Here is a 110,601-nt window from a genome sequence, read left to right as displayed (position 1 = left end):
TCACCATCTGCTGCTTTCCCTACTGCTGCTGATTTTTCCTACTTTTTTTCCTCAGTAACATTGTTCATCTTTCAAAACAAACGTTACGTTTTTAATCTTCTTTTAAATCTTAGAAACTTTGCAGAAGAAACAAATGTTTTAGTTTGACCTCTAGGTGGCAGTGTTGTCTTAGTGTTACCATAGCCACCTACAGAGGTGTGACCTTGATCAGTCATCAGCGATCCAGTCACGTTGTGCGACACAAACACTATTAAAATATGTTTCATTTGGATTTCACACTTAAGTTTTCCATCCATCCATTTGTTCCTTTTCAGGGTCGCAGGGGGTTGGAGCCTGTCCCATCTGTCTTAGGGCATAAATGGTCAATTTGTGTTTTTTTTGCTAAATACTTCAATCCTCTACACATGCAGGCAGAAACAGATCTACATGAAATATGGGCTAAGATATATCTGTAAGACAAATGGGAGATAATCATCATCACGTGGTATTTGAGATGGCATCCTGCTTCCTGACGAGTAAATTTACTGTAAAAATTATTTTCCCCTATTGTCTATGAGACTGACTAATGTGTAAAACATCAGTTTCTTTGTATATAAGTTTCAGATTATTATTTATTTGTACCACTTTGTTATTTTCCATTTTAAAGGATTCAATAACTGTCAGATAACCCAGGAAATTACATGAACGTGTCAGTGTGCAGCAGTTATTAGTTTCATTGTGTTCTCTGTTGTGAGTTGTAAAAATTTAAAGCAGAAAATATAAAAAAAAATAAAACATTTGCAGAGGTTGCCCCAGAGACAGAGAAGTGACCCTAAGCTGCAAACTGAGATTGTTCCAGTCCAGATTTATCCTCTTTCATGGGGCAGTGGTGACAGAAGTTAATGGGTACTTTGACACTGTCATGAGAACTGTGTTGCCACCATATTTGCAGAGGTTGCCCCAGAGACTCATGCCTGCACATTTTTCATGATCATGGGGGAATCCACAACCAGCTAAATAATAAAACAGCTTAGAAGCTCTTATATATGGTTACCAGAAGGCGCAGAGGTCAGAGAGGGCCTTGAAAAGAAAACATCTTTAATTGGGTGGGAGACCTACAAAGACATTGTGGTGGTGACCACTGAGCATCTGTTCTGAGCTGCACAGAGTTCCTGCTCCATCAGTGTGATGGTGGTTATCACATCATGTCAAATAACAAAACCTGCTTTATTACCGTGAACACGTGAAGTTGGACCTGTTCCTTTTTTGTGTTTCCCACATGTTAACGTTAGTGAGATGGAAGATGTGCTGGCTTTAGTTTGGATATTACACACTTTTCTTCTTAAATTTAATTCAAAGTATCAGATTTGTTCCTGTTATAGAGTGAGAGACATGGTACATCCTGGACCTTCACAGGGCTGACACAGAGAGACAAAAAACTGCACCAGAGGTAGGCAACTCCAGGCCTCAAGGGCCGACGTCCTGCTGGTTTTAGATATCACCCTGGGTCAACAGACCTGAATCAAACGATTAGTTCATTAGCAGGCCTCTGAAGAACTACAAGACATGTTGAGGAGGTCATTTAGCCATTTAAATTAGCTGTGTTGAATCAAGGACACATCTAAAACCTTGGGGCCTGGAGATCCCCTGGGCCAGCTTATTGTCTTTACATTTTACATCTTTAGATTATAAGAGGAAACCCACACACGCACGCATTTTGCTGCTCTACATGCACAGTTTCCCACGAACTTCAAATACATCACAGCCTCCAAAGTTTCAGGTGAAAAAAAAAGGCGTCAAACATGTAACAAGCATCTTATACCTAATAAAGTGGCCACAAAGTAGAAACTATAAAATTCTGTTTATATTTTTGCACTTTTGTCAGTCTGAGTGAGTCCAGTTTATCACCAGCTGCTGTTTTTTCCTACTTTTTTTCCTCAGTAACATTGTTCATCTTTCAAAACAAACGTTACGTCTTTAATCTTCTTTTGAATCTTACAAACTTTGCAGAAGAAGAAACAAAAATGTTTCAGTTTGACCTCTAGGTGGCAGTGTTGTCTTAGTGTTACCATAGCCACCTACAGAGGACTGCAGTAACAGTGTCAATATGTTGGAGCCGTAAAATAAATATGTGTGTGACTGAAAACTGACCTTGATCAGCCGCCAGCAATCCAGTCAAAGTGTGGGACACAAACACTATCCGGTCGTTAAGTCTGACGTCACTAGCCGTGTCTGGGCCTAAACTCCGCTGCAGGTCCATATATCAAACGATCACTATGGCATTACTGAGAGTTGAAAAACTGTCTAAAGTCTTTCATCTTTAATAAAATGATCAGCGTTCTGCTCTACCAGGTGTAACAATTGAGATTAACATCCAGGCATCCATGAAAACGGAATTTATGACATTTAACGGAGTTAGAAGTTAGCAGGAAGTTAGCTCACTAGCTTCTATCTAAATACAATATAGCATGTCCTGACTGCGGGGTTTTGGAAACAAATTAAAACGTACAGCTCTGCTACCACTTGCAACATAAATAAAGACAGAAAACTAAACAGCAGTGACGTTTGTAGGGTTACTGAAGTTTGGCTAGCTGGTAGATAATGATGGGCTACGTGACCGCTAGCGACACAGCTATGTTAGCATAATATAAACAAGCTATTTTTTTTCCACTCGATAAAAGTTAACGTGAGTGTTCTCGGTGGTCAGGAACAAATGTAATCACATGGCAGGATGCTGTAAAAGGACCAACCTTCAGCCAGGAGAACAACTGAGATAATCCATCCACAATACGAGGTTAGGCTGTAGTTACATCCTAAGGTTTTAAAAACTGTGATCACTGACTGTTTTAGGAACTTTTTTGAGATTAAATAGAAGAAAATACATAACATTTTTTAACACAAAAGCCATATTAAACGCAGACTACTTTAGGCCCGGAAGTAGGATTCATCACGTCATCACTTAACGACCGGATTAAAATATGTTTCATTTGGATTTCAGACTTAAGTTTTCCCAAATGTTAAAAATAAAAGAAATAAAAGACATATTACGTGAAATATATACAATTTTTGACATTGTCAAAAACACCTGTCAGTTTGCACATAAGATTTTAGTCATACTGACAATAATTTAACCCTCTTATATGGTCACTTTGTGTTTTCTTTGCTAAATACGTCAATCCTCTACACATGCAGGCATAAACATCCATTAAATATCCAGATCTTTTAAATCGCGTCTTAAAACCCACTTTTATTCCTTGGCTTTTAACCTCAGTGAGACTTAGTTTCTCTTTTAATTGAAATAGTTATTTAATGCTTTCGCTCTTCTTTTATTTGGTTTTTACTTATATCTCATGTAATTTTATTTTACAGTTCCAATGTACAGCACTTTGTGTCAGCTGTGGTTGTTTTAAAGTGCTTTATAAATAAAGTTGTTGATGATGATGATGAAGACCTACATAAAATATAGGCTAAGATATATCTGTAAGACAAATGGGAGATAATCATCATCAAGTGGTTGTCAGTGACCCATTTGAGATGTACCACCCACTTCTGTCTTCATTCAGTTCGGAGTTCATTAGCATTTCATTCACTTTAGCAGAATCCCTTTCAACCCAAATACTTTTCTCTTTTAAAATTACTCAGACTGCAGCAGTTTATTTGATCGTGTCAACAAAGAGACTCTAAATGTAAGAAGAAAAAAACGACACAATGAAGTGACCATTTTCACATTTACTTTTTATTCTTTTAGTTCAGCTTTCCAAAACAGTATTAATGCCTGAACATTCATGCAACATAATCAAAGTAAGTATCCCTTTATATTTCAGAATGCAATAACATGTTTATTTGCTTTTTACACACACAAGAAACTGTAAAACCCAAAGTGCAAACACAGATAAGAGGGATCAAAGTTCAACGCCCACTCACATCCTGGGCCATCTGACCTCAGGAAATCACATGATACGGTGGGGTTAGGTTTCACAATGAGCTCACCCCAAACCTTGGCTGATTGTGACCTACATCCGTTTTCACACCTTGGCTCATGTGATTAGGTAAAGGATCATTAGGGGGTCCATTGTTCCTCTCGGGGGAAACTCCCACTGGGCTTAAATCCAGGACTCTCCACCATGTGACCCAACTTAAAGAAGTCCAGACGCTTTTCTTTCCAAGCCAATTAGACTAGGTTGAAAAACTCTGAAAAAAAAGTCTAAAATCTGTGTGGAAAAACGGGGAAGAAAGCTGCCAAAGTCGTGTTAAAGTCTCTGGTCTGGATACCATAATAAGGTCCTCTAAACTGATGCTGAAAACCGAAAATAATATTAACTACAGTGAAACTAACACAAGTCAAAATGGAAACTGAGCAAGTCTGCTTAGACACAGTAGAGGCGAGGTGTCAAAACCGAAGCCGTAGCGCAGTCCAAAATGTTCAAATAGAGATCAAAAGTTGTGAAAAGTGTAAAATCCGTGTCCATAAAGGTGAAAGGGTAAGGAAACTAGGTTGAAAAACTGTTAAAAAGGGGGATAAAGGTGTAAAACACGTATTAGAAAGGAGAAAAAAAAAGGTTAGAAAAAGTGTAAAGTCCGTGTCCACGAACAGCGAAAAAGTTGAAAAACTCCTTTTTTGAAAATAAATAAATAAAGGGAAAACGAGGAAAAACTGTACTGAAAAGGAAAAGAGTGTAAAACACTTGTCCAAAAAGAGATAAAACATTGGAAAATGTCCTAAATGACATCAAAGTTTGAGAAAAGTGTAAGAGCTGTGTCCACAAATGTTGAAAAAGTGAAAAAAAAACTAGGCTGAAAAACTATATAAAGAAAAAAGTCGTGTCTCTGTCTCTGGTGTGGATACAATTTTAAAACATCTCCTCTAAGCTGACGCTGAAAACCAAAAATCATATTAACTACAGTGAAATGAGCAAAAGTCAAAGTGGAACCCATCTGAAAAGAATTGTGTTTAAGGGTTCAGCAGGACTAGAGAACAATACCAGAACAAGTCTGCTGAACCCCTTAAACACAGCCTCTCAGTGGGTAAAGAGTTTTCAACTTACTGTCAGAGGCTGAAGAAAAACTTGGGCACATAACAGCGGATATGTCCACACCGAAGCTGAGAGATGCGTGAAAACTTTGGTTTTCACGCAGAGGCTGCTGAAGTGTTTTCAGCTTCATGTGAGACAAAACAGACAAGCCGCTATTCCCGAAGCTGAGCGTTCCCGAGAAATTTTAGTTTATTAATGTTGCATGTGTGAGAAGCATGTATGAGACACCTCTTTGCTCTCCGCTCGAATGGCTACACTCCGAATTACGTCACTGTTCGGGGGCGTGCTCTGCGCATGCGTCCTGGCTTGCACTGCTGAAGGTGAGCTCAGCGTTTCTTCACACACAGGTGACAAAAAAGTCCCAGCTGAGTCTGGAAACAACGTCACTCTGACATGTCGAGCTCCAAACAACAAGTTCATAGTTGTGAACTGGAGCAGAGCTGATCTGGGAGAAGAATATGTGCTCTTGTACCGGGACGAGCACTTTGATACCACCAAGCAGCATCCATCTTTTAAGAAGCGGGTGGCTCTGCAGGACAGACACATGAAGGATGGAGACGTGTCTTTGATTCTGGAGAATGTGACGACTGCGGATGCTGGAACGTACGAGTGTCACGTCTTCATGGAAGAAACACGCTCGTGGGAATCTATCTGCACCTCACACCTGTTTCTGCAAGAAGATCAACCAGGAGGACTGAGAGGGGACGGAGTCAGAAGAGGACGTGCTGGACTGATAGCGAGCGCGTCACTTTGTGTTGTGCTTGTTGTTGTTGCTTTTCTGATCTACAGAAAACATGGACAGAGTCAGGATTCAGAGCGTCCTCCTGCTGAACTGCAGACTGTCTGAAATGTCTCAGAGCGTTTTGCAGATGAACTTTGAGTCTCCTGCTGCTGAGCAGAGACAGACAGCATTCAGCAACACTCCACACAGACCACTGATTTCACTCTGACACTACAGGAAGGACTTCATCATCCTGCGGGCTGACGAGTACATTTACTGTAAATATTTTTTCCCCTATTGTCTATGAGACTGACCAATAGGAGCAGAAAGTACTCAGCTGAGCCAAACTTTAAGCAGCTGTTACTGAACCCAGCCTCAGTGAGAATGAACTGTTCTGTCCAACACAAGCTTCATGTTGGAAACATCAGCAGGTCTCTTCTCTGACTCAGTCCAGCCGATTATTTGTCTTTGCAGGCTGATAATCCCGATGTTTCTACACTAATGTGTAAAACATCAGTTTCTTGGTAGAGAAGTTTCAGATTATTATTTATTTGTAGAGGATTCAATAACTGTCAGATAACCTAGGTAATGAAATGAACGTGTCAGTGTGCAACAGTTATTAGTTTCATTGTGTTCTCTGTTGTGAGTTGTAAAGATTTAAAGCAGAAAATATGGCTGTAAATTATTATTTGTGGATTATGGAATTTACCTTCAACTTAAACCCAAATGTAACTAAAGCAAAGAAGAAGAAGACTTTCACATCCTGATGTAAAAGTTGTATTTTTACATCAAATAAGAATGTGTGCGACACTTATGATGCACTTCTGCTGAGGGATGCAGCTTGAAGCTTTGATGAAACTCTTTCATTACTTGTTTAAGATTTTGTTCATGTTTTTAATTCAAAATGTAAAAGACTAAAGAGAATAAATGTGACAATCATCACCTGATTGGTCTGCTTCTGCTTCATGTGTTATTTTTTGTTGTCTTTGTTAGCACCCTTCATGCTTGGAGTGAATTTGAAAATTGTTTTCTGATTTTACAGAAAAACTGCATCAAAGCGAGCGCTCCTTGAGATATCTTAGTCTAATAATTTCATTTGTGTGATGTTCCGAATGATGTAAATGTTCTGCATGCACATTTTTCCACAAACTTCAAATACATCACAGCCTCCAAAGTTTCAGGTGACAAAAAAAGGCGTCAAACATGTAACAAGCATCATATACCTAATAAAGTGGCCACAAAGTAGAAACTATAAAATTCTGTTTATATTTTTGACCTTGTGTCAGTCTGAGTGAGTCCAGTTTATCACCAGCTGCTGTTTTTTCCTACTTTTTTTCCTCAGTAACATTGTTTATCTTTCAAAACAAACGTTACGTCTTTAACCTTTTGAATCTTACAAACTTTGCAGAAGAAGAAACAAAAATGTTTCAGTTTGACCTCTAGGTGGCAGTGTTGTCTTAGTGTTACCATAGCCACCTACAGAGGACTGCAGTAACAGTGTCAATATGTTGGAGCCGTAAAATAAATATGTGTGTGACTGAAAACTGACCTTGATCAGCCGCCAGCGATCCAGTCAAAGTGTGGGACACAAACACTATTAAAATATGTTTCATTTGGATTTCAGACTTAAGTTTTCCCAAATGTTAAAAATAAAAGAAATAAAAGACATATTAAGTGAAATATATACAATTTTTGACATTGTCAGAAACACCTGTCAGTTTGCGCATAAGATTTTAGTCACACTGACAATAATTTAACCCTCTTATATCGTCACTTTGTGTTTTCTTTGCTAAATACTTCAATCCTCTACACATGCAGGCATAAACATCCATTAAAGATCCAGACCTACATGAAATATAGGCTAAGATATATCTGTAAGACAAATGGGAGATAATCATCACGTGGTTGTCAGTGACCCATCATGACTCATGCTTTCGGGCAGATTGAGATATTTGAGATGTACCACCCACTTTTAACTGTCTTCATTCAGTTCGGCGTTCATTAGCATTTCATTCACTTTAGCAGAATCCCTTTCAACCCAAATACTTTTCTCTTTTAAAATTACTCAGACTGCAGCAGTTTATTTGATCGTGTCAACAAAGAGACTCTAAATGTAAGAAGAAAAAAACGACACAATGAAGTGACCATTTTCACATTTACTTTTTATTCTTTTAGTTCAGCTTTCCAAAAACAGTATTAATGCCTGAACATTCATGCAACGTAATCAAAGTAAGTATCCCTTTATATTTAAGAATTCAATAACATGTTTATTTGCTTTTTACACACACAAGAAACTGTAAAACCCAAAGTGCAAACACAGATAAGAGGGATCAAAGTTCAACACCCACTCACATCCTGGGCCATCTGACCTCAGGAAATCAAATGATACGGTGGGGTTAGGTTTCACAGTGAGCTCATGGGGTGGCTGTAGCTCAGGTAGCGGAGCAAGTCAGCCACTAATCAGAAGGTCGGTGGTTCGATCCGAGGCTGCCTCCTGGCTGCATGCCAAATGTCCTTGGGCAAGATACTAACCCAGGGGTCAGCAACCTTTCACATCCAAAGAGCCACTTGGACCCGGTTTCCACGAAAACACTGGGAGCTGCAAATACTTTCTGACATCTAAAATGAAGATAACACTGTATATATATATATATTTTTTTTTTTTACCTTTATGCTTTGTGTGAACAACTAAGGTGTGTTGCTTATGAAATCCTTGAAGTGCTACAGAGAAAATTACAATTTATTTATGTAATTAACACATTTTGAACTCTTAAAGAAATACAACAAAAGGAAAGACACCCAGCTGAACTAAAATGATCCATGCAGCAAACAAAAACTGTTGTGAGCCGCCACCCTTATGTAGCCTTTGGGCTGTTGGAGCCTCACTTTTAAAAAATAATTGGAAAAAAGCACTAAAAGATGCTAAAAGATGAAAAATAGATATTTGCAAAATTCTGCCTAAATATGTATTTTACCTGGTTAATGTGTGTGGCGGGGCTGCAGGGGAGGCGGACGCACCTGAGCGGCACCCGCAATCACGCCTTGCCGCCTTTGCGTCTGCGCTATCTATGCTGTTGTGTTGGTGTGTGTCGGGCTGTGAGCTGAAAAGCTACAGCCGGCTGTATGCGTACAGCAACCGTGTGTGAAAAGTGGCCAATAAAGAGATGCTGAAAAGCATGTTGATGGAAACATCGTCGGGTCTGTCGTGATATGTGTACAATAAGACTTATGGTCCCGAACCTCTGCGCACAGCGTCTGCAAATCGGGGCTGTACGAAGTCACTTTCATCTTTATGCAGGACTGTAAGCTGTCATCTGTGAGGTGTGAGCGGTGTTTGTTTTTAACATAGTTCACGGAGGAGAACAGCTGCTGACATAATGTGGATCCGAAGATCCATAATTGGCCTGCCTGGGGTCGAAAGTCTCGATAAATGCACAGCGTTTCGGCGGGTAGACCGGCTTCCGCGAGTGTGACGGTTATTTTGAGTGATGAAAAAATAATAGAATATAATTTTATTTTTATATTTCAATATCACAATAATCGTCCAATTTAGAACTACAAGTTAAAAAAGAACTAACATAAATAAAATACACTTCAGCTAAATACTTCTAATTTATTTTCCTAAACCACGAGGAGCCGCACTATAAGGACTAAAGAGCCGCAGGTTGCCGACCCCTGTACTAACCCCATGTTTGCCTACTGGTGGTGGTCAGAGGGCCCGGTGGCGCCAGTGTCCGGCAGCCTCGCCTCTGTCAGTGCGCCCCAGGGCAGCTGTGGCTACAATGTAGCTTGCCATTGCCAGTGTGTGAATGTGTGTGTGAATGGGTGAATGACTGAGTGTAGTGTAAAGCGCTTTGGGGTCCTTAGGGACTGAGTAAAGTGCTATAGAGATTGAAAATGTGACATCATTCAGGGGTAAAACCGCAAAGGATTCTGGGAACTCGTGGCAAGAGGTACTAGCGCACGCAGGCTTTCAATTGAAATCGGTTACACAGCGATAAAAAGAAACACAAAAAATGGCAAGAAGCTGTTGTATTATTAACTGCAATAGCCGGTCGCATGACAGCCACGGGATGCCGACGGGTAAAGAGATCGGTTGTTATCGGATTACGTTGTTGAAGAGAAAATGTTCAAGCCATGTTTCCGAATGGCCTGGATTTCAGACCAAATATAACGTTTCAGAACACTCCAGCTCACATGTTAGTCTGCTCCAAGCACTTCCACAAAGGTCAGTGTTTTGTAGTAGTTAATACGTCATTTTTCTTAACATAATTGGTGATATAGGATACAAGCAAGTCTGGCGCTGAACAGAAATTGTCACGCTATGCTCCTTTGTTTATTGTGCATAAATAGTGAATTGTCCTGACACAATATTGCGTTTCGCTTCTGTTATTACCAGTGTTGGTCAAGTTACTTGAAAAAAGTAATCAGTAACTAATTACTGATTACTTCCCCAAAAAAGTAATCCTGTTACTTTACTGATTACTTATTTTCAAAAGTAATTAATTACTTAGTTACTTAGTTACTTTTTAAAAACACGATTTACAACCTGAATAGGTGATAAAGCGATAGATCTTTCAACCCAATTCTACTTTTTCTGCATAATCCATCATATAAAATGTAATCAAATGGAAAAGTCTCTTTTTTTTTAAAACTTGTTTTATCCGTTTTAATCTTTTAACTTTATGCATCAAGCAAAAATGTAATTATATGCACCATTCTCTGACTTGAAGAAATTAGTTTAACATTTAAACCTATTTTCTGCACATTCCAGCACATAAAATAAAATATTTTTTGTGTTTACACTCAGTCTTCCAAATAGATGCAAGTAAAACACAGCAGAAAGTAAATGAAATCAAAGACTAGCAGTCCTGTTGCTCTATTTTCACCTGTAAAGCAGGAGTAGGGTAGGCGGAGGTTTACCCTGGTGCAGGTGTGGCGCAGCGGTCAGTGGAAGAATCCGCGAGTTTCTCGGTGTAAAAAGAAGTTTTCTTCCCACCACAACGGATGCTAATGTTTTTGTCACTTTTTATGGAATCAAACTCAAAGTAAGGTCAGTACTTCCAAGCTTTAAATGCTGCACGCTCATACTCTCTCCTGCACTCGATATATGATCCATTGTTGATCTGCACACAGCTGTTGTCACGAACGTCGCACTCGCTTACGTCACTGTCATGAGACATTCTCGCAAAAAAATCACGGTTTTAGTAACGCAGTAACGCAGCGTTCCTACGGGAAAGTAACGGTAATCTAATTACCGTTTTTGCAATAGTAATCCCTTACTTTACTCGTTACTTGAAAAAAGTAATCGGATTACAGTAACGCGTTACAAGTAACGCGTTACTGCCCATCTCTGGTTATTACCATGGTACATTGACTACAAACCTCTATGTACATGTGAGTGTATTACATTACATTTGAGCAAAAACACCTGTAATAAAACCACATAATCTGAAAATAAGCAAAGTGCAGTCTGTTTACTCTGAGCTGAAAGTGGTCTTTCGGAAGATCACAGCAGTTTCCACTCTTGTCAGCTAACAACAAGAAACTGAGCCAACAATTCACACAAGCTTCTAGAAAAAATAGACCACAGTAGATTTAATTTATGTTGCTTGGTCTGAATAATTCCTGCTGCAATAAACGGACACAAAACGAGGTCAAAGACTTTGCACCTTAAATGTTTTAGATGTTTAAAGAACATGTTGAAGATCTTCCATTAAGTACAGTTTGCTTGATGAGAGCTGTCTGGTTCCAGTTTGGCCTCATGGTGGCAGTGTTGTTTCCCAGTTTCACTTCATAGCTGCTCCCAGCCTGCAGAGGACTGTGGTAAAAACTGTGTCAAAGTGCTGGAGTGTTAATGAGCATGTGCTTGAAGCTCTTCCTGCTTTGCTCTGATTTATTTTCTGACATGTAGAAACTGGGCTTATGATGTTTGTGGTTTTGTAACAGTCACAATAATTGCACTAATCACTCAACTTATTATAGCTGCAGTTCACTATTAATTACAAAGCATTAAAAAAATAATAAGTGGTGTGAACAAGTGTTCGTCTAGCTTGTCTCTTCACAAAGATCCAATGAGAGGCTCATCAGAGGTTTCAGTTTTAGTTATATTCTTTCTTTAAACAGGAGTTTGCTCTGAACCCCGACTCTGTTGTTGTTAACATTTTCTGTACATAAAAACAGCAACAGCAGCAACAAGAAGTAGACAGAAAATTGACAGAGCAACTTTCCATCCAATAGATCCATCTTCTTCATTTCTTCTTGATTGACCTGCAGGTGAGAAAAGGTTACTTTCTTCAAAATCTCATCAGAGACTATCAAACAGCTTTAGCTCTGATCACACACACACTGAACTCTACTCACTCACCTGGAGGATCAACACTCAGGTCCATGATACAGATACGATTGTTCTTAATGACAGTCTTCTCGTGGCTGTGTCCTCTCTGGATGACACAACACTCGTATGTTCCACTGTCAGAAATCATCACACGCTTCAGAATCAAAGACACGTCTCCATCCTTCATCTGTCTGTCCTGCAGATCCACCCGGTTCATAAAAGATGGATGCTGGTCTTCAAGTACAGACCCCTCATCTCCGTACAAAAGGACATACTCATCCAGGTCAGCTCTTCTCCACTCCACAAATATGTTGTTGTTGTTTGCAGCTCGACATGTCAGAGTGACGTCCTGTCCAGACTCAGCTGTGATGTTTTTCTGTTCTGAAAGAGGAAACAACACAGAGCAGAGAGGTTAAAGGTCAAAGTACAACTGTTCACCTGTACAACTGACGAACCTCACTGTTCATCATTGCTCTATTTAAAAAGTTAAGAATTTCTGTCTCATAAAATGTTTCAGCATTTTCAATCAGGATGACTACAGTAACTTTGAGTCATGTTTACAATGCATACTATAGTGATTTTAATAAAGAACTAAAAGGATTAAACTCTGGTCTCTGTTGATCTGATCGGTGGTATCAGAAGGAAGATGTTGGCTTGTGATTTATTTCACAGAAACACATTATTTTAACTTCATTAAAAATATTTTTAATCAATATAATTTGCTTTGTTATCTGAAGGTAATGTTGACACTTATGCATTTCAGAGAACTGGAAATATCAGATTAAAGACTGTGAGCTAAACAAATGTACAGAGGTCAACCATCTGATGTAAAAACCAGTTAATCTGGAACACCAACATTGACAGCTCAGGTAAGAAGTGACCTTGCACCCTAGACAAGCTGCAGGGTCACTTTGGTGTTTGGTGCACGCACTGCAGGTGTTTTTGAGATGAATCGGTGGTAAAAATTTCAAATAGGCCCACTGTGAAATGTCTAATCCTCTGTTAATAAACCTATATGTTTTTTATTTATTGCCATGTGTTGAGATTATCCATGTTAATTATCCATATTGTGCACACAATTTCCATTATTATTATTATTATTATTATTATTATTATTATTATTATTATTATTATTATTATTGTTATGTAACTGTTGAAAGTCCCCCTGGGGTGTAGCTTAAATTGGATGCTTTAATGTTTTTTGTTTTTTGTTTTTTTTTTTTTTTGTTTTTTTTTTGGGGGGGGGGGGGGGGGGGGGTATCCTTCTTGTCTGACTAAAACATATTTGTCCTATTGCAGCCAACTCAGTTGACACCAATCTGAAATCAGCTGATGAGAAGTGGTGACAAATTTTACACACTTTAACTGAAATAGTCAAACCTTCACTAGATTAAAAACAAAACATTTAAACATGAAACAGAATGTAATAAATTCAGATTTCACCTCCAGAAGCAGCTGAACAGAAGACCAGGAGAGACAGGAAAATCCAGTAAAGTAGCAAAAATGTTGTAGCATTCATCTATGCTGTGAGTTCCACTGATCAGACTGAATGCTGAAATAATTCCCAAGTAGAAAAAAAGTTTCCACTCTGAACCGAACTCCCGAGGACATTAGTTCAGGCTACATTTCAAATGCCTTTGAAAACTCTCACCATCTGCTCTTGCTGTATTTGCACTGTGTGCCGTGTTTCATGGACAACACAAACACACTTTACACTCCTGAAAAGGGGGGAAGTCTGCTCATGGGCTACACAAACAAGCCTGAGGGTGGATGGTTGCAGGTGGAGCAGTGTAGACAATATTATTTTTTATTCTCATATTTACCAAAGAAAAAATAAACAGCAAACCCTGTACTGATCAATCAGAAACACACACACAGCGAACTTTATATTATTAAAAGGTTTTAAATAATTAAAATCACAGAAAAGATTAAAATATCTGGAATTTATGGGATTTCCCTGAATTCAGTTAAACTCGTTTAGTTTGTTTGTTCTCAGTTCTCGGGACAGATTTAATCCTCAGCCACACAGTCTCGTTACTTTTCTGTCTTAGTTGTTAGTTTATACTACATATACTATTCTGGCAGCAGCATACTTTGTTGTTGTGCGCTGCACTGATCTGAAGATGAATCTAAAAAGCTCACCTAAGTTACTTTACCACAAATGCAAACTTAGTTGCATTCCAACTTTATCTTTGTTTATATTCACAAAGCTAATGATCTTTTTCAAACTCACATCAAAACGTGCTTCACAGAGTGGTAGCACATTAGGATAATATACACAAGTTTACCTGTGAGTGCAACAAACAGTTTGAAACTCATCAGCATGTGGATGCATTCTTCACCACGACTTATCTGGTCAGGTATGATGGTATTTGTGTTTTAAAATGAGAACCATCTTTTTCTACACACACACACTCGAGGGAGCATTGATGCATCATGGTGAACTTTAGCTCAAATATTCTAAAAGCAGAAGTAAACATAAAAGGACCTGTCAGAATCCACCCTACAGCCCTTTTACTCTGTCACGCTGCACTATAGACTGTCTGCTATGGCGACAGGCTTCACAGCTGCTGGTGCACACCCCAAAGATGTGCAAACAAATCCTACCTTGTCTGAAAGGCATGTGCACCTGCTTTTGTGCAAATAACGTGAGACTTTCCAGGACATATGAATTGTTAGAGAAAATGTAAACGTGAGAGGGAGAGAATTAAAAAGGGAGAGCTGCAGAGCTGCCAGCTGTCTTTCTTGGCTAGACGTTCATCACTTTGACTATTTGATGCAGTTCTTACATCAGAAACATCATTCTCAGCACTCCCAAAGGAGCTTTTAAAAGAGTTAAAGCATTTCTCATAACTTAGACAAAATACACCAAAAAAATCAAAACTCTAAACTTTTTTTTTCTCACATGTCAAACATAAGAAGCAGGTGAGTCACTTTACCTCTGAAAAACCTTCTGCCACTGTTTTCAAACTTACACACTAAATGTTTTTATACTTAAAAGGTCACCTCAGACACAAAAAGAAATGTGAAAGACATGAACGAGTCCAGGCTCAAACGTCTTGGTGGCTCAGCCCCCAATCACAATTTCATACACACAGTTCCGTACAATTAATATTAACAGAAGATGTTTGCAAATGTAGTCGGCTCTTTTCCCATTTTTGGACTGAGCACACATTACAGTCTAAAGCAGCTTATTGACTTGGACGAGCTAATGCAGTCTGAAAATCATTCAGAATGAAAAATCACAGATTTCAATATTGATCAAAGCATGTTAGGGTCGACCCTTTAGATATCAAACCTGGGGCAAAGGCTCAATCATGTTGATCAGAATTTTCCAAAGTAAGTTAAAGAAGTGTTTGAAGTAAAGCAGATAAGAAAAGAAACATGTACACAGATTTGTCCTTTTTTCCTGACTCTTATCCACAAAGAGGCAGTACAAACAGTGCCACTGCCACTCCTAACACCTGGACCACAAGCAAACTGATGAGAACGGTGCTTTTACATTAAAGATTTTTTTTTAATTCAAACAAACCCTCCCTTTTAATGTGCAGAATCAGCACAGGGCATCGTGTACCCAAATCCCATCTGCTACACTGGATTGATCATTTTTTATCGACTCTTACCTGTTTCTTTTTTTGCCTCTCTTTGTCTTTGCTGTTTTGATCGGGGCTATTGTTATTGTCACACGGTGCGCTATGAGGCTGTCTTGTGTTTATGATGACCTTGTGTCTTGTTCCCAGGAAGCATTGTCTTTCCCTTCCTGTGAGATCTTCCCTCTAATGGCTGTTAAATGTGTCAGAGTGCAAAAGGAAAATATCTTGGCCCTGAACTCTGACCACAAAAGAAATAACATCTGTCTTTGAACTGCTATAAAGGATTCCTGGGAACCACTGATCATGAGCCCCACCCAAATTATGGATGATTGTGAAATGGTGAGGCCAACTATGCGATCAGATTTTGGGAATTCTCTGAAGGAGTGATTCAAGCCATACCTTGGATATTAGATAAGCCCTGTGCACTATCAGTCCTACCAGGTAATATAAAATAGGGTCTATTTGGGTTTCAACAAATTTTAAAGGATAATTCAGACTTCGGGATTGGAAACTTTAATTTGCTTATATTGGCACTCAGTAAATATAAGCTAATTGTTCACTTCCAAGCCAACTCACAGTGTTAGTCCCAAATCAAAACCTCCTTCTGAACCTAGCTAAATGTCTGGGGTCTCTATTTGAATTGATATTGTACTGGTCCTGAGTAGAGGCGCTACACACTCAAGACGTTTAATCCAGTTTGCAAACACACTGGCCAACCGGAGGGATGGGAGGAAAAGGAGGACCCAGGCACGGAGCTCTGAATATAAGCAGTGCATTTATTTACAGTGAATGGAAGACATAACAATAAATCCTCAGTGCGTTCCCGACTCCCGTGACATGTCCTTTTCCCAGTGTTAGTGTTCCTTGTCTCCGCTCCTCAGTGTCTGAGCACCCTGTGCTCCCTTCCCTCTTGTCTCCACACTTCTCCTGGGGAAAATAACAAAGATGCAGTCGTAATACACACATAATGCGGCAGACTGAACTTACTAACTAGCCAAGAGACTAACGTGAAGCCACGAAATGATCCAGTGTCGGAGAGAGCTCCACCATACTCTTAAGTAGCTTGTCCGACGGGGCTTCATCAGCTGTGTGATGGTCTTCAGGTGTGGCCAACCACCTACCAGGCCTGAAGGTGCCTGTAAACAGGTGCTCCCAGACACACCCAGACACACACACACACACCCACACACATACCTGCAAGCAGGGAGAACGAGGGACAGCAACACCAAAACACACATAATATAATACAGGTCCATAACTGCTCAGGGACCCTGGGTCGCTCAGATCCAGGGTCCCTGACAGTTTCTCTTAACACCATTTTTCACATGAGCTCTCATAGATGTTCTGATTCGTGTTAATGTACAGAAAATGAATTTTTCTACTTTTAAAGAGTCAAACTTCATATTCCTGGGTTGAAAGGCTTGGCTGGAGATGTTCACACCAGAGTCAGTTTGAGTCTTAAAAATGTGTGTCACAAACTGTCTCAAAGTAGGTGACAAGCAGGGAGTTCACACACAAAGTTTATTTAAATATAAAATAATGTATTGCATGCACATGGAGGTCCATGGGGGAATCCACAGCCAGTGAAACAATTAAACAGCATATGAGTGATCATATACTGTACATAGAACGAGCAGAGGCCATACTAGCAGAGGTCAGAGAGGGCCCTGACATAAAGAAAAGATCTGTAATTGGGTGGGATGGTGGTGGAGTTGTTTGGGATGGTTCAAATGCCAGCTGGGATTGTTTTGTGTGCTTCCTCAGGTGCTCATCTTCGTCCCAAAGTTCACACATATGCATGTTAGGTTAACTCAGGGGTGTCGAACTCCAGGGCTTGAGTGCCGAGGCTACAATTCAAATGAGCTCACAAAAAAGGACCACAGTAAATTAATAGTATTTTATCTGGTCTAAATAATTTTCAGTTCATGCTACAATAAAATAAAACAAAATGAGATCAAACACTTTGCTCTTTCTTTAATATTTAAAAAAGATGTGTGAAGGTCTTCTTTTAGTGACAGCTTGCTTGATAAGAGCTGTCTGGTGTAATGTTCAAGTTTAACCACGTGGTGGCAGTGTTGTCTATCTGTTTTCATGGCTGCACCCAGCCTGCAGAACACAGCCATAACAAAAATAGCTAAATAGATAGAAATACACACACACACACACAAGGGAAAAAAATACCACTAGTTAGTGTAACCCAAAGATAACAAAATACTGAAGTTTCCAGATGACACCCTTATCGTAACTCATAAAATGATTTTGTTGAATATTTGCGATGTTGAGGAGGTAATTTAGCCATTTAAATCAGCTGTGATGGATCAAGGACACGTCTAAAATCTGAAGGACATCGGCCCTTAAGGACTTGGACACCCCTGCTTTAGAGATTAATATGTGCAATTTTCACTGGTTTTTCTTAACATTCAACAAATCACGATGTGATCCATTATATTTTTATACAAATGTTTCTATTTATCTTACAACTCAATTCAGCATGAAAGCTGCAGGAAAATGTCATTTCATGTTTTTGATTCAATCGTACAACTGTTCACTTCTACAGCAGCCAATTAGGGTGAGGAACAGTTTTTTTTCCTTACCTTTCAGTCATTTATAATAATTTAGAGGATTCTTTGACAGTTTAAGCAGTGATATCATTTAGAATTTTTATAAACCAAACAATCAATGAAAAATCAGTCAGCAAATGAAAACGATCAGTAGTTACAGCCTGATGTGGGACCACCTTCTTCAAGTCCAGCAGTAACACCTCACACACACCCTTAAAAATGTCATCATTAAAGTTTCCTACAGAAGTTAAGGATACTTTGCCACTTTGTCATTGCATGGCAACTTATCACTCTGGAATTTTGTAATATTCACCAAATGTGTTTCCTAAATCAGCAAAATGCAGGTAAACTCTGGTTGAGCTGCTCATGGTATCAGAAGAAAGATAGTTGCTTGTGATTTATGTCACAGAAACACATTTATTATAACTTTATTAAAACATTTGTAATTATTATTTGAATTGATATCTGAAGATTATGTCAACACCTCTGCATTCACATGAACTGGAAATAGCAGATTAAAGATTGCAAGATAAACAAATGTGAATAAGTCACCCATTTGATGTAAAAGCAGGTTAATCTGAAACACAATTAAGTGGACTTAGCCTACACAACAGGGAAATGATGCAGGGCTTTGGGAGCGCTCACTACAGATGAAGAGTTTGTGAAGTAACTCTGGGATAATAATTTAAAATAGGCCAACTGCAAGATCTCATATTCCCTGTTAATTTACAAATTTGTTTGTTTATTGTTTTTGTTTTTTTATTTCATGACTTGCCATGTGTTTGGATGATTAAAATATGCTAAAATATAGTGTGCACATTTATTCTTTTTCTTAATTCTTTCTTTTTTAAAAACACAGACAATAGCTAAAACACACCGGCACAATGCCACTTTTATATGGAACACTTAAACTTACATTTTTATGTTTTTTTTAATCTTTTTGTCTGACTAAAACATGTTTGTCACTAAATTGTGAGAACTAAGAAAACAGACATCAGTTGACACCAGTTGGAAATCAGCTGATGACAAGTGGTTAACAGAGCATCAGGAGAGACAGGAAAATCCATTGAAGTGGCAAAAATGTGAGTTCCACCAATATCACACTGAATGCTGGAATAATTCTCAAGTAGAGAAAAAGTTTCCACTCTGCACCAAACTTTAGTTCTGCCCAAGTTTCAAATGTGGTTGGAACCTCTCACTGTGTCCTACTGCCGTGTTTACACTGGGTGCTGTGTTTCATGGACAACATGAGCACAGTGTATACTTGAGAGCATCCTCACCTGCTGCATCACTGTGTGGTATGACTCCTGCACTGGGTCCTGCCCGAAAAAGTTATAACAGGTAATGTGAGCAGCAGAGAGGATTGTAGGTACTTCTCTTCTCTCCCTCCAGGACATCTACTGCACCCGGGCTAGAACCAGCAGACTGACAGACAGCTTTGTCTATCAGATCGTCAGGATGCTGAATTCACTCCCTGCTCTCACACGAACTTCAGACCTGCATTGATCTCTTCCTCCCTCTGAACCCGCCAGCTACCAAAAAACATACAAAAAACATTATGGAAAGTGGATGCTCAGACTGGCTGAAGTTTTCTTACTGTATATCTTGGGCTGCATAAATGTGGATGGGGAAGTGAAGAATCTGATTGATTGATTGAGCCGATAAATTGCCACTAGCAATGTTACAGTTACATGTTACATGCAGTGAAATATGACCATACAGGCCAGAGAGACGTATGATGGTAAGAAAAATAATGAAAGTGCACAATACATGAGGGAAAAGGAGGGTAAAAAAAGAACTCTGCTCAGACTAAGCACCTGATAGGAGATATGTGTATAGGAATTTCTTTTACTTATGTATTAATCACATTATTTTATTGTATACAGTTTTTCTCAAATGCTAAAACACATGTCACAAACGTTACCACCAGGTCCCCCAATGTCCAAACACAACACCCTTCTCTAAAGCTACATAAACACAACCACACCTTCCCACTGCAAAACTCAAACTCCCACACCAAGAGAGCAGCTCGAAGCTGTCAAAACTGTAAACACTATACACAGCATTACACACTACAGCAAAACAATTGAAAACACAATGCTCAACTTGTGAGAAGGTTCTTTGGTTCATAACTGCCAATGCATATTTTTATAAACTGTACAGTAACGGATCGTCATAGAACCCTGCAGAGGATTAGGCATTTAGATTTGTGAGTTTCACATGAAGACTATAAATCTATAAAAACATCCTGCATGTACGTACACTACTGTAACACAACTCCATGCAAAAACAGAATCTATCGCACACAACAGTACTCTCGGAAACATGATCAGGGTGTGAAGTCTTTTTTATTGTCTACACGGTCTTTTTACAGTATTACACACAGTCACTGTGCGGCATCATGTCGCCGAGCTGCATTGGGCCACATCACCTCATCCACATCACAGGCTATATTGTCCCTTGCTAGGCACCGCGGGAAAAACGCCCTGGAATGGCGAATCCATCCCTGGAAGGCCTCCACTGGGATGTCAGCACAGGCCAGCTCCATTGCCCGTACGAGGTTCTCTCTTGTGTATGGCTGTCTGTCATACACCTTCCATCTCCATGATGAGAAGAACTCCTCTATAGGGTTCAGGAAAGGGGAGTAGGGTGGCAGACAGACGTTTAAAAAGTGGTCACTGTTGGTGGTGAACCACTCTCTGATTTGGTGTGTTTTGTGGAAGCGGACGTTGTCCCAAATGATCACATACATGTGATGTGCTAGCCTAGGATGGTGTTGTTGACGGTCCAGGAGGATGTCTTTTAGCTCCTCTAGGAAGGTGAGGAGACGTTGGGTGTTGTAAGACCCAAGGACAGCATGCCGGTGGACAAGCCCCTCCGTACCCATAGCTGCACAAAGAGTAATATTACCCCCCCGTTGGCCAGGAACCTCAGTGATGGCTCTTTGGCCAATGATGTTACGGCCTCTTCACCTTCGTTTCTGGAGGTTGAAGCCAGCCTCATCCAGGAAGAGGTACTCATGGGGTCTGGCCATCGCGTCCAACTGCATTATCCTCTGTGAACATGGAAAAGCGTACAGGTGTTCAGAACGGTCAATCAGGTAGCACAGTATTGTCCAGAAGTAATGTAGGCCACTAAGCAACACAGTATGTCCACTAACTGTACTGTGGACATGGATGTATACGTACTTGCACATACTCGTAACGTTGTTCTATGTGTCGCGCAGAGTTGCGCTCAAAGGGAACCCTGTAGACCTGTTTCATCCTCATCTGTTGGCGCCGGAGAACTCGGTCTATTGTGGACACGCTGACAGCATCAATGTTCTCAAAGTTTACATTATCTGCAATGACTTTGTCTCTGATCTCTCGGAGTCTAATGCAGTTGTTCTCACGGACCATATCTGCAATGAGGGTTTCTTGTGCCGCTGTGAATATGGCAACCCTCCCACCTCTATGTGGCATCCTTTCAGCTCTAAAGAAAGAAACATGTGTTGTCAATTGACTGATTTATATGTAAAACTACATGTAAAGTAACAGACCACTTTCACAGGCCTGTAAAACTGTAGTGTGACAAAGAAAGCAATAGCGTACTATACCTGTTGTGTTGTCTAAATGCCTTGATAATGGTGGCCACGGTGAACCTACTCAGGTTTGGATGTACTCTTCGTCCCGCTTCAGCCATTGTCATGCCATGGCCAATGACATGATCAATTACTGTTGCTCGCATATCATCTGTTATGATGGTGCGAGGTTGTCTTCTTCTCCCACCTGGACCTTCTCCTCTCTCTTGTTGGCCTCCTTCTCTTCCTCCTCTACTCCGAACTCCTCTTCTTCTTAGGCCTTCACCTCTTCCTCCTCTGATCTCAACCCCTCTTCCTCTTTGGCCTGCAGCTCTTCTCCTTCCGCACGCTCGAATGCCTTCATCCATTGTGATTGTTTGGCATCTTCACCAAACTATGCTTTTATAGGTGGGGTCACATCATTAGCAACAGGTGTCTTCAATTTTGAGTCGTTGTGTGTAGTGACTGACGCCAGGTGTGTTCCCTGTGTTCAAAGATTGGTGACTGTGGCAAGCATTTTGCATCACATGGGCTTTCATTTGAGAATATGAGCAGAGTTGTTTTGCAACATGTGTTTTAGCAAGGAAAAATGTGTTTAGATTTATGAGTACAGAGGGTTGTGTTTTGTGAATTGTGTCTTCATGTGACATGTGTTTATGGTACTGGAATATGGTGGCTACATTTAGTAAATGTGTTTAGACTACTGGTCATTTGGGTTACAGGATTGGCTTTTGTGTTTTAACATTTGAGAAAAACTGTAATGCCTTGGTGCCACTGGATTTTAAGAAGTCTTACACTCATACATTAAGACAAATGGTGGAGGTGTAGTAAGGAAGTTGGGTGGAAGCAGACAACTCCACAGGAAGAATCTTTTGTCTCTTTGAGGACTCTGGGAGGTAGCAAGGGAGTGTGAACCTTAAGGTATGAAACAGCTGTGTACTGCCTTTTGTTCCTGAAGAAGGTATTTAACTGAGAGCCATGCTAGGCTCAGTGAGACTCTGCTGACTGTCTGCCCCGCGGTCATGTAGGCTCTCCACAAGCTTGGTTGTCTGTTCTTTATGTGATTGGATTAAAGAATGTTAGCTACCGCTCACCGCTCGTCTGCAGGCTTTATTTAATGGAAAACTTCCACAACGTACGTTTGAGAACCGAAAAAGCCAGGAAGATGCAGCAGACACCACAAACACACAACGTTTTAGTGCGTCAGCGTCCCTTCTATACCACATCCTTTGTTTTACTTCTTTGCTGAAGTTTCTGTAGAGGAACTGGAAACCACAGGAACATTTTCACATCCAGTTTAGAGTTTTACGTTAGCATTTGGAGTGGTAGCAGCATGCAACTCTGTAATTTGACATTTACAAATATGACATTTGACATATATCTTTGCCTTACCCCTCAAAACCTGTAGGAATTTCACACTGAAATTTACTGCATTAGCTGTTGCACATCCATATGTGCCTCTCCAAGGCTGTGCGTATGTTCCCCAACCAAAAATTGTATTTTAATAGGGACATAAAAATGAAAATCAGGAAGAGGCGGGAGACCTTCAAGTCAGGAGGCCAAGTGGAGTATAAGAGAGCTGTGTATGAGCTCCAAAAGTCCATCAGAGCAGCAAAAAGGGCCCACTCACAAAAACCTGAAGGCTACCATGTCAACCACAACACACACAGCATGTGGCAGGTGATTAAATCTACTCAATCAACTGCAAGAGAACCACAACTACCACAGACAACCGAGATGCCACCCTCCCAGACAGCCTTAACACCTTCTAGTCCCGGTTTGACAGACTGAACACAGAAACACCCTCAAAGGCCCGAAGAGACCCCACGGACACTGCCTTCCAGGTGACACACACACAAGTCCCAAAAGCTCTGAACAAGGCGAACCACCACAGAGTTCTCCTCCCAGAGTTATGAAGGGCTGTGGGGAATAACTAACCTGTCAATATCTCAGGCAATGACTTCAGGCCAGCAGCGCTCACACCTGCTGCCATGAAATGCCTGATAAAACTGGTTCTCACGCACATCATCGACATGGTCCCAGACATTGTCGATCCCGTCCAGTTTGCCTACCGATCCACTCAATCAGTGGATGACATGGTAACAATAGCCCTACACCACACTCTGCAACATCTGGAGTGTAGCGGAACATCTGCCAGGATGCTTTTTTTGGACTAGAGTTCAGCTTTTAATACTATCCGTCCAAAGCTGACAGGCCCACTCTCATCATCAAAGGAACTGAGGTGGAGATCAGTGAGTTTTATAGAACTGGCACTTTGATTCTAAACAGGTATACAGTAAGTAAGAAGGTTATTAAGGCAGCACAGTGTTAACATTGATGACGACAATATAATATTGTCATATTAGTTGGTTTGTTGGTGTGAGGAGCTCAGATGATCATGTCCCAACAGGTTTATTTTGCTCATAGTGAAAGGTAAGGAATCTCAGAACAATTATGCATAGTTATTTGTAAAAAATATTTATTTTTTCATAGCTGTTCTGCTTTTTTTTAATGTAAACTCTTCATGTTTTACAAAAAAAAAAAAAACTGTACGTGATGGAGGGGAATGGAGATCATTTTTGGTTTCAGCACCCTAAAAAACATTACACTGACCAAAAATATATGGGACAGCTTCTGTGTCTGGACCTGGACCGTGGAGTGCCTGGTAGTGACCTCTGTTGTAGAGTCTTTACCTTATAATATAAAGCACCTTAAGGCAACTGGTGTTGTGATTTATCCCTGTATAAATAAAACTGAACTGAACTGATCGATAATGTATCAACAGCAACAGTAACAGAAAAAAAGACCTTCTGTGTTTAGTATTAAACTGCAGGAAGAGAGTAAAAATCAGTGGAGGTCCTGGGTCGGTTGCAGAAAACAGGTTCAGATCATAAACTGCGGCTTAAAAATTTTTGATCACATTTTTTTAATCAACCAGGAACAAAAAATATTAGCTGTTTGTTTTGAATCTACAGATGATATTTTGTAGATTAGCAGAAAAAATCATATCCAGTGAAACATATTTTTAAAGTTTTTATTTTTCAGATATTTTTATTACAGTGCTTTTACACCATTTCATTTGATGTGTTTTTATTTATTAACAGATCAGAACAAAGGTAAAGCCCAGAGGAAACATGAATCAAATATCTCTGCTGTTCTTTAATGTCAGACTTTAATTTAAAAAAAACAAAAAAAAAAACTGACAGTAAATGTTTTTCTCTGAATTGTTTGATTGATTTTCCTCCTTTTATCCCCTCTTTTTCTCATATTAATAAAGACTACGTATTCTAAAGTATTCTGATTCTGATTAACAACACAAGAAAAGTAATTTTCATCAGTAATGTTTGATTCATGATACATTATTAAAAAATATGTTTGTTCTACTGACTTGGACAGCTTTAAAACAGAGTTTAGATCATCTTAAATGCTGATTGTTTTACAGTTTAATAATGTCTTTATAATGACATAATCAATTATTAATTTCCTTTTTTCTGTAAAATTAATAAATATATTTGATCAAAATACATTTAATAATCAATAAATGCACAGTCAAATAAGATAATAATTCAAAAATTTGATTTCCACTCTGTATATTCATGTTGATGTTAATGAGCTGCTGCCAAATAACACTGCATATCACTGCAGGACACAAGCCTTCTTTTTTATTTTAGCTGCAGAAATATAATGAACTCCAGCTCCCACTCCAGCTCCCACTCCAGCTCCCACTGAAGACCCTACTAAACCTCCTGTTGCAGATCCCACCGAAGCTACAATTCCAACTGTAGCTCCTACTGCAGCTCCCACTGGACCTCCTACAAGTCCAACTGTAGCTCCAGCAGCAGCAGCTGTGAAAACAGCTGGAATACCAATTCCAGCACAAACTCCAACACCCAGTCCAAGAGCAGATCCTATAAGAACTGCAACCTTGCTGTCTTGAATAAACTTATTTTTCCGTTCTGCTTTGTATCTTGCTTCTTCTGGTGTCATATTTTCTTTGTTTATTAGTCGTTCCACCTCTTTCTTTATAGCCTCCTCTGCCTTCTCAAACATTCGATTGCTGTAGTAGCTTCCTCCATTTTCCTTCACCATGGTGTTGATCTTCTCCAGCAGCTCTCTGACTTGAGCAGGATCTCTGATTCTGTTGTTAAAAACATGATATCCTCCTCCACACTGATCGATGAACTCACTGAGACCTGGAGTTTCAATGATGCATTGCTTTATGGAGACCTTCAGATCATCTACATGGGTGAACAACACCATGGTGTAACAAGCTGCTTTGTCTCCAAACACCTCCTGAAGGATTCTCACTGTTTCTTGTTTTTTATTTTCAAACTTTTCTGGATCGACCACAATCAGGAACACATGAGGACCAGGAGCAGCCAATGAGATGCATCTATTGATCTCTTTCTTGATCTGGTCTAAGGTAAACCTGGTGTGAAACAGACCTGGAGTATCAACTACAGCCAGTTTTTGAGAGTCGAACAGAGCTGTTTCCTTCTGACACTCTAATGTCACTGGGGAAGAAGATGATATTGATCTAAATACATTTCCCTCTAAGATGGTGTTTCCTGCTGCACTCTTCCCAGCTCTGGTTTTTCCCACAAGAACTATCCTGAGGTCTGGTTCCACTTTTTTAAATGCTCTGTCTGCCTTTTCAAACATCTCATTGGTGTAGCAACTTTCTCCATTATTCTGAACCATGGTGTTGATCTTCTTCAGGAGCTCTCTGACCTGAGCAGGGTCTCTGCTTCTGTTGTTAAAAACATGATATCTTCCATGACACTGACGGATGAACTCACTGAGAGCTGGATTTTTTATGAATGTTTCTATTGTGACTCCATCATGCTCCAGATTGTCTCCACAGGTGAACAGGGCCATAGTGTACCGTGCTGCATCTCTTCCAAACACATTCTGAATCTGCCTGACTGTCTTTTGTTCTTCTTCTGTGAATCTATTCGCCTGAATCACAACCAGGAACACATGAGGACCAGGGGCAGCAAAGGGGATGGCCCTACTGATCTCTGTCTTGACCTCCTCTTCAGTCTTATTGGTATCAAACAGACCTGGAGTATCAACAACAGCCAGGATTTTACCGTCAAACTGACCTGTGTCCATCTGACACTTTGCTGTTGCTGTGGAAGCATTTGGTGTAGACATAAATACTTTTTGTCCTAAGATGGTGTTTCCTGTTGCACTTTTCCCAACACCAGTTTTCCCGACAAGCACAATCCTGAAGTCAGCCTGTCTGAACATTTCACTGGTGTAATAGCTTCCTTCATTTCTGTGTACCATGTTGTTGATCTCCTTCAGTAACTCTCTGACCTGAGAGGGATCCTCCATTCTGTTGTTAAACACATGATATTTTCCTCCACACTGACTGATGAAGTTACCCAGAGGTGGATTATTACTAATAAATTCATCTATGGTAACACTGGCTGCCTCTGGATCATCTCCACAGGTGAATAAGACCATAATATAACATGCTGCTTTTTCTCCAAACATGTGCTGAATTTTTCTATTTCTTTATCTTCTTCTGTGAAGCTGCCAGTTTGAAACACAACCAGGAACACATGGGGACCAGGAGCAGCAAAGCAGATGCATCTATGGATTTCCCTCCTCACATCCACGTCAGTCAGTCTGTTCTCAAACTGATCTGGAGTAACAACTACAGTCAGGATCTGACCCCCGAACTCTTGTGTTTTCTTCTGAAACTCTAAAGATGACCTTGACTCAAAACCATTTCTATTATTTCCTAAAATGGCATCTCCAATTTTGTTCTTTCCAACTCCAGTTTTTCCAAGAAGCACAATCCTGTACTCTGGTTTATCTGGTTCTTCTTGTTGTTCTGGCTCCTCTAACGCTGCAGAAAAATATTATGAACATTTTATTGATGTTGGTGTAAAAGGCACATTTTACTATTTTCTTTCTCTAAAATGAACATTTTTACAGATGAAAATCTGAAAACAAATATTTGTTAGCTTCCCTCAGATGTTTTGCAGCCCAGACTAGGAGACATTAAGTCACTGCATAAATAAATAAATAAATAAAGAGAAAACTCTGAGAGAAAGTCTTTGACCCTGTGGTGGACAGAGAAACTGCAGGTTTCTGCATTTCTACACTTCTTCTTTTAGGCCTTAGATGTTAAAATAAACTCTAAATCATTTCATTTTAGGAGGTTTAATAGAATCAGCTACATCTTTGGAAATAAGCCAAATTGGAATGGCTCTCTCCTAATCAGACATTTTTTTTCTGAGAAACATTCCCAATGATCTATAAAACACACATTCTTGGTACGAAGTGTTCAGATAAGAGGTACCCAGTGGTAATCAGAGCACTAGGTGTAGTGACTCCCAAGCTAGGCTAGGTGAGTGGCTCCAGCAGATCCCAGGAACAACATCTGAGATCTCTGTCCAGAAGACCGCAGTCCTAGGAACAGCAAAGATACTATGCAGAACTCTCAAGCTCTGCACTAGAGGACCCGAGCTTGAAGGACAGACCACCAGGGGCACAAGGGGAATTTTATGGAATATGTATTTATTTAATTTTTACAGAGAAACTAATATGAACTCCTTTTCCATGTAGTAGTGTATCAAATTAAATTTGGATAACATACATGCTTGCTATTACCTGTTTGATCTGTGAACATGAAACCTGTACAGAGGTTCTTCTCAACAATTGTGCTAAAAGTGCTAAAGAGCTAAAACTTTCTTTTCTCTAGTTTTAGTTTTTTGCTTTCAAATAGTCATTGTGAAAGAAAATAATTAATATTTTAGCCAAATTCTCTTAATGCATGCTCAATCACCCAGGTAAGGAAATCCCCAAAAGTTAATTCTGTTTATCTGGACAAAAACACTACGTCCAGATGAACAAAATCAACTTTCTGGGATTTTGACATGAAGTTGACATAGAGTTATGTTCTCCTGAACATTAAGATTGCGTTGTTGTATGTTTTTTTATCCAAATGTAGCAGATTAGACATTGGAAATATCATTTTTTTTGTGTCATATTTAAATGTACATTGAAAAAGTGAGTTTAAATGTCCTTACCCGGTAGAAGCTCTTGGTCAGACATGTCTGTATAGCAGTTTGTGTGTCACTGCCCGTCTTGCTGTCGAATAACTTCTTCTTTATCTCACCACTCTATAAGAGACTCTTTCTAGCCCCTCCGTGCAGATGTGGACTGTTGGAATGTTGCAACTTCCTCAGCATCACAGACCGCTCAGTCAAGCGCACTTCAGACATCGTTCTTACGATCACCAGCAGTTGACGGCTGACTTGAGGCAAATTAAGCCATTGAGTGACGATAAAAATCAAGGGATAAACCTTTTTTTGACAGCATGCCACATGCTTCAGTTACATTATTAGTATGTTTGTTTGTGTTGATTAGAAAATGTATTTTAGTGCCAGACACTAAAAATTTTGAAATATCACGATATTGAAAAAGGTCGAAGGCTATTATTTAGGTAAAGGTTGACAAGACTAGTTTTATATTCACTTGTTCCATTTAAACCATAAAAGTAGACATATAAAGTGTTTAGAATTAGGGCTGTTCAATATAATGATAATATATATCATTATATCGAACAGCCCTAATTCTAAACATTCTAAACATGGATGACGATATAAAAACGTCTATCGTTTCATTTTACGCTATCGTTTGTTTCGTGGTGTCGCAAAATAAACTTTTTACGGCAATAGTTTTTCATCGTTTTGATGGTCACTGTAGTGGCTATATTAATTTCTTTGTCAGGGCTCTGTGTGTGGGCAGGCGGAGAGGAGGATCCAAACGCAGGACTCAGACACTAACTTGAAACTCAAAAACCTCAGCTTTATTGCTGGTACGAAAACAAAACATGAAGTGACCACTGAATACGGAGAACAGAAACACACAGGCATAATCTGATGGTACGACGCAACACTGGGTTGAGGACAACACAGGGCTAATATACACAGGGTGGTAATCAGGGAATGGGTAACAGAAGGGAGACACAGCTGGGGGAGATCAGGGCTAACGAGACGGGGGAGCTAAGCTGCACACACTAACATAAGACAAAGACTTTCACAATAAGACAGGAAACAAGAAACCACTAAACAAAGATGCAGACACGACACTGAACAGAAACTGCAATACACATGAGAACCCAAAACCTAAGAACTGATCCCTCACCAAGAATAACAGAAACAGATCTATAATGATAATAATAATAAACAAAGCACCAGAACATCAGAAAACAATCCATAATGCAAAAATAAACCAAAATATAAGAAACTCAAAATGCTGGGTCAACACTGACCCAGAACCGTAACATTCTTAAAGTTCTCTCTTTCTCTTATATTTAAAATAACCACTCTACGGAAGGACAAGTGCCTGTTTTTATGCGTTGTCGTTAGCAACAACGTGTGTCCGCTTGTTTATTTTCCACATAAACCTTTCACAATAAAGATCAAGATCCTGTTGAGACTTTTCAAAATAAACTGAATCACGTGAAAGAGTATGTAGAGTATTTACGGATGAGAAGCGAAAAAGAGCCGTCAGGTGCTAAAAAATAAACCTTAGACTCAAACGTTAGAACAGGCTTTTCCTCGCAGCACGCTGTGTAATAAATACTTACAAAGAAAACGGCGGCCGTTTCAACTTATGTCTAAAAATGTATCGTTTCATACATCGTTAAAACACTCGACTCCAGGTACACGACGCCCAGCTGGAAACACTTCCCGCAAGTCGAGCCGAGATTCACAGAATTTACAGAAAATGTTAAATTTTGGTGATTTATATCATTATCGGGACGATAGATGTCTTATATCGGGATATGAGCTTTTGGTCATATCGCACAGCCCTATTTAGAATACACTTTTCTTTCATGACAAACCATGTTCATTAAATTAAATATGTTATACATTTAAAACTCTTACATGCAGATATTTAAAAAAATGACACAAAGTACAGTCATGGCCAAAAGCTTTGAGAATGACACAAATATTAGTTTTCACAAAGTTTGCTGCTAGACTGCTTTCAGATCTTTGTCCCAGTTGTTTCTGTGATGTACTGAAATATAATGAAAAGCACTTCATATGTTCAAAGGCTTTTATCGACAATTACATGACATTTATGCAAAGAGTCAGTATTTGCAGTGTTGGCCCTTCTTTTTCAGCACCTCTGCAATTCGACTGGGCATGCTCTCAATCAGCTTCTGTGCCAAATCCTGACTGATAGCAACCCATTCTGTCATAATCACTTCTTTGTCAGAATTAGTGGGGGTTTTTGTTTGTCCACCCGCCTCTTGAGGATTGACCACAAGTTCTCAATGGGATTAAGATCTGGGGAGCTCAGACTGGCGGAAGTTTTCTACTGTATATCTTGGGCTGTGTAAATGTGGATGGGGAAGTGAAAAATCTGATTGATTGATTGATTGGACCGTTATTTGCTACTAGCAATGTTACAATTACATGTTACATGCAGTGAAATAAGACCCCTTACGACCATACAGACCAGAGAGACGTATGATGTTAAGAAAAATAATGAAAGTGCACAATACATGAGGGAAAAGGAGGGTAAAAAAGAACTCTGCTCAGACTAAGCACCTGATAGGAGATACGTTTGAGAACCGAAAAAGCCAGGAAGATGCAGCAGACACCACAAACACACAACGTTTTAGTGTGTCAGCATTCCTTCTATACCACATCCTTTGTTTTACTTCTTTGCTGAAGTTTCTGTAGAGGAACTGGAAACCACAGGAACATTTTCACATCCAGTTTAGAGTTTTACATTAGTATTTGGAGTGGTAGCAGCATGCAACACTGTAATTTGACATTTACAAATATGACATTTGACATATATCTTTGCCTTACCCCTCAAAACCTGTAGGAATTTCACTCTGAAATTTACTGCATTAGCTGTTGCACATCCATATGTGCCCCTCCCAGGCTGTGCGTATGTTCCCCAACCAAAAATTGTATTTTAATAGGGACATAAAAATGAAAATCAGGAAGAGACGGGAGACCTTCAAGTCAGGAGGCCAAGTGGAGTATAAGAGAGCTGGGTATACGCTGCAAAAGTCCATCAGAGCAGCAAAAAGGGCCCACTCACAAAAACTTGAAGGCTACTATGTCAACCATAACACACACAGCATGTGGCAGGTGATCAACAACTACCACAGACAACCGAGATGCCACCCTTCCAGACAGCCTTAACACCTTCTACACCAGGTTTGACAGACTGAACACAGACACACCCTCAAAGGCCCCCAGAGACCCCACGGACACTGCCTTCCAAGTGACACACACAGGTCCTGAAAGCTCTGAACAAGGCGAACCACCACAGAGTTCCTCCCAGAGTTCTGAAGGCCTGTGGGGAATAACTAACCTGTCAATATCTCAGGCAATTACTTCAGGCCAGTGGCGCTCACACTTGTTGCCATGAAGTGCCTGATAAAACTGGTTCTCACGCACATCATCGACATGGTCCCAGACATTGTCGATCCCGTCCAGTTTGCCAACCGATCCGCTCAGTCAGTGGATGACATGGTAACAATAGCCCTATACCACACTCTGCAACATCTGGAGTGTAGCGGAACATCTGCCAGGATGCTTTTTTTGGACTAGAGTTCAGCTTTTAATACTATCCGTCCAAAGCTGACAGGCCCACTCTCATCATCAAAGGAACTGAGGTGGAGATCAGTGAGTTTTATAGAACTGGCACTTTGATTCTAAACAGGTATACAGTAAGTAAGAAGATTATTAAGGCAGCACAGTGTTAACATTGATGACGACAATATAACATTGGTAACTGATACTTTGTATAGCCTCAGTCCACTTTGCTCCAATTCAGAGAGCAGGTGTCGTTTGAGGTGTCGTAGCTCATTTGATGGCTCATATTTCAAGGAGAACCCACTTCTGTGTGGACAAGAGCAAACCTTCATATTAGTGGGTTTGTTGGTGTGAGGAGCTCAGATGATCATGTCCCAACAGGTTTATTTTGCTCATAGTGAAAGGTAAGGAATCTCAGAACAATTATGCATAGTTATTTGTAAAAAAAATATAGATTTTTTCATAGCTGTTCTGCTTTTTTTAATGTAAACTCTTCATGTTTTACAAAAAAAAAAAAAACAACTGTACATGATGGAGGGGAATGGAGATCATTTTTGGTTTGAGCACCCTAAAAAACATTACATTGACCAAAAATATATGGGACAGCTTCTGTGTCTGAACCTGGACCGTGGAGTGCCTGGTAGTGACCTCTGTTGTAGAGTCTTTACCTTATAATATAAAGCACCTTAAGGCAACTGGTGTTGTGATTTATCCCTGTATAAATAAAACTGAACTGAACTGAAGTGATCGATAACCTATAAAAACAGAAAAAAAGACCTTCTGTGTTTAGTATAAAACTACAGGAAGAGAGTAAAAATCAGTGGAGGTCCTGGGTCGGTTGCAGAAAACAGGTTCAGATCATAAACTGCGGCTTAAAAATTTTTGATCACATTTTTTTAATCAAACAGGAACAAAAAATATTAGCTGGCTGTTTTAAATCTACAGATGATATTTTGTAGATTAGCAGAAAAAATCATATCCAGTGAAACATTTTTAAAGTTTTTATTTTTCAGATATTTTTATTACAGTGCTTTTACACCATTTCATTTGATGTGTTTTTATTTATTAACAGATCAGAACAAAGGTAAAGCCCAGAGGAAACATGAATAAAATATCTCTGCTGTTCTTTAATGTCAGACTTTAATAAAAAAAAAAACTAACAGTAAATGCTTTTTTCTGAATTGTTTGATTGATTTTCCTCCTTTTATCTCGTTTTCTCATATTAATAACGAGTAAGTATTCTAAAGTATTCTGATTCTGATTAACAACACAAGAAAAGTAATTTTCATCAGTAATGTTTGATTCATGATACATTATTAAAAAATATGCTTGTTCTACTGACTTGAACAACTGTAAAACAGATTTTAGATCATCTTAAAGGCTGATTGTTTCACAGTTTAATAATGTCTTCGTAATGACATAATCAATTATTAATTTTGATTTCCTTTTTCTGTAAAATTAACAAATATATTTGATCAAAATACATTTAATAATCAATAAATGCACAGTCAAATAAGATAATAATTCTAAAATTTGATTTCCAGTCTGTATATTCATGTTGATTTTAATGAGCTGCTGCCAAATAACACTGCATATCACTGCAGGACACAAGCCTTGTTTTTAATTTTAGCTGCAGGAAATAAATGAACTCCAGCTCCCACTCTAGCTCCCACTGAAGACCCTAATAAACCTCCCGTCACATCTCACACCGAAGTGCCTAATAATCCAGCTCTATATCCAGCAGCAGCAGCTGTGAAAGCAGCTTTAATACCAATTCCAACACCAACTACAAAATCCAGTCCAAGAGCATATGCGATAAGAACAGCAACCTTGCTGTCTCGATTAAACATATTTTTTTGTTCTGCTTTGTATGTTGCTTCTTTGGGTGTCATATTTTCTTTCTTTATTAGTCGTTCCACCTCTTTCTTTATAGCCTCCTCTGCCTTCTTAAACATCTGATTGCTGTAGTAGCTTCCTCCATTTTCCTTCACCATGGTGTTGATCTTCTCCAGCAGCTCTCTGACCTGAGCAGGATCTCTGATTCTGTTGTTAAAAACATGATATCCTCCTCCACACTGATTGATGAACTCACTGAGACCTGGAGTTTCAATGATGCATTCCTTTATGGAGACCTTCAGATCATCTACATGGGTGAACAACACCATGGTGTAACAAGCTGCTTTGTCTCCAAACACATCCTGAAGGATTCTCACTGTTTCTTGTTTTTTATCTTCTAACTCTCCTGGATTGACCACAATCAGGAACACATGAGGACCAGGAGCAGCCAATGAGATGCATCTATTGATCTCTTTCTTGATCTGGTCTAAGGTGAACATGGTGTGAAACAGGCCTGGAGTATCAACTACAGCCAGTTTTTGAAAGTCGAACGGAGCTGTTTCCTTCTGACACTCTAATGTCACTGGGGAAGAAGATGATATTGATCTAAATACATTTCCCTCTAAGATGGTGTTTCCTGCTGCACTCTTCCCAGCTCTGGTTTTTCCCACAAGAACAATCCTGAGGTCTGGTTCCACTTTTTTAAATGCTCTCTCTACCTTTTCAAACATCTCATTGGTGTAGCAACTTTCTCCATTATTCTGAACCATGGTGTTGATCTTCTTCAGGAGCTCTCTGACCTGAGCAGGGTCTCTGCTTCTGTTGTTAAAAACATGATATCTTCCATGACACTGACGGATGAACTCATTGAGAGCTGGATTTTTTATGAATGTTTCTATTGTGACTCCATCATGCTCCAGATTGTCTCCACAGGTGAACAGGGCCATAGTGTACCGTGCTGCATCTCTTCCAAACACATTCTGAATCTGCCTGACTGTCTTTTGTTCTTCTTCTGTGAATCTGTTTGCCTGAATCACAACCAGGAACACATGAGGACCAGGGGCAGCAAAGGGGATGGCCCTACTGATCTCTGTCTTGACCTCCTCTTCAGTCTTATTGGTATCAAACAGACCTGGAGTATCAACCACAGCCAGGATTTGACCATCAAACTGACCTGTGTCCATCTGACACTTTGCTGTTGCTGTGGAAGCATTTGGTGTAGACATAAATACTTTTTGTCCTAAGATGGTGTTTCCTGATGCACTTTTCCCAACACCATTTTTTCCGACAAGCACAATCCTGAAGTCAGCCTGTCTGAACATTTCACTGGTGTAATATCTTCCTTCATTTCTGTGAACCATGTTGTTGATCTCCTTCAGTAACTCTCTGACCTGAGAGGGATCCTCCATTCTGTTGTTAAACACATGATATTTTCCTCCACACTGACTGATGAAGTTACCCAGAGGTGGATTATTACTAATAAATTCATCTATGGTAACACTGGCTGCCTCTGGATCATCTCCACAGGTGAATAAGACCATAATATAACATGCTGCTTTTTCTCCAAACATGTGCTGAATTTTTCTATTTCTTTATCTTCTTCTGTGAAGCTGCCAGTTTGAAACACAACCAGGAACACATGGGGACCAGGAGCAGCAAAGCAGATGCATCTATGGATTTCCCTCCTCACATCCACGTCAGTCAGTCTGTTCTCAAACTGATCTGGAGTAACAACTACAGTCAGGATCTGACCCCCGAACTCTTGTGTTTTCTTCTGAAACTCTAAAGATGACCTTGACTCAAAACTATTTTTATTATTTCCTAAAATGGCATCTCCAATTTTGTTCTTTCCAACTCCAGTTTTTCCAAGAAGCACAATCCTGTACTCTGGTTTATCTGGTTCTTCTTGTTGTTCTGGCTCCTCTAGCTCTGCAGAAAAATATTATGAACATTTTACTGTTGTTGGTGTAAAAGGCACATTTTACTATTTTCTTTCTCTAAAATGAACATTTTTACAGATGAAAATCTGAAAACAAATATTTGTTAGCTTCCCTCAGTTGTTTTGCAGCCCAGACTAGGGCTTAAGTCACTGAATAAACAAATAAATAAACAAACAAATAAATGAAGAGAAAATTCTGAGAGAAAGTCTTTGACCCTGTGGTGGACAGAGAAACTGCAGGTTTCTGCATTTCTACACTTCTACACTCCAGGCCTCGAGGGCCGGTGTCCTGCAGGTTTTAGATCTCACCCTGGGTCACCACACCTGAATAAAATGATTAGCTCATTACGAGGCCTCTGCAGAACTTCAAGACATGTTGAGGAGGTCATTTAGCCCAGCGGTCCCCAACCTTTTTTGCGCCACGGACCGGTTTATGCCCGACATTTTCACGGACCGGCCTTTAAGGTGTCGTGGATAAATATAACAAAATAAAACTAGTACCGGTACCGAAAAAAAGAAAATTTATTCATAACACACGTGAAAAGACCCAGGAAAATCGAGTTAACGATAAAAACGATAACAAAATAACGCTGAAAACCGATAAAAACCCTGAAAACCACACATTTCACACCTGAGCCTCAACTCTCGCGGCCCGGTACCAAACGACTCACGGACCGGTACCGGTCCAAGGCCCGGGGGTTGGGGACCGCTGATTTAGCCATTTAAATCAGCTGTGTTGGATCAAGGACACATCTAAAACCTGCAGGACACCGGCACTCGAGGCCTGGAGTTTGACACATGTGTTTTAGGCCTTAGATGTTAAAATAAACTCTAAATCATTTCATTTTGTGAGGTTTTATAGAATCAGCTACCTCTTTGGAAATAAGCCAAATTGGAATGGCTCTCTCCTAATCAGACATTTTTTTCTGAGAAACATTCCCAATGATCTATAAAACACACATTCTTGGTACGAAGTGTTCAGATAAGAGGTACCCAGTGGTAATCAGAGCACTAGGTGTGGTGACTCCCAAGCTAGGTGAGTGGCTCCAGCAGATCCCAGGAACAACATCTGAGATCTCTGTCCAGAAGACCGCAGTCCTAGGAACAGCAAAGATACTATGCAGGACTCTCAAGCTCCCAGGCCTCTGGTAGAGGACCCGAGCTTGAAGGACTGACCACCCACAGGGGCACAAGGGGAATTTTATGGAATATGTATTTATTTAATTATTACAGAGAAACTAATATGAACTCCTTTTCCATGTAGTAGTGTATCAAATTAAATTTGGATAACATACATGCTTGCTATTACCTGTTTGAACTGTGAACATGAAACCTGTACAGAGGTTCTTCTCACCAATTGTGCTAAAAGTGCTAAAGTGCTAAAACTTTCTTTTCTCTAGTTTTAGTTTTTTGCTTTCAAATAGTCATTGTGAAAGAAAATAATTAATATTTTAGCCAAATTCTCTTAATGCATGCTCAATCAACCAGGTAAGGAAATCCCCAAAAGTTAATTCTGTTTATCTGGACAAAAACACTACGTCCAGATGAACAAAATCAACTTTCTGGGATTTTGACATGAAGTTGACATAGAGTTATGTTCTCCTGAACATTAAGATTGCGTTGTTGTATTTTTTTTTATCCAAATGTAGCAGATTAGACATTGGAAATATCTTTTTTTTTTGTGTCATATTTAAATGTACATTGAAAAAGTGAGTTTAAATGTCCTTACCCGGTAGAAGCTCTTGGTCAGACATGTCTGTATAGCAGTTTGTGTGTCACTGCCCGTCTTGCTGTCGAATAACTTCTTCTTTATCTCACCACTCTATAAGAGACTCTTTCTAGCCCCTCCGTGCAGATGTGGACTGTTGGAATGTTGCAACTTCCTCAGCATCACAGACCGCTCAGTCAAGCGCACTTCAGACATCGTTCTTACGATCACCAGCAGTTGACGGCTGACTTGAGGCAAATTAAGCCATTGAGTGACGATAAAAATCAAGGGATAAACCTTTTTTTGACAGCATGCCACATGCTTCAGTTACATTATTAGTATGTTTGTTTGTGTTGATTAGAAAATGTATTTTAGTGCCAGACACTAAAAATTTTGAAATATCACGATATTGAAAAAGGTCGAAGGCTATTATTTAGGTAAAGGTTGACAAGACTAGTTTTATATTCACTTGTTCCATTTAAACCATAAAAGTAGACATATAAAGTGTTTAGAATACACTTTTCTTTCATGACAAACCATGTTCATTAAATTAAATTAAATATGTTATACATTTAAAACTCTTACATGCAGATATTTAAAAAAAAATTACACAAAATACAGTCGTGGCCAAAAGTTTTGAGAATGACACAAATATTAGTTTTCACAAAGTTTGCTGCTAGACTGCTTTCAGATCTTTGTCCCAGTTGTTTCTGTGATGTACTGAAATATAATGAAAAGCACTTCATACGTTCAAAGGCTTTTATCGACAATTACATGACATTTATGCAAAGAGTCAGTATTTGCAGTGTTGGCCCTTCTTTTTCAGCAACTCTGCAATTCGACTGGGCATGCTCTCAATCAGCTTCTGTGCCAAATCCTGACTGATAGCAACCCATTCTGTCATAATCACTTCTTTGTCAGAATTAATGGGGGGGGGGGGTTGCCTAACTTTTTAAAGTTTTAAAGTTAGGCGCACTGGCACAAAACTTAGGCACACTCCAATTTTTCAACCGCACCGCTTAACACCGCAGTTTTACATGTGCACTTCTTTTTTTTTCTTTTTTTTTTTGCAGTCCATACATACAATATTGATTTGTAAATGATTAACTAACAATCTTGTGCTTAAATATTGCTTCATCAATATTGTAGATAATGTTAAACTTAACATTAAACAAAAAAGTTATCAATAGTTCTTTTCATCTTTTCTTATTACCCACAGCTACATCCACTTCTGTCGGGCGTAGGCTGCTCACTAGGGCTGGGTATCATCACTGATTTCTATGATCCATTCGATTCAGGTTCTCAAAGTCCTGATTCGATTCGATTTAGCCTCAGACAGTCAGAAATATTATAATTCTGATCATTTATCAGTAATGACACATGTGAGACTTCATCAGAGGCGTGAGCATCACAGCCGATGCCTTAGCATCAAAATAACTGATAATAAAACACAGAAAAACAAAAACATGAAGGAGATTTTCCTGCCCTGGCTTTTTATAGCAGATAACCTTAAAAATATTCTGCAATTTTGCATAATTTTTGTCCGAGGTCATTTAAGTAAAAAAAAAGATGAAGAAAGAACAGTAAACAACCGACCTGTAAACAACGGTAGACTGGTGGGTGATAAGCAAATGTATAATGCAGAAAACAGATTTGAGACGGGAAACTGTTCTTGAAGTACACACACACACAGAGAGAGAGAGAGAGAGAGAGAGTACTTATTATATCTATATAATACGTGAGCTGTGCATGAAGTGTGATTTTTATCGCGGTGGAAGCAAAACAGCAAAAGGGAATTCATGACGACATTTATCAAATATGAAGCGTAGTTTGCCGCTTCTTTTGCTGCTGGCTCAGTGAATTTTGGTTGGAGAGAGATAAATGCTGTGTCCAAATTCAGGGGAAGGATGTTCATACGGACACTACCTACCTACGTCACAAGGTAGTGTCCTTAGACGGACGGGTAGTCAGGAAGTGAGCGGCTGTGGACAGCCCCTTTTTTTCTCCATAGAAACTGAACATAGAAATTTAACAAACAATGAGTGTCCAACACAACAGATAGGCTGTGCACAGTAGTGATGGGATTTCCGGCTCTTTTTAGCTCGGCTCACTAAAAAGAGCCAGCTCTTTCGGCTCCAAACCGACTCTTTAGGTTGTTTTGTTGCTTTAATTTATTTATTATTAACAACAATATAAAATTATGCACAAAAAAAAGTGGTTTTATTTATATATGTTTATATATAAATATATGCGGTGGCCCCTAGAGACAAAGCACGTACAAACTCCAAAACACATTTCTAGCAATAACTGAACTTCCAAAACAGAGCTACACAGATCACTTAAATTACACAATTGAAGGCATGAAAGCATATGTGTATTGTTTGTGTATTTACACACAAGCACTCATATATATTCAAATAATTTAAAAAAAAATGTTCATTTACCTGTTATTACCACACACCAAATCCGGTCGTTGGTACTTGCTGGCTTGTGTAGCCACTAGGTAACAAAAGCTCAACACTGCCCCTAGCATCCTGGAGCACTTCTGTTGTCTTTTGTATGTGTTTTAGAGTTTTTACGTGTTTTGGAGTTTTTACACCAGGGACATCAGAGGTTCTGTACAGCAGTGGTCCGTGAGTCGTTTGGTATCGGGCCACGAGAGTTGAGGCTCCGCTGTGAAATTTATGGTTTTCAGGGTTTTTATCGTTAACTCTGTTTCCCTGGGTCTTTCCCTTGTTGTAGTTGTGTGTCTTATTTTGAAAGAAATACTTACACGTTACCATAGCAACCAGAGAGCATTAAGCGGCAGAGAGGATGATGTTACAGGACGACGCTGCTAATAAAGTTACACAATTACACAGTACATTCACGTTTATTATTATATTTACAAAATACGAAAGTTTTTGTCTTGGTCGGATCATTTTATGTGGTTGTATTTATCCGCGACACCTTAAAAATATTAAAGCCCGCTCCATGTCTGACATAAACCGGTCAGTAGCGCAAAAAAAGGTTGGGGACCGCTGCTGTACAGCATGAAGGTTAATAGGACCGCACTCATATGAATATGATATGTAAATTGATTTATTCTTGTACATCCACGCCGTAGCAGGCCAATTCTTCACCCCAGTGAAGAGGTGATCATTTTCTCCTCGTTTTAATAAAATAAGCTGTTTGGTCTTTGTTCCACACAACATATCACCAATTCGAGAAAATCTAAATTAGCTGTATACAGTAATACATGAAAAACCGCAGGACCCGCCATACATGCTGGTTTACGGTTATTTAAATAAAATACAAAAACATGTCTATGCAGATGCCCGAAGATTAACAACACAACCGCTATAACAGTTTAACTTTTGTGCAAGCAGATTGTCATATACTTACATCTGAAAGTGTTTTCCTCTCCCGCTTTGACCACCATCGTTATCAGAAACAAATCTCCTCTATGACCCGCAATGAATCCTGGGATATAGTAGAACACGAAGGATCCATTGGACCCATCCTTACAATTCGGGGCAAAGTAGGACGCATTTGTCGCCACATTTTGAGTACTCTTTGAATTCGGACAGCCTTCGTCGCATCGCTGTGACGTCATTACCTCCAAATATGGCATTTTAAGCATCCTTCCCCTGAATTCGGACACAGCTAATACCTGCAGCTCAGAATCTAGCACAAAAAGATGTAAACACAGAGTTCCGACAGCGTGTCCATGTACGGGCCGTCGGGTGAGAAAGCCGAGAAAGAGAAAGCTAACTCTGATTGGTCGGGTCTGCTCTGTGTTTACGTCTGTGTGGAATCCGTGTACCTGCTCTCATTTGCTGTTTGGCGGTTGTTGAAATAGTTTTGTGAGCTTTAATCTGAGAATCTGCCGTTTCTGGCAAAACACAGTTATATTTAAAAGTCAATTCAGGATTTAATGAATCGATTTCGCTTTATTCAAGCTACTCACCTCCCTCTTCCACCTGCATTTCAAATTGACCACGGCCAATCAGAGAGGTCCCGCCCCTGACTATCTCTAATTTGTTTAGTCCACCATAGGGCATAATGTGTGTCTGTTGTTGACTACACGGAGAGTTGCATTTGTGTCCAAATTTGTCGCACTCTAGAGCCCTGCCATGGACCCAAAATGTCAACGTTTTGGTCCCCGAGCCACTTAGTTATCACTTTTGCCTGATGGCACGATGCTCCAGCGTGCTGGAAAATGCATTGTTCTTCACCAAACTGTTGTTGGATTGTTGGAAAAAGTTGCTGTTGGAGGATGTTTTGGTACCATTCTTTATTCTTGGCTGTGTTTTGGGCACAATTGTGAGTGAGCCCACTCCCTTGGATGAGAAGCAACCCCACACATGAATGGTCTCAGGATGCTTTACTGTTGGCATGACACATAGCACTCACCTTTTTTTGTCCGGACAAGCCTTTTTCCAGATGCCCCAAGCAATCGGAAAGAGGCTTCATCAGAGAATATGACTTTGCCCCAGTCCTCAGCAGTCCATTCACCATACTTTCTGCAGAAGAGCAATCTGTCCCTGATGTTTTTTTTTTTTTTTTGGAGAGAAGTGGCTTCTTTGCTGCCCTTCTTGATACCAGGCAGTCTTCCAAAAGTCTTCTCCTCACTGTGTGTGCAGATGCGCTCACACCTGCCTGCTGCCATTTCTGAGCAAGCGCTGCACTGGTGGCACTCCAATCCCGCAGCTGAATCCTCTTTAGGAGACGATCCTGGCGCTTGCTGGACTTTCTTAGAAGCCCTGAAGCCTTTGTAACATGAATTGAACCTATTTCCTTAGTAGCCACAATATACTTGCCTGTGTAGCCATTTTATGCAACGCAATGATGGCTGCACACGTTTCTCAAGGCATCCTATGGACTGCTGCATCGCATATTTTGTGATAAAGTGGATGCGTTGAGATCACAACACAGTGTGAATGTGGTCGTGATGTGGGAGTGTGAATGGGCTGCCTTGAAACAGACAGACCCCGAAGTTTTGGCTTTCGAGCACATATACAGAAAGCCAGAACGTGCGAACTCTCGAGACGCACTCTTTGGAGGGTACACCAATGCCATGAAACTGTACCACAAGACTACATGTGATGAAAAAATATTTTACTATGACTTTACCAGCCTCTATCCCACAGTGCAGTCTAAAAAAGCTTATCCTGTAGGACACCCACAAATCATTTACAACAACTTTGACAGGCTAGAAAATTATTTTGGCTTTGTTAAATGCTCAGTACTCCTAATTAGAGGTCTGTTTCACCCAGTCCTTCCCCACAGGTGCCACAGCAAACTGATGTTCCCCCTCTGTAGCATGTGTGCTGAAGAGCAGAACCAACACACTGCACACTGACAGTGGGAGGATGTTGTCGGGAACCTGGGTGAAACAGACCTCTAGATGTGCTATGCCAGACCTTCCCAAAGTGTGGGGCCCGCCCCCTGGGGGGGGGGGGGCGCAGAGCCATTGCAGGGGGGGCCCGGTATGAAAAGGAAAAAAACAAAACAAAAAAAACCAATGCTTGGACACTGCTAGCACGGGGTGCCTCCACAAACACAAATCAGGAGATGAAGCATTGCTGATTTCCAAACCAACTTCATTCTAAGCCAAAGACTAGAAAATATGGTGAAGCATAGCTTCCCTTTGGCTTCACCTGCACAAGTGCCGAGGTAGGTCTCCCCTGCAGGATTGGTTTTCCCTTCGTCGGGAGCAGCGCTGGGCTCTTCAAATCACGGACAAACAGTATCGTACATTCTTGATTTTTAGTTCACAAACACTTGTTGTAATGACTAACTACTCCTGACATTTTGGAGATGTTAGCTCTTTATACAGTAAAGTTACAGTGGGATACAAATAACATCAGGCTGATCCTGCCACAATTTATTCCCCCGGTTCAAATCACGGACAAACAGCATCCAACAGTTGTTTATGTTGTTGAACCTTTTTTGCAGAGGAATTGAAAAATGTATTGATAGCAATGTTGAATATTATTACACAGGGAAAAAAACAACTACATGTAAAATAATTACATCGTGACGCCTCTGCCTTTGTAAATGGAGGGACAGTAGCTGCATGTGTATATGTAAGGGTGTAAAACCTGAAGATTAACAGTATTTTGTCTCTACCTGATATTCTGCAATTCATCTCATGTAAGCAATAACGTGGCGCACAGCCGACGTAAAAAAAGGCACATACCTTTGACGTTGCGTGACGAACTCTGTATTCCTCGTCCACACGTAAATGCAAAAAAGGAGTTTTAAAAAATCTCAGTTTTCGGTGATTCGAAACGCCGTTTACGTGTGGACGAAACAGCTGCGTTTTCAAAAATCCCCGTGTAGGTGTGGATGTAGCGTAAAAGAGTTAGTAGTTTATTTTCTTACTACCTGTAATTTATTGCAAATTACTTGTATTTGCTTAATTGTTTACTAAATGTTTGAGGTGTGAAATAAACCGCAATGGAGCAAAATATAGGTGTGTGTGGTTGGAGGATGTGTTCGTGCGTGCGTGTGCGAGGGGGGGGGGCGCAAACATTTTTCTTGTAAAACAAAGGGGGGCCCAGCAAAAAAAGTTTGGGAACCACTGTGCTATGCTATCCTGCAATAGGTGTAGGCTGCTGGGGGGATTACCATGATGCATTGTGTTTCTGCTTCAGTCACCTTTCTCATTCACTATGTGTTAATAGATTTCTCTGCACTGAATCATACCTGTTATTTATCTCTGGCTGTATTCCACAGCAGCACAGCAAAGGACCACTGGGCCAGACCTGCTTGCTATGTGGGCAGTTATCTATGACAGCGGTCCCCAACCCCCGGGCCTTGGACCGGTACCGGTCCGTGAGTCGTTTGGTACCGGGCCGCGAGAGTTGAGGCTCAGGTGTGAAATGTATGGTTTTCAGGGTTTTTATCGGTTTTCAGTGTTATTTTGTTATCGTTTTTATCGTTAACTCGGTTTTCTTGGGTCTTTTCACGTGTGTTATGAATAAATCTTCTGTTTTTCGGTACCAGTACTAGTTTTATTTTGTTGTATTTATCCGTGACAGCTTAAAGGCCGGTCCGTGAAAATAATGTCGGGCATAAACCGGTCCGTGACGCAAAAAAGGTTGGGGACCGCTGATCTATGACACAAAGTTCACAAACTGCTGTGTTTACTATTTACTACAGCTGAGCACTTTATCATCCAAAATAAAAACTTATTGCTGCTGTTACATATCCTCCTGAGGACCGAGGAAAAAATGTCTTTCACTTTAACACTTGTCTACTACAGAGGACACAATGAATAGGCTGGGTTTCAGGAGGATATAATCATGGCTACGATCACCTGGATGACTGAGAACCTACAGACATAATCATGAAACATGACAGTTATTCTGATTTTCCAGCTTTGCTTTGAAAATCATCACAGGCTCCTTATTCCTGGTATCACTCAGGTATTTCCAGGTAAAGGTGGAGCCTGACAATATTATGGGTATAGGAGGAAGTAAAGTTGAGTGCAGGTGGATGTTTTAGTGAAAACGAAGTCTGAGACACAGTGAGTAATAGAATTTTTTCTCTCAGTTTAAAATGTCATTTCAAATGTTTATGTACTGCTCTGTGCATTTAATCACTAGATCAACAATAAGCTCTCATCTTGTTTGAATCCGAGTTGTATTTGCTGTTAAACATTTCTGATCTTTGGAGATTTTTAAAACCCATCTGAGGGATTAAAGAAGCGTAGTCTTAAACAGAAGCCCCAGGTACACCATCAGCCTGTTCATGTGTCTAACTGCTTTTCCCCACTCAATGACATGCCTGCAGGGGATCAAACCCCGGTAATCGGTGATTCTGTTCTGAGACATGTGAAGCTAGAGACACCAGCAACCATAGTCAATTGTCTTCCAGGGGCCAGAGCAGGCAAAACTGAGGAAATTTAAAACTGCTGGCTAAACACAAATGGAAATTCCATAGAACTGTAATTCACATTGGCAGTAATGACACCTGGTTACATCAATCGGAGGTCATTAAAATCAATATTGAATTGATGTGTAAATTTGTCAAAACAAACTATGTAGTTTTCTCTGGTGTCCTCCCCAATCGGACCAGGAGTGAAATCTTTATGACATGTTTAGCCGCATGTTCTCCTTAAATTGCTAGCTGTCTGAGTGGTGTCCAAAAAATGATGTGAGCTTTATAGACAATTGGGGAACTTTAAAACAGAGTTAAAAGGGAGTTTTTCCTTTGCACTGTTGCCAAAATGCTTGCTCATAGGGGGTCATATGATTGTTGGGGTTTTCTCAGTTGTTTTATTGTAGGGTCTAGCTTACAATATAAATTCCCTTAAGGGAGATGTTGTTGTGATTTGGCGCTGTATAAATTAATTAGAACTGAATTTAAGTGAACTGAAATTGAAATTGAATTGAATTTGTAAGTAATTATGCTTTCTCCTGACTTTAACTCAGTAAGGGTCCACTGCAGTCTTTAAGGCTTTGGTTGGCTGTCTATAACAAATTCTGTATTAGTCACATTTCCTGCACAAAACCACTTTCGTCACCTGTGTTAAACTAAAAATAACACGTACATGCAAAGGTGTGGAGAAGCAGTAAGAAACAAAGTCAACTAACATTTTTTTTCACCTGAATGTGACCTCACTCACCCCATCCTGAAAGGTTGATATCAACCTGAGTGTTGATACGGTTATCTATGACACAAAGTTCACAAACTGCTGTGTTTATTATTTACTACAGCTGAGCACTTTATCATCCAAAATAAAAACTTATTCCTGCTGTTACATATCCTCCTGAGGACCGAGGAAAACATTTCTTTCACTTTAACACTTGTCCACTACAGAGGACACAATGAATAGGTTGGGTTTCAGGAGGACATAATCATGACTACGATGACCTGGATGACTGAGAACCTTCACAGACATAATCATGAAACATGACAGTTATTCTGATTTTCCAGCTTTGCTTTGAAAATCATCACAGGCTCCTTTATTCCTGGTATCACTCAGGTATTTCCAGGTAAAGGCAGAGCCTGACAATATTATGGGTATAGGAGGAAGTAAAGTTGAGTGCGGGTGGATGTTTTAGTGAAAACGAAGTCTGAGGCACAGTGAGTAATAGAATTTTTCTCTCAGTTTAAAATGTCATTTGAAATGTTTATCATCACAGGCTGCTTTATTCCTGGGTTCGAGGAGGTATTTACATACAAAGTTGGAGCCTGGCAGTATTTCGGTACAAGAGGAACTAAACCTTAATGCAGACGCATGTTGCAGTGAAAACGAAGCCTGAAGCATAATGAGTAATTAAAAAAGTTTCAAAAAAATGCAATTTCAAATATTTACATGTTGACAAAATCCTCCAAAATTGGCCCATGTTGATCTTCATCAGTATTTAGCAGGCTAATGATGACTGTGTCATCTGCAAATTTAACCCTGTAAGACCCAACTGTAGCAGTCCCCCGGACCAAGGAAGAAATAGAGAGAGCCTCGACGGGTGCAGTAATTTTTACTTTGAGATTCATTCAGAATCTAACAGTGCTGAGGTGCGCCAATGCACCGTGAAAACTAAACAGAAACACAAAATACATTTTCTTAGACGCTTATTACAAATATGAACTCAAATAAAGCAGAAAATACAACAAAATATCAACTAAGCAATCAAATACAACTTGAAACATGTACCTCGCTCTGCATTCCAAGGGCTGCAAATTGTTAATTTCGCTAGAGTCCGGTATCACGCTGCTTCACGCTTCATTGAGAGCTGCCTACTGGGACATGTGCGCCACAAAAACCGGTCTGAGCTGGAAGTGCAGCTTGCCGCTAACTAAACAACAGAGCCCTCTACTGGACACTACGCGTAGCTGTTCAGGCTTAGATCAATAAACAAAACTGGTCCTTTACACCAACCTATCAAAAAATAGCCACAAAAATCTGTTTTCTTGGAACTGAGATGTTTATTAACCCTTCTAACAAAATCCACAAACATTTTCCTTGCATTATCATGTTGTTTATTACAAATGTTATTTATTGCATTTGATAGATTGGGTGTTTTTGGCAACTTTTTGTTAATAACAGTGTTAATTTTTGACAACGAAAGAGTTTTGTCCATAACATTTTGAAATTACAGAATGTGTTTTACAGTTTTTCCTCTCAGAAACTCGTGTATCAAATATGATACAAATGGAATTAAAGGGTTAAGGATGTGCCTGCTCACACGCTAGCTCCTGCGGCCATTCCCATATGGAAAAGAAATAGTAAAAACTTATATGATTTACTCATGAAAGTGGCCACTTTCTCATTACTTTCATATATTGTTTTAGTAAGTATCCAAAACGTACAAGTTTCATTTATATAATTCTTCAAGGGATCTTATATCTGTTTTCACTCTTGTATGCTTTTCATACAAGTTTCACACAAGACAGATACAAACTTTATAAGATTTATATACATCTTTTCCATATGGGTTGGTATAAAGAACATTTAGCAGGTGCAAAAGCACACATAAAGCCAGTGAAGAAGGAATGATACTCGGGCAGTGTGTCATTCACTGTCACCCTCTGAAATCTGTCTGTTAAAAAAAATCTAAAATCTTAGAGTATTTAAAAGTATTTGGAATCAGCTCCAGTTTGGATTTGGGAGACAGACACTATCTCTACTTGTAAGATTAGGCTTAAATCTTTCCTTTTTGCTAAAGCATATAGTTAGGGCTGGATCAGGTGATCCTGAATCCTCCCTTAGTTATGCTGCAATAGGTGTAGGCTGCTGGGGGATTCCCATGTGTTAGGGTCGTTGACCCGGTGTTTTCAGTTTTCAAGCTTTCCTCACATCAAGAAGCTCTCGATCAAAATCAATACAGCTCCTCCTGCATCTGGAGCCTGTGAGGGACATTTTATTCAGGCAGTACTCATGTTCACTGCTAAACAATTACAGCTTCAAAGCAAGAACCTTGAGAGCAAACTGCTGCTGAAGCTTAACCATCATTTCACTGAGTGAAGAAATGGCACACTTCTGCTAAATATGCAGAGATAGATGCACACACAAAGTGAGCTGCCTTCTATGTACATATGTTGAAGTTGCCTCGTTCTAATGTTTTCTCTGAGGCTGCTGTGCCATTTGGAGTAAAAGTGAATATAAAGTATACAGCATATCTTGTCACTGGAAATGGTTTGCACTGTTCATATATTTATATTACTTACTATAGGTATGGGTTAAAAAAGCTTTATGTTGTGAAAAACTGAAATCTGGAAATTAGAATTGTTGTGCCTTAATTTGTTGATGTTTTTATATAAATTCTCTTTGAAAATACTAACATTTGTACATTTATTTTTGTTTATCTGACAGCATTTATTTTAAAAAAGTAAAAATTATGTCAGATTTTACAACCAGTTACTCAGTACTTGAGTAGTCTTTTCACCAACTACTTTTTTAATCTTGAGTAATTTTTTGAGGAATACTGTTATAATGCTACTCTTACTTCAGTACAATTTTTAGGTACTTGACCCACTTCTGGCATTTAAGTCCTTAGTTTTCTCCAGCTCATTGTCTTGTCATTGTTGTGGTCAATTTCGCTTTTGTGTTTCAGTTCAAGTCAGCCAATCCTTCACTCTTTCAGTCAGTCAGTCAGTCTCATGTTGTGTTCATCCTGCCTTCCTAATAAAAACTATCTTCATCCTTCGCCAACCCCTGAGTCGTGCATTTGGGTCCTCTCTTTTCCACATCCACACAGCGACCCCTGACAAAATGGCAACTCATGTGCCGACACGCAATGGAACCAGCCGAATCTGAACTGGATGAGTTGCAGCAGGCACCACTCTCTGTTTTGAGGGAGAGCTGAGGTGGAAGCCGTGGCCCCTCCCGGAGTATGAGCATGTCTTCATGAGGACTTGTCTGGCTCTGGACAGGCCTCTAAGACGCTGCAGTTCTCCGCCTGGTGCCTCACCTGCACGCGAGCCTTTGCTGCAGAGAGTGGGCATCACCCACTGAGCTTTGGCTGCTCACTCTCTCGCCTGTCCGTTCTTTGAAATCTGCCTGCCACACACACGCGCTCCCACCTCGCGGTGGCACAGTGGCTCCGCCTCCTATCTTGGCTTGATGGAAGCTGGTCTGCTGTTTACCGCCAAGGGGAGGCCACAATATCCGGCGGTGAGTTTTTTCCCAGATACTCCTATTCACCCTTCAATAGCTTTAATGACCGCTGTTCACCGCCCACCAACACCAAATATTTATTGTAACCATTGTAACCAACCAACTATCCGATAAATGTTAATTACCAACCTGTACCCATTAAGACTGTTTTGCCCTCTGAGGCTTTCACCAAGGACATTTAATCTTTCAAATTCAATCATTTCTCTCATTCTGGTTGAATATCCTGTCTCTCAGCCTATTCCTGCTGGCAAGGCAGCTCAAACCCTGCCTTCCAATTTACCCATTCCAGTTCCTCAACTAAGGGTGGTTAGGGCCCAGCCTGTCCCTGTACCAGTTCTAGTGATGGGATTTCCGGCTCTTTTTAGAGAACCGGCTCTTTCGGTTCGGCTCACTGAAAAGCTCCGAACCGGCTCTTCAGGTTGTTTTGTTGCTTTAATTAATTTATTATTAACAATAATATAAAATTATGCACAAAAGGAATTACTAATGTAAAAAAAGTGGTTTTATTTATATATGTTTATATATAAATATATGCGGTGGCCCCTAGAGACAAAACACGTACAAACTCCAAAACACATTTCTAGCATGAACTGAACTTCTAAAACAGAGCTACCTAGATCACTTAAATTACACAATTGAAAGCATATGTGTATTGTTTGTGTATTTATACACAAGCACTCATATATATTCAAATAATTTTTAAAAAAAATGTCCATTTACCTGTTATTACCACACACCAAATCCCGTCGTTGGGATTTGCTATGACAGTGTGAACGGCGCAAATCCAATATTTTCAAATCCGATCTGGGTCACTTTCGTATGTGGTACTGAATCCGATACATATCCGATGTTTTAGAAAGCGACTGCTGTTTGAACGGTCATGTCGCATTAAATCCGTCTTTTACGTCACCGACACAAGACAGATGCCAATTATCAGCGCCAGAGAAGCGCCCGAGAAGACATCACGAATGCTTCCTGGCCATCCCGTGTAGATGTCAGTGAAACTGTTGGGAAGACAACGTTGGAGAAACGTGAACATTTTATTTGTACTGCATAATCTGCAGATTCTGACAGAAATCTGCAACTATCCTTTGAAGCACCGCTCCTCTAAAACAGCAATAAGGATAATTATTAGGTTATTTACATTATTATGTAAATAACAAAATAACTTAAAGCAAAAATTGGGAAACGTAAAGTCCGAAGTCTTTACATTAACGGCCATCTGTCAAACAATACTGTTTGCTCTGGGTCTAAACAGAGCGCGTTGTGTGTGAAGTCTTCTTTTGCGCATGCGGGCCGCTTTGAGCATTTACACTAGAGCGCGTTTGCTGTCGCATTTTATTTGTAGTGTGAACGAGCAGACAAAAAAATCGGATTTGATCAAAAAATCAGAATTGAGCATCAAGACCTGCAGTGTGAACGTAGCCTTAGACAGCCGTTAACACATGATTCTCCTTATGGGGACCTGATATGTTTAATATGCTGCTGAGAATATAGCCCAGAAGAAGCGTATAGTATAGCTTTTATTTTGGAAAGAGACATTTCTCTGTAATAAATATATCTGATTGAGTGATTCCTCAATCAGATATATTTATTTTTTTTATTACTTTGTTGTTTCAGCAACATTAAATTTAAAAACTGTACTTTTGAGTTAAAATATATATTTATAATTTTAATAAATGACAAATTAAAAAGGCATGAACATTTGTTTTGTATCGAAAAAATATCGAACCGTGACACCAAAGTATCGAACCAAACCGAACCGTGAATTTTGTGTATCGTTGCACCCCTAGAAGATGCATATTCTCTGTCATATGGACCTGCATAAATAAACTTTCTGAATCCTTTATCATCCGCAACTGAAAATAGTTGTGGATGATTACTATACCTTTCTACTGTGAAGCTGTTGTCCCTGGCTCTTTCTCTGTCACTCCCTCCTGCTCTGTTCCTGTGCTACTGAGTGTAACTACCGCCCCTCATCCCAGCGTAAAGCACAAGGCTCGCATGAGGAGTGAAGCGGCGGAAAAAAAGTGCGAGAGAGAGGGTGAGAGAAAGAAGAAAAAAAAAACCCATGGCTCGCGATAAGGAGCCGGCTCGCGTCGTTCACGTCAAAGAGCCGGCTCTAAGAGCCATTTTGATCGCGACCGACACATCACTAACCAGTTCCTCGGACGGCAAGGGCTTAGTATGTCCCTGTAACCGTGCCAGTTCCTTGGGTTGGGGCAGCTGACGTCCAGCCATTACCAGTTCCTGTGCCAGCTCACAGGGCGAGGGCACTGAGTGATGATGCACTGAGTGTTTCTTCTACCTCTTCTGCCTACCGTTCTCCTTCTAAAGTCAAAGGTAAATGTATTTATTATAGCACATTTAAAACTACACCTGTTCACCAAAGTGCTGTACATTTAAAATAGTCAAATGAGATACAAACATAGGATGACATGACAAAATTTGAGAATGGAAGCATAAATGAAAAATGTGAGTACGGAATAACACAAAAGTAGCTGAAACTCATTCTGATTTAAAAGTCAAGGAATAAAAGTAGCTTTTTAACCCTTTAAGACCTACCATAGAACCAAGTCTGCCAGAGATTATATTATATTTTTACATGTTGTAGTGCAATTTATGGGAGCATTTCAAATTGCTACACATCAATACAACCATTATAGCCCAAATTTTAATAATATGTATGAATTAAGTGCACAGTAATTACATAAATTGCAAAAAAGTGCAATAAACTACAAAAAAATAGAAAATCTTTTTTTTTTTAAACATATATATCTAGTTAGAGAAATTTAAGAGGTTTATCCCTCAAAACTCTAAATACAAAAAAGTTGCACAAAATAGTTTCCCACCACAGGTGTAGGAGTGTTTAGCTTATTTTAGAGTTTAGAAATGTGTTAACATAGAATGTAGAACTATTGTAGAGACACTGACACTGCCCTTAATATAATAAAGGCCTCATTGTGTCGTGAACTTAGGAGTAGATTGTAGGAGACCCCTCCCCCACTTGAACTGTGGAAGTAAAACAGAGGAGTTAATGCTGAGTGGAAATTACCTAGAGGATGTTTGAGTGGGGGTCTCAACATTTGTAACTGGATAACTGTGGTCTGGAAGAGAGATGGGTTTTATGACCTAGGGAGTCACCTACACCCACAGTGTCACGCACACACATCCACACGCACACTCACTCATGTGCGCTCACATAGGCATTCATGTGCTCGTGCACATAGATACAGACACAGAGTTTGCAGCACACCGTAGGGGGTTTTATGATGGGGACGCCTCTATAAAGCTGGCTGTAACTAACAAAGAGGTGAAGATTTGCAGAGGGACACACCGGCCTCGTCTTCCCTTCTAGAAGTGCATGCTTAAATGAAGATGAATAAAGATGAATAAAGGTTTTGTGAAATGACTACTGAGTTCCGGTGCCGTCTCTGGAAGTTTCGACGAATAAAAGAACCGGGGAAAAACTGATTTCGCAACACAGGAAATTTATTTTAAGTGTCTTCTTAGTTTTATTTTTGAAATACAACAATTTTTATATACTGCAGGAAAAACAAAAATAAATATTATAGTGCAAATTTGCAAAAAAACAGAATATGGATCAAAATAAACTATTTCAAACAGTGCAATATGAGTCGTAAGCATTCCAGAAATGACACAGAAAGTCATGAAGTCAAACATAACTTTTAAAAACACCAGTATAGGCTCAAAAAGCCCTGATGGTAAAAAAAACTACATTTCCGCAAAATGACGTCACTTCCGGTTTTGGGCAGGTCATGACGGACATGCTCTGGAACCAGTCTTCTGGAGAGGGGCTGGAACCTGTCTTAGTCTGGAGTTGCCCCTGGTGAGAGGCGGCGGCCTGGGGTGGGTATTCTATTATCCCCTCGGCTTGCTGCCTGCATGTTGGGGTTCCTCCGGGTGGATGAGAGGGTTTGTTCCCTGCGTCTTCAGGTCGGGGAATACTTCCTGACTGTCATCTGCGCTTATGTGCCGAGTGGCAGTTAAGAGTACCCAGCCTTTTCAGAGTCTTTGGGTGGGGTGTTGGAGGTTGCTTTGCGTGGAGACTCTGTTGTCCTACTGGGAGAATTCAATGCTCATGTGGGCAGCGACAGTGAGACCTGGAGGGGGATGACTGGGAGGAACGGCCTCCCTGATCTGAACCCGACTGGTCTTCTGTTGTTGGACTTCTGTGCAAACCACAGTTTGGCCATAATAAACACCATGTTCAAACGTAAGAGTGTCCATAAGTGCAGGTGGCACCAGGGTGCTCTAGGCCGCAGATCGATGATCGATTTTGTAATCATATCACCAGACCTGCGGCCGTATATTCTGGACACTTAGGTAAAGAGAGGTGCTGAGCTGTCAACTGATCACCACCTGGTGGTGAGTTGGATCTTGTGGCGGGGGAGGACGTTGGACAGACCTGAGGTGAGGGTTCTCTAGGAATGTCTAGCAGGGGCCCCAGTCGGTGAGATCTTCAATGCACACCTCCGGCAGACCTTCAACAGCATTCCGAGGGAGACTGATGACACTGAGTCCGAATGGACCATAAACCAGAGACAGTTTTTGGAGTGGCACAAATAATTTCTGACTTCTTATTTGATGCAGAACACCTGATTATTCTGTAAATATTTTTAAATGGGTATATGAAAAACGCCTGATACCTTGGCTGTATTTTTAGGTAAATAGTTGCATATAACTTTGTTGTTTGCAGAACTTGTGCATATTTTTTTTTTTTTATAAATTTACAATTGTAGGGTTGTAGGGCTGTCCTGGTTGACACGCCTCTGCAATGTTGCATGGAGAACAGGGGTGGTACCTCTGGATTGAGAGACGGGGCCCATATAGCAAAATTGGTTTGGCCCGGATCTGGCCCACACAATGTGCTTACACATGGCCCACATACCGGAAAGAATGACGGCCCTTTGGTGGCCCAGATCTGGTTTGCCAGATGTGGCCAGCAGAAGGCCAGTTGCAGACACACTGCTGGTCCTGTGCTGGCCCATGTGTGGACTACCTCTGGCAAACCTGATCTGGACGACCAAAGGGCTGTCATTCTTTGCGGTATGTGGGCAGCCATGGGCCAGTTGTAGACACACTGCTGGCCCTGTGCTGGCCCAGATCAGTTTCAGCTCTGTTCCCACATGGAAAACTGGACTGATGGACCTCCTGCTGTCAGACCTGCAGGGTTTAGGCCTGTGGTGTTCTCCTCTGTCTTATACTGAACACAAACTACATTTTTTGTACTGGCACAAATAATTTGTGTGCCTTCTTATTTGATGCAGAACACCTGATTGTTCTGTAAATAGATTTAAATGGTTATATAAAAAACGCCTGAGGCCTTGGCTGTATTTTTAGGTAAATAGTACCATATAACTTTGTTGTTTGCTAAACGTGTGCATAATTTTTAGAAATGTACAATTTCTATTTGCATTTCAAGTTATGAAAATGATTCGTTAAACGTGTTTGTGGGTTTTACAGTAAAAAATATAACTTTTTTCTACTCGGATTTTGAATTTTTTGTCTGAATTTAGATCAACTGTGCTAATATAGTATACTAAAATGAAAAAATAACTCAAATATTCAGATATTTGAGGTTGTGCTGAAAATAATGATACCAAACAAGGCAAGAAAAACATATTTTAAAGGTGAAATATAGAGGTAAAATCAAAAGTAGTCAAAAACGGCCAATTACACCCTGGACCCCAGAGGGTTAATCAAGCCATGTAATAACAACATGTGCCAGAACATAATAGTGCAAAACTAACATGACAAAACTCTGTTCAGACAGTGAACGAACTGATTCTTATATAGCGCTTCTTTATTCTCCCAGATTACTCAAAGTGCTCTATACAACATGCCACATTCACTCAATCACACACTTTCTCTAAACTGAGGGTATCCTAACTACATTCATACACAATTACAGTTTTGACATGCAGACTGGAGGAACCAGGGATCGAACCACTAACCTTGCAATCAGTAGGTGACCTGCGCTACAGCCATGCACTGGCAAAGATGAGTAAACCATCACTAGGTTTTGGATAAAGTGTACACTCACAAACCTGTCAAACCTGCATTTGAAACGTTGGCTAACATAGCAGTATAGTATTGCAAAATGGTATTTTGCTAACTTCTAACTAAAATAGGAAAATAGGAACATAAATAGTGCCATCATTGCCAGACCTGGCCCACATCTGATTGACATACACCCGGCCATGACACCAGTCAGTGAAAAGTGACAGCTTGATGCCAGATCCGGGCCAGACCTGTTTTCTATGAACCTTGGCCACCTAACCCACAATCGAGCCAGATATGGCATGCCATTGCATAAACAGTGCCATCATTGCCAAACCTGGCCCACATCTGTTTGACATACACTCTGCCATGACATCGGTCAGTCAGAAGTGCCAGCTTGATGCCAGATCTTGCCCAGACCTGTTTTGTATGGGCCTGGGCCTGGCCCACATACACCAAACTACAATCGAGACACATATGACATGCCACCACATAGACAGTGCCATCTATGCCAGGCCTGGCTCATATCTGGATACGTCTTATCATGCCAGAAGTCAGCCAGTAGGGCCGGCTTGATACCGGATCCAGGCCAGACCTGCTTGCTATGTGGGGGGTGGTGGTCAATTCAATTCAATTCACTTCAATTTTATTTATATAGCGCCAGATCACAACAAAAGTCGCCTCAAGGCGCTTCATAGATACAGAGAAAAGCCCAACAATCATATGACCCCCTATGAGCAAGCACTTTGGCGACAGTGGGAAGGAAAAACGCCCTTTTAACAGGAAGAAACCTCCGGCAGAACCAGGCTCAGGGAGGGGCGGCCATCTGCTGCGACCAGTTGGGGTGAGAGAAGGAAAACAGGATAAAAGACATGCTGTGGAAGAGAGACAGAGGTTAATAACAGATATGATTCAATGCAGAGAGGTCTATTAACACATAGTGAGTGAGAAAGGTGACTGGAAAGGAAAAACTCAATGCATCATGGGAATCCCCGGCAGTCTACGTCTATTGCAGCATAACTAAGGGAGGATTCAGGGTCACCTGGTCCAGCCCTAACTATATGCTCCCCATTTTTAACCCTAGAACACTATTGCTAAAAATAGTAACACAATCACTAATGCCGGGTGATTTTTATCCAATATAATATGACCAACAAAAAGTATTTGTCATCAAAATATATGAAAATATGACAACACATTACAAATTAGAGTGGTCTTCTTTTAATTTCAACTGTCCTATGTCTAACAAAATGAAAAAAAGAATAATGGGGGGATCCTAAAATAGTGCTCCAAAATTACTGAAAAATTAGGACCACCAACAAAAAAATTCCTAAAAAGAAATAATGACAATGGAAAGCTGGTCTTTGGTCCACCCATTCCTGGGACATTGGAGACTTCCCAGGTGAAGGCACAGTCTCCTCGACACGGTAATAGCTGCAGATGGGAGAAAACATGTAAATGTATTTGCTCGGGTGAAAATCACCCAGCAATAGTGTTCTAAGGTTAAGAAGGGGGACCATAGAGTGTGTTCCAACTACAGGGGATTCAATTCAATTCAATTTTATTTATATAGCGCCAAATCACAACAACAGTCGTACCAAGGGAATTTATATTGTAAGGTAGACCCTACAATAAGACATAAAGAGAAAAACCCAACAATCATATAACCCCCTATGAGCAAGCACTTTGGCGACAGTGGGAAGGAAAAACTCCCTTTTAACAGGAAGAAACCTCCGGCACAACCAGGCTAAGGGAGGGGCGGCCATCTGCTGCGACTGGTTGGCGTGAGAGAAGGAAAACAAGATAAAAGACATGCTGTGGAAGAGAGACAGAGATTAATAACAAGAATGATTCAATGCACAGAGGTCTATTCCAGAAGTGACTGGAAAGGAAAAACTCAATGCATCATGGGAATCCCCCGGCAGCCTATATCTATTACAGCATAACTAAGGGAGGATTCTGTGTCACCCGATCCAGCCCTAGCTATATGCTTTAGCAAAAAGGAAAGTTTTAAGCGTAATCTTAAAAGCAGAGATAGCGCTGTCTCCCGAATCCAAACTGGAAGCTGGTTCCACAGAAGAGGGGCCTGAAAACTGAAGGCTCTGCCTCCGGTTCTACTTTTAAATACTGTAGGAACAGCAGGTAAGCCTGCAGTGCGAGAGCGAAGTGCTCTCATAGGGTGATATGGTACTACAAGGTCATTAAGATAAGATGGGGCCCGATTATTTAAGACCTTGTATGTGAGGAGCAGGATTTCAAATTCAATGCTGGATTTAACAGGGAGCCAATGAAGGGAAGCCAATATAGGAAAAATATGCTCTCTCTTTCTAGTCCCTGTCAGTACACTTGCTGCAGCATTTTAGATTAACTGAAGGCTTTTCAGGGAGTTTTTGGGACTTCCTGATAATAATGAATTGCAGTAGTCCAGCCTAGAAGTAATAAATGCATCAACTAGTTTTTCAGTGTCACTCTGAGACAGGATATTTCTAATTTTAGAGATGTTGTGCAAATGGAAGAAAGCAGTCCTACATATTTGTTTAATATATGCATGGAAGGAAATTTCTTGGTCAAAAATGACTCCAAGGTTCCTCACAGCGTTACTGGAGGCCAAGGTAATGCCATCCAGAGTATGACAACTACTCTTTCAAGGATTTTTGATATGAAAGGAAGGTTGGAGATTGGCCTATAAGTAGCTAAGACAGGTGGGTCTAGAGATGGCTTTTTAAGGAAAGGTTTGAGAATGGAAGCATTAATGAAGGAATATCACAAAAGTAGCTGAAACTCATTCTGATTTAAAAGTCAAGGAATAAATCTAGCTTTGTAAGTAATGGTTTAACTACAGCCAGCTTGAAGGCCTGTGGTACATAGCCAATTATTAGAGATAGGTTGATCATATTTAAAAGTGAAGCATTAATTAATGGCAGGACTTCTTTAAGCAGTTTTGCAGGAATGGGGTCTAAAAGACACGTTGATGGTTTGGAGGAAGTAATTACTTAAGTTAACCCTGATGCACCCGCCAGGGGGAGAGCGGCGGGGTCGGGGGATGTGGGTCCCCCGCGGAGGGAGGGAGGAGGTTGGGGTCGCGAGATCCCCCGAGGGAATGGGAGAGAGAGAGAGGTGGTCGAGAAACACCCCGGCGAAAGCACAGCGCGTCGCGCGGCGAGATGATAAGAGCGTGGATGGCGGGTACTAAGCGTGTCGGGGTTACAGGTTACAGAGGCGGTGTCCGGGCGCGTGCTGTACAACAACAACAACAACGGCAACAAGGTGCCAACGAGAAAGAAGAAGACGAAGAAGACAATGTCACGCACTAGACCGTGGGAGCCAAAGAGCACTAAGGTCGGTACAGGTGGACCGCATTTGCCGGCGGTGTCATCGTCGTCCTCCTCCTCCCGCTCACCATTGCCGTCGCAATCCCCATCACCATCACCATCACCAGCGAGTTTGGCGTACGCGGGGTGGGCTACGGTCGCTCCGTTGTTGCGACCGGCCACGCTTCGCTATCGAGGGCTAGGGGTCGAGGAAGACCAAGAGCAGCAGCAGCAGCAGAGGCAGCAGCAGCAGCAGCAGCAACAACAAGAGGGGAACTCGGAGGAGGAGGAGGAGGACTCTGAGGAGGAGGAAGAAGAAGAGGAAGAGGCCGAGGAGGATAACGACTCGACAGCCCGAACGCTCGCAGAGGAGGAGCGCTGCTCGGAGGAGCAGGAGGGCGAAGACGACGAGGTAGCGGACCATGGGTTACCGGGCGGTGCGCGCGGCCTACGCGAGCACGGCCAAGAAATTCGGTTGCAATTATGCCAGGCTGATGGCTCGCAAGGCAAGCCAAAAGGCAGAGAAGGAGACGAAGACACAGAAGAAGAAGAAGAAGCAGCAGACAAAGAAGACGAAGAAGACGTCGACTGCGGGCGGGGGGTTTCGGAGCTTTGGCGGGAGGACTCCGGCCGTGCTTCATGTGGCGTTGATGATCTTGGGCGCGATCGCGGGCATGGCGATGTCGGTGAAACTCGCGACGCAGATGTAGCCGACGATTATGACGATGATGATGATGAAGAAGAAGACGAAGACTATGAAGACAAAGACTACGAAGAAGAAGAGGACGAAGACGACGACGACGAAGAGGAGGAAGACAACAACGACGACAAAGAGGAGGAAGAAGAAGACGACGACGACGAAGACAACAAAGAGGAGGAAGAAGACGACGACAACAACGACGACCTCGACCCGCGAGGACGAGGCCCCACTGAAGAGGCCGTGGCGGCGGCGCGAGTCCTCCTCGTTCATGGCCTACTTCCCGCCGGAGATAGAGGACTCGGTGATCGCCATGACCAACCTGGAAGCGGACAGGCGCAGGCCCGCCATCGACGGATGGAAACCCATGGGCCGCGTCGAGTTCCGAGCCTACGTGGGGCTGCTCGTGCTCGCCGGAGTGTACAGGTCACGGGGAGAGGCCTGCGAGAGCCTGTGGGACGCCGAGAGCGGCAGGTCCGTGTTCAGAGCCACGATGCCGCTCAAGACCTTTCGAGCCTACTCGAGCGCGCTGCGCTTCGACGACAGAGAGACCAGACGAGCCAGGCGAGGCGACGGCGGCGGCAGCGACAGCTACGACAAACTGGCCCCCATCAGAGCCGTGTGGGACGAGTGGTGCGCGAGGTTGCCCACCATGTACCGCCCGGGACCGGAGGTCACCGTCGACGAGAGACTGGTGCCGTTCAGAGGTACGTGGTGTGTGTGTGTGTGTGTGTGTGTGTGTGTGTGTTGCGTGCGGATGAGAGGAGGAAGAGGAGCGGGAACAACGACAACACTAGCTTTCTGCTATTGTCGTCGTCGGGTTCTGCGGTTGTGCTTTTACATGACTTTATCGCCCACGCTTGCACGTGTGTTCTCTGTCAAACTCACGTCTCTCCCTCTCTCTCTCTCCCTCTCTCTCTCCCTCTCCTCTCTCTCTCTCTCTCTCTCTCGCCATCAGGAAGGTGTCCGTTCAGACAGTACATGCCCAGCAAACCGGCCAGGTACGGGATCAAGATATGGGTGGCGTGCGACGCGCGTTCCAGCTACGCGTGGAAGATGCAAGTCTACACCGGCAAGCCCGACAAGCGCGGCCCTCCCGAAAAGCACCTGGCCACTCGAGTGGTCGTGGACCTCACCGAGGGATTGACGCCGGGACGCAACGTCACGTGCGACAACTTTTTCACCTCGCGCGAGCTCGCCGACAGGCTCTATCGCGAAAGAGGCCACACCGTGCTGGGCACTCTGCGATCGAACAGACCCGAGATCCCCAGAGAGCTGCGCTGCGTCAAGGGCAGGGCCGTGGGCTCCGTTGAATCCGTAGTACTCGGCGGCTCCGCGGGACGAGGAGGAGGACGAGGGCCCGACACGATCATCCTCTCCTACGTGGCCAAGAAGAACAAGAACATGCTGCTCCTCACCACCGCTCCTCGCTACCACCACCACCACCATCGCTCCGGCCCCGAGCCCCGGCCTAGCCGCCGCATCAGCAACAGCAGCAGCAACAGCAAAAGCAACAGAAGCAGCGGCAGCAACAGAAGCAGCGGCAGCAGCGGCAGCAGCGGCAGCGCAAAACCGCCCTTGGTGCTGCATTACAACTGCACCAAGGGAGGCGTCGACAACCTGGACAAGGTCGTGAGCACGTACAGCTGCAGGAGAAAGACCTGCAGGTTGCCCGTGGCCCTTTTCCACAACATGGTCGACGTCGCGGCCTACAACGCGTTCGTGCTCTGGAGGGAAATTCACCCCGACTGGATGGCGGGCAAGCTCAACAAGCGAAGGCTCTTCTTCGAGCGACTGGGCAAAGCGCTCGTGCGCCCCATGCTCGAAGCCAGGACCTTAGCGCGAGGAGGAGGAGGAGGCAGAGTCGCGGCCCGAGGTACTACCACCGAGGCCGACGGTGCCGACGCCGATGCTCGTACTACTCGTGCCGCCGACGCTACGCCACGCGACTCCTCTCCGGTCAAGAGGCGAAGGTGCCGCGTGTGTCCCAGGACCAAAGACGTCAAGACCAAGATCCTGTGCCACAAGTGCCGAGTGCACGTGTGCACCAACTGCGCCGTCACGTACTGTCCCAACTGCGCCGCTTCTTCCCGCACCGCTGCTCCCCAGACGCCACCGACGTCGTAATAACACAAGCGCCCCACGGGGGTCCTAGTGACCCCCACCCTATCATCAACGTCATCGTCGTCATCATCATCATCATCATCATAACACACATATGCCCCGAGGGGGGTCCTAGCGACCCCCACCCTAATCACCATAACACACATATGACCCGAGGGGGTCCTAGTGACCCCCACCCTGTCATCATCATCGTCGTCATCATCATCACCATAACACACATATGCCCCGAGGGGGTCCTAGCGACCCCAACCCTATCATCATCATCATCATCGTCGTCATCATCATCATCATAACACACATATGCCCCGTGGGGGTCCTAGCGACCCCAACCCTATCATCATCATCATCATAACACATATGCCCCGAGGGGGTCCTAGCGACCCCAACCCTATCATCATCATCGTCGTCATCGTCATCATCATCATCATCATAACACACATATGCCCGAGGGGGGTCCTAGCGACCCCCACCCTAATCACCATAACACACATATGCCCCGAGGGGGTCCTAGCGACTCCCACCCTATCATCATCATCATCATCATCGTCATCATCATTGTCATCATCGTCATCATCATCATCATCATAACACACATATGCCCCGAGGGGGTCCTAGCGACCCCCAACCTATCATCAACATCATCATCATCATCATCATAACACACATATGCCCCGTGGGGTCCTAGCGACCCCCATCCTAATCATCATAACACACATATGCCCCGAGGGGGTTACCAAGACCCCCCCCATCTCCACCATCATCATCATCATCATCAATACCATCCTAATAACAACACACACGCCCCTCGGGGGGTCACCACGACCCACGCCACGAGAACAGGCGGGCACACAAGGGTTAAATCAGAAAGATCAATTGGAGAAAAAGAGTCTACATAAATATCAACGGTACTAAAAGTAGCTGTAGATAATGTTACATCTGTGAGATGATTATGGGTAATTTGATTGATTGATTGATTGATTGAATCTTTATTTTGAACATGTTGAAAAAGTACAACAAAATAGAATTAAAAGAGACAAATGAACAAAGCAAAACAAAAGGAAAACGAGCAACCACAACTCCAAATAACGTTCATGTTCAAAAAGGAGCAGGAAGAAGCATAAGCTTATTTAATCCCACCCCTTTTCCACTATCTAGTATCAATAGAATACCTCCTTGCAATTACATTATATGTTATGTGTAATTTTTTTTTTTTTTATATATATATATACATATATGTTTCTATCTATCCATACATACGTATATACACATACGCACATATACACATTTTCAATAACCCCATTAACACCTCAAGGATACACAACCTACAAATATATATATATACCCATACCAACATACCCGTGCACCCGCACACACATGAAAATGTTAGACAAGAACACCCTATCAAATCTCTACCTTTTCCCTGTACCCTGTAAAAACCATATCCTTAAACCGCTTTTTAAACTGCGCCATGCTTGGACATTGCTTCATATCTTTACTTAGTCTGTTCCACAGCTTCACTCCACACACAGAGATGCAAAAACTTTTTAATGTTGTACGGATACGAGGATGTTTTAAATTTAATTCCCCCCTCAAATTGTATCCCCGTTCCCTTTTAGAAAACATTTTTAGAATATTGTCAGGAAGCAGGTTATTTATTGCTTTATATATAATTTGTGCAGTGAGAAAATGAACCAGATCTGTGAATTTTAGAATTTTTGATTTTAAGAATAGTGGATTTGTATGATCTCTGTAACCAGTTTTATGGATTATCCTTATGGCCCTTTTTTGTAATATAAAGATTGATGATAGCGAACATTTGTAAGTATTGCCCCAAACCTCTGCACAGTAATTCAAATACGGTGCAATCAGGGAACAATAGAGAATGTGGAGTGATTTGTGGTCCAGAATGTGTTTTACTTTACTCAAGATTGAGACACTTCTTGAAATTTTGTTATGTATATGATTTATATGAGACTTCCAGTTTAATTTATCATCTATAATCACACCAAGAAACTTATGTTCAAGTACTCTTTCAATTTCCACACCATCTAAATGAATCTGCACTTGTGCATTTCTAAGGGAATTCCCAAATAAGATAATTTTAGTTTTACTTAGATTTAGCGATAGTTTGTTCCTGTTAAACCATTTTTTAATTTTGCACATTTCTGAAGTAATTGTATCCAGCAGCTCCTTTAGATTCCCCCCAGAACAAAAAATATTTGTGTCATCTGCAAATAATACTAATTTTAATATATCAGATGCCTTACAAATATCATTTATATAAATAATAAATAATTTTGGACCCAGTACAGAGCCTTGTGGAACACCACAAGCAATGTCCAAGCATGATGAGGAATGGACACCCAGCTTCACAAATTGTTTCCTGTCACTTAAATAATTTTTCACCCATTGCAGTACAACCCCCCTGATCCCGTACCGTTCCAGTTTATTAATTAATATGTCATGATTGATTGTGTCGAATGCTTTCTTGAGATCCAGAAATACTCCAGCTGCATACTGTTTCTGATCTATAGCATTTGTAATCTCCTCAATTGATTCGATTAATGCCAGAGATGTTGATCTTTTTGATCTGAATCCATATTGACTGTCAGAGAGTAATTTATATTTATCTAAGAATTTGTCTAATCGTTTATTAAACAGGTTTTCTAGGATTTTGGAGAATTGTGGTAGTAAAGAAACAGGCCTGTAATTTGTGAAGTGGCGTCTATCCCCGGTTTTATACAGCGGCACAACTTTAGCTATTTTCATTTTGTTTGGCACTTTTCCCGTCTGAAATGATAAGTTGCAAATATATGTTAGAGGTCCTACAATTCCTTCAATGACCTTCTTGACGATTTTCATGTCAATATCATTACAATCAGTAGATGTTTTATATTTACACATGTGTACAATGTCAATTATTTCTTTTTCCTCCACTGATGTGAGGAACATTGAGTTAGGGTTCCTATCAATCAGGGTTTCACTACAGTCTACTGATGGCAGTGACTCAGGAATTTGTTCTGCCAGTTTTGGTCCAATATTTACAAAATAATGATTAAAGCTGTTGACCTTATCAGCAGTGTTTTCCATAATATTACCATTGTCGATAAAGTATTGAGGATAACTTTGTTGTCCAGAATTATTTTTAATGATACCGTTTAAAACATCCCATATTCCCTTCATATTATGTTTATTGTTGTTCAATATTTTACTATAATACTCCTTTCTACATACACGTATAATATTGGTCAACTTATTTTTGTATTTTTTATATTTATTTTCAGCATCTTTTGTTCTTTGTTTTAGGAATTCCCTATAGAGTGTATTTTTCTTTTTACATGCATTTTGTAAACCCTTAGTGATCCATGGTCTATCTGAATATTTGTGCTTTCTGTTGTATTTTATTGTTGGACAGTTTTTATCGTACAACTCCATGAATATTCTTAAAAATATGCCATATGCAATATCAATATCAGCTTCTTTGTACACATTGTCCCAGTCCTGATTTAATAGATCGTTCTTAAGTGCATTCATAGTTTCTTCTGTCCTTACACGTCTGTATCTCAGTTGTTCTTCATGCTGATTTTTCTTATAATTAGTGTCATAAACTGCAAAAACTGGTAGGTGATCACTGATGTCATTAATTAATATTCCGCTCACAATGTTGTTTTCCATATTGTTAGTGAAAATATTGTCAAGTAAGGTGGCACAATGTAGTGTAATTCTGCTAGGCCTGGTTATTTTAGGATGTAAACTCAAACTGTACATAGTGTTTAGGAATTCGTCGGTCATTTTATGCTTTTTCGGATTCAACAGGTCAATATTAAAATCACCACAGATAAACATAACTTTTTGATTTGTTTTAGAGAATATTTCCTCTATGAAGTCATTAAATACTTGAATACTAGAGCCAGGTGTTCTATATATACAGCTAATTATTACATTTTTCTCTTTTTCCTTATAAATTTCAATTGTTATACATTCTAGTAAATTATCAATTACAGTTGTCATACTTTCTACCACCTTGTAGTTTAGGTTTTTATCCACATAAACAGCTACTCCCCCTCCACTCTTGTTCCTTCTATTTACAAAATTCACTTCATATCCCTCCAGTCCAAAGTCCATTCCTTTCTCCGCATTGATCCATGTTTCAGAAATGGCAATAATTCCAAATGGATTTGTCAACTCATTTAGATATTCCTTTATATTGTTGAAGTTGGCATACAGACTTCTGCTATTAAAATGGATTATTGATAATTTATTTTCCATGTTGATGGTGTGCTTAAACTGTTCATCAGTGAAGTAGCAGCAGTTACTGCTAATGTTGTAGAAGAAATTATTTTCCGGGTCTATATCCTTTTCTAAGTCTAGAACATTATGGTCTGTGTATCGAAATGTTCTCAGTTCCAGATTATCATAAAGAGAATTCCAATGAGTTATATTGATATTGTTGCCGGATGCAGATGAAGTTCTTTTGGACTGTGCCATGTGTTGTGTTGTGTGTCACGTCACATGTGTATTCATACCTCCAGAGTAAGTTGACCTCAGTATTTGTTCAGCTCCTCCATATTTCTGATGACCAACACTTTGGCTTGTTCCGGTGTTCCATTGAGTTTAATGAATACTTTGCAGTTGGTGGTCCATGTATTTTGAATTTTTCCCTGTTTCTTCAAGTAACGTGCTTTCCTGGCAATGTCCGCATTTCTTTTTATCAGATGTTCGTTCATGAAGACATCGGATCCTTTCAGTTTCTTTCCTTGTTTTAACAGTGCTGTTTTGTGTTTTCTGTTAGCAAATCTCACAATGATGGCTGGTTTGTCACTGTCATTTTTTCGGGGTAGAGGGTGGCAAGCCTCAATGTTGTTATAATCCACTTCCACACCTTTGGACCGTAGAAAGGTAACCACTTGATGCTCCGTGGAGTTGACATCTTCCTCTCCTGGCTCTCCTACATTGTCAGCGGCGACCGCCCGGGCGTATGACCGGGGTTTGATGCGAAGCCCCGTGATGATAACATCGTTCATCCGGGTGTACTGCTCCAAATCCGCCACTCTGTTCTCCAGGTACGCCAGCCGCCGATCCTTCTCGGCGTTCTGGATGCGGAGAGCCTTAACTTCCTCGACCAGGTCCAGGATGGCTTTCTGCTGCAGTTTGACAGTAGAAATCTCCTCTGTCATAAACTCCAGCGACTTCTTAATATCGTCACCTTCCTCGGCTGACAGAACTTTTTTCGGGCCCATGCTGAGAGACGCTCTTGTAGCGTTGCCGTGACAACCGGCTAGCTAGTTGATGCTAGCGTCCTTCCTCTCTCTCACCGCTACGGTTCAAAAACATCAACTTCTGAGTTTTCGAGAGGTCGCAAATGACGAGCCACCACTTCTGGACGGTTTCCCACACACGCTCTCAAAGATTAGTATCCACGGAGAGCTGCCGTTTTCAGGAGATATGTTAAGTTTGCCAACGTTTCTGCTCAGAGAATCTGTTGCTGACAGCTCGGTGTGTCACTTCCGGTCCATTCATTCACTTCATGCCAGTACGTAGACTGCACCCTCGCCTGTGTTCTTCCTTATTCAATTTATTTTCGGTATTGATTAAAATTGTATTTGTGAAGAAGTTCAAGAAATCATTACTAGTTAACGCTAAAGGAATGGTTGGCTCAACGGTGCTCTGACTTTTTTTCGGGCTGGCTACAGTGCTGAAGAGGAATCTGGGATTGTTCTTATTTTCTTCAATCAGTGTTGATGATGTGGGTGGCTGTAGCTCAGGTGGCAGAGCAGATAAGCCACTAACCAGAAGATCAGGGATACTTGAGGGTGCATGGGAGTTTGCACAACCAGTCTACATGTGTTTTGTGGACTTGGAGAAGGCATTTGACCGTGTCCCTTGGGGCATCCTGTGGGAGGTGTTGCGGGAGTATGGGGTGTCTGGCCCATTGCTACGGGTCATTCAATCCCCATACAACCGTTTCAAGAGCTTGGTCCGCATAGCCATAAGTCGGAGTCATTCCTGGTTGGTGATGGGCTCCGTCAGGGCTGCCCTTTGTCACCGATTCTGTTGATAATTTTTATGGACAGAACTTCTAGGCCAACCAAGTGCCGGAAGGCACTTAGGTTGTCTCAGGATATCATCTCTGCTTTTCACAGATGATGTGGTTCTATTGCCTTCATCGGGTGATGGCCTCCAGCTCGCACAGGAACGGTTCGCAGCCAAGTGTGAAGTAGCTTGAATAAGGACCAGCACCTCCAAATCTGAGGCCATGGATCTCAGCCGGAAAAAGGTCAAGTGCCCACTCTGGGTCAGGGATGAGTTCCTGTCCCAAGTGGAGGAGTTTAAGTACAGTGGGATGCAAAAGTTTGGGCAACCTTGTTAACAGTCATTATTTTTCTATATAAATCGTGTGTTGTTACAATAAAAAAAATGTCAGTTAAATATATGATATAGGACAGCGGTCCCCAACCCCCGGGCCTCGGACCGGTACCGGTCCGTGAGTCGTTTGGTACCGGGCCGCGAGAGTTGAGGCTCAGGTGTGAAATGTATGGTTTTCAGGGGTTTTATCAGTTTTCAGCGTTATTTTGTTATCGTTTTTATCGTTAACTCGGTTTTCCTGGGTCTTTTCACGTGTGTTATGAATAAATCTTTTTTTCGGTACCGGTAGTAGTTTTATTTTGTTGTATTTATCCGCGACACCTTAAAGGCCGGTCCGTGAAAATAATGTCGAGCATAAACCGGTCCGTGGCGCAAAAAAGGTTGTGGACCGCTGATATAGGAGACACACACAGTGATATTTGAGAAGTGAAATGAAGTTTGATGCATAAATTTGGGCACCACAATAAAATAAATTAAATCAATATTTAGTAGATCCTCCTTTTGCAGAAATTACAGCCTCTAAACGCTTCCTGTAGGTTCCAATGAGAGTCTGGATTGTGGTTGAAGGTATTTTGGACATCTCTAGTTCATTCAGGTTTGATGGGTTTTGAGCACGGACAGCTCTCTTTAACTAACACCACAGGTTTTGAATAATATTCAGGTCTGGGGACTGAGATGGCCGTTCCAGAACGTTGTACTTGTTCCTCTGCATGAATGCCTCAGTGGATTTTGTGCAGTGTTTTGGGTCGTTGTCTTGTTGAAAGATCCAGCTCCGGTGCAGCTTCAGCTTTGTCACTGATTCCTGGACATTGGTCTCCAGAATCTGCTGATACTGAGTGGAATCCATGTGTCCCTCAACTTTGACAAGATTCCCAGTCCCTGCACTGGCCACACAACCCCACAGCATGATGGAACCACCACCATATTTCACTGTAGGTAGCAGGTGTTTCTCTTGCACACAGCATCTCCTTGTGTAAAGTGCGCCAAATGGTTGAACGCTGCACAGTGACTCCATCTGCTGCAAGATGATGTTGTAGGTCTTCGGTGCTGGTCTGTGGGTTGGCTCTGACTGTTCTCACCATTCGTCGCTTCTGTCTATCCGAGATTTTTCTTGGTCTGCCACTTCGAGTCTTAACTTGAACTGAGCCTGTGGTCTATTTTCTCAATATGTTGAAACAGACAGCTTAATTTTCTGAGACAGCTTTCTGTATTCTTCTCCTAAACCATGATGGTGATCAATCTTTGTCTTCAGGTCATTTGAGAGTTGTTTTGAGACCCCCATGTTGCTACTCTTCAGAGAAAATTAAAACAGGAGGGAAACTTACAGTTGACCCCCTTAAATACTCTTTCTCATTATTGGATTCACCTGTGTATGTAGGTCAGGGGTCACTGAGCTTACCAAGCCAATTTGAGTTCCAATAATTAGTTCTAAAGGTTTTGGAATCAATAAAATGACAACAGTGCCCAAATTTGCCTGATTTTGTTTAAACAATTATTGCACACTTTCTGTAAATCCAATAAACTTCATTACACTTCTCAAATATCACCGTGTGTGTCTCCTATATGATATATTTAACTGACATTTTTTATTGTAACAACCAATCATTTATACAGGAAAATAATGACTATTAACAAGGTTGCCCAAACTTTTGCACCCCACGGTATCTTGGGGTCTTGTTCACGAGTGATGAGAGAAGGGAGCTGGAGATTGACAGACGGATTGGTGCTGTGGCTGCAGTGATGTGGACGCTGTACTAGTCTGTCATGGTGAAGAGAGAGCTGAGTGTAAAAACAAAGCTCTCTCTTTAATTTACCGGTCGATCTACGTCCCTACCCTCACCTATGGTCACGAACTGTGGGAAGTGACTGAAAAGAACGAGATCACGGATACAAGAAATGAGCTTCCTCCGAAGGGTGGCTGGCCTCTCCCTTAGAGATAGGGTGAGAGGTTCAGCAATCCGTGAGGGGCTCAGAGTAGAGCCGCTGTTGCTCCACATCAAAAGGAGCCAGTTGAGGTGCTTTGGGCATCTGACAAGGATGCCTCCTGGGCGCCTCTTGGGTGAAGTGTTCCGGGCATGTCCCACCGGGAGGAGGCCCGGGGGCAGACCCAGGACATGCTGGAGAGATTATATCTCTTGGCTGGCCTTAGTATTCTCCCAAACAAGCTGGAGGAGGTGGCTGGGGAGAAGGAGGTCTGGGCTTTTTTGCTTAGTGCTGCTGCCCCCTGCGAAACGACCCTGGGTAAGGGCCATCCATCCATCGGAAGATGATGGATGGATAGATGGAACTCTGTTGGAGTAGCGTTCAGGTAGCTGGTGTGCTCTGCTTGGCAGCCTATTGGCCTGAGTGCCAGGTCTGCCCAGCATCCTCTCCCGCCACCTGATCTAACTCACACAGGTGGTGATCGGTTGACAATGTAATTATGTTTTAAAATTAAAAAATTGACATGACATTTTCATAAATGTTGGAAATTCTACAATTCTGTTAATAATTTAAAAATGTTGTTATCACAAAATATTTGAATTTTATTTCTGATTGTACTTATGTTTTCCTCTTATAGAGCTGCTGACGTAGGTGTGACACCAAGATGGATGATGCAGACAAGATCGTGAATAAAATCTTCTCATGGATGGATCTACAAAAGGACAGTATAGACAAGTTGAACGAGCTAGCCACTGAGTTGGAGGAACAGCAGAAGACTATTAATGTCACTAAAGTTGTCGGGAGCTCAGTGTCTGTGGGTGGTGCAGCTGCCATGACAGTAGCAGGTGTAGTAAGTGTTTTAACAGGACTGTCGATACCTTTGTTAGCTGGAACAGGAGCAGTGGCATCAGGTCTCGGTTTGGCTGCTGGTGTGGGTTCTGATGTTGTTGGTGCTGTCTTATCAAGTAGGACTATGGAAGAGGCCCAAACTATTTCAAAAAGCCTTGATGATCTTACAGCAGAAATCACAGCACTCATGGAGTCCCTCTTAACAAAAGCAACAGGCAAGCAACGGGGTAAAAATGTTTCTCCAGAAGAATACGTGAAGGAGGCAATCTTGAGAGCAATGGCCAAACGCAAGGGTTTGATATTAAAGGAGAAGGACAGTTTAATCAAGCTGTTATCTCAGCTGCCTCTTGAGAAGATCTTTAAGAACGACGCAGAATCAGACCTCCTCAAAAAGTCAACAACGGAGGTGCCACTGCTTTCAGACTTTGTTACAGGGTTGGTCTCAGAAAAACTCATGAAATATAGGGTCAACAAAGCCAATTCCCTGGGTTTAAAGGCATCGACTACAGCAGTTGGAAAAGTGAGTATCAGACAGCCATTACAATGGGCGGGGTTAAGAAATACTCTAGACCAGAGTATGTTTGTGTTTCCAGAACCACTAATCAGAGCACTAAACAACATACTCAGATGTGAACTAACATTTCAATATAAAATAATCTCAGTGCAGTAAATCCTGGAGCTCTTATTCTTAAATGCTCACTTTCAGATTGGCAGAGGGGCAGTAGGGCTTCTGTTTTCAGTTCCTGAGCTCATCGAAAACTGTAAAAATCTGAACAGCCATGAGACAGAAGCCAGTCGGTACCTGAGAGAGAAGGCTGGAGCAATACAAGAAGCTTACGAAGCCATGAAATCAGAGCTGGATGAAATTGAGTGAGTAAAATGAGAAAAATTAATTTTTTCATAGAGGGTGAAGGGCTGTTCTGGAAATATTGTTAGAGGCAAATCAAGGTGCAAGATGCGATCTGAACGGCCCAGCACCGTAAATACACTGAAATAAAAACCATGCTAGTGCATCAGTAAATGTCAAATGAATTATTTTTTTTCATACAGCACTATATCACAACAACAGTCACCTCAAGGCCGTTTTTATATACCCCTACCCTCACTGAGCTGTGAGATGACATGAAAAAATTATGTTTCAACTCAAGAAGCTAACATGCAGCTATATTTCTCTTAAAAATTTAGAACCCAGTAAAATTGTTCTTGTACAGCTGTTTATTAATGGTAATTTTAGAAAACAACAAGATAACATTTAAATAAAACCTGCTACAAATTGATGTTAAGTGCACATAGTTATTAATTTTGGTGCTAGTTAAGCGGTATACAGGACACAATGTCTTAAACATTTTATTCATACTTAGGGACTTTCAATTCAATTACATTTTATTTATACAGCGCCAAATCACAACAACAGTCACCTCAAGGCACTTTTTGAAAGGTAGACCCTACAATAATTTATAAAGTTTAAAAATCAGTGACAGCACTTTCAGAAAGACATCTATACATTTTGAGAGAAGCCAATTGAGTCTAATAACAGATAAAATGCTGTGTTGAGGCTGTCATTTTTACCATCTACATGGATTTTAAAATCACCCACAATAATGATTTTATAAGCAACATGAGCTCTGTGTGAACAAGAGTACACTCTGGAAAGTAGACTTTGATGGTGTGACTATACAGTTACTATACAGCATGGCAGCACTTCATAATGCAGCTTACCTGTTAAAATGTAATTTCCCAGTATTTACCATGTTTTCTTGTGACTTTAGGGTGTAATTATTTTTGTATTTGAAAATACTGACTGCTTCCAAATGGTGCTTAAAATATAAGCACGGTAGAAAAAGAGAGTAACAACTGTCAGTTTTACAGGAAAGTAGAAACATATTAATATCTCAATTTAATCTTTTCAAAGTTTTGAGTAGGGATGGGAATTGATAAAAACGTAGTGATTCTGAATACATTATCAATATCACTTAACAATTTGATCCCTTGTTGATTCTCATTGGGTTCACACTAAGCAGCATATCGAAGACATTACATTCATGCAAATTGCATGCTGAGTGGTCAAATGTGTGTGCATGTTGGACATAATTCTCCATGTAGGACAGTGATCGTTGTTGTTACTCAAAAAAAAGTAATTACACATAGTATTACACATATTACACAGAACACTTTAAAAAAAAAGTATTGCTGTACGTTACTTAATTACTCCCAGGAGAAGGTAATTTATTATAATACTCATTACGTTACTTTCTGGTTTTTCCGTAAAATGACCTGAAACACATTGTTGCATAGCTACCATTTATTAATATAAATCTATTGCATTTTCATCTTTTTGTGCAATATAAAATATAGTATGTCTATATCCACGCTGTAGACTGTGACACTATTTTTCTTCACCTGTGCGTGAACTGAAATCAGCTCATTGTAGCTCAAGTGCAACTGGAACTGATAAGGAAAATCTACAGGCATGCTGACAAACAATTCCAAGGAACTGAACAACTGGAAATCATTTCTCGATTCTCATCTATAGTTCTATCTTTGGGGTATTTAAGGGAAATCTTTCACTTTTAACATTTTAGATGCACAGGATTATTAAGGGTGTGGTCTTATTATGCTGTATCCTAACTTCCCCTTTATTTGCTACTACTTGATACTATTTGTTGCTCACTTCTTTCTTTTTCTTTATCGTGAGCCCTACCTTTACTCGCAGTCACTGACAACATATTTATCTAGTTTTGTTCTGATTCTGGGATATACATTCTGATATGTATATCAATTTCCTCCAAAGGACAGGATCACAGAGATAAAGTATTAACAGTTAATGTCAAACATTGCCTCACAGTGAATTTCATCCCTTTATGTTTTTCTTTCAGGGCAACGTGTGCGAGGTTAGCTGACACGAAGTGGAAGAAGTACAGAAAGAGAAGCTGTTTGTGTTCATGTGCTTCTTCATCACCATGATATAACCAAGGAGGGATCACTGAATCATTTCTCATGTATGAAAATATGAATGAAAATATGAATAATATTAAGCATCTGTGAGCAAGTGTTCTATAGCCAGTGTGGGGACCAATATATAAGCTGTGTCCCAAAACGTCGGCTGCATCCTCCGGAGGCCGCATTTGAAGGCCGATTACGTCACAGCCAGGCGACGAAGGCTGTCGCAATTCGTCGACTCCTTCAAATGCGGCTGACAAATGCGTCCTTCATTTCCCCAAATTTGAAGGATGGGTCGGGTGTGTCCTTCGTGGCCCACCATATCCCAGAATTCATAGCGCGGCCCAGCCAAATTTCAGCTGCCAACAATGGCGGCCGCTACTGAGTTTTAAAATTACTCTTATTAATCTTTCTGGGCCACAAAATAAACTTTTAACATATTTTAAGGCGAGAAAGTAGTTGTGTAAATTACAAATATCTGCTTGGTTTATCAAGACATCGCATATTTGCAAAAGTGTGCCGACGTTTTCGGAGACGTCTGTTACCCACCCGCTCGATAGCAGGCCGGGGGGTTCAATGGTCACTCCAGCCGGTGAGAGCAGGCTTCATCGTTTTCAGAGCCCCGCTCTTTCGCTACGTTAAACATGATATAAGTCACTCGGATAACTTAAAAATGTAATTGTTTGCCTTTTTTCGGTGTTTTATTTGTTCCGGAGTAAATCGGTTTGGCTGAGATCAAAGTTATTAGATTAAATAAAACTTTATTAATCCATCGGGTGTGTTCCTCTGGGATTTTTACACAGCTGAATAAACGTCAAACAGAAAACTGATTAAACAGAAGTGTGAGACGGTCGAGAATTTACACGTGTCCTGTTATATTTTAGATAGCAAGGAGCAGACGGCCGAGTTTATTAAACTCCACCAACACAGCGGTGACGCAAATCTGAAGGCTAGGCCTTCTCAGTCTTTGAAGGACCCAGCCCACGTAGACCACGAAGGCCGGGTCCTCCGAAGGATGCAGCCGACGTTTTGGGACACAGGGAAATATTAAACATCTGTCTTTCTTTCATTTTGACCCCAATATGAATTAAATCTTTAAAGAAAGTGCTGTGAATGATGAGTTGCCAAGTTAGTTAGAAATATATTGTTGTATAAGCTCAAGTTATTCACATCCAGATATTTACATATCAATACCTATGATCCATGACTTGCTCCTACATAATGTTTAATGTGTAATCAAAATAGATATCTAATTTTCTTAGCTGATGGCACAATTAGACATTATCAGTATATTTAAATGGACTGATTCTTATACAGTGCTTCTCTACTCGCTCTCTCCCTACTCTTAAGTGCTTACTAATAGACATTCATACAGGTAGCCAGCCAGAATGAAGCTTAAACCTTTAGCTAGCACAATGTGTCACATAGTATCATGATGCAGTATACATTACTCTAAAGTTGTAAATGTTGCCGACAAATTATGCTTATTTTCACAAAATAATGCTGGCATGGGGAACTTTTTTAGTGTAATGATTTTTGCAGATACAGCAACAACTTATAATTGTTTAAGTAACAACTTAAATATATGTACAGGGAGTGCAGAATTATTAGGCAAATGAGTATTTTGTCCACATCATCCTCTTCATGCATGTTGTCTTACTCCAAGCTGTATAGGCTCGAAAGCCTACTACCAATTAAGCATATTAGGTGATGTGCATCTCTGTAATGAGAAGGGGTGTGGTCTAATGACATCAACACCGTATATCAGGTGTGCATAATTATTAGGCAACGTCCTTTCCTTTGGCAAAATGGGTCAAAAGAAGGACTTGACAGGCTCAGAAAAGTCAAAAATAGTGAGATATCTTGCAGAGGGATGCAGCAACCTCAAAATTTTGGATCGATATTTTCCACTCAAATTATGACCTCATGTGATGCATTTTTACTTTTGTAATTATATTTCAAGTATTTAGAAATAACAGGAAAATTCAATAAAATTTCATAGGAAAAAAAAATCTGTTTTACAGTGTATCCAGAACCTGATCAAACAGGATACCACAATCTCAATATCAATATAATACTATAATACTATAATAATAATATAATAATCAATATATATACTTATATCATATATATAATATATCATATATAATACAATGAAGGCTTCCCTTCATTGGCTTCCTGTTAAATCCAGAATTGAATTCAAAATCCTGCTCCTCACATACAAGGTCTTAAATAATCAGGCCCCATCTTATCTTAATGACCTTGTAGTACCATATCACCCTATTAGAGCACTTCGCTCTCACACTGCAGAACTACTTGTTGTTCCTAGAGTATTTAAAAGTAGAATGGGAGGGAGAGCCTTCAGTTTTCAGGCCCCTCTTCTGTGGAACCAGCTTCCAGTTTGGATTCGGGAGACAGAAACTATCTCTACTTTCAAGATTAGGCTTAAAACTTTCCTTTTTACTAAAGCATATAGTTAGGGCTGGACCAGGTGACCCTGAATCCTCCCTTAGTTATGCTGCAATAGACGTAGACTGCCGGGGATTCCCATGATGCATTGAGTTTTTCCTTTCCAGTCACCTTTCTCACTCACTATGTGTTAATAGACCTCTCTGCATTGAATCATATCTGTTATTAATCTCTGTCTCTCTTCCACAGCATGTCTTTATCCTGTTTTCCTTCTTTCACCCCAACCGGTCACAGCAGATGGCCCCGCCCCTCCCTGAGCCTGGTTCTGCCGGAGGTTTCTTCCTGTTAAAAGGGAGTTTTTCCTTCCCACTGTCGCCAAAGTGCTTGCTCATAGGGGGTCATATGATTGTTGGGTTTTTCTCTGTATCTATGAAGTGCCTTGAGACGACTTTTGTTGTGATTTGGCGCTATATAAATAAAATTGAATTGAATTGATTTGATTTGAAAGATTGGATATTCCACCTGCTGTGAATATTTTAATGCAGTACAGTTGTTATTATCATCGGTTGTCACCTGCTGCTTATGACAGTTAAAATAAATAACATTCATATAAGAAATAAAATTGTCTCGTGTAAACTGTATGTGGTGTTAAATAGGCCTATACTACTGTACTTTAATGTCGGTCATAAGGGTGGTACTTCAAGAGCCATATATTTTATGAGGTGGCACTCATTGTGAAAAGTTTGAGAACCACTGCCATAGATGAAGTAAGCTGCTCTTACACAAACAAACATGAAACACATTAGATGCTCAGTTTCACTCACATGTAGTGATGTATGATATTAATCTAAGTGGACATGTATAAGGAGTATGGGTTGAGACTAGCATTACAAAACAGCAAAAGAGGGAGACTCTGTTACCTTAACTCTGTTTTTGAGTTGGTGGTGGTCAGAGGGCCTGGTGGCGCCAGTGTCCGGCAGCCTCGCCTCTGTCAGTGCGCCCCAGGGCAGCTGTGGCTACAATGTAGCTTGCCATCACCAGTATGTGAATGTGTGTGTGAATGGGTGGATGACTGAATGTAGTGTAAAGCACTTTGGGGTACAAATACAGGCCATTTATCATTTACCGTTTAAAGAAGAGACTGATTATAATAAATTTAGCTAATAGATTGTGTTGATGTCTTGAAGATTTCAGAGTCATTTAGCCTCAACTCTGGAACATCTCTGAGAAAGGATTGTGGGAAACACTGAAGAGACATGACCGAGGAAGCTGGTTCTGTTTTGTATCCAGAGTGCAGGAAGTGCTGCAATCTGCTGCACAGCTTCCAACCACAAAACCATCATGGCGACTCAGTATTTCTCTGCTGTCTGACAGGGACAGGCCTAAACGGTGATTTAGAGTCAAATGCATTTAATTTTCTGTTCTTATTCACACAATGAATTTTTGCAGTTATGTTTTACTAACTACTAACAGAGGAGGTTGCTGATTTGTAGCCTGAGCTGAAAATCTTGTTCACTCACCTGGACAATCAGACCCAAAAACATGACTTTAAGAGAATTTATCTCTGGAGAGAAGACTGTCTGCAGTCTGAACCAAACAGAGAAGTTTTTTGCGAACAGCTCTGAGAACATGGGAGGGAAGGAGGGCGTGAGTAAATCTTGTGATTTAAAGCACTTCTGCTAAGCAAGAGAAGAGAAAGAGAAAGCAACTGAGATATCACAACTTCTGCACATCTTCCAGATTCATGAAATGGAAATATAAATACTTGATTATGTAAATACTGGAATACAGCTTTGCTGTTGTGCAGAACAAAAGTCATGAAGTCCAAACTAAACTTTCTTGATGTGACTGGTTATTGTTGTTATGACCACGAATAAAAAAAAAAATCCCACATTGAAAGTTTATTTATATACAAGCAAGCACCTGCAAACTCCCTTCATAAATCTATGGCGGAACCAGGCCCAGGGAGGAGAAGCAATCTTGCACGAATCATTGAGGTGGTGAAAAGAAACAAACACAAACAGTGGAAGAGAAAACAGAGACTATCTAGCATAGTTGAGATATGTAAACATCTGCAGAATGAAAAAGTGAAAATGGTGAGTGTAAAATAAATGCTCAGTGCATATAGGGGAAGTCAGCAGCAGCTTGGTGGATGGGCCTAAAAGCTAAAGCTGAAGGTGAATAGAATTAATGATAAATAAAATGATCAGTAGCTAAAACTCTAGTGTGAATCGTAACCTTGACCTTGTCCTGTAGGCCTAGCTGTTGCCTCGAACAGCCTTCACAGAACACAATAACATTATCTTCATTAGCACATAGACGACTCAGGATCTGATGGTGAACAATAATTTTTGATGTGGATGTGAAGGAAGGTAACAACATGTTACCTTCCTTCACATCCATAGAATTAGTTTTGGGTTAAACTGAAGTGTCAGCCCTGCAGATCAAAGTATCGGATTATTTCCTGTCACAGAGTGAGAGACATGGTACATCCTGGACCTTCACAGGGCTGACACAGAGAGACAAACAACTACACCAGGCAACAACTAGAACAACTCCAGGCCTCGGCAGCCTGAATCCAATTATTAGTTCATTAGCAGGCCTCTGAAGAACTACAAGACATGTTGAGGAGGTCATTTATCCATTTAAATTAGCTGTGTTGAATCAAGGACACATCTAAAACCTTGGGGCCTGGAGATCCCCTGGGCTTGCTTATCGTGTTTACATTTTACATCTTTGGATTATAAGAGGAAACCCACACACGCACGCATTTTGCTGTTCTGCATGCACATTTTTCCACAAACTTCAATTACATCACAGCCTCCAAAGTTTCAGGTGACAAAAAAGGCGTCAAACATGTAACAAGCATCTTATACCTACTAAAGTGGCCACAAAGTAGAAACTATAAAATTCTGTTTATATTTTTGAACTTGTGTCAGTCTGAGTGAGTCCAGTTTATCACCAGCTGCTGTTTTTCCTACTTTTTTCCTCAGTAACATTGTTTATCTTTCAAAACAAACTTTTCTTTTTTAATCTTCTTTTGAATCTTACAAACTTTGCAGAAAAGGAAAGAAAAATGTTTCAGTTTGACCTCTAGGTGGCAGTGTTGTCTTAGTGTTACCATAGCCACCTACAGAGGACTGCAGTAACAGTGTCAATATGTTGGAGCCGTAAAATAAATATGTGTGTGACTGAAAACTGACCTTGATCAGCCGCCAGCGATCCAGTCAAAGTGTGGGACACAAACACTATTAAAATATGTTTCATTTGGATTTCAGACTTAAGTTTTCCCAAATGTTAAAAATAGAAGAAATAAAAGACATATTACCTGAAATATATACAATTTTTGACATTGTCAGAAACACCTGTCAGTTTGCACATAACATTTTAGTCACACTGACAATAATTTAACCCTCTTATATGGTCACTTTGTGTTTTCTTTGCTAAATACTTCAATCCTCTACACATGCAGGCATAAACATCCATTAAAGAACCAGACCTACATGAAATATAGGCTAAGATATATCTGTAAGACAAATGGGAGATAATCATCATCAAGTGGTATTTGATATGTTCCTGTGAGTTGGTAATCTATCTATCCATCCATCCATCCATACATAACAAAGCACACACACATAATCTGGGCTTTCACTCCCTCACGTTGGACCTGTTACTGTAATCAGAGACAACATGAAGCTGTGATCGAAGAGTGTAGCTGCTACAGCTCTGCCACCACAGTCTGAAGCAGGAATAAGGTTTGACAGAGAGCTTCCTCTGTGACAGGATAATATGTTGCAGACAGCAGCGTGTGGACACACTGAGAGGCCCACTCCTGTTTTTCTCTGTTACTGACTCACAGGAACATCCCAAATGTCTCAATCCACCCGAAAGCATGAGTCACGATCAGTCACTGAGAACCACGTGACGATGATCTTTCCATCCATCTGACAAACATGTCTCAGAATATGTTTTCAAAGCTGAATCCAGGTCTCCTTGACTTCTGTCACCACACACAGACATGGCATGTATAGTTTCAACACTCCCTCAAACCCCCATCTTCTTTTATTTGAGCCACACTGGTTCATCTAAAGCTGATCTCAATAGCTACAAAACAAATTTGACCCAGAAGAGACTTTGTGTGCTTTTGATCGGTAGGCCCACGAAACTCCGTCACAGGAAGCTGATTTCAGCTCTCTGACAAACAACGTCTTGATCCCTGATCCGATGAATCTCTCGCAGTAGATAATGCAGGGTTCTGGAGCTGATGTGGGTGAGAGGACTCGCCCAGCCTGACTGCCTTGTTGCACAGGAGTCTTTGCTGTTTGGCCTGATATGAAGAAACCTGAGTAGCCCTGCAGGCCAATTCTGAGTCACACCTGTTATGGCAGCTCCCCTCTCGATCGTGACGATGATGATGATGAACACCTCTGGGCATCCAAGTTTATACTTTACCCCATTCACATCCCATTCTCTTGCTCTCCCTCTAATATCAAGTCAACCAATTAGGTTTTGACATAAGATTCACTGATCTTCAGCCCCACCTTATTATCCTCTCCATCTCTGACCTTTCACCCACTTTTAACTAAGACAAAGGTCATTTCATTTCATGCCTTTATTCAGTTCATTAGCATTTCATTCACTTTAGCAGAATCCCTTTAAAACCAAATTTTCCCTTTTAAAACTACTCAGACTTCAGCAGTTTATTTGATCATGTCAACAAAGAGACTCTAAAAGTAAGAAGAAACAGCACGATAAGTGACACTTTTCACATTTACTTTTTATTCTTTCAATTCAGCTTTCCAAAAAGTATTAATGCCTGAACATTCACACAATGTAATCAAATAAAGTTTCACTTTACATTTCAGACTGCAATAACCTGTTCACAAACACGTTCTTTATTTGCTTTTTACACACACAAGAAACTGTAAAACCCAGAGTGCAAAAACAGAGAGGTTCAGGAAAATCTGTGTCCACAGTCAGCGAAGAAGTGTAAAAACTGTTGAAAGGGGAGAAAAGAGGAAAAACTTTATTAAAAAAAAACCCCGGAAAAGATCGTTAAAACACGTAAGAAAAAAAAAAGAAAAAAAGTTGGAAAAAGTCTAAAATCCCTGTTCACAAAAGGTGAAGAAGCGTAAAAACTGTTCAAAAGGTGAAAGTGGAAAAACTGTGTTTAAAAAAAACAGCAAAAAAGTGTGAAATGCTTCTCCAAAAATAGAAAAAAGGTTAGAGAAGTGTAAAAACTGTGTAAAAAAACAGACAAAAAACAACAGTAAAAACAAAAAAGCGTAAAGCGATTGCCCAAAAAGAGACAAAATATTGGAAAATGTCCAAAACGAAATCAAAGGTTGAGAAAACTGTAAGAACCGTATCCAGAAAAGTTGAAAAAGTGAAAAAAATAGGTTGAGAACCACCCCCCCAACCCCCAAAAAAGACCGAAATCGGTGTGGCAAAACGGGAAGAAAGCTGCCAAAGTCGTGTCTCTGTCTCTGGTGTGGATACAATTTTTAATTAGGGCCTCTAAGCTAAGACTGAAAACCAAAAATGACACTAACTACAGTGAAATGAGCAAAAGTCAAAGTGGAACCCATCTGAAAAGAATTGTGTTTAAGGGTTCAGCAGGACTAGAGAACAATACCAGAACAAGTCTGCTGAACCCCTTAAACACAGCCTCTCAGTGGGTAAAGAGTTTTCAACTTACCGTCAGAGGCTGAAGAAAAACTTGGGCACATAAGAGCCGATATGTCCACACCGAAGCTGTTTTCAAGTTTTCACGCAGAGGCTGCTGAAGTGTTTTCAGCTTCGTGTGAGGCAAAACAGACAAGCCGCTATTCCCGAAGCTGAGCGTTCCCGAGAAATTTCAGTTTATTAATGTTGCATGTGTGAGCAGCATGTATGAGACACCTCTTTGCTCTCCGCTCGAATGGCTACACTCCGAATTACGTCACTGTTCGGGGGCGTGCTCTGCGCATGCGTCCTGGCTTGCACTGCTGAAGGCGAGCTCAGCGGTTCTTCACACACACGTGACAAAAAAGTCCCAGCTGAGTCTGGAAACAACGTCACTCTGACATGTCGAGCTCCAAACAACAAGTTCATAGTTGTGAACTGGAGCAGAGCTGATCTGGGAGAAGAATATGTGCTCTTGTACCGGGACGAGCACTTTGATACCACCAAGCAGCATCCATCTTTTAAGAAGCGGGTGGCTCTGCAGGACAGACACATGAAGGATGGAGACGTGTCTTTGATTCTGGAGAATGTGACGACTGCGGATGCTGGAACGTACGAGTGTCGCGTCTTCATGGAAGAAACACGCTCGTGGGAATCTATCTGCACCTCACACCTGTTTCTGCAAGAAGATCAACCAGGAGGACTGAGAGGGGACGGAGTCAGAAGAGGACGTGCTGGACTGATAGCGAGCGCGTCACTTTGTGTTGTGCTTGTTGTTGTTGTTGCTTTTCTGATCTACAGAAAACATGGACAGAGTCAGGATTCAGAGCGTCCTCCTGCTGAACTGCAGACTGTCTGAAATGTCTCAGAGCGTTTTGCAGATGAACTTTGAGTCTCCTGCTGCTGAGCAGAGACAGACAGCATTCAGCAACACTCCACACAGACCACTGATTTCACTCTGACACTACAGGAAGGACTTCATCATCCTGTGGGCTGACGAGTACATTTACTGTAAATATTTTTTCCCCTATTGTCTATGAGACTGACCAATAGGAGCAGAAAGTACTCAGCTGAGCCAAACTTTAAGCAGCTGTTACTGAACCCAGCCTCAGTGAGAATGAACTGTTCTGTCCAACACAAGCTTCATGTTGGAAACATCAGCAGGTCTCTTCTCTGACTCAGTCCAGCCGATTATTTGTCTTTGCAGGCTGATAATCCCGATGTTTCTACACTAATGTGTAAAACATCAGTTTCTTGGTTTCAGATTATTATTTATTTGTACCACTTTGTTATTTTCCATTTTAAAGGATTCAATAACTGTCAGATAACCCAGGAAGTTACATGAACGTGTCAGTGTGCAGCAGTTATTAGTTTTATTGTGTTCGCTGTTGTGAGTTGTAAAGATTTAAAGCAGAATATATTGTTGTAAATGATTATTTGTGGATTATCAAATTTTCCTTCAAGATAAAGTCAAATGTAACTAAAGTATTAGACAAACTGCAGCAACTCCTTTAGGAATACTTTCACATCCTGATGTAAAAGTTGTGTTTTTAAATCAAATATGAATGGCTGAGACACTTATGATGCACATTTGCTGATGAATGCAGCTTGAAGCTTTGATGAGACTGTTTCATTACTTGTTTAGGATTTTATTCATGTTTTTCATTCAAAATGTCAAAGAATAAAGAGAATAAATGTGACAATCATCACTTGATTGGTCTGCTTCTGCTTCATGTGTTATTTTTTTGTTGGTCTTTGTTAACACCCTTCATGCTTGGGGTCGATTCTGTAGGAGTGAATTTGAAAATTGTTTTCTGATTTTCCAGAAAAACTACATTTAAACCAAGTGCTCCTTGAGATATCTTTGTCTAATAATTACGTTTATCTGATGTTCCGAACAATGTAAATGTAAAAAAAAAATTTTTGTTAACAGAACTCTGGAAATGGGGGAATACTTTTCAAAACCACTGTACTCCACCGACTGTAGTGGATCGTCACACAGGCACAGGTACCCACTAATCATGACTCATGCTTTCAGGTGGATTGAGATATTTGGGATGTTCCTGGGGGTTGGTAATATATATTAAAAAGGAAAACCCACCCAGTCTCTCACGTTGGACCTGTTACTGTAATCAGAGACAGCATGAAGCTGTGATCGAAGAGTGTAGCTGCTACAGCTCTGCCACCACAGTCTGAAGCAGGAATAAGGTTTGACAGAGAGCTTCCTCTGTGACAGGATAATATGTTGCAGACAGCAGCGTGTGGACACACTGAGAGGCCCACTCCTGTTTTTCTCTGTTACTGACTCACAGGAACATCCCAAATGTCTCAATCCACCCGAAAGCATGAGTCACGATCAGTCACTGAGAACCATGTGACGATGATCTTTCCATCCATCTGACAAACACGTCTCAGAATATGTTTTCAAAGCTGAATCCAGGTCTCCTTGACTTCTGTCACCACACACAGACATGGCATGTATAGTTTCAACACTCCCTCAAACCCCCATCTTCTTTTATTTGAGCCACACTGGTTCATCTAAAGCTGATCTCAATAGCTACAAAACAAATTTGACCCAGAAGAGACTTTGTGTGCTTTTGATCGGTAGGCCCACGAAACTCCGTCACAGGAAGCTGATTTCAGCTCTCTGACAAACAACGTCTTGATCCCTGATCCGATGAATCTCTCGCAGTAGATAATGCAGGGTTCTGGAGCTGATGTGGGTGAGAGGACTCGCCCAGCCTGACTGCCTTGTTGCACAGGAGTCTTTGCTGCTTGGCCTGATACGAAGAAACCTGAGTAGCCCTGCAGGCCAATTCTGAGTCACACCTGTTATGGCAGCTCCCCTCTCGATCGTGACGATGATGATGATGAACACCTCTGGGCATCCAAGTTTATACTTTACCCCATTCACATCCCATTCTCTTGCTCTCCCTCTAATATCAAGTCAACCAATTAGGTTTTGACATAAGATTCACTGATCTTCAGCCCCACCTTATTATCCTCTCCATCTCTGACCTTTCACCCACTTTTAACTAAGACAAAGGTCATTTCATGCCTTTATTCAGTTCATTAGCATTTCATTCACTTTAGCAGAATCCCTTTAAAACCAAATTTTCCCTTTTAAAACTACTCAGACTTCAGCAGTTTATTTGATCATGTCAACAAAGAGACTCTAAAAGTAAGAAGAAACAGCACGATAAGTGACACTTTTCACATTTACTTTTTATTCTTTCAATTCAGCTTTCCAAAAAGTATTAATGCCTGAACATTCACACAATGTAATCAAATAAAGTTTCACTTTACATTTCAGACTGCAATAACCTGTTCACAAACACGTTCTTTATTTGCTTTTTACACACACAAGAAACTGTAAAACCCAGAGTGCAAAAACAGAGAGGTTCAGGAAAATCTGTGTCCACAATCAGCGAAGAAGTGTAAAAACTGTTGAAAGGGGAGAAAAGAGGAAAAACTTTATTTAAAAAAAAACCCCGGAAAAGATCGTTAAAACACGTAAGAAAAAAAAAAGAAAAAAAGTTGGAAAAAGTCTAAAATCCCTGTTCACAAAAGGTGAAGAAGCGTAAAAACTGTTCAAAAGGTGAAAGTGGAAAAACTGCGTTTAAAAAAAACAGCAAAAAAGTGTGAAATGCTTCTCCAAAAATAGAAAAAAGGTTAGAGAAGTGTAAAAACTGTGTAAAAAAACAGACAAAAAACAACAGTAAAAACAAAAAAGCGTAAAGCGATTGCCCAAAAAGAGACAAAATATTGGAAAATGTCCAAAACGAAATCAAAGGTTGAGAAAACTGTAAGAACCGTATCCAGAAAAGTTGAAAAAGTGAAAAAAATAGGTTGAGAACCACCCCCCCAACCCCCAAAAAAGACCGAAATCGGTGTGGCAAAACGGGAAGAAAGCTGCCAAAGTCGTGTCTCTGTCTCTGGTGTGGATACAATTTTTAATTAGGGCCTCTAAGCTAAGACTGAAAACCAAAAATGACACTAACTACAGTGAAATGAGCAAAAGTCAAAGTGGAACCCATCTGAAAAGAATTGTGTTTAAGGGTTCAGCAGGACTAGAGAACAATACCAGAACAAGTCTGCTGAAGCCCTTAAACACAGCCTCTCAGTGGGTAAAGAGTTTTCAACTTACCGTCAGAGGCTGAAGAAAAACTTGGGCACATAAGAGCCGATATGTCCACACCGAAGCTGTTTTCAAGTTTTCACGCAGAGGCTGCTGAAGTGTTTTCAGCTTCGTGTGAGGCAAAACAGACAAGCCGCTATTCCCGAAGCTGAGCGTTCCCGAGAAATTTCAGTTTATTAATGTTGCATGTGTGAGCAGCATGTATGAGACACCTCTTTGCTCTCCGCTCGAATGGCTACACTCCGAATTACGTCACTGTTCGGGGGCGTGCTCTGCGCATGCGTCCTGGCTTGCACTGCTGAAGGCGAGCTCAGCGGTTCTTCACACACACGTGACAAAAAAGTCCCAGCTGAGTCTGGAAACAACGTCACTCTGACATGTCGAGCTCCAAACAACAAGTTCATAGTTGTGAACTGGAGCAGAGCTGATCTGGGAGAAGAATATGTGCTCTTGTACCGGGACGAGCACTTTGATACCACCAAGCAGCATCCATCTTTTAAGAAGCGGGTGGCTCTGCAGGACAGACACATGAAGGATGGAGACGTGTCTTTGATTCTGGAGAATGTGACGACTGCGGATGCTGGAACGTACGAGTGTCGCGTCTTCATGGAAGAAACACGCTCGTGGGAATCTATCTGCACCTCACACCTGTTTCTGCAAGAAGATCAACCAGGAGGACTGAGAGGGGACGGAGTCAGAAGAGGACGTGCTGGACTGATAGCGAGCGCGTCACTTTGTGTTGTGCTTGTTGTTGTTGCTTTTCTGATCTACAGAAAACATGGACAGAGTCAGGATTCAGAGCGTCCTCCTGCTGAACTGCAGACTGTCTGAAATGTCTCAGAGCGTTTTGCAGATGAACTTTGAGTCTCCTGCTGCTGAGCAGAGACAGACAGCATTCAGCAACACTCCACACAGACCACTGATTTCACTCTGACACTACAGGAAGGACTTCATCATCCTGTGGGCTGACGAGTACATTTACTGTAAATATTTTTTCCCCTATTGTCTATGAGACTGACCAATAGGAGCAGAAAGTACTCAGCTGAGCCAAACTTTAAGCAGCTGTTACTGAACCCAGCCTCAGTGAGAATGAACTGTTCTGTCCAACACAAGCTTCATGTTGGAAACATCAGCAGGTCTCTTCTCTGACTCGGTCCAGCCGATTATTTGTCTTTGCAGGCTGATAATCCCGATGTTTCTACACTAATGTGTAAAACATCAGTTTCTTGGTTTCAGATTATTATTTATTTGTACCACTTTGTTATTTTCCATTTTAAAGGATTCAATAACTGTCAGATAACCCAGGAAGTTACATGAACGTGTCAGTGTGCAGCAGTTATTAGTTTTATTGTGTTCGCTGTTGTGAGTTGTAAAGATTTAAAGCAGAATATATTGTTGTAAATGATTATTTGTGGATTATCAAATTTTCCTTCAAGATAAAGTCAAATGTAACTAAAGTATTAGACAAACTGCAGCAACTCCTTTAGGAATACTTTCACATCCTGATGTAAAAGTTGTGTTTTTAAATCAAATATGAATGGCTGAGACACTTATGATGCACATTTGCTGATGAATGCAGCTTGAAGCTTTGATGAGACTGTTTCATTACTTGTTTAGGATTTTATTCATGTTTTTCATTCAAAATGTCAAAGAATAAAGAGAATAAATGTGACAATCATCACTTGATTGGTCTGCTTCTGCTTCATGTGTTATTTTTTTGTTGTCTTTGTTAACACCCTTCATGCTTGGGGTCGATTCTGTAGGAGTGAATTTGAAAATTGTTTTCTGATTTTCCAGAAAAACTACATTTAAACCAAGTGCTCCTTGAGATATCTTTGTCTAATAATTACGTTTATCTGATGTTCCGAACAATGTAAATGTAAAAAAAAAAATTTTTTTTAAAAGAACTCTGGAAATGGGGGAATACTTTTCAAAACCACTGTACTCCACCGACTGTAGTGGATCGTCACACAGGCACAGGTACCCACTAATCATGACTCATGCTTTCAGGTGGATTGAGATATTTGGGATGTTCCTGGGGGTTGGTAATATATATTAAAAAGGAAAACCCACCCAGTCTCTCACGTTGGACCTGTTACTGTAATCAGAGACAGCATGAAGCTGTGATCGAAGAGTGTAGCTGCTACAGCTCTGCCACCACAGTCTGAAGCAGGAATAAGGTTTGACAGAGAGCTTCCTCTGTGACAGGATAATATGTTGCAGACAGCAGCGTGTGGACACACTGAGAGGCCCACTCCTGTTTTTCTCTGTTACTGACTCACAGGAACATCCCAAATGTCTCAATCCACCCGAAAGCATGAGTCACGATCAGTCACTGAGAACCATGTGACGATGATCTTTCCATCCATCTGACAAACACGTCTCAGAATATGTTTTCAAAGCTGAATCCAGGTCTCCTTGACTTCTGTCACCACACACAGACATGGCATGTATAGTTTCAACACTCCCTCAAACCCCCATCTTCTTTTATTTGAGCCACACTGGTTCATCTAAAGCTGATCTCAATAGCTACAAAACAAATTTGACCCAGAAGAGACTTTGTGTGCTTTTGATCGGTAGGCCCACGAAACTCCGTCACAGGAAGCTGATTTCAGCTCTCTGACAAACAACGTCTTGATCCCTGATCCGATGAATCTCTCGCAGTAGATAATGCAGGGTTCTGGAGCTGATGTGGGTGAGAGGACTCGCCCAGCCTGACTGCCTTGTTGCACAGGAGTCTTTGCTGCTTGGCCTGATACGAAGAAACCTGAGTAGCCCTGCAGGCCAATTCTGAGTCACACCTGTTATGGCAGCTCCCCTCTCGATCGTGACGATGATGATGATGAACACCTCTGGGCATCCAAGTTTATACTTTACCCCATTCACATCCCATTCTCTTGCTCTCCCTCTAATATCAAGTCAACCAATTAGGTTTTGACATAAGATTCACTGATCTTCAGCCCCACCTTATTATCCTCTCCATCTCTGACCTTTCACCCACTTTTAACTAAGACAAAGGTCATTTCATTTCATGCCTTTATTCAGTTCATTAGCATTTCATTCACTTTAGCAGAATCCCTTTAAAACCAAATTTTCCCTTTTAAAACTACTCAGACTTCAGCAGTTTATTTGATCATGTCAACAAAGAGACTCTAAAAGTAAGAAGAAACAGCACGATAAGTGACACTTTTCACATTTACTTTTTATTCTTTCAATTCAGCTTTCCAAAAAGTATTAATGCCTGAACATTCACACAACGTAATCAAATAAAGTTTCACTTTACATTTCAGACTGCAATAACCTGTTCACAAACACGTTCTTTATTTGCTTTTTACACACACAAGAAACTGTAAAACCCAGAGTGCAAAAACAGAGAGGTTCAGGAAAATCTGTGTCCACAATCAGCGAAGAAGTGTAAAAACTGTTGAAAGGGGAGAAAAGAGGAAAAACTTTATTTTAAAAAAAACCCCGGAAAAGATCGTTAAAACACGTAAGAAAAAAAAAAGAAAAAAAGTTGGAAAAAGTCTAAAATCCCTGTTCACAAAAGGTGAAGAAGCGTAAAAACTGTTCAAAAGGTGAAAGTGGAAAAACTGCGTTTAAAAAAAACAGCAAAAAAGTGTGAAATGCTTCTCCAAAAATAGAAAAAAGGTTAGAGAAGTGTAAAAACTGTGTAAAAAAACAGACAAAAAACAACAGTAAAAACAAAAAAGCGTAAAGCGATTGCCCAAAAAGAGACAAAATATTGGAAAATGTCCAAAACGAAATCAAAGGTTGAGAAAACTGTAAGAACCGTATCCAGAAAAGTTGAAAAAGTGAAAAAAATAGGTTGAGAACCACCCCCCCAACCCCCAAAAAAGACCGAAATCGGTGTGGCAAAACGGGAAGAAAGCTGCCAAAGTCGTGTCTCTGTCTCTGGTGTGGATACAATTTTTAATTAGGGCCTCTAAGCTAAGACTGAAAACCAAAAATGACACTAACTACAGTGAAATGAGCAAAAGTCAAAGTGGAACCCATCTGAAAAGAATTGTGTTTAAGGGTTCAGCAGGACTAGAGAACAATACCAGAACAAGTCTGCTGAACCCCTTAAACACAGCCTCTCAGTGGGTAAAGAGTTTTCAACTTACCGTCAGAGGCTGAAGAAAAACTTGGGCACATAAGAGCCGAGATGTCCACACCGAAGCTGTTTTCAAGTTTTCACGCAGAGGCTGCTGAAGTGTTTTCAGCTTCGTGTGAGGCAAAACAGACAAGCCGCTATTCCCGAAGCTGAGCGTTCCCGAGAAATTTCAGTTTATTAATGTTGCATGTGTGAGCAGCATGTATGAGACACCTCTTTGCTCTCCGCTCGAATGGCTACACTCCGAATTACGTCACTGTTCGGGGGCGTGCTCTGCGCATGCGTCCTGGCTTGCACTGCTGAAGGCGAGCTCAGCGGTTCTTCACACACACGTGACAAAAAAGTCCCAGCTGAGTCTGGAAACAACGTCACTCTGACATGTCGAGCTCCAAACAACAAGTTCATAGTTGTGAACTGGAGCAGAGCTGATCTGGGAGAAGAATATGTGCTCTTGTACCGGGACGAGCACTTTGATACCACCAAGCAGCATCCATCTTTTAAGAAGCGGGTGGCTCTGCAGGACAGACACATGAAGGATGGAGACGTGTCTTTGATTCTGGAGAATGTGACGACTGCGGATGCTGGAACGTACGAGTGTCGCGTCTTCATGGAAGAAACACGCTCGTGGGAATCTATCTGCACCTCACACCTGTTTCTGCAAGAAGATCAACCAGGAGGACTGAGAGGGGACGGAGTCAGAAGAGGACGTGCTGGACTGATAGCGAGCGCGTCACTTTGTGTTGTGCTTGTTGTTGTTGTTGCTTTTCTGATCTACAGAAAACATGGACAGAGTCAGGATTCAGAGCGTCCTCCTGCTGAACTGCAGACTGTCTGAAATGTCTCAGAGCGTTTTGCAGATGAACTTTGAGTCTCCTGCTGCTGAGCAGAGACAGACAGCATTCAGCAACACTCCACACAGACCACTGATTTCACTCTGACACTACAGGAAGGACTTCATCATCCTGCGGGCTGACGAGTACATTTACTGTAAATATTTTTTCCCCTATTGTCTATGAGACTGACCAATAGGAGCAGAAAGTACTCAGCTGAGCCAAACTTTAAGCAGCTGTTACTGAACCCAGCCTCAGTGAGAATGAACTGTTCTGTCCAACACAAGCTTCATGTTGGAAACATCAGCAGGTCTCTTCTCTGACTCAGTCCAGCCGATTATTTGTCTTTGCAGGCTGATAATCCCGATGTTTCTACACTAATGTGTAAAACATCAGTTTCTTGGTTTCAGATTATTATTTATTTGTACCACTTTGTTATTTTCCATTTTAAAGGATTCAATAACTGTCAGATAACCCAGGAAGTTACATGAACGTGTCAGTGTGCAGCAGTTATTAGTTTTATTGTGTTCGCTGTTGTGAGTTGTAAAGATTTAAAGCAGAATATATTGTTGTAAATGATTATTTGTGGATTATCAAATTTTCCTTCAAGATAAAGTCAAATGTAACTAAAGTATTAGACAAACTGCAGCAACTCCTTTAGGAATACTTTCACATCCTGATGTAAAAGTTGTGTTTTTAAATCAAATATGAATGGCTGAGACACTTATGATGCACATTTGCTGATGAATGCAGCTTGAAGCTTTGATGAGACTGTTTCATTACTTGTTTAGGATTTTATTCATGTTTTTCATTCAAAATGTCAAAGAATAAAGAGAATAAATGTGACAATCATCACTTGATTGGTCTGCTTCTGCTTCATGTGTTATTTTTTTGTTGTCTTTGTTAACACCCTTCATGCTTGGGGTCGATTCTGTAGGAGTGAATTTGAAAATTGTTTTCTGATTTTCCAGAAAAACTACATTTAAACCAAGTGCTCCTTGAGATATCTTTGTCTAATAATTACGTTTATCTGATGTTCCGAACAATGTAAATGTAAAAAAAAAAATTTTTTTTAAAAGAACTCTGGAAATGGGGGAATACTTTTCAAAACCACTGTACTCCACCGACTGTAGTGGATCGTCACACAGGCACAGGTACCCACTAATCATGACTCATGCTTTCAGGTGGATTGAGATATTTGGGATGTTCCTGGGGGTTGGTAATATATATTAAAAAGGAAAACCCACCCAGTCTGTCACGTTGGACCTGTTACTGTAATCAGAGACAGCATGAAGCTGTGATCGAAGAGTGTAGCTGCTACAGCTCTGCCACCACAGTCTGAAGCAGGAATAAGGTTTGACAGAGAGCTTCCTCTGTGACAGGATAATATGTTGCAGACAGCAGCGTGTGGACACACTGAGAGGCCCACTCCTGTTTTTCTCTGTTACTGACTCACAGGAACATCCCAAATGTCTCAATCCACCCGAAAGCATGAGTCACGATCAGTCACTGAGAACCATGTGACGATGATCTTTCCATCCATCTGACAAACACGTCTCAGAATATGTTTTCAAAGCTGAATCCAGGTCTCCTTGACTTCTGTCACCACACACAGACATGGCATGTATAGTTTCAACACTCCCTCAAACCCCCATCTTCTTTTATTTGAGCCACACTGGTTCATCTAAAGCTGATCTCAATAGCTACAAAACAAATTTGACCCAGAAGAGACTTTGTGTGCTTTTGATCGGTAGGCCCACGAAACTCCGTCACAGGAAGCTGATTTCAGCTCTCTGACAAACAACGTCTTGATCCCTGATCCGATGAATCTCTCGCAGTAGATAATGCAGGGTTCTGGAGCTGATGTGGGTGAGAGGACTCGCCCAGCCTGACTGCCTTGTTGCACAGGAGTCTTTGCTGCTTGGCCTGATACGAAGAAACCTGAGTAGCCCTGCAGGCCAATTCTGAGTCACACCTGTTATGGCAGCTCCCCTCTCGATCGTGACGATGATGATGATGAACACCTCTGGGCATCCAAGTTTATACTTTACCCCATTCACATCCCATTCTCTTGCTCTCCCTCTAATATCAAGTCAACCAATTAGGTTTTGACATAAGATTCACTGATCTTCAGCCCCACCTTATTATCCTCTCCATCTCTGACCTTTCACCCACTTTTAACTAAGACAAAGGTCATTTCATTTCATGCCTTTATTCAGTTCATTAGCATTTCATTCACTTTAGCAGAATCCCTTTAAAACCAAATTTTCCCTTTTAAAACTACTCAGACTTCAGCAGTTTATTTGATCATGTCAACAAAGAGACTCTAAAAGTAAGAAGAAACAGCACGATAAGTGACACTTTTCACATTTACTTTTTATTCTTTCAATTCAGCTTTCCAAAAAGTATTAATGCCTGAACATTCACACAACGTAATCAAATAAAGTTTCACTTTACATTTCAGACTGCAATAACCTGTTCACAAACACGTTCTTTATTTGCTTTTTACACACACAAGAAACTGTAAAACCCAGAGTGCAAAAACAGAGAGGTTCAGGAAAATCTGTGTCCACAATCAGCGAAGAAGTGTAAAAACTGTTGAAAGGGGAGAAAAGAGGAAAAACTTTATTTTAAAAAAAACCCCGGAAAAGATCGTTAAAACACGTAAGAAAAAAAAAAGAAAAAAAGTTGGAAAAAGTCTAAAATCCCTGTTCACAAAAGGTGAAGAAGCGTAAAAACTGTTCAAAAGGTGAAAGTGGAAAAACTGCGTTTAAAAAAAACAGCAAAAAAGTGTGAAATGCTTCTCCAAAAATAGAAAAAAGGTTAGAGAAGTGTAAAAACTGTGTAAAAAAACAGACAAAAAACAACAGTAAAAACAAAAAAGCGTAAAGCGATTGCCCAAAAAGAGACAAAATATTGGAAAATGTCCAAAACGAAATCAAAGGTTGAGAAAACTGTAAGAACCGTATCCAGAAAAGTTGAAAAAGTGAAAAAAATAGGTTGAGAACCACCCCCCCAACCCCCAAAAAAGACCGAAATCGGTGTGGCAAAACGGGAAGAAAGCTGCCAAAGTCGTGTCTCTGTCTCTGGTGTGGATACAATTTTTAATTAGGGCCTCTAAGCTAAGACTGAAAACCAAAAATGACACTAACTACAGTGAAATGAGCAAAAGTCAAAGTGGAACCCATCTGAAAAGAATTGTGTTTAAGGGTTCAGCAGGACTAGAGAACAATACCAGAACAAGTCTGCTGAACCCCTTAAACACAGCCTCTCAGTGGGTAAAGAGTTTTCAACTTACCGTCAGAGGCTGAAGAAAAACTTGGGCACATAAGAGCCGAGATGTCCACACCGAAGCTGTTTTCAAGTTTTCACGCAGAGGCTGCTGAAGTGTTTTCAGCTTCGTGTGAGGCAAAACAGACAAGCCGCTATTCCCGAAGCTGAGCGTTCCCGAGAAATTTCAGTTTATTAATGTTGCATGTGTGAGCAGCATGTATGAGACACCTCTTTGCTCTCCGCTCGAATGGCTACACTCCGAATTACGTCACTGTTCGGGGGCGTGCTCTGCGCATGCGTCCTGGCTTGCACTGCTGAAGGCGAGCTCAGCGGTTCTTCACACACACGTGACAAAAAAGTCCCAGCTGAGTCTGGAAACAACGTCACTCTGACATGTCGAGCTCCAAACAACAAGTTCATAGTTGTGAACTGGAGCAGAGCTGATCTGGGAGAAGAATATGTGCTCTTGTACCGGGACGAGCACTTTGATACCACCAAGCAGCATCCATCTTTTAAGAAGCGGGTGGCTCTGCAGGACAGACACATGAAGGATGGAGACGTGTCTTTGATTCTGGAGAATGTGACGACTGCGGATGCTGGAACGTACGAGTGTCGCGTCTTCATGGAAGAAACACGCTCGTGGGAATCTATCTGCACCTCACACCTGTTTCTGCAAGAAGATCAACCAGGAGGACTGAGAGGGGACGGAGTCAGAAGAGGACGTGCTGGACTGATAGCGAGCGCGTCACTTTGTGTTGTGCTTGTTGTTGTTGTTGCTTTTCTGATCTACAGAAAACATGGACAGAGTCAGGATTCAGAGCGTCCTCCTGCTGAACTGCAGACTGTCTGAAATGTCTCAGAGCGTTTTGCAGATGAACTTTGAGTCTCCTGCTGCTGAGCAGAGACAGACAGCATTCAGCAACACTCCACACAGACCACTGATTTCACTCTGACACTACAGGAAGGACTTCATCATCCTGCGGGCTGACGAGTACATTTACTGTAAATATTTTTTCCCCTATTGTCTATGAGACTGACCAATAGGAGCAGAAAGTACTCAGCTGAGCCAAACTTTAAGCAGCTGTTACTGAACCCAGCCTCAGTGAGAATGAACTGTTCTGTCCAACACAAGCTTCATGTTGGAAACATCAGCAGGTCTCTTCTCTGACTCAGTCCAGCCGATTATTTGTCTTTGCAGGCTGATAATCCCGATGTTTCTACACTAATGTGTAAAACATCAGTTTCTTGGTTTCAGATTATTATTTATTTGTACCACTTTGTTATTTTCCATTTTAAAGGATTCAATAACTGTCAGATAACCCAGGAAGTTACATGAACGTGTCAGTGTGCAGCAGTTATTAGTTTTATTGTGTTCGCTGTTGTGAGTTGTAAAGATTTAAAGCAGAATATATTGTTGTAAATGATTATTTGTGGATTATCAAATTTTCCTTCAAGATAAAGTCAAATGTAACTAAAGTATTAGACAAACTGCAGCAACTCCTTTAGGAATACTTTCACATCCTGATGTAAAAGTTGTGTTTTTAAATCAAATATGAATGGCTGAGACACTTATGATGCACATTTGCTGATGAATGCAGCTTGAAGCTTTGATGAGACTGTTTCATTACTTGTTTAGGATTTTATTCATGTTTTTCATTCAAAATGTCAAAGAATAAAGAGAATAAATGTGACAATCATCACTTGATTGGTCTGCTTCTGCTTCATGTGTTATTTTTTTGTTGTCTTTGTTAACACCCTTCATGCTTGGGGTCGATTCTGTAGGAGTGAATTTGAAAATTGTTTTCTGATTTTCCAGAAAAACTACATTTAAACCAAGTGCTCCTTGAGATATCTTTGTCTAATAATTACGTTTATCTGATGTTCCGAACAATGTAAATGTAAAAAAAAAAATTTTTTTTAAAAGAACTCTGGAAATGGGGGAATACTTTTCAAAACCACTGTACTCCACCGACTGTAGTGGATCGTCACACAGGCACAGGTACCCACTAATCATGACTCATGCTTTCAGGTGGATTGAGATATTTGGGATGTTCCTGGGGGTTGGTAATATATATTAAAAAGGAAAACCCACCCAGTCTCTCACGTTGGACCTGTTACTGTAATCAGAGACAGCATGAAGCTGTGATCGAAGAGTGTAGCTGCTACAGCTCTGCCACCACAGTCTGAAGCAGGAATAAGGTTTGACAGAGAGCTTCCTCTGTGACAGGATAATATGTTGCAGACAGCAGCGTGTGGACACACTGAGAGGCCCACTCCTGTTTTTCTCTGTTACTGACTCACAGGAACATCCCAAATGTCTCAATCCACCCGAAAGCATGAGTCACGATCAGTCACTGAGAACCACGTGACGATGATCTTTCCATCCATCTGACAAACACGTCTCAGAATATGTTTTCAAAGCTGAATCCAGGTCTCCTTGACTTCTGTCACCACACACAGACATGGCATGTATAGTTTCAACACTCCCTCAAACCCCCATCTTCTTTTATTTGAGCCACACTGGTTCATCTAAAGCTGATCTCAATAGCTACAAAACAAATTTGACCCAGAAGAGACTTTGTGTGCTTTTGATCGGTAGGCCCACGAAACTCCGTCACAGGAAGCTGATTTCAGCTCTCTGACAAACAACGTCTTGATCCCTGATCCGATGAATCTCTCGCAGTAGATAATGCAGGGTTCTGGAGCTGATGTGGGTGAGAGGACTCGCCCAGCCTGACTGCCTTGTTGCACAGGAGTCTTTGCTGCTTGGCCTGATACGAAGAAACCTGAGTAGCCCTGCAGGCCAATTCTGAGTCACACCTGTTATGGCAGCTCCCCTCTCGATCGTGACGATGATGATGATGAACACCTCTGGGCATCCAAGTTTATACTTTACCCCATTCACATCCCATTCTCTTGCTCTCCCTCTAATATCAAGTCAACCAATTAGGTTTTGACATAAGATTCACTGATCTTCAGCCCCACCTTATTATCCTCTCCATCTCTGACCTTTCACCCACTTTTAACTAAGACAAAGGTCATTTCATTTCATGCCTTTATTCAGTTCATTAGCATTTCATTCACTTTAGCAGAATCCCTTTAAAACCAAATTTTCCCTTTTAAAACTACTCAGACTTCAGCAGTTTATTTGATCATGTCAACAAAGAGACTCTAAAAGTAAGAAGAAACAGCACGATAAGTGACACTTTTCACATTTACTTTTTATTCTTTCAATTCAGCTTTCCAAAAAGTATTAATGCCTGAACATTCACACAATGTAATCAAATAAAGTTTCACTTTACATTTCAGACTGCAATAACCTGTTCACAAACACGTTCTTTATTTGCTTTTTACACACACAAGAAACTGTAAAACCCAGAGTGCAAAAACAGAGAGGTTCAGGAAAATCTGTGTCCACAGTCAGCGAAGAAGTGTAAAAACTGTTGAAAGGGGAGAAAAGAGGAAAAACTTTATTAAAAAAAAACCCCGGAAAAGATCGTTAAAACACGTAAGAAAAAAAAAAGAAAAAAAGTTGGAAAAAGTCTAAAATCCCTGTTCACAAAAGGTGAAGAAGCGTAAAAACTGTTCAAAAGGTGAAAGTGGAAAAACTGCGTTTAAAAAAAACAGCAAAAAAGTGTGAAATGCTTCTCCAAAAATAGAAAAAAGGTTAGAGAAGTGTAAAAACTGTGTAAAAAAACAGACAAAAAACAACAGTAAAAACAAAAAAGCGTAAAGCGATTGCCCAAAAAGAGACAAAATATTGGAAAATGTCCAAAACGAAATCAAAGGTTGAGAAAACTGTAAGAACCGTATCCAGAAAAGTTGAAAAAGTGAAAAAAATAGGTTGAGAACCACCCCCCCAACCCCCAAAAAAGACCGAAATCGGTGTGGCAAAACGGGAAGAAAGCTGCCAAAGTCGTGTCTCTGTCTCTGGTGTGGATACAATTTTTAATTAGGGCCTCTAAGCTAAGACTGAAAACCAAAAATGACACTAACTACAGTGAAATGAGCAAAAGTCAAAGTGGAACCCATCTGAAAAGAATTGTGTTTAAGGGTTCAGCAGGACTAGAGAACAATACCAGAACAAGTCTGCTGAACCCCTTAAACACAGCCTCTCAGTGGGTAAAGAGTTTTCAACTTACCGTCAGAGGCTGAAGAAAAACTTGGGCACATAAGAGCCGAGATGTCCACACCGAAGCTGTTTTCAAGTTTTCACGCAGAGGCTGCTGAAGTGTTTTCAGCTTCGTGTGAGGCAAAACAGACAAGCCGCTATTCCCGAAGCTGAGCGTTCCCGAGAAATTTCAGTTTATTAATGTTGCATGTGTGAGCAGCATGTATGAGACACCTCTTTGCTCTCCGCTCGAATGGCTACACTCCGAATTACGTCACTGTTCGGGGGCGTGCTCTGCGCATGCGTCCTGGCTTGCACTGCTGAAGGCGAGCTCAGCGGTTCTTCACACACACGTGACAAAAAAGTCCCAGCTGAGTCTGGAAACAACGTCACTCTGACATGTCGAGCTCCAAACAACAAGTTCATAGTTGTGAACTGGAGCAGAGCTGATCTGGGAGAAGAATATGTGCTCTTGTACCGGGACGAGCACTTTGATACCACCAAGCAGCATCCATCTTTTAAGAAGCGGGTGGCTCTGCAGGACAGACACATGAAGGATGGAGACGTGTCTTTGATTCTGGAGAATGTGACGACTGCGGATGCTGGAACGTACGAGTGTCGCGTCTTCATGGAAGAAACACGCTCGTGGGAATCTATCTGCACCTCACACCTGTTTCTGCAAGAAGATCAACCAGGAGGACTGAGAGGGGACGGAGTCAGAAGAGGACGTGCTGGACTGATAGCGAGCGCGTCACTTTGTGTTGTGCTTGTTGTTGTTGTTGCTTTTCTGATCTACAGAAAACATGGACAGAGTCAGGATTCAGAGCGTCCTCCTGCTGAACTGCAGACTGTCTGAAATGTCTCAGAGCGTTTTGCAGATGAACTTTGAGTCTCCTGCTGCTGAGCAGAGACAGACAGCATTCAGCAACACTCCACACAGACCACTGATTTCACTCTGACACTACAGGAAGGACTTCATCATCCTGCGGGCTGACGAGTACATTTACTGTAAATATTTTTTCCCCTATTGTCTATGAGACTGACCAATAGGAGCAGAAAGTACTCAGCTGAGCCAAACTTTAAGCAGCTGTTACTGAACCCAGCCTCAGTGAGAATGAACTGTTCTGTCCAACACAAGCTTCATGTTGGAAACATCAGCAGGTCTCTTCTCTGACTCAGTCCAGCCGATTATTTGTCTTTGCAGGCTGATAATCCCGATGTTTCTACACTAATGTGTAAAACATCAGTTTCTTGGTTTCAGATTATTATTTATTTGTACCACTTTGTTATTTTCCATTTTAAAGGATTCAATAACTGTCAGATAACCCAGGAAGTTACATGAACGTGTCAGTGTGCAGCAGTTATTAGTTTTATTGTGTTCGCTGTTGTGAGTTGTAAAGATTTAAAGCAGAATATATTGTTGTAAATGATTATTTGTGGATTATCAAATTTTCCTTCAAGATAAAGTCAAATGTAACTAAAGTATTAGACAAACTGCAGCAACTCCTTTAGGAATACTTTCACATCCTGATGTAAAAGTTGTGTTTTTAAATCAAATATGAATGGTTGAGACACTTATGATGCACATTTGCTGATGAATGCAGCTTGAAGCTTTGATGAGACTGTTTCATTACTTGTTTAGGATTTTATTCATGTTTTTCATTCAAAATGTCAAAGAATAAAGAGAATAAATGTGACAATCATCACTTGATTGGTCTGCTTCTGCTTCATGTGTTATTTTTTTGTTGTCTTTGTTAACACCCTTCATGCTTGGGGTCGATTCTGTAGGAGTGAATTTGAAAATTGTTTTCTGATTTTCCAGAAAAACTACATTTAAACCAAGTGCTCCTTGAGATATCTTTGTCTAATAATTACGTTTATCTGATGTTCCGAACAATGTAAATGTAAAAAAAAAAATTTTTTTTAACAGAACTCTGGAAATGGGGGAATACTTTTCAAAACCACTGTACTCCACCGACTGTAGTGGATCGTCACACAGGCACAGGTACCCACTAATCATGACTCATGCTTTCAGGTGGATTGAGATATTTGGGATGTTCCTGGGGGTTGGTAATATATATTAAAAAGGAAAACCCACCCAGTCTCTCACGTTGGACCTGTTACTGTAATCAGAGACAGCATGAAGCTGTGATCGAAGAGTGTAGCTGCTACAGCTCTGCCACCACAGTCTGAAGCAGGAATAAGGTTTGACAGAGAGCTTCCTCTGTGACAGGATAATATGTTGCAGACAGCAGCGTGTGGACACACTGAGAGGCCCACTCCTGTTTTTCTCTGTTACTGACTCACAGGAACATCCCAAATGTCTCAATCCACCCGAAAGCATGAGTCACGATCAGTCACTGAGAACCACGTGACGATGATCTTTCCATCCATCTGACAAACACGTCTCAGAATATGTTTTCAAAGCTGAATCCAGGTCTCCTTGACTTCTGTCACCACACACAGACATGGCATGTATAGTTTCAACACTCCCTCAAACCCCCATCTTCTTTTATTTGAGCCACACTGGTTCATCTAAAGCTGATCTCAATAGCTACAAAACAAATTTGACCCAGAAGAGACTTTGTGTGCTTTTGATCGGTAGGCCCACGAAACTCCGTCACAGGAAGCTGATTTCAGCTCTCTGACAAACAACGTCTTGATCCCTGATCCGATGAATCTCTCGCAGTAGATAATGCAGGGTTCTGGAGCTGATGTGGGTGAGAGGACTCGCCCAGCCTGACTGCCTTGTTGCACAGGAGTCTTTGCTGCTTGGCCTGATACGAAGAAACCTGAGTAGCCCTGCAGGCCAATTCTGAGTCACACCTGTTATGGCAGCTCCCCTCTCGATCGTGACGATGATGATGATGAACACCTCTGGGCATCCAAGTTTATACTTTACCCCATTCACATCCCATTCTCTTGCTCTCCCTCTAATATCAAGTCAACCAATTAGGTTTTGACATAAGATTCACTGATCTTCAGCCCCACCTTATTATCCTCTCCATCTCTGACCTTTCACCCACTTTTAACTAAGACAAAGGTCATTTCATTTCATGCCTTTATTCAGTTCATTAGCATTTCATTCACTTTAGCAGAATCCCTTTAAAACCAAATTTTCCCTTTTAAAACTACTCAGACTTCAGCAGTTTATTTGATCATGTCAACAAAGAGACTCTAAAAGTAAGAAGAAACAGCACGATAAGTGACACTTTTCACATTTACTTTTTATTCTTTCAATTCAGCTTTCCAAAAAGTATTAATGCCTGAACATTCACACAATGTAATCAAATAAAGTTTCACTTTACATTTCAGACTGCAATAACCTGTTCACAAACACGTTCTTTATTTGCTTTTTACACACACAAGAAACTGTAAAACCCAGAGTGCAAAAACAGAGAGGTTCAGGAAAATCTGTGTCCACAATCAGCGAAGAAGTGTAAAAACTGTTGAAAGGGGAGAAAAGAGGAAAAACTTTATTTTTAAAAAAACCCCGGAAAAGATCGTTAAAACACGTAAGAAAAAAAAAAGAAAAAAAGTTGGAAAAAGTCTAAAATCCCTGTTCACAAAAGGTGAAGAAGCGTAAAAACTGTTCAAAAGGTGAAAGTGGAAAAACTGCGTTTAAAAAAAACAGCAAAAAAGTGTGAAATGCTTCTCCAAAAATAGAAAAAAGGTTAGAGAAGTGTAAAAACTGTGTAAAAAAACAGACAAAAAACAACAGTAAAAACAAAAAAGCGTAAAGCGATTGCCCAAAAAGAGACAAAATATTGGAAAATGTCCAAAACGAAATCAAAGGTTGAGAAAACTGTAAGAACCGTATCCAGAAAAGTTGAAAAAGTGAAAAAAATAGGTTGAGAACCACCCCCCCAACCCCCAAAAAAGACCGAAATCGGTGTGGCAAAACGGGAAGAAAGCTGCCAAAGTCGTGTCTCTGTCTCTGGTGTGGATACAATTTTTAATTAGGGCCTCTAAGCTAAGACTGAAAACCAAAAATGACACTAACTACAGTGAAATGAGCAAAAGTCAAAGTGGAACCCATCTGAAAAGAATTGTGTTTAAGGGTTCAGCAGGACTAGAGAACAATACCAGAACAAGTCTGCTGAACCCCTTAAACACAGCCTCTCAGTGGGTAAAGAGTTTTCAACTTACCGTCAGAGGCTGAAGAAAAACTTGGGCACATAAGAGCCGAGATGTCCACACCGAAGCTGTTTTCAAGTTTTCACGCAGAGGCTGCTGAAGTGTTTTCAGCTTCGTGTGAGGCAAAACAGACAAGCCGCTATTCCCGAAGCTGAGCGTTCCCGAGAAATTTCAGTTTATTAATGTTGCATGTGTGAGCAGCATGTATGAGACACCTCTTTGCTCTCCGCTCGAATGGCTACACTCCGAATTACGTCACTGTTCGGGGGCGTGCTCTGCGCATGCGTCCTGGCTTGCACTGCTGAAGGCGAGCTCAGCGGTTCTTCACACACACGTGACAAAAAAGTCCCAGCTGAGTCTGGAAACAACGTCACTCTGACATGTCGAGCTCCAAACAACAAGTTCATAGTTGTGAACTGGAGCAGAGCTGATCTGGGAGAAGAATATGTGCTCTTGTACCGGGACGAGCACTTTGATACCACCAAGCAGCATCCATCTTTTAAGAAGCGGGTGGCTCTGCAGGACAGACACATGAAGGATGGAGACGTGTCTTTGATTCTGGAGAATGTGACGACTGCGGATGCTGGAACGTACGAGTGTCGCGTCTTCATGGAAGAAACACGCTCGTGGGAATCTATCTGCACCTCACACCTGTTTCTGCAAGAAGATCAACCAGGAGGACTGAGAGGGGACGGAGTCAGAAGAGGACGTGCTGGACTGATAGCGAGCGCGTCACTTTGTGTTGTGCTTGTTGTTGTTGCTTTTCTGATCTACAGAAAACATGGACAGAGTCAGGATTCAGAGCGTCCTCCTGCTGAACTGCAGACTGTCTGAAATGTCTCAGAGCGTTTTGCAGATGAACTTTGAGTCTCCTGCTGCTGAGCAGAGACAGACAGCATTCAGCAACACTCCACACAGACCACTGATTTCACTCTGACACTACAGGAAGGACTTCATCATCCTGTGGGCTGACGAGTACATTTACTGTAAATATTTTTTCCCCTATTGTCTATGAGACTGACCAATAGGAGCAGAAAGTACTCAGCTGAGCCAAACTTTAAGCAGCTGTTACTGAACCCAGCCTCAGTGAGAATGAACTGTTCTGTCCAACACAAGCTTCATGTTGGAAACATCAGCAGGTCTCTTCTCTGACTCAGTCCAGCCGATTATTTGTCTTTGCAGGCTGATAATCCCGATGTTTCTACACTAATGTGTAAAACATCAGTTTCTTGGTTTCAGATTATTATTTATTTGTACCACTTTGTTATTTTCCATTTTAAAGGATTCAATAACTGTCAGATAACCCAGGAAGTTACATGAACGTGTCAGTGTGCAGCAGTTATTAGTTTTATTGTGTTCGCTGTTGTGAGTTGTAAAGATTTAAAGCAGAATATATTGTTGTAAATGATTATTTGTGGATTATCAAATTTTCCTTCAAGATAAAGTCAAATGTAACTAAAGTATTAGACAAACTGCAGCAACTCCTTTAGGAATACTAATTTATTAATGCCTGAACATTCACACAATGTAATCAAATAAATTTTCACTTTACATTTCAGACTGCAATAACCTGTTCACAAACACGTTCTTTATTTGCTTTTTACACACACAAGAAACTGTAAAACCCAGAGTGCAAAAACAGAGAGGTTCAGGAAAATCTGTGTCCACAGTCAGCGAAGAAGTGTAAAAACTGTTGAGAGGGGAGAAAAGAGGAAAAACTTTGTTAAAAAAAATGGCAACATTTTGTAAAACATTTGTCCAATAAGACAAAAAAAAAAAAAAGTTCGAAAGAGTCTAAAGTTCCTGTTCACAAACGGTGAAGAAGTGTAAAACTGTTGAAAAAGGGAAAAACAGGAAAAACTGTTAAAAAATAGCAAAAACCTGCCAGGAGGAGAGGAGGACGGCAGCACAAAGGAAGAACCTGGATTTAAGAAAGTATTTTTCAAAGAACCCTGTAAGTCACTTAAAGTCAAGCTCACTCATAAAATGTGTCCGTCATAATAACGTTACAGGCTATGCTAGGCTTTGGCCCACGTCAGTCTAAAATTGTATCTAACCAACGTTTTTTGGAAACTAACTGCACAACATGCAGCACTATTAGTTCTCTCAGTCTCAGAGTAACATTTCTAATTTTGATTGAAAGTGTCAGAAAAAATGGCAGCCTCGAGCAGCCAGGATATTAGTTTACAGAGGCTGTTAACATTATATGTCTAACGTTAAAATGTTTGTCACACAATAATTTCATCCTAATGGTACTGACATATTCATAGGGCTAATTTTTTGACACAAAATATCATGAGGTAGTCATGATTTTGCAAATATTCCACCTTGTAGTGCAAACTGCACTACAATTGTTAGGCTGCTGATGTAAATTGATTGATTAGTGTAGATTTGACAAATAATCTGAATTGACATGTCTCACTTTTTATATGGCACGAATCAATGTGTTATTTTATCAAGAGGCAATATGTCCTAGTGCAGTCAGAGGGGGAAATCCAGGGCCAAAGGTGAGGCATATCAAGCACATAATAATAATTTTGTGGTCATCTTAGATGAGTAGTTTTTTGGACAAAAACCACCAGGTCATTCAGTGTTCCCTTAGTGCTAATGTATAAGAGAAGTTGGTGTACTATAACTGAAGTAATCTTGTTAAGATAAGATAAGATAAGATAACCTTTATTAGTCCCACACGTGGGAAATTTGTTTTGTCACAGCAGAAAGTGGACAGTGCAAAGTTATATAGCAAAAATTTGAATACAATAAGAATAATATACTGTACACAACTGTACAGAATAGAATAGAATAAAATAGTAGAATAAAATAGAATAAAATATACATTAGGATAAAAATAGAATAGAAATGTTATATACAACTGAGTAAAAATACAACTTACAAAAATACTCAGAAAAGAGTATTGCACTTAGTCTTATTGCACATGTGTGGGTTTGTGTGTGATCAGCTGCAAAAATCTTTGTTGTGGAGTCTGACAGCAGTGGGGAGGAAAGACCTGCGAAATCGCTCCATCCCACATTTAAGTCCTTAAAGTCATATTCTTTTATTGTCTTGACTGTATTTGAAGCTGTTTTTATTTTTGTATGATTCCTGATTTATATGGATTATGGCTGAAGTAAACTAAAGCCTAAAATACTTAGTCAGTCATTTGTTTAATAGTAATTTAACATTATATAATTCACATATGAAACTATGAATTGTAATTTTAAATGGTTTAATAGCATGTAGAATAGCATATGTAGGCAAGTATATTTCTCCTTTTTTATCAAGAAGCAAAGACAAAAAGGAAAAAAAAAGAAACAGGGCAGAGTTCGGTGGTTGAAACACCCGTCCCCACCAATGCCAAAACCAAATCTACGCCCTTGCGTTGACAGATCGTTTTTATAATTATAATTAGCTAAGCAAGCTGGGCCAAGTGATGGTTTTTTAACTGGTGGTTTAATTTCTTCCAGCTTGAAGGCCAGTGATATGTAGCCCAATTCGATAGATGGGTTGGTAATATTTAAGACTGGAGTATTAATCAATGGTTTGACTTTTTTTAAACAGTGTTGTAGGAATGGAGTCTCAGATACACATTGATGTTTTGAAGGAATTATTAAAGTTAACTTGATGATTGATGATTTCTCTAATGGTTACAATTTTGTTTGTGAAGACATTCATAAAGTCATTACTAGTTAATGTTAAAGGTATGCTTGGTCAACAAACTTCTCATGTTTTGTCAGCCTGGCTACAGTACTGAAAAGAATCTTAGGGTTTAAAGTATAAGAAATCTGCTATTTGTAAGGTAATAGTAACAATGTTATGGCAGTGGGTGTGTCAAAAAGGTACTTTGCTTTTCCAGCAGGATTTAGAGAAAAGCAGAAAGAGAGAGAGAGATTTGTTTTAAAAGCTGTTGTTTCAGTTATTTCATCTTCACAACAAAAGCAAGAGAGTTTAAACAAGCGTCATAAAAGACAATGTTCAACTTGATCAGCTAAAATAATAGCTTGAATTAAAATGGTCCAAATTCGGATGTTAGAGGTATGTATAACTCTGAGTGTGTTAGCTTTCCCTAATACCACATTTAACAGTGGCTGTTTTATCGTGAGTCCAGCTGGGTCTAGGACCTCAATAAACTGAATATGAACTGTTTACATAAAAATATCTATTTAGGAGATAAAAAATAATCTTTGGTCTTCATAACATGAGAATAAATGCAAGACAGCTAGCTGGGTCACAGACAAACTGTATAAACTGCATAAAAAATTATGTAAGCAACTTAAATTTATAGTCTTTATTTTGTAATAGGTTTTTTTCTTCTTTTTATTTGTTCTCATATTTACTCTGCACCCAATATTAGTTTTTATCTGACAGGAAGAGGTCTTTCCAGAGGCTTTTGGTGTCATTGTCATGATAGCACACTTTAGACAGTGTTAGAAATATCTTCATGCAGCCACAATTTGAGACAAGCTAGTCATCTTACAGTGCAGGTACAGAGATTAATTGTTACATATGTATAAATAGATATGTATATATCTATGACAATGCTCAAGGTAAGATATATATATATATATCTTACCTTGACCATTGTCAGAGAAAAGTGCTGCAAGCTCTATAACAATTGTTAAATCAAGACATTATCACATTAGCAGACAATCAAAATCATTAAACAATGGAAAAAAAGAAAATTTAAAAAGAGATTGCTATACACACACACACACACACACTCTCACACACACACATACTGGTATGGGTTGTATGCTTTGCCCTTTTCTCAAACCTTAATCACTTAATTTGAAATACATCTGTATGTCGTCGCCATAACAATGATGTGCAATGTTATACTTCTCAAAGATTGCGCCTAAGGGGAGCATATACAGTGAGAAGAGCAGGGGGCCAAGGACAGATCCTTGAGGCACGCTGCAGGACACAGGTGCAGCAGAGGAGAAATAAGGGCCAAAATTGATCGAGAAGGACCTATTAGAGAGGTATGACTTAGACTAATCTAGGGCGGCACCTCCAATGCCAACTGTGTGTTCAAGCCTCACTAATAGGATGTTATGATCTACCATATCAAAGGCCGAGGATAGATCTAGTAGGACCAAGACTGAAGAGCGTCCAGAGTCAGTATTCAGAAGGAGATCATTGAGGACTCTGAGCAAGGCCGTTTTAGTACTATAACAGGGTTTGTAAGCAGACTGAAATTCATCATAAATGGCATTCACATCCAAATACGGCTGGAGTTGTGAAAGAACGATCCTCTCCAGTATTTTGGACAGGAATGGAAGCTTAGAGATCGGCCTATAGTTCCCAAGATTGTTATAACATCTACAGGTGATTTTTCATTCAGATTGTGTAATAGAATTTTCACAATCTATACAGAGATTATTTGGAGTTAAAAAGCTGAAGTCACTTAAGATCATCTATTTCAGTTTTTTCTTACTTCATGGGACATCACACTGAGTGATGTCTGAATGACATCTTTTATAAGTCATTTTTGGAGGTCCAATTTTGGTCCATTGGAAGGGTTGTTTTGTAACACCAGGCAATGTCTTTTTTTCGACATCTGCTGAACATCTAGTGTTGTTATTGCTAGGATCTTTACGTTTACGAGCTATTATTGTTCAAATGTAGTGGTTGTGGACGTCTTTTCAACACATTTTAATAAATGACAATTTCAACCTGGTTACAAACAAATAACTTGATTAACTAACATAAACAAACCAGTCAAAGAAAAACAAGAAAATGTTAAATAACCAAAACAGTTACCCACATGTACTTATTAAATATATAGGCTAACACGTAATTAATCATGTTTGTTTATACATAACCCACATTCATATGCATCATATTGATAACACCACATTAATGTTTATATTTGTAAATTAATTAATAATTATAATTATAAATAAATTAATAATTAATCATGTAAATTTCCTGCACCTGTAATAGACATCCATAACATCCAAAAATTACTCAGTTAAAATCCAAATGTTGAACATCATATTGACCTTCAAGTTGGGTCACGGTTGGGCGTCCAAATTTTGGAACTAGCTTGGTTGTGTATAGATGTACAGAATTAGTATTCGACCGACGGACCCAATAAAGACATGATCTGCAAGTCTAGAGCTGGAATTCCTTTTTTGTGCCATATTTGTAGATAATAGTGTATAGAGTATGAGGTCTGTATTTAATGTGTTATCTTCAAACAAACTAACTGTGGAAAATCTGAAGCGTGACTGATATTTGTGTAGCAGAGGAGCAACAGTGGGTTCACAAAAGGATTCTTTTTTGCTTCGCAGCTACAGCTCTCCTCACTGACCTGTAAAACATCCACATAAAGACATAGAAAGTTTTATGATGTCATGATGAGCCAAAACCTGAAATCCTTTAATCAAAAAGCCTTCATGCCTCTAACTGCTGTTTTGAAATTAATATATATATATATATACAGCACCAGGGCCCGACATGGTTCACGCCTACTGGCTGAAGAAGCTGACTGCACTCCACGAGCGTCTGGCAGCACAAATGAACCAGCTGCTAGTTAACGAGAGACACCCAGAATGGCTAACTGAAGGTCGAACGGTCCTGACCCCCAAGGACCCCAAGAAGGGACCGGTCCCATCCAACTACCGACCAATAACCTGCCTCAGTACTACATGGAAGCTCCTGTCAGGCATCATATCGGCTAAGATGAACAGGCACATGGGTCAATACATGAGTGGGGCACAGAAAGGGATTGGCAAGAATACCAGAGGTGCAAAACACCAGCTACTGGTAGACAGAACAGTCAGCCGAGACTGCAAGACCAGACTGACCAACCTGTGCACTGCCTGGATTGATTACAAGAAGGCCTATGACTCAATGCCCCACAGCTGGATCCTGGAATGCTTAGAATTGTACAAGATCAACAGGACCCTAAGAGCCTTCATCAGGAACTCAATGGGGATGTGGCATACAACACTAGAGGCCAACTCCAAGCCCATAGCACAAGTCACCATCAAGTGCGGGATCTACCAAGGAGATGCTCTGTCCCCACTGCTGTTCTGCATAGGCCTGAACCCCCTCAGTGAGATCATTAACAAGACTGGCTACGGATACCGACTACGGAACGGAGCAGTTGTCAGCCACCTCCTGTACATGGATGACATCAAGCTGTATGCCAAGAGTGAACGAGACATCGATTCACTGATCCACACTACCAGGCTATACAGCAATGACATTGGAATGTCGTTCGGACTGGAGAAGTGTAGTCGAATGGTAACGAAGAGAGGGAAGGTAGTCAGAACTGAGGGGATTGAACTACCAGAAGGCAACATTGCAGACATAGAGGACAGTTACAAGTACCTGGGGATCCCGCAGGCGAATGGGAACCATGAAGAGGCCGCTAGAAAGGCTGCAACCACCAAGTACCTGCAGAGGGTCAGGCAAGTCCTGAGGAGTCAGCTGAACGGTAAGAACAAGATCCGGGCCATCAACACCTACGCCCTGCCCGTGATCAGGTACCCTGCTGGGGTAATAGGCTGGCCAAAGGAGGAGATAGAAGCCACTGACATGAAGACAAGAAAGCTCCTTACCATGCATGGAGGGTTTCACCCCAAGTCCAGCACCCTGAGGCTGTACGCTAAGTGGAAGGAAGGGGGCCGGGGACTGGTGAGTGTCAGCACCACAGTCCAGGATGAGACAACGAACATCCAAGAATACATTGGGAAGATGGCCCCAACTGACCGAGTGCT

General features: G+C 40.8%; 3 protein-coding genes and 6 pseudogenes across 3 annotated transcripts; 6 read left to right on the top strand and 3 right to left on the bottom strand.

Annotated features, from left to right (window-relative positions):
- The window catches only part of LOC146389946 (uncharacterized), a 9,223-nt pseudogene extending 2,625 nt beyond the window's left edge, over positions 1-6,598 (top strand).
- An 18,777-nt stretch (positions 6,599-25,375) lies between these two features.
- Positions 25,376-27,269, bottom strand: LOC146389945 (GTPase IMAP family member 8-like). Its single transcript, XM_084912810.1, has one exon. It carries the CDS (start codon positions 27,253-27,255, stop codon positions 25,420-25,422), a length of 1,836 nt encoding a protein of 611 aa, XP_084768936.1. The 5' UTR covers positions 27,256-27,269; the 3' UTR covers positions 25,376-25,419.
- Positions 27,270-33,954: 6,685 nt separating this feature from the next.
- On the bottom strand, positions 33,955-59,723 carry LOC146389944 (uncharacterized; annotated as a pseudogene).
- A 3,595-nt stretch (positions 59,724-63,318) lies between these two features.
- On the bottom strand, positions 63,319-67,625 carry LOC146389943 (uncharacterized). The gene has a single exon (XM_084913771.1). It carries the CDS (start codon positions 67,358-67,360, stop codon positions 66,665-66,667), a length of 696 nt encoding a protein of 231 aa, XP_084769897.1. The 5' UTR covers positions 67,361-67,625; the 3' UTR covers positions 63,319-66,664.
- A 3,430-nt stretch (positions 67,626-71,055) lies between these two features.
- LOC146389942 (uncharacterized) lies at positions 71,056-74,298 on the top strand. The gene is made up of 3 exons (XM_084913986.1): positions 71,056-71,778; positions 71,965-72,128; positions 74,135-74,298. Exons 1-3 carry the CDS (start codon positions 71,074-71,076, stop codon positions 74,220-74,222), a joined length of 957 nt encoding a protein of 318 aa, XP_084770112.1. The 5' UTR covers positions 71,056-71,073; the 3' UTR covers positions 74,223-74,298.
- An 8,229-nt stretch (positions 74,299-82,527) lies between these two features.
- LOC146389941 (uncharacterized) lies at positions 82,528-83,977 on the top strand (annotated as a pseudogene).
- A 2,663-nt stretch (positions 83,978-86,640) lies between these two features.
- LOC146389940 (uncharacterized) lies at positions 86,641-88,087 on the top strand (annotated as a pseudogene).
- A 2,668-nt stretch (positions 88,088-90,755) lies between these two features.
- On the top strand, positions 90,756-92,205 carry LOC146389939 (uncharacterized; annotated as a pseudogene).
- A 2,668-nt stretch (positions 92,206-94,873) lies between these two features.
- On the top strand, positions 94,874-104,562 carry LOC146389938 (uncharacterized; annotated as a pseudogene).
- The last annotated feature ends 6,039 nt before the right edge of the window (positions 104,563-110,601 follow it).

Source organism: Perissodus microlepis, chromosome 3 (genome assembly GCF_051167445.1).
Source record: "Perissodus microlepis isolate ML-2025 ecotype Zambia chromosome 3, ASM5116744v1, whole genome shotgun sequence".
Lineage (NCBI taxonomy): Eukaryota > Metazoa > Chordata > Actinopteri > Cichliformes > Cichlidae > Perissodus > Perissodus microlepis.
This window is presented reverse-complemented; position numbering and strand designations above follow the sequence as displayed.

Excerpts from the sequence above, each read along its gene's own strand:
- LOC146389945 (XM_084912810.1), bottom strand. The coding sequence starts at position 27,255 with ATGGTCTTATTCACCTGTGGAGATGATCCAGAGGCAGCCAGTGTTACC.
- LOC146389943 (XM_084913771.1), bottom strand. The coding sequence starts at position 67,360 with ATGGGCCCGAAAAAAGTTCTGTCAGCCGAGGAAGGTGACGATATTAAG.
- LOC146389942 (XM_084913986.1), top strand. The coding sequence starts at position 71,074 with ATGGATGATGCAGACAAGATCGTGAATAAAATCTTCTCATGGATGGAT. Across the intron at positions 71,779-71,964 it reads CGACTACAGCAGTTGGAAAA|ATTGGCAGAGGGGCAGTAGG; the intron begins GTGAGTATCAGA and ends GCTCACTTTCAG. Across the intron at positions 72,129-74,134 it reads TCAGAGCTGGATGAAATTGA|GGCAACGTGTGCGAGGTTAG; the intron begins GTGAGTAAAATG and ends TTTTTCTTTCAG.